General features: G+C 36.3%; 5 protein-coding genes, 1 long non-coding RNA gene and 3 pseudogenes across 8 annotated transcripts; 5 read left to right on the top strand and 4 right to left on the bottom strand.

Moving 5' to 3' along the window:
* The first annotated feature begins 19,410 nt into the window (after positions 1-19,410).
* On the top strand, positions 19,411-34,156 carry LOC120154088 (INO80 complex subunit D-like). The gene is made up of 2 exons (XM_039165923.1): positions 19,411-19,818; positions 33,901-34,156. The coding sequence occupies exons 1-2, from the start codon at positions 19,580-19,582 to the stop codon at positions 34,154-34,156; spliced, it is 495 nt and encodes a 164-aa protein (XP_039021854.1). The 5' UTR covers positions 19,411-19,579.
* A 1,939-nt stretch (positions 34,157-36,095) lies between these two features.
* On the bottom strand, positions 36,096-39,190 carry LOC120154179 (probable protein phosphatase 2C 33). 3 transcript variants are annotated; one of them, XM_039165993.1, is made up of 6 exons: positions 38,744-39,190; positions 37,776-38,171; positions 37,566-37,683; positions 37,110-37,333; positions 36,538-37,021; positions 36,096-36,132 (listed from the first exon to the last, which is right to left on the bottom strand). In XM_039165993.1, the coding sequence occupies exons 1-5, from the start codon at positions 38,996-38,998 to the stop codon at positions 36,542-36,544; spliced, it is 1,473 nt and encodes a 490-aa protein (XP_039021924.1). In that variant the 5' UTR covers positions 38,999-39,190; the 3' UTR covers positions 36,096-36,132; positions 36,538-36,541. The 3 variants fall into 3 exon arrangements, with proteins under 3 accessions (XP_039021924.1, XP_039021923.1, XP_039021922.1); XM_039165992.1 differs by lacking the exon at positions 36,096-36,132 and adding an exon at positions 36,384-36,461 and having other exon boundaries at positions 38,744-39,189; XM_039165991.1 differs by lacking the exon at positions 36,096-36,132 and having other exon boundaries at positions 36,517-37,021; positions 38,744-39,189.
* A 5,664-nt stretch (positions 39,191-44,854) lies between these two features.
* LOC120153883 lies at positions 44,855-53,876 on the bottom strand (annotated as a pseudogene).
* Positions 53,877-55,662: 1,786 nt separating this feature from the next.
* On the bottom strand, positions 55,663-74,852 carry LOC120154198 (annotated as a pseudogene).
* LOC120154199 lies at positions 58,055-70,060 on the top strand. The gene is made up of 3 exons (XR_005518858.1): positions 58,055-58,187; positions 67,360-67,366; positions 70,043-70,060. It is a non-coding gene; the product is annotated as an uncharacterized LOC120154199 (long non-coding RNA).
* A 5,699-nt stretch (positions 74,853-80,551) lies between the features above and the next one.
* LOC120153687 lies at positions 80,552-81,603 on the top strand. Its single transcript, XM_039165600.1, has 2 exons — positions 80,552-81,093; positions 81,177-81,603. The coding sequence occupies exons 1-2, from the start codon at positions 80,641-80,643 to the stop codon at positions 81,231-81,233; spliced, it is 510 nt and encodes a 169-aa protein (XP_039021531.1). The 5' UTR covers positions 80,552-80,640; the 3' UTR covers positions 81,234-81,603.
* A 1,166-nt stretch (positions 81,604-82,769) lies between these two features.
* Positions 82,770-84,331, top strand: LOC120153688. The gene is made up of 3 exons (XM_039165601.1): positions 82,770-83,527; positions 84,004-84,108; positions 84,246-84,331. The coding sequence occupies exons 1-2, from the start codon at positions 82,872-82,874 to the stop codon at positions 84,044-84,046; spliced, it is 699 nt and encodes a 232-aa protein (XP_039021532.1). The 5' UTR covers positions 82,770-82,871; the 3' UTR covers positions 84,047-84,108; positions 84,246-84,331.
* A 1,642-nt stretch (positions 84,332-85,973) lies between these two features.
* On the top strand, positions 85,974-86,753 carry LOC120153685 (annotated as a pseudogene).
* Positions 86,754-87,043: 290 nt separating this feature from the next.
* Positions 87,044-88,071, bottom strand: LOC120153900 (CRIB domain-containing protein RIC4-like). The gene is made up of 3 exons (XM_039165761.1): positions 87,759-88,071; positions 87,543-87,659; positions 87,044-87,322 (listed from the first exon to the last, which is right to left on the bottom strand). The coding sequence occupies exons 1-3, from the start codon at positions 87,865-87,867 to the stop codon at positions 87,084-87,086; spliced, it is 465 nt and encodes a 154-aa protein (XP_039021692.1). The 5' UTR covers positions 87,868-88,071; the 3' UTR covers positions 87,044-87,083.
* Between the last annotated feature and the right edge of the window lie 23,715 nt (positions 88,072-111,786).

Here is a 111,786-nt window from a genome sequence, read left to right as displayed (position 1 = left end):
ATGAAATCTTTTCTCCTATGGTTTGACTAACAACAGTTCGAGTTGTCTTGGTAATGTTTTCTACATTGAACTTATATCTAGAGCAATTAGATGTTAAAACATCTTTTATTCATGGAAATCTTGAAGAAGATATTTACATGCTCCAGCCTAAAGGTTTTGAAGAAAAAGAAAAGAAGAACTTGGTTTACAGGTTGAACAAATCTTTGTGTGGTCTAAAGCAGACACCGAGGTGTTGGTATAAGAGATTTGATTCCTTCATTATGTGCCTTGGATACAACAGACTTAATGCATACCCTTGTCTTATTTCAAGAGGTCTGGTGATAACGATTTTGTTATATTGTTGTTGTATGTGGATGACATGTTGGTTACAGGACCCAACAAAGATCATATTGAAGAATTGAAGGCACAACTGGCTAGGGAATTTGAAATGAAGGACTTGGGATCAACAAACAAGATTCTAGGGATGCAAACTCACCGAGACAGAAGTAATAGAAAGATTTGGCTTTCATAAAAGAATTACTTTAAGAAGATCTTGTCAAGATTCAGCATGCAAGATTGTAAGCCAATTTCTACCACTCTTCCTATTAGCTTCAAATTATCCTCCAGTATGAGTCTTAGCAGTGAAGAAGAGATGATGAAGATGTCTTGAGTACCGTATGCATCAGCAGTGGGAAGTTTTGTAACATACTCAATACCGGGATAGTGACTAGATTGAAAAATTTAAGAAATTGGTGATTAAAGTGAGATAATTGAATAGTTCAATGACTTACTTGAAGATATTTTATGCATCATTGTTAGTAATTATTAGATGAAATAAAGGGCAAAATGGTCATTTGACATGAAAGATTTTTAATTTTCTTTATAAGATAAAGAAGCCCACGTGGAAGAGAAAAGAAGGCAAAACAAACTTCCAGAGTTCTCTTCTTCTTCAGCCGTGAGTCAGCATAACAAATGTGAGTTTTGTGGTTAATTGATTATTTGTTGAAATTAAAGTTGGTTTATGATTATTGGATGATAATTAAGCTTAAGAAAAGCTTAAATTATCTTAAAAATAAAGGATGATGGAGTATGAGAGATTAAGTAAAAGAAGTTTTTAAGTGAATTCTTGAAATAAAAAGAGTTAATAGACTTTGAAGTTGAATTTGACTTATCATTAGTGGAATTAAAAGATATGAAGTGTTAGAAGTGGATTTAGAACATATTGAAAATTGTGCATGATTCTTGAATTTCATAAAGAAAAGAGGATATTGAGGTTAAAGATGAGATAGATAAATATTAATGAGGCTCGGTATGTATAGATAAGTTTTAAGGTATAAGGAGAGGTTAATAAGTAGAATTTGAGGACAAAGTAAGACATTTTCGTGCTCAAAATAGAACTTTTGGGTTGTGTGCATCGATACATCTTCAATGTGTATTGATGCACTCTCAAATAAATAAACATCGAATGCAATTAGTGCATCGATGCATAAGGAGTGCATCGATGCACCCCCTTAAAATGAAAACATCGAATGTAATTTGTGTACCGATGCATGGATAATGCATCGATGAACATGTTAAGGAATGCATCAATACACTGTAGAATGTACCGATGCACTTCAAGGGGAAATATAATTAGACATTTCTTTTGGTCTAAGAAATGATAGATTAGAATACATCAATTAGATACTGATATGTATCAATGTATAAATATATAGATATCGAGCACGAACAAGTTCCGGGATGACCATCAAGTTAAGATTCGATCGGAAGAAATGAAATCATAAAAGGGGATTGGAACTTAGTGAGGCCAAGGTGAGTGCATATTAGTGATATGTAATGTTTACTGGAAATTGGACTTGCGATAAGTCTATTTCCTAGAGTAATATGCATGAAGTCATGACATGAGAATAGTTTGATATGATTATATGTGTTTGTCTACTTTTTGTGAGTACTATAAATGGTGCGGAAATATGTGCAAGTATACACAATCGAACAAGTAATATAGTGATGAGTGAGTATCGTTCTCCACAAGGATTGGGGGAAATCAAATAAGTTTGTCAAGGTACTTTACTTTGTCATCTAAGTAAAGTTAGTGATGGTATGTACAAATGAGAATATTGTGGCAAAATGGAATGTCTGATGTGGAAATAGAATGGTGGTAGTGTGGTAGCAAATGGATATGTCGTGACAAATTATATTGTGATGCGTGCGAACAAAACTGAAATGTCAAGGCAAAATAAAATGTAAATACGAGATTTAAAATGTAGGACTTTAGCTTTCTCATAGGACAAGCTGCTTTGGGAATGAGTGATTGGAGTCACTAAGGAAAATATAAGTTTACTTCTCCGAATGATTTTATCTTTATGCCTCTCCTATCCGACAGAGAATACTAAGATACCCTATGCTATCTCTAGTAAGGGACTCGACAGATTCAAGATGCCTTGGCAAAACCTATTGGCGTAAACCCCTGTAGTGATCATATTGGTCCAGATAACAGGATATGTCTCGGTAATACCTTTTTGCGGCAGCATTAACATCTAACCTATTGTTCTTGCACAACTCCTTTTAGTCGAATGAAATCCTAGCCTTATCTCTAAGGTGGATTAGGCCTAGTTACTACCTAGAACCCTTTGTTTATATAGTTCATCCCTAGTTTCTCTCGAATACTAAGGATATTTTATCAAGGTATTCTCTCGAACCCTAAGAACCTTTTAAGGAAAGGCTACTCTCATAGCTCCTACAACCTTAAGGCATTAAGTATCATAAACAAAACAGATTAAAGCATAGAAAAACAACCATTCATTGAAATAAAAACTTAAACATCCAAGCGAACTCCCACCAAATAGGATTAGTTCATGGTGGGGATCAAAATAAACAAGCACAAGTCAAGTTTCATTCGTTCCTTACAACCCAATAAAAATATATAAAATCAAAGAACTAAGGGAATGAGGAAAAGCCTTCGACGTGCACTACCAGAGCTTCCCTCGGCCACCACGAACTGCCCCCAGCGAACTAGCTCCTCTCGGATGACTTAGATCGCCACTCCTTCAAGCTTGTCACGGAGAAATGCCACAGTAAGTAGGATTGACGGAGAAAGGTAAGACATTCTCTCTCTAACTTTTAAGCTCAAAATGGCGTGGAACCAAAAAGTGCATAATATTGTGGCTTCATCCTCTATTTATAGGGGAGAAAAACCCTAAAGATTTGTGTCAAAATTACAAAGATACCCCAAATCATGCTTAATTCTCGTAAAGATCGGGCAGAGCTAGCAGTAATCCTACTGGGCAGCTGGTAATGGTCCAGCTTGGATGGTTGACTGAGCACCAGATAGACAGCACTGATTCAAGCGGATTTCTCGGTTATGGTCAGAGATCCCGTGAAAATAGGGACAGCTGGCTCCAAAAATATCTTCTTTCATTTTGTTCACTCTCGAGATGTCAATCTGTTGAACTATGTTTTGATATAACAATTTAAGGCAAAATGGTTTTTGGACTTGAATTGAATTTACAAAATATTTTTGGACTTAATTTAATTTATTCAAAGTTTTAAAAGGTTTCAAAAATAATTCAAAGTCCATTAAATTCGGATTTGAGCCAAAATGCTAAAGGGTGTCAAAGTGCATCCATGCACCCCTGCAGTGCATCTATGCATCCCTGCAGTGCATCCATGCACCTGCACTAGTACATCGATGCACCATGCAGTGCATCCATGCACTCAAACACCAAATGAAATTAGTGCATCGATGCATCCTTCTGTGCATCGATGCATCAAGGTTGTGCATCAATGCATTTTGTTGTGCATCCATGCACGAAGGCTGCAACAGCTAGTAACGGCTAGTTTATTTGAATTTAATGAAAAGGTATTGGTGCCCATGATAGTGCACCGATGCCATGTTATGGGTAGCCTTTTTGAGTAGAAAAATCATCCCCAAACGGATCCAAAACATCCCCAACAGCTATATACAACATCAAACACATTCCAAGCTATAAATACAAGCTAAGGACACTTAAAGAATAAAGAGAACAATTATCCAATCAATCAAACGCAAGAGAAGAGTTTTTCAATCTTATTTCATCTTTCTCTTGTAAATATTGTGTTCTTGTGAGCTCAATCTTGTAAACACTTACCTTAGAGAGGTTTTCTTGTTTACTTATTTTATCCTTTTGTAAAGGGGAAATGTTCTAGCTTATCCCGTGTAAAAGGTAGGGAAAGATTCTAGTTTAGCCCAGAAAAACTAGGGAGTTGTAAGGTTATCTCTTTGTCCTCAAAAGAATGAACAAATTAGTGAATTTGTTGGAAAATCCTTGGTGAGGAGCTAAGGTAGTGGACGTAGACTTTGGTTTAGAAAGTCGAACCACTCTAAATCGCTGTGCACTTTTCTATCTTTCAATCTCCTTACTCTCTAAACTCAAAAACCGTTTCGACCCCTCTTTGCAAACCGTTCCGGTTGTCGAATCGAGCTTCCGAAAATCCCAACACAATCCAACTTGACATTTTCATTCTGCTCAACAATCTCCTTATGCCAAGGCATTTCCCTTTTTCTTTTCATTGCTCTCAAATCCTGCACATCATTAAGCAAACACCTTCCCCATAAGACAGCACTGATGACAAATTAAAATGTCACGACAAACCTAATTCCATCACATGCAACTATATGCTCCTAAATGCATCTATGTGGTCCTAAATGAGCTCTTAGACATTCAATAACTTAAGTGAAGAGGTCCCAAAATGTGACCTTTTTACGGAGTTATCAATGTTATATGTTGATATGCTTTGTATATGATAAATGATTTATGTAAAATATTATTATGTGATAATGGAAGATCATAAAATAAGATATATAACGATATGCTTATAAGAAACAAGCCATATAAGTATATGTTACTGACATAATAATTAAGTCAAGGTTTATTGTGATAAGTAAAAATTAAATGTAACTGCATATAAGTGATAAGTCATGAAGATATGTGACTATGAGAATATTTAAGAGAAGAAAATATAAATCAGAAGATAATAAATTAAGAGACTCTACGAAAATAATATATAAATTAGGGGACATAACATAACGATGATACGAACTTATAGGATAAGCATTATAGGAAAGAGTGATATATTTAAAAGGAAACTATGATATATTAAGTATAAAACGAAGAACTATAAAACCCTATGAGAAGGTTATGAGAGTTATGTGAAACTAAATTAAATAGATATAATAAACTAGTATTTAAATAATGTGAGATGAATGATAAGGGTTATATGTTATTGTACAAGTTTGAATAATAAACCATTTAAGCTGGTACAAGAGGAAAATGAGATAAAGATAAATAGTTTTACCTATAGGATTTATAAGATTATATGTTGGTATGATAACATGAAAAGTGAACCAAGTTCTATGATATTGATATATGTGAGTATAAAAGTACAAACCATAATTTATATGATATGAATAAGTTATTATATGTACATGATGTTTGTTATGAGATATGATCTATGTAATTACAAGAGAAATGATATTTGACTATACGAGTATAGGTATATGTGAATGATTTGAAAACGAACTACGTGACTATGTGTGATCTTATGAAAATGTGACAATGAGCTATGCGAAAGAACTATAAGATTATGTGTATATGTGATATGAATATGGCAATGTGTGATAGCATAAATATTAATGCCCATGTTATGTGTCATGAGAGCTAGAGGTATAGTTGGCATGCCAAGAATCGAGGGTCTACGCGGTCCTTCGGGACATATATGTATTCCTTGGAACATGTGTGATGTCTTTTGAGACACATACTTGATCCTTAGCATATATATATGATTCTTAAGGAATTTTCTATGTGGTCCTTAGGGACATTTTATATGGCACTTCGGTGCAATTCTATGCGGCATTTCGGTGCAATTCTACGTGGCACTTCGGTGCATTTATACGAGCTATGGTGACAGCATTAGTGCACAACCTCTAGAGACTCACATATCAATAGTTCTCACATATGTACATGGGTTAATCAAGAGATAATAACAAATATATGTTGTGATATGATAAATTTTATAGCAAGGACATGATGAGGTATGAATATAGAATATGATTAAGAAGGTTAAGTATATATGCTATGTGATTAATTATAAGTGACTAATTATGATTTATATGTATGCATGTATTTCTTATTAGATAATCTGATATGATTTATATGATGATGTTTGTATTGCTTAGTTAATTGAATCATATGTTGAGTAAAAGAATAGATATAAAAGGATATAATTATAAGATATAAATGATAAGAATATTGATAGTGGAATAAGGTTAGAGATGAAAATAATGTGTGATATGTATATGTGTATAGTACGTTATATATAATGTTATATTGTTTTGATGTGGCATTATAAGATGATATGTTCATGCATGTGTAAATAGTTAGAGTTCTTTTATAAATTAATGTCTCACTAAGTCATAGACTTAGCGTGTGATTGTTTCACACGTAGTTTACAGAAACGAGAATATAAGTGAAGAGGAGCAAGACAAGTTAGCATCTTCCTTATGAATACCAGATCAGAAACATATAGAGTATATGTATCTTGTGTTATAAAAATTTAGTTGGCATGTAGTTACAAGATTTGGATTGAATATGCTCTGATTGGTTTGTAAAACGATTTGATTATATTTATTTCTAAAAATTACTCACTTTTTCAAATGATGAATTTAAGATTTTGATGGATTTGTAAAGAAAAGAGTTTTGAAAAGTCAATGTGACACCTCAAACCCGGATCCGGGTTGAAGGTGTTACAAGTTTAATGTTCGCTATGATATGCACAAGACCAGACATTGCACAAGAAGTTAGAGTAGTTAGTTGGTACATGGCGAATCCAGGCAAAGACCATTGAAATACATTAAAGAGGATCCTGAGATACATCAAAAGGACCTCAAATATTGCATTATGTTACGGAGGATCAAACTTACTAATCAATGGGTATGTAGATTCTGACTATGCAGGGGATTTAGATAAAAGCAAAACTACTACATGATATGTGTTCAAAGTTGTTGGTGGAGCTGTAAGCTGGGTTTCAAAATTGCAGTTAGTTGTGGCTATGTCCACAACAGAGGCAGAATATGTAGCAGCTACACAAGCCAGTAAAGAAACAATTTGGTTAATGATGTTATTGGAGGAGCTTGGGCACAATCAAGAGTATGTCTCTATGTTTTGTGATAGTCAAAGCACCTTGCATCTAGCAAGGAATCCAGCATTTCATTCAAGGACAAAACACATACGAGTTCAATACCATTTCATTCGTGAAAAGGTGGAAGAAGGGACGGTAGATATGCAAAAGATCCATACCAAAGACAACATAGCAGATTTCATGACGAAGGCGATCAATGCTGATAAATTTACTTGGTGTCGGTCCTCTTGTGGCCTGTCAGAGACGTAAGCAACATGATAGTACAAGGTAGAAAGAATGGTGTGAAAATATGATTGTTCCAATCAAATCTTCAAGTGAGAGATTGTTGAAAAATCAACTTTAACTTTCAGTGGCAACTTGGCCAAACTTTCACCGAAAGTTGTCTTGTTTTTATTGAAAAACAAAAATAATAATAAATGGTGAAATTGTAATTAGTCATTGTACTTTAGGATATTTACAAAATTAGTCCTTAAGCTTCAACTATAAATACCCTAACCCATTTACCTTCAAAACAATCCCAAATCATTATAGCTTTCTCCCAATACTAGAGAATTTAGAGAGTTTTTTAAGAGTTGTTTTCTCTTTTTTTTAATCAAGAGAGAATTATCATTGTTTTCTCCTTGGTAGATCAAGAGAGGTTGTAATTCCTATTTTCTCATAGTGAAATTCTTCTACCGTTGCCCGTGGTTTTTACCTTATATTATTTAGGGGTTTTCCACATAAATTTTGTGTCTCTTTTATCTTCATTTTTCTTTTCTCAAATTATCAGTTGTGATTTTGCTCTATCCGATAGTCGTCTTCTGCAACAATCCTGATGCGTTCACGTAAGCCTGAATAATATCCTTCAATCGAGAAAATTCAGTCACATAATTCTGAAAGAATAGTAAACAATCATCCGCATATAACAAGTGTGTTATACACGGAGCCAACAAACTCACCCTCGGACCACAAAATTGATTATGCCTTTGGGTAGAATAGAGGAACGATGAAAGTCCTTGTGAGCAATAAGAATAAAAAGGGGATAAAGGATCCCCTTGACGAAGACCACGTTCTGGTCAAAATTATTCCGTGAGACTGCCATCTACCCGAACACAATAAGCAACTGAGGTAACACACAACATTATAAGAGATATCCATTCCAGAGCTAAACCCAACTTGTGCAACTTATCTTTGAGAAAATATTATCCTACTCGATCATAAGCTTTCTCCATATCGAGTTTCAATGCGGCACCAAGAGACACACCCATCGAAACAGTCTTGAGATAATGGAAAAGTTCATCGGCGAGCAATACATTGTCCAAAATTAACTGGCCAGGCACAAACACAACTTGATTATAGTCAGTACAAACGAGTAACACTGAACGAATTCGATTGACCAAAACCTTGGAAACAATTTTGTAAATAATCGTGCAAAGAGCGATCAGTCTAAATTAACGTAGATGCTCAGGGTTTGTCATTTTCGGAATCAACTCAAGCACCGTTTCATTAATAGCTTTCACTTAAGCCCGGCCATACAAAATGTCGAGACAACCGAATCATGTCTTCACCAATAATGGGCTAAAAAGTGCGATAAAAACTCCCGGACAAACCATCTATGCCAGGAGCCTTACCAGGTTGAATCTGCATGAAAGCATCATAGACCTCCTGACGTGAAAAATCTGTTGTGAGAGTTGCGTTCATCTCATTTGTAATAACAGAAATGACGGTAGCTAATAATTTGAAAGAAGAGGTTGGGGCCAATGATTGGTAAGCCAATCGAAAATATGAATGTACTTCATCCAAGATAGAAATCCAAGTCATTAATCACGAACAATCAGCCTTATAAAATTCCCGTATGTGATTCTCCCGTTTTTTTTGAAGAAGTGCGTGCATGAAAATAGGAGTTGGAGTCCCCATGTGCAAGCCATGATACTCTGGATCGTTGCTTCTAGTAAATTTCCTCTATCGCTAACCGCCTCATCAGATCTTCTCGAAGTTGGCTAATAATATGCAAGTCAGGGGCAGACAAAGGTTGTTGCAACAAGTAGTTAATTCGGTGTCGGAGAGCATGAATTGAAATATTCTCTTCCCTTCTTCTAGCCTGCTTTCAATCATTCAGAACCTTAGCCACTAAATTAATTTTATTCATAGTCGGTCCAGATTATTGTCCCCAAGCTGTTTGAACCCTATGGATCATTTCGGTTCATCTTTCCAACAATCTTCGAAAATGAAATAATCATCTCAATGATTATATTAAGGTAGGAGGGACTGCTCTGTGTCCAACAACAGATGACAGTGATCCGACTCAAGCATATTTTCACTCGTAACCGCATGAGAAGCATTGAGAGACATCCAAGAGAAAGAACCAAGGAAACGATCAAGTCTCTCACAAATAACCGTCGATGGTGACACACCCCATAACTACGTAAACCATCCACTGCTTAGACGAATATCCCAAAGATAGTTACGGTCAAGGCAATGTCAGAAATCGACCATATCCGAACGGGATCGACGTCGACCTCCAGACTTCTCTGAGTCGGAGAGAATTTCATTAAGGTCACCATCAATCACCCACGGGAGGGAAGATTGATCACGAAGGAAGTCAATCAACGCCCAAGTATTGGCTCAATATCTTCGATCACTAAAACCATGCAAGCCAGTGAATCTGAACGGATTGCCAATGCCATGAACTGATATGCCAATATGATGATCTGATAGAGACAATAAATCTACCTGAATAGAATGCTGCCAGAGAACAATTAAACCAGAACAAGTTGAAGAACTCGGAACACACAAACCTCCATCCATTTGAAGAAGAATTTTGATCTATTCAACCTTATTTTGCTGAAGATGAGATTCATAAAGGAACACAACATCAGTATCTTTGTGAGCAATTAATTGCTCAAGAGCTCGAACTATCTGCAGGTTCCCAAGCCCACGGTAGTTCTAAGATAAGATATTCATAATGATTGGCGGGGTTGGCAACCAGCCTCCGCCGTTAAAGCATCTGATGAGTTTGAAACCTGAGCCAAAGAAGAGGATCGAATGAGTTCAATTGACCGAGTTCGAGTGCTTTGTTGGGACAAAATTGGCCAAACAAAACGAGATTGTCGAGGATCGTTTGAATGACCTTGCACCCTTAGAACGTGGACAAGTAATTTGGATGCCCTTTCCTTTGGCACCCCCAGATAGACCTGAGGATGTAGATGTAACAGAAGCAACGAATGGAAAGGACGAAGGGTTCCCTAAAACTGAATGAGCAAACAGATTCGATTGTCGAGGAGTAGAGGCAGAAGGAGCCATCGTATGATCCAACCGAATAATACTCGGACGAGCCTGTTGTTGAGAGGATGAACCAGGAGGAAGATCCACTCTTAGCCAATCACCAAACTGATTTTCACCTTCTGTCACCAGTACCTCAGTTGTACAAGATGTTAAAAGTTTCAAAGTTTGGTAACCAACTTTGGAAAATGTTTTTTCAAAGTTTGGTAAATGTTTCTTTGAAAAATGTTTTTCAAAGTTTGGTAAAATTTTGGTAGATGTTTGTTGAAAATAGGAATGGGTAAATTCACTTTAGTCATTGCACTTTAGGGTATTTTCAAAGATTAGTCCCTAAGTTTCTACTATAAATACCCTTACCCATTTAGCTTCAAAATCATCCCAAAACATTTCTTTCTTCATATACTAGAGAGCTTTCTTGTGAGTAGTGAGTGTTTTGTAAACACCTGTAAATTTTCTCTCTTAGTAAAAGATCTGCAGCAGCCCGGAGACGTAAGCACAATTGGCTGAACTCCGTTATCAATTTTCGGGTATTATTTTTCCGCTTTTATTTCGCATTCTCACTAATCTGGTTATAGGGAAATTACTTGTACTCGGTTTATTTTCTTAACAACTGGTAATCAGAGCTTTTGGTTGTGAATTTTGTCAATTTTTCTGTGAGGTTACTATTCATTACTATTCATGTGAATAGTGAATTTCGTGAATAGTGAAATTTCGGTCGGCGATACGAGTTTGTCGACGGTGGTGTTCTAATACACGGTGGTTCGCAAGAATTGTCAGAAACGATCCAAAAGAAGCCAGATTCGAGTGGAAGCGATGGCTGCAGACGAAAGGAAGGTGAAAATTGAAAAGTTCGATGGTGCGGACTTTGGCTTTTGGAAGATGCAGATTGAAGATTTTCTGTACCAGAAAAATCTTTATCAACCTCTCTCAGGAAAGCAACCAGAGGGCATGAAGAATGAAGACTGGGCTCTTCTCGACCGACAAGCCCTCGGAGTCATCCGACTGACGTTGTCCCGAAATGTTGCTTTCAACATAGCAAAGGAAAAGACCACGGCGGGTCTTATGGCGGCTCTCTCGAGTATGTATGAGAAACCATCGGCCTCAAACAAAGTTCATTTGATGAGGCGATTATTCAATTTGCGGATGACGGAAGGGGCATCGGTGGCACAACACCTAAATGAACTCAACACAATCACAACCCAGTTGAGTTCAGTGGAAATTGAGTTCGATGATGAAGTTCGAGCTTTAATTCTCTTATCATCTCTACCAGACAGTTGGAATGCTACTGTTACAGCAGTCAGCAGTTCGTCGGGAAACAGTAAATTAAAATTCGACGATGTTCGGGATCTGGTACTGAGTGAAGAAATTCGACGGAGAGAATCGGGTGAAGCATCAACCTCCTCAGCCTTGCACACTGAGTCTAGAGGAAGAACTTCAGAAAGATATTCAAATCATGGCAGATCAAAATCCAGACGGGAAAAATCTAGAACGGGAAAGAAAGATTTTACCTGTTATAATTGTGGCAAGAAAGGTCACTTTAAAAGAGATTGCCGAGCACTGAAGAAAGATACCGATGCACAGGAATCTGCCAACGTGATAGAGGAGACAGGTGATGCCATGATTCTAAGCGTCAACAGTCCAATTGAATCATGGATCTTGGATTCAGGGGCATCTTTCCACTCCACCCCATGCCAAGAAATCATGGAGAACTATGTCAGTGGTGATTTTGGGAAGGTTCATCTTGCTGATGATGAAACCTTAAAGATCGTCGGAAAAGGAGACATCCGACTAAAGTTGCCAAACCAGACCACCTGGAAGCTGACAGGAGTGAGACATATTCCTGGCCTCAAAAGAAATCTGATTTCTGTTGGACAGCTTGATGGAGAAGGATATAGCACAACCTTTTCAGGCTGTGAATGGAAGATTACCAAAGGAGCACTCGTCATTGCTCGTGGTAAGAAGACTGGTACTCTCTATGTAACCTCAAATTTAGAGAATATCATTGCAGTAGCAGATGCTGATGGAAAATCAAACCTATGGCACCAAAGGCTTGGCCATATGAGCGAGAAAGGGATGAAGACACTTTTGTCAAAAGGGAAGCTGCCGGATCTAAAAAATGTAGATGTCGGACTATGCGAGGATTGCATCTTTGGCAAACAAAAGAAAGTCAGTTTTGCAAAGATTGGCAAGACACCCAAGGCAGAAAGGTTAGAATTGGTTCATACTGATGTATGGGGACCATCCCCAGTTCCATCTCTTGCAGGCTCACTATATTATGTCACCTTCATCGATGATTCAACAAGGAAGGTGTGGGTTTATTTTCTGAAGAAGAAATCAGAAGTCTTCGATATCTTCAGAAAATGGAAGGCCATGGTGGAAAATGAGACTGGTTTGAAAGTCAAGCGGTTGAGGTCTGACAATGGAGGAGAGTACAGAGATAGTAGATTCAGAGATTTCTGTGCAAACAATGGGATCAAGATGGAGACAACAGTTCCCAAGACACCGCAACATAATGGTGTAGCAGAGCGCATGAACAGAACTCTGAATGAACGTGCCAGAAGTATGTGGATACATGCCGGCTTGCCCAAATTTCTATGGGCTGAAGCAATCAACACTGCAGCTTACTTGATCAACCGTGGGCCCTCAGTTCCTTTGGATGGCAGAATACCATAGGAAGTTTGGAGCAAGAAAGAAATAAACCTTTCACACTTAAGAGTGTTTGGTTGTATTTCTTATGTACACATAGACTCTGCTGAAAGAAGTAAGCTTGATGCTAAGTCCAACAAATGTGTCTTTGTTGGTTACGGTGGTGATGAGTTCGGTTACCGGTTTTGGGACTACGAAAATCGAAAAATCATCAGAAGCAGAGACGTCATTTTCAATGAAAATGTGATGTACAAAGATAGGTCAACCGCAGAATCAAGTAATACCGAAGCTGAAACAAAGGAATTTGCTGAGTTTGAGGATATTTCTGGAAATGATGTTCAGATCAATCCTGAAGCAGTTCAAGAAGAACCACATACACCAGAACTGAGACGCTCCTCTAGAATTCCTAAACCAACCCAACGGTATTCGCCTTCTTTACACTACTTGTTGCTGACTGACAATGGTGAACCAGAGTGCTATGATAAAGCAATGCAAGTGGAGGATTCAGTCAAGTGGGAGTCTTCCATGAAAGATGAGATGGACTCGCTTATGTCAAATCAGACATGGGAATTAGCTGAATTACCACCAGGCAAGAAAGCGCTCCACAACAAGTGGATTTACAGGATCAAAGAAGAGCACGATGGGAGCAAACGCTACAAAGCAAGATTGGTTGTCAAAGGCTTTCAGCAAAAAGAAGGTATTGACTACAATGAAATTTTCTCTCCAGTCGTAAAATTGTCTACAATCAGACTGGTGTTGAAAATTGTAGCTGCAGAGAATTTACATCTTGAGCAGTTAGATGTAAAGACAGCTTTCCTTCATGGTGATTTGGAGGAAGAAATCTATATGAGGCAGCCAGAAGGCTTCATAGAGGCAGACAAGAAAAACCTGGTATGCAGGTTGAAGAAGAGCTTGTATGGTTTAAAACAAGCTCCTAGACAGTGGTACAAGAAGTTCGATAGCTTCATGAGTAGCAGTGGTTTTATCAGATGCCAAGCAGATCATTGTTGCTACATCAAGAGGTTCGACAACAACTTCATTATTTTATTATTGTACGTTGATGACATGCTCGTTGCAGGCTCAGACATGCAAGAGATTATACACTTGAAGCAAAAATTGTCGAAGCAGTTTGCTATGAAGGATCTGGGCGCTGCAAAGCAGATTCTTGGGATGAGGATCAAGAGAGACACAAAGTCGGGGACTTTGATGTTATCACAGGCTGAGTACATCAACAAAGTACTCTCCAGGTTCAACATGCAAGATGCTAAACCAGTAAGTACACCTTTAGGTGTTCATTTCAGACTCTCCAAAGACCAATCACCAAAGACGGAGGAAGAACGTGCACACATGGTGAAGGTGCCGTATGCCTCAGCAATTGGAAGTCTGATGTATGCCATGGTTTGTACCAGACCAGATATTTCTCATGCAGTGGGAGCTGTTAGCAGGTACATGAATAATACGGGCAAGGTACACTGGGAAGCAGTCAAATGGATCCTCAGATATCTTCGGGGTACCACAAACAAAGCACTTTGTTTCAAAGGTGGAGATATGATACTGACAGGCTATGTAGATGCTGACTTAGCCGGAAATGTCGACATCAGAAGGAGCACTACAGGGTATGTCTATACTCTAGGAGGAACTGCAGTGAGTTGGGTTTCTCAACTACAGAAGATAGTTGCTCTCTCCACAACTGAAGCAGAATATGTCGCTGTTACGGAAGCCAGCAAGGAGATGGTTTGCCTCCAAAGTTTCTTGGAAGAGTTAGGCAAGAAACAAGAAAACAATATCTTGTATTGCGACAGTCAAAGTGCTATCCATCTAGCAAAGAATCCGTCTTTTCATTCCAGGACAAAGCACATACAATTGAGATATCATTTTATCCGGTCTCTTCTGGAAGATGGGATTTTGAAACTTGAAAAGATTAGTGGAGCTCAAAATCCGGCAGACATGTTGACAAAGACGGTGACTACGGATAAACTGAAGTTGTGTTCAGCTTCAGTTGGCATGCTAGAATAACAAGACTAGACATGCTGCTGCATTGATCGAGGTGTGAAGACATATTAAAATCAGTCTTCAAGTGGGAGATTGTTAAAAGTTTCAAAGTTTGGTAACCAACTTTGGAAAATGTTTTTTCAAAGTTTGGTAAATGTTTCTTTGAAAAATGTTTTTCAAAGTTTGGTAAAATTTTGGTAGATGTTTGTTGAAAATAGGAATGGGTAAATTCACTTTAGTCATTGCACTTTAGGGTATTTTCAAAGATTAGTCCCTAAGTTTCTACTATAAATACCCTTACCCATTTAGCTTCAAAATCATCCCAAAACATTTCTTTCTTCCTATACTAGAGAGCTTTCTTGTGAGTAGTGAGTGTTTTGTAAACACCTGTAAATTTTCTCTCTTAGTAAAAGATCTGCAGCAGCCCGGAGACGTAAGCACAATTGGCTGAACTCCGTTATCAATTTTCGGGTATTATTTTTCCGCTTTTATTTCGCATTCTCACTAATCTGGTTATAGGGAAATTACTTGTACTCGGTTTATTTTCTTAACACAAGATGCAATAGGGTGTCCAATAATACCACATCGGTAGCAAAATACTTGGAGACGTTCATACAGAAGTATACATAACTGAGGTGAACCATCAGGCCTTCGTGCAATAGCTAGACATCGACAAAGGGGTTTAGATATGTCAATCATTACCCTAAGCCTCATATAAGATCCCATACGACCTGCTCCCGGACGAAAATCAACCGACTCTTAAATGCCAAGTCTCTGCCCTATCCGTGACGCCATCTCTTCTGTCATCCATCCCAGAGGAAGATCGTACACACGGATCCATATAGCCAATCGTGAGAAATCAAAGTCAGTCAGACTGCAGAGGGGGTCATAATGTGTAAGAGCAAACAAGTCCTCATTAAACGACCAATGACTACGATCCAAAACAAATTGCACGGCTTCAAGAGACAAGAAGGAAACCATGAAGTGTTTGTCACTAAGAGCAGATATAGTGGACACCCGAGCAGGTCCCTATATGATCTAGAACACCCGAGTTAAAGCGGTAGAATCAATCGAGTTCACTGGAAACAAAGCCAATTAAAGTATGCTTTGATGGTTTGTTGGTCGAAGTCTCAGATAAGCCTGGAAGCAAGACTTCCCCCACCTCATCATTGGTGAAATTTAGGTGGGCAAGGAGATTATGTGCTTCTTCAGCCATTTTCAAGAACACTACCTTCCAAGGGAAGCAATTCAAGTGCAAATTCAAACTGTAGACAGAATAGACCATACAAAAATCATTGAGAACCACGTGTAAGAAGTTGGCAAAAAATCGTTGCATGTACCATGCAACCACCTCCATGCCACAAAAAGCTAACCACCCCACATTCCAGACAGTACGTAGGTTAACCGCTCTAAACCGACTGAAGTACAACAGGAACTGATCTGATGGACGTGATAATCCGACCGAATAATTTCCGAACAGCGAATGAAGAGGGTAGAGGACTGGAATTGGGTGAACGTATTGTTCAAGATCTCGGTGGAAATCTCCAAATCAACACTGGTGGCGGCCAATACCGCTCGATATGGAAGAGAAAGGAAAAGTTGAACGACTAGACGATGAAAGGGAAACCTAGATATCAAAACACATAACCAAACCTGCACCGAGGAACTGTAGCGAACCTCGGCGACGATGACACCCTGCCATAAGCGGAGGGCCGAGAGCATGAGGAAACTCCCTCGTGAGGAAATCAATTTGAATAGGGATTGTCACGCGTATTTCTTTAAATTTTAAATTTCTATATGAAGTTAAGAGCATAACCTTATGTTCAAATTATATTTAATTTAATAAAATTTAGTAATTATATTTTTTATTCAGTCATCCAACGTGTGTAATTCACAAATAATTACATTCAAATTTAACTAATTGATTAAATATTGGAAATTTTTTAAATATAATCTAATTGATTTCTTTAATTTCGAAAGATATAATTTTTTACCTAACCTCGGTACATGTAGATGTTTAAGTTAGGTGTTTTTCTTAAAAGATTTTTATGGAATTTGATTATTATTACTATTATTGAAATATAATAATATAATACAATCAAGACCTTCAAATTAATAAGTGTGGATATTAATAACTTCTTTTCGAAATTCTATAAAAAAAATCCATACACTGGATTATGAATGATCATATAATATTGTTATGATTTCATTATATTTTAATATTATTCGATGTAAATATAAAATTTTAATTTTAATTTTTTCACCATTATAAATTTATCATAAATCTCTTTCAATTAAACCTTAAATATGATCAATTTTACTCTAAAATTACACAAATTCAAACATTTCCCTCCCAAGTGTAGGTGTCTAAATTCCATTTTTCATTGTTTGTAAATTTGTGGAGGTATTATTTATTCTTATTGTATTTTGTATTGTCATTAGATAGTTTAATCACATGAAAGGAATCATACGTTTCAAGTTTGAATATGTAGGGTCCTAAAGACCCAAGCCCATCGTGAAAAACATTTAGGATTTTTTTTGTGTGAAAAGGAAAAGTTTTATTTAATAATATGGGATAATTATATTTGTAGTATTTACTTATAATTTTTTAATTAATTAGTAATGAATACATTCTTTGTAGATACAATTTTCATATTCATAATTTTTAAGAAAATAATATTCTATTTTACCGTTAAGGTCACTTTATCGGTTCAAGCAAAAAGCTGATAAACTACCATACGAATCCATATTATAAATTTTTAATTACAAGTGAAATTAACGTTAAAAAAATAAGAATTGAACTCATCAAGTGATTTTAGTAATAAAAGAAAATATTTTTCTAGAAATTCTGATTTTGAGCAATTGAGTCTGTATGGTATGTGCACGTATTAATAAGTTAACAAAAAATTGAACATATATTATATTATAATCATCTCATATTTTAAAAATAAAAATAAAAATTGATTTAGAATCTATACAAATTAGAAGATAGTACATTAAATATTATATCTTAAAAGAGTCGACGGCAACCTATAATTAAAAAATACGTTTGACTATGTTCACAATTCAAGAAAAATAATAATAACATTTTAATTGAAAATTTTATAAAATTATATTTTATATTTTTTAAGTTTAAATCTTTATCAACTATTAATTAATATAATGAGTTGTACTTTTAATTTACAAGAGAGAGAAAAAGCTACACCACACAAGAAAATAATGGAACCAAACTTTGTTTAATTTCGTAGGCTTGCACGATTCCTTCCCCCCAACAATTCATTATATTATACCAACCAACTCACTTCAATAGGTAAAGTATTTATTATTGTTTTTAAATGTTATCGATTCGAACACTAATAATTATAATAAAGTGATTGAATGTATTCATTATTAAACGAGTGAGAATATATTTAAAATATATATTATTTATAATCACCTTAATCTAATAAAAAATAATTCATTATATTATTTTTGCATCTTTAAAAAAATTATACTTGGAACATGATATTTCCCTTTTGTTAAATAACTTTTCGGTAAATTACACATTTAATACTTAAACTATCAGCTTTGATTTATTTTATTATTTAAACTTTTAATTTTTTTCAAAACCATACTTAAAGTTTAATTTTTTTTCATTTTAGTACTCATCGTCTTTCATTTTTGTACCCACGTTCAAAATTTAAAGTTAAGTTTTGAAAATATTGAAAGTTTAGATACTAAAACGGATCAAAACTGATAGTTTATGTACTAAGCGCGTTAAGTTTTTAATGAGCGGTACTAAAATGAAATGAAAACTAAACGTTAGATATGATTTTTAAAAAAACTAAAAGTTTAGATACTAAAACATATCAAAATTAATAGTTTAAGTAAATAGTTTACCCTAACCTTTTTTTAGAATGATTAACAAATGAATATTCCGGTTCAAACGCCTCAATAGGTAATTCCCCTAACTTTATGGAAATGCTCACGTGCGGTAGTCTTAATATACAACAAAAAAATGCTACCGGTTTTGTTATTATTTAAATAATAAAATCGGTAAAAAATTACCAAAAATATTATTATTTCTATCGGTTTTATTATTGTTGGACATTTTTATCGGAAATGTTAAAAATAGATATTTTAGGTAAAATTAATAATATTTTAGATAATTCTTTTTATCAATTTTATTATTTAAATAATAATAAAACTGATTACGTTTAATTTTAATCTTATATTAAGGTGTCGCACTGTTTAATTTTCCCATTATAGAAAACACACCGACTTAGCACCACGAATAGGACAGATACTGATAACATATTCGTAAGGCTCAAATAAATTAAATTTAAAAAAGTGCGCCAACTCGATTTCCCGATTCAGCACCACCGTATCACCGCCAGCTATGGGCGATGAAGTTACCATCGACGGCGCCGACGAGGACTTAGCCCTCTCCAAGTCCGAGTTTCTCAGCTGACAAGAGGTGCTTCGCCGGCGGTTGCGGCGGATCAAGCAGATAGCGAGGCACTACAAATCTCTCTACTGGAGCCTAATGGAGGGGGTCAGGAGAGACTACAAGGAATACTATTGGCTCTACGGAAAGAGCCCTTTCAAAGAAGACGAGAAGAAGAATGACGAAGAAAACGATGGAAATAAGTTAGGGTTTCGTCTGAAGTGTCAGATTTCAGATTGCAAAGAGAAAGCGATGGCGTTGACTCGGTTTTGTCTTAAACATATTTTAAAGGATTCTAATCAGATCCTATATCGAGGCTGTAATTTTCCTATCAAGAGGTTTGTTTTTTTTTCTATATTTTTACGATTTTACTTTTATGTGTTTTCTGCTTTTTAATTTTTTATTTTTCTTGAATGCAATTTCTTCTTGTAGACACTAATTTCCGTCTATTTTTTTTATTTTATACATATATACACATATATATTATACAGTTTGCAAATTGTTTTTGAAAATACATATATAATATATAGTTTAAAACATTTTTGAAAATATGTATTATATAGTTTTTAAAATATTTTGAAAATTATATAATATATAGTTTTTGAAAACGTTTTTAAAATATATATAATATATACTTTCGAAAACGTTATGAAAACATTTATATAATATATAATTTTTTAAAAACCATTTTGAAAATATATTTTTTGAAAATTATATAATATATAGTTTTTGAAAACGTTTTAAAATATATATAATATATACTTTTGAAAACGTTATGAAAACATTTATATAATATAATTTTTAAAAACCATTTTGAAATTATATATAATATATAGTTTTTTTTAATAAAAAAAAACATTTTAAAAATTTATATATTATATGTTTTTGAAAACGTTTATATATATATATATTATTATTATTTATTTTTATTTTTAATTTATTTATTTCTCATTTATTTTTGTGCAGGGTCCATGTCTAAGATCTGTCCAAGTCCAGGGTCCAACATTGGGCCTGATCCAGCCCGGTTAGGTTTAGGGTTTTCACAACCCTAACATCAGCTTTGTCACAGCGCCGCATAGGAGGTTCCAGAAGCATGGAGCCAAGCAGTCAACGCCCAGCGCACATTCCGGCCGCACCAACGGGACTGAACCATCCCGAGGCGGCCGGTACCATGAACTGGAAGATCGGAACAAGCAACAACCCACATCCCGTTATTTTCGGGAGCCAAGCAACCAACACCGGGGCTATAAAAAGCCCCCGGTGAGGCCGACAGGGGGGATGAACGGAAACCGAGCGAAAGCAGGCAACACAGCTGAACACAACCAAATCCACACAAAAGCCATCAGCAAACAGACACACATCCAAAGAATCGTAAACCCAGAAGCCTAGAAACAAAGAACCCATCAAGAGAACAAAACACGAAAACATCTCAGTACCACACCGAGAGACCAACGACCATAAAAATAGAAGCATCATCGAGCCACAACCGAACAAAAAGACCATCAACAACAGACAAAAATCATCACAAAAATACAAGCCAAAGGCCGAAGCCTCTCAGTAAACAAACCAAAGCAAGCACGTAGAGAAACCACAAAGCCAAAGGCCTTGAGAAACGAAGGGACACCGGCGAGAGGGGTAAAAAAACCGAAACTTGTACTTTAGATCTACGCCGTTTTGGGGATATTTGAGGGATTTGGACTTTGGATCGACGCTCGGGGTGTCAAGGAGAGTGTCCTAGGCTTGTTTAGGTTTTCAACCACCGCCGGTGGTGGCCGGAGGCGGCGCCGGACAACCTCAGGCGAGGGAGCCGCAGAGAGATTTGTTTCTCTCAAATTCAGAGAGAACACGGGCGAAAATAAGAGAAATGAATGGCTAGAAGCTGTCTTGACCCATTTATATACGAGGGACCATAGTGCAAATAGAGGATTTTTGAATCCTTTCCGCCGTCCCTGAATGTTTGAACCGCAATTCAATCTGGTCACCATCTATAAATTTGCATCCATATTTCCAATTTAATCAATTTAGTCCCTACTTATATTTTATATATTTTCACGATTTGGCCCCTAACTTTTTTTTATTTTGCAGTTCAATTTTAGTACCTGATTAATCCATCCATTTTAATTTGTTTTAATTTAGTCCTTTAATTTTTTTTTTCTTTTTAATTTTAGCATTTTTTTAGTTATTCATTTTTACCTTAATTTTAATGTGTTGTAAATAATTTGTTACTTTTAAAATCTAATATTTGTATTATTATTATTATTTTTTTCCTTCCTTTTATTTATTCAATATTTACTTTTTTTTCTTCTTTCTCTTTCCCCTAACAATTTTGACTTTGTAGAGAAATTCCAATTGATCAAAGGTGAGTAATTCGAATCGAGTAATCTAAATTTTTTTTTTTTAAATTTTCTAATTTTCGCTATAAAGACAACCGACAAATTAATTGGTACCGAAAGGGCGGGTCAAGGGTGCTAATCCTTCCTTGACCGTAACCGACTCCCGAACTCGACACGTTTCTGGTACAACGCAGATCAGGTAAGATGGTGTCCGACCCACCTAAATTCGTTTTAAAGTGGTCGGTGGCGACTCCAATCCCTATTTTTCAAGTCGAAGCCCAATTCCGGGGCCCAACCGAAAGACGGTTACGACAGCTTGGCGACTCCACTAGGGACCGGTAAGTGAGTCAGGCCGAAATTAATTTCCGGTTGTCTTTTTTAGCGAAAATTACAAGTTTAAATTTTAATTTATTTATTCGATTCTTATTATTTATCTTTGATTATTTTTTCAAATAAATAGTTGTACTAACGTTTTTTAATGATTTCAGATTTTTCAAAATTGTCATCTCTAGCTCTATACCCGAGCTCCGAACCCTTTTAAGTGGGGTGAAAGCGACGCCTTCGTGTGAATTTATTCACCGTATGGGCCTAGCAAGTAACCTTTGGGATTCATATACCTTATGCCTTCGTGTGAATTTATTCTCCGTATGGGCATAAGGGAATGTGTCCTCTCGAGTTTAACTTAGTCCACACAAGCCTGTGATGGGTTTAGGACTAAGGGTCTGGCAAGCCCAAGGGGGCACCGGCAAGGAGAACTCGAGTACCTTTTTTTTTTAGAACCTAAACCGGGAGAGTACAGGGAATTAGAGCCCACCCCGAAACCTCATTCCAAACCCTAGGCTGTTTTTCCTGCTTTATTTTCTGTTCAAAGCATGCGAACTAGACAAACATGCGGCTAGGATTTGTTTGAAATTAGCATGCGAGATAGAAATCATGTCTGTGTAGGAATATTAAGCATGTTCGGGTAGATTATCATGTGGGGTAAGACTTTTCATTTTCATCATTTTTATTATTATCATCATTATCTCACTAACTTTTCTGTTTCTCTTCCTCCTTTAATTTTTATTCTTTGGCATTTTTTTTATCATTCGCATCATTAAAACGAGGTATTGATCCACAAAAAAATGTGTTTGTTAAACATGAATAATTTGTATTAATGGACAAAGGGGTTATAATACAAAGAGATAGAAAGCTCAGAAGTACAGCCGTGGTCAAAGAATACTCAGAGGCAAAGGTTGCAGGGGCAAGACGAGGAAAATGTTGCTGGCCCAGAAACTCCTTTTGAAAACTACGATAACAAGTGGCGGAACCCCAGCTAAGCTGCAGACCATTAATTGATGAATTCCAAAAACAAGTCGACAAACTTTGGATGGAAGGCTCCAAAGACACTTTCGTTTGGAACGAGAAAGTGAAAGTCGGAGATGCAGTCTTTCGAGATTTTTTTTTTGGGCAAGCATCTCATTATTTGCACATTTTAGCCAAAGGAGCCGGAATGGTTCGACAGGATATTCAACTAGTGAAAAAGACGAATCAATTTGTCAGAAGCTGTACAGGATTTGTACCGTCAAAAAGAGTTTTTGTCTCTTCAGACGTAGCACTTTTGTCACCAATAAGGGTTATTCAGAATAACAGGCACATTTTTTGGATCAATGCCTCAGACATTTCATGCATCACATATTTAGACATTTTGCATTTCTTATTTCTTGTGCATTTTGTTTGCATTCACATTAACTAATATATACATGTCTCATCAAAAGGAGTAAATACTGGATACACCGCCTCAAGTACTGGACACACCCCATCCACATAACACTCGTTTGAAGAAGAAGAGGATGGAAGCCAGAATTACACAAATCGAGGAGAATATGTTAAAACTACAAAAGGAACTAGAAGACAAAATAAACCAGAACAGTCGAAATACTCTGGAAACAATCACAAAGAACCAAGAGTCCTTGGTTGATCAGATCGTTGCCAAGTTAGTTGGCTTACAACAGACCAGTGCGCCTGGGGCAGGTTCATCGGAAGGGGTAACTATACAACCTACCCCACAGGTGGTTATCTCACCTGAAATCTTACCAGAACTTCGAGGGGACTCATCTGCTGCAAAAGCAAAGCCCTCGTCCTCTGTATTCAACCCTAAGAACAATCCGGGTTATTACCATGTACCGGATTTGGACGAAGAGGAAAAAGCGAGGAAGATGGAGAAAAAAATCAAACAATTGGAGGACCAAATGAATATAGTCAAAGGAGACCGTGACTACCATGAAATCGATGCAGCGGAACTTAGTCTAGTCCCGGACTTGGTTCTTCCCCCGAAATTTAAGTCCCCGGAGTTCGAGAAGTTTGACGGGAATAGTTGCCCATCCACTCACATCACCATGTTCTGCCGAAAGATGACAGGATATGGAGGAAACGACCAACTTCTGATCCACTGCTTTCAGGATAGTCTGTCGGGCTCAGCCATTCGGTGGTACAACCAGCTAAGCCGATCAAATATCAAGACCTGGAAGGACCTGGCCAAGTCATTTCTGGAACAATACAAGCATAACAATGACATAAGGCCAGATCGAGTTATGCTACAAAACATGGAAAAGAAGCATAACGAGAGTTTCAGGCAGTACGCACAAAAATGGAGGGACTTGGCTGTGCAAGTTCATCCACCGTTAGATGAAAAGGAAACTCGGAAACTTTTCGTGCAGACTCTGAAGGCTCCATACTTCGGGCATCTGGTGGCGATCACATCAGGAAGCTTTTCAGACTTGGTTATGGCCGGAGAAATGATTGAGTCGGCCATAAAGCAAGGCAAGATTAAGGATGGGGAAGCCAGTAAGAAGCCTCCTATGAGGGAGAGGGATGGAGAGGTTAATAACATCAAACACTCCAGCAAAGGTGTTACAATCTCCAGCCCAAAATCAACTGCAGCTGTACCGTTAGGTACTTCTAAACAAGATTCCAGGAGGGAAAGGGAACATTTCGACCCAATTCCCATGACCTACAAAGAGCTTTACCAGCAACTTCTTGACACCCATGTGGTGTCACCATATCCAGTAGAACCCATGAAGCCCCCATACCCCAAGTGGTATGATGAGAATGCATATTGTGAATATCACGGCGGAGTCCCAGGGCACACAATTGAGAACTGTTACGCATTCAAGAGGGTTGTACAAAAGATGCGTAACCAGAACTGGATCGACTTCAACAACTTGGGGGCATCCAAGTGAGGAATATCATTTCATCATTTGAGGCATTCTGTTTGACTTTGTTTTTCTTCCATTTTTTTTCTCAAGTTTTTGTAAGAACATTTTAATCAAATGTTAAGCAATGGATCATATTTGCAAATTTGTAATTCTTTGCATATTATTTGAATTAAGAAACTCTGTAAACGGTTCAAAGTTACGAATCTTTGACGAAGTAACATGATTTAAAATAAGGACTTTGACTTTATCCAGAATATACCCTCAAACACCATACCCCACTCTTGGAATTAACCAATATACCCTTTTCCTTTCGTAGGATGCGGACAACACGGGGCATCATTTGCATATGACAATTACTATGTTTTTTATTTAAGACGTTCAATGACGATGATGATCTTTACAAATGAAAGAGTCGAGTATGTGAATCCAGTTTAGGCCAGTTGCTTGAAAATTGAACTCTAAAGATGAAATTTTTGACTTTCAACAAATACCTAGGCTATAACAGGTTCTTCTTGACAATCTTAAGAAATTAAATCTGTAAAAACTGAGCTATTCCGCTAAGGCAATTGGTTATAGAGGAAACTTGAAAGCCCTGGCCTTATGAGTAGATTACGTTCAAACCATGACATTGCTCGGACACTTGGCAATTCGGTGTTTGCTCCACTGCTCTTGTCAGGCTGAAGACTCTGTGATGAGATGAACCCTTCAGTTGACTTGAAAAGAGTGATTATAATGTTAAGTTGTCCCTCTAAGGCAATTGGTTAAATACCCCGGCTTTATGGATTCAGCTAGCCAGATAATGACAAATTAAATCAAATTTATCTAAGAAATTTTCGGTAAAATGGACTAAGGGAGTTAAGGAACACCTGTTATAGTCAACTACACACGAGCACTCAAGAATTTCATTTTTAGACCGATATTTTTTGCACTGCCTTTGCTGGAAGAGCCTACAAAGCTTGAACAAATGAAAGATTTCAGAGGACTGAGATAAAAGGTCTAGTAATTGATCATGCTAGTTGCGTCATTTTGTCCGCACCCAATTAAAGTGCCAAAGCATGTTGCGATATTTTAAAAAAAATGACGTTTTTACCAAAAACCTTAGAAATGAGGTCAACCTAAAGCCGACTCGTCCCTTTGAACATTTTTCAAAGATTTGTAACTCTGAAAGCATTAAAAGAGCTCTTGATTCCTTTGATATTTTTTTTGAACTCACATTTACAATTTGATTCAATTGCGAATAATACTTTACAACATTTTTATCATTTCTCCCTCCTGAAACAAGAAAAAGGAGAAAAACGTTTTCAAACAGAACAATCTCAGATATGAAATGTCTGTAAAGCCCAAGCTCGAGAAGCAAATGGGGCACGATCGATTACATGGACCAGATTGGCAGGCAAAGCACGAGACTCCATCCAAGAAATAACACATAATTTATTCATGTTGTATGCATCTTAGACATACTTAGGTGCATTACATTCATCATTTTAGCATGCATAATTTTGCAGCTTTCAGAGTCAAGCTTCGACTTCAGGATGAAGGCTACTCGACTTGCAGGCACCTTTAAAGAACAATGGTGTAACTCAGCAGCAAGAAGCTACACCTCAATCGACTTTACATATATACAGATCTCAAAACCAATTTCAGATGGGTTCGAGAACCAATTCAGATCAAATTCAGTTCAGCTCAACTCAACAATGAGCAACATCTTTTCAGTTAACACTTTCAAGCCAGATTTCAATTCCACGACGGAAGATATCCGGCTGTCAGAATTTATCAGTAGGTTTTCCCAGACCAGTTTAGGGGAACCACCGAAAGAATCATGACCGTTTTCGACCCGTAAAGGGAAGCCATTTTTAAACAAACTATTTGCAGCTTAGCTCAAGGCCAGAAGGGCTACCTGCCACCAAGACCTTCGAGTTCAACTACGCTCAGCTCCAAGGCACATCATTTGCAGAATAGCTTAAGTCAAGAAGGGCTATCTGCCAAAGACCCCCGAGTTCGATTACACTCAGCTTCGAGGGCACATCATTTGCAGCATAACTTAAGTCGAGAAGGGTTATCTGCCAACCAAAGACCTTCGAGTTCGACTACGCTCAGCTCCAAGGCATATCATTTGCAGTACAACTTAAGTCTAGAAGGGTTGTCTGCCAACAAAAGACCTTTGAGTTCGACTACGCTCAGCTCAACGGCACATCATTTACAGCATAACTTAAGTCGAGAAGGGTTATCTGCCAACCAAAGACCTTCGAGTTCGACTACGCTCAGCTCCAAGGCATATCATTTGCAGTACAACTTAAGTCTAGAAGGGTTGTCTGCCAACAAAAGACCTTTGAGTTCGACTACGCTCAGCTCAACGGCACATCATTTACAGCATAACTCAAGGCTAGAAGGGTTATCTGTGACCAAAAGACCTTCGAGTTCGACTACGCTCAGCTCCAAGGCACATCATTTGCAGCATAGCTTAAGTCAAGAAGGGCTATCTGCCAAAGACCCCCGAGTTCGATTACACTCAGCTTCAAGGGCATAACATTTACAGCATAACTCAAGGCTAGAAGGGTTATCTGTTAGCAAAGACCTTTGAGTTCGACTACGCTCAGCTCCAAGGCACATCGGTTGCAGCATAGCTTAAGTCGAGAAGGGCTATCTGCTAAAGACCTTCGAGTTCGATTATATTCAACTTAGAGGCAAATCAAGCTTACAGAATAGCTCAATGCAAGAAGGGTTATCTGTCAATAAAACTGTCGAGTTCGATTCTAATCAGAATCACACTACTGTCCGGCTATAATCGAGATTTTCAAGTCCAGAGGAAGACCTGGGTTAACTGTGCCTCAGTGATAAAAATCGTTTTCCAGCAACATAGCTTAAGTCGAGAAAAGCTATTTGTCAACAAAGACTTTTCGAGTTCGATTTTATTCAGCTCAAGGGCTTGTCAAGCCAGATGGTGAAGTCAAAGAAATATTTTCCAGCCGAATTTTTAACCAAGGACCTTAAACTGAGGAAAAGACCGAGGTTGACTACAATTGGGCAACAAGAAGGCGCATTCCGATTCAATTTCATATCATTTCAAGATTGACTTGACTTCACGACGGAGGGGTCATCCGCAGCTCAATCCGACAGGGGGTTTTTCTTCAACCCCACTGAATGAAAATTTGTGTCTTTTTATCTTTGTCCTATTTTTCGTTCCACGAAAAAGGACAAAGAGGGGCAGCTGTAGACACTAATTTCCGTCTATATTTTTTATTTTATACATATATACACATATATATTATACAGTTTGCAAATTGTTTTTGAAAATACATATAAATATAGTTTAAAACATTTTTGAAAATATGTATATTATATAGTTTTTAAAATATTTTTGAAAATTATATAATATATAGTTTTTGAAAACGTTTTTAAAATATATATAATATATACTTTCGAAAACGTTATGAAAACATTTATATAATATATAATTTTTTAAAAACCATTTTGAAAATATATTTTTTGAAAATTATATAATATATAGTTTTTGAAAACGTTTTAAAATATATATAATATATACTTTTGAAAACGTTATGAAAACATTTATATAATATAATTTTTAAAAACCATTTTGAAATTATATATAATATATAGTTTTTTTTAATAAAAAAAACATTTTAAAAATTTATATATTATATGTTTTTGAAAACGTTTATATATATATTATTATTATTTATTTTATTTTTAATTTATTTATTTCTCATTTATTTTTGTGCAGGGTCCATGTCTAAGATCTGTCCAAGTCCAGGGTCCAACATTGGGCCTGATCCAGCCCGGTTAGGTTTAGGGTTTTCACAACCCTAACATCAGCTTTGTCACAGCGCCGCATAGGAGGTTCCAGAAGCATGGAGCCAAGCAGTCAACGCCCAGCGCACATTCCGGCCGCACCAACGGGACTGAACCATCCCGAGGCGGCCGGTACCATGAACTGGAAGATCGGAACAAGCAACAACCCACATCCCGTTATTTTCGGGAGCCAAGCAACCAACACCGGGGCTATAAAAAGCCCCGGTGAGGCCGACAGGGGGATGAACGGAAACCGAGCGAAAGCAGGCAACACAGCTGAACACAACCAAATCCACACAAAAGCCATCAGCAAACAGACACACATCCAAAGAATCGTAAACCCAGAAGCCTAGAAACAAAGAACCCATCAAGAGAACAAAACACGAAAACATCTCAGTACCACACCGAGAGACCAACGACCATAAAAATAGAAGCATCATCGAGCCACAACCGAACAAAAAGACCATCAACAACAGACAAAAATCATCACAAAATACAAGCCAAAGGCCGAAGCCTCTCAGTAAACAAACCAAAGCAAGCACGTAGAGAAACCACAAAGCCAAAGGCCTTGAGAAACGAAGGGACACCGGCGAGAGGGGTAAAAAAACCGAAACTTGTACTTTAGATCTACGCCGTTTTGGGGATATTTGAGGGATTTGGACTTTGGATCGACGCTCGGGGTGTCAAGGAGAGTGTCCTAGGCTTGTTTAGGTTTTCAACCACCGCCGGTGGTGGCCGGAGGCGGCGCCGGACAACCTCAGGCGAGGGAGCCGCAGAGAGATTTGTTTCTCTCAAATTCAGAGAGAACACGGGCGAAAATAAGAGAAATGAATGGCTAGAAGCTGTCTTGACCCATTTATATACGAGGGACCATAGTGCAAATAGAGGATTTTTGAATCCTTTCCGCCGTCCCTGAATGTTTGAACCGCAATTCAATCTGGTCACCATCTATAAATTTGCATCCATATTTCCAATTTAATCAATTTAGTCCCTACTTATATTTTATATATTTTCACGATTTGGCCCCTAACTTTTTTTTATTTTGCAGTTCAATTTTAGTACCTGATTAATCCATCCATTTTAATTTGTTTTAATTTAGTCCTTTAATTTTTTTTTCTTTTTAATTTTAGCATTTTTTTAGTTATTCATTTTTACCTTAATTTTAATGTGTTGTAAATAATTTGTTACTTTTAAAATCTAATATTTGTATTATTATTATTATTTTTTTCCTTCCTTTTATTTATTCAATATTTACTTTTTTTTCTTCTTTCTCTTTCCCCTAACAATTTTGACTTTGTAGAGAAATTCCAATTGATCAAAGGTGAGTAATTCGAATCGAGTAATCTAAATTTTTTTTTTAAATTTTCTAATTTTCGCTATAAAGACAACCGACAAATTAATTGGTACCGAAAGGGCGGGTCAAGGGTGCTAATCCTTCCTTGACCGTAACCGACTCCCGAACTCGACACGTTTCTGGTACAACGCAGATCAGGTAAGATGGTGTCCGACCCACCTAAATTCGTTTTAAAGTGGTCGGTGGCGACTCCAATCCCTATTTTTCAAGTCGAAGCCCAATTCCGGGGCCCAACCGAAAGACGGTTACGACACTTCTATAAGTTGAATTAGGGTTTAAACTGTAGTCAAAATCATGAATTATTTTTTCTTTCTTTCATTTTTTTTGGATCTTGGAGAACATTGATGCTCTTGGACTCATTTACTGACCTTGGAAATTTTTTTTTTTTTTGATAGAAAGGCCCCATTAAAATCCTCCTTCAATCCCTCCATGTTATGAGAGTAACATGAAGGAACAACGAAGGAGGAAAAGAGAGCCAAGAAAACTTTTATTCATAATAACCAGATTACAAGCTTGAACAAACTCCTACACTTCCAACGGAAGAACATAAAACTTAACACAAACATTCAACAAAACAGGGAGGAACAATTCCTGTTAAACAACACAACTATAACCAAAATCACCCTATCCCATCTTTAGCAAGTTTATCAGCTTCCCAGTTTGCCGCCCTTGAAGTATGCCTAAAAATAATATCCTTTCCAATCAAAAGTGAAATTATATCCTTCACCAAGGATAGATGCAAATGAGGGGTTAAACCCGGATTCTGAATCCACTTCAGAGCGTTAGACGAGTCTGATTCCAAGATAACTCTTTGATTTGCGACAAAATCCAACTCCTCCATAAGACAAATCCCTCTTTTGATAGCCAACAGTTCAGCCAAAATAGGAGGACCACCCCCTACTGCTTCAGAAAACCACTGAAGCAATAGACCTCTGCTATCTCGAAACAGACCACCAATACCTCCTTTTTCCCACCCCGAAACCATCGCTCCATCAACATTTAACTTTAGAAACCCCTCCGGTGGAGGAACCCAGCAAGCAGGTTGAGAGCAAACCGTTCTTGATCTACCAATCGAGTCAGCAATTTTCAAGTCACCTACTAGAGAATCTAGAGGAATACCCGCATCCTTGAAATGAGCACTAAACCAGGAAGCCACTCTGAATCTAACAATGAAAGATAATCTAACCAAATCCAGCTTGCCTTTCTGAAAGATAATCTCATTTCTACACTTCCATACTGACCACATCACTGCCCTAGGAATGAATCTCCAAATCAAAGAGTTAGTCATTAAATCATCCCACAAAATTAGAAATTCCATTGTACACTTTGGAGTCACCAATGACACATCCCACAATTTCAAGAAGGAGGACCACAGACCCCACACAACCCTACAATGCAGAAACAGATGAGAAACTGATTCCACCTCCCTACCACACAGAACACAACGTTGGTCAACAATCTCTGCAACACCTCTCTTAACTAACTCCTCTTTAACCGGTACTCTATGTTGTACTAGTTGCCAGACAAACAATTCCACCCTTGGAGGAGCTAAACCAGACCAAATAATCTTATCCCAATTCACTTGATTTTGCTCAGAGTCCCGTTGTACATAAAAAGCTTTTATACAAGATTTAGCTGTAAAATTTCCTTCACCATTCCCTAACCAAATCCAACAATCATCTGCACTGGGAAAAGGAGAGGTATTATTCAACATAGAAATCAATTGCATCCACTGTTCTACTTCCCAATCAGCCAAATTCCTTCTCATTTGGATGTCCCACACCCAACCCGAAGCATTCTGTTCCCTAAACTCTTTCACTTTACCCGATTTATTAATTGAGAGAACATAAAGTCTAGGAAACAATGATTTGAGGGGAACATCACCCAACCATACATCATTCCAAAACTGCACATCTTCCCCTTTCCCCGCCTTCAATCGCATATTCCTTTTAAGACATTCTCCAAAATCATCACTATTGAAAAAGTTTTTCACCACACCTTTCCAAATCCACGATGCACGAGCTGGCACCGAATTCTCCAAAATAATAGATTTGGGATCCAAATTGTAGGCGGCACAAATCACTTTCTTCCACCAAGAATTCTTTTCAGAAGTAAACTTCCAAACCCATTTTCCTGATGTTTACTCAAATTTAGAGCTTAAAATTTGTGATGTTTGAAAACATTTATTTACTTGGATTTACTGACATTGGAAATTGAATTCAATAAGAAATACTCTTCCTCTAACTTAGAACTTAAAATTTTGATCCTGCACGGCGACATAAGGAGTCTTGTGCTAGCGAACTTGAGAATATCTCTTTTTTGTTTCTTCTATGAAAGCTTATTCTAACAAATATGGAGTCTTAACTCTTATTTAAGTATATGCTATTCTCTTTTCCAACCCTAGTTTTGTGGATGGAAGAAGTTATTTGGCTTGGTAGACTGTTCGTAAATTTAAATATGCTTTCTGTGTTGAAAATTGAAATAATGATAGTTGTTTTGACATTCTGTAGTGAAAGAACATGTGATGAATTTAAATGACATTGCTACTATGGTGTATTCTCGTGAATGTGATTTATTTCCTTTCTCATCATTTTCTCTAATGTTCAAGAGGATCCTTGATTAGATATTTAATAGGAGAAGAAGTCTTTAAGTTTATGGTTGATGCGAATGACCACGTGCTAATAGAGAGAATGCCATATATGTCCTAATTAACCATATGGTTGCATTTCCATGAAAAGTTTGTTGTGGGATAGGTTAAGATTAATGCTCCTGTGTAAATGGTCTTCGGTTCTTAATCCTATGCGGCTATGACCCAAACAATACGATAACAAAATAATTTACAAGGAAAAAAATGAAGTTGTAGTTGGTGGTGTAAGGTTTTGCTTAGGTTGAAGAGAGTTTTGGCTTTGTTTGCCTCTATCTCTTGAAAATATTTCAAGAAGTTGGGATAATATCAACTCTTCTGTGGATATGAGCTATTTTGCTCCGACTCTTCCTTTTTATTGAGGTATTTGTGTCAGGCACTTGTATTCAGAGATATGACCTTCGAGGATTCTCCAAATACATGGGGAAAAAATCTGACCATACCCTTGTCGGACACACACATGTATTCAACACTCCTATTCAAGACTTCAAGTCCAAGTAACATATGATATGAGAAATAATCATACCTTTTATTTCATAGTCTCCTCTTTCCTCTCATTTAAGTGTAATACATTAGCTGTTTTGAGGAAGCTTTAATTTATTGTTTTGTCTGAAAACTTCAATGGGCTTCCTTCATACACTAAAAATCTTAGAACTTTAAGAGCCAAAGACATCTCTTCTACTCTTATTGCAGAAAAGCTCATTTTTGAGCTGGGCCAAATACACATTAAAACTAGGCACTGCTGTTGCTCTCTCCATTTTTAAACATTTAAGGATGTGCACTTGGGGACACGAATTTTAGATGTCGCCTTGGTGATGCCTATTATTATTGTTCCTCCTATTGTGTAAGATAGCAACTGCATCATTTATGGTCGGCTTTATTTCTTTAATTGGTCACTATATCGGATAACCTTGTCCTCCTATTAATATCTATGCCTGTTCTCCATACTTGGGTTTGTGTTCCTTGTAATACTTGCTGACTACATTTTTGCTTGAATACATTTCTTTGTCCTAACTGGTCAAAGGCTGACCCTTGCAATGTATTAGCTTAGTAAATTTAAGAACTATATCTTGTTTAAACAGTGGGCAGATTTGCAAGAAACCAATCCTAAGATCCATTAATCCTCCTCATTGCCCTGTCCATGCTCAAGCAGCTGAAAAACATCTTCAACGAGCTTTGAAAAGGGCCGGCCTTGACGTCCCATCTCCAGGTAAGCTTGCTCCGAAGTTGCATGTTGTTGTCGTCGAGTATGTTCGCCAGATTCAAACTAAAAGAAGCGAAGCACAACGGAAATCTGTATCTAAAATCAAGAGTGAGGAGAAAGCTAGTGAAAGCTGAATACATTCAGCAAATATGTTGTCGGACACTGGAATTGTGCATCGAAGATCATCATTTCTGCATGGCAGCAATTGGTTTTCCCATTTGTTGTTGTTTCGTTTCGAGGATATGTTCATTCATGTGCTATTCACGAAATAAAATCCATTATTTATCCTTCACATCATTTTTTCCCCCCTCTTCTAACGTAGAGAAACAAGCCAAATAGAAAATCTAAATCTAAATCTTTAATTTTCAAGTCTCCTGCATGAAACAGGTTGTCAAATCAGCATTTATAATTACGTTATGGGTCGGGTTACTATCTGTTAGACGCAATCCATCATCTGAAAATCTTCCAACGCCTAATAGTATTATATGTTGTAATTCATCTTCTGAAAATGACGCATTTCAACATTAAAATAATCTGTCAAAATCATTATTGCTATTCCATCCCCGATAATGAAGACACTCGTGACGATTTTTTTTCTTAAAATAAAGAAGATTCTTATTTCGGTAAATAATGTGATACTCGCTGTATTTATGAAATAAATAAGTCCATTTTCGAGATTTTGGTTGTACTTTATAGATTATTATTGAGTTCATATTTGATTGGATTATTGTCGATATCATTGTTGTTGAGATCAGATGCATGCATAAAAATAATAACATGTTTCACATGATAATTTATTAAAATCACAACAATTGTAAAAACCCAACAATGGTAAAATAAAATACAAAATTCAAGTAGAAATTAAAATGGTTTGTTCCAACCTCCATAGGCTTAAATATACACAAGGTGCCCAATATATGTCTCTTTTTTCAGTTTAGTGCCTAACGTTTATTTTATTCCAGTTTAGTGCCTAAAGTTTTATTGCTTTACTCATTTAGGTGCTCGGGCCGTCAACGGCGTTAATTTCTTCTATTAAGTGACACGTATCACACAACATGATAATTTTAAAATTTTATTTAAAATTAAAAATTATATATATATATATATATATATATATATATATATATATATATATTAAAAAGAAAACACAAATATTGAAATAAACCCAAAACTTTGAAAACATTCATTTAAACCTCAAAACCCACGTTAGCCGACACCTCTTGTCGTCGACGAAGCTCCACCTGACCTCCCCTCCCCTTGGCGACCAAAACCCCCATGAAATCGTGACCGATTGGCGACGAATCAACATTTTATACCCCGCGAACCCTAAGATAAAAATATCGATCCCACGTGATTCCAATGGTTGATCGACGGTCGATCGGTCACGATTTCATGGGGGTTTTGGTCGCCAAGGGGAGGGGAGGTCAGGTGGAGCTTCATCAACGGCAAAAGGCACCGACCCGGCATGGGTTTCGGGATTGAAATGAAAGTTTTCAAAGTTTTGGGTTTATTTCAATATTTGTGTTTTCTTTTTAAAATATAAATGTATAATTTTAATTTTTTAATTTTAATTAAAAATTTTAAAATTATCAGATTGTGACAAGTGTCACTTAACATCCCGTCACTGCTTGACCCATTTTGAGTAACGAAATAAAACGTTAGGTATTAAATTGGAACAAAATAAACGTTAGAGACCAAACTGAAAAATGAACATAGATTGGGCGCATTTTGTATATTTAAGCACACACAAAAAAAAACAATTTTTTAGTATGGAAAATGAAACATACATTTCTTTGACAATTAAAAACAAAAATGGGAACTTGGATTCCAACTTTCCAAGGTTTAGATTTGAAAATCGTGCCATATGCTTCGATTTAAAGTATTCTCATACAGCTGATTTGAAACGATTTCATATGAAAATGGATTGTATAAATAAGTTAATAAAAATTCCCCCAAAAAAAAACAAAATTAGCATTGATTATGGAAGGTCCCATCTGATTTATACTCACCAACTTGGTTTAACCAATTAGCTCTGGCCAAATTCTTACAAATATATATATATATATATATTCAAATTGAGTTAGTTGGTCACCAAGAGATCATTTTGATGCTATTCAAACCACAAAAACCAAATATCTGTTGCTGCAAACAGTTCACAATCACACACATACACACACACAAAATATCATTTTCATGTCAAGTTGATTCCTAAAAAGGCTTCATTCTCAAAATATATAAACACACGACATACGCAATACAAAGGAGAGTGATCAAATCAATATATATTATGAAATCAAAAATAGATGGAGATCCTTTACAACAAAAATAAAAATTCTTTCTACAGCACTAGTGACTTAGAGAGAGAAAGGACAGATTCCCGGACTCTAATACAGCCGGGCTTGCCTCTCGGGTCCAATTTTTTCAACATCAATCAATGTTCTGTGGAAAAAGAAACCAGTATAATAGAAGCAAACCAAAATTCAATTTAATTTCAAAAAAAAGGTACTAACCACACCACCTCATTTCCGAGCCTTCTCATCCTCCTTCCCTGGAACAAACCTTGGGAGATTCAAAAGTGTGTCGACACGAGATACTCCATCAAGAGAAGACCAATCTATTCCTAATTCTAAATTCCTTTCCAGCTGCTTTGACTTTGATGAATCTTCATTCCCTCCGGGGACTACTTCGTCAGTTCGCACAGTTCTGTATCGGTCGAGACTGGTTAAGACACTGACACTATTGTCTTTCTCGCTATCATTGTTGACATGGTCCATTGAAGCTGGCTGCACTTTTGCCTTGGCATTGGAAGCATAAGTTAAGTTGCTTGAGTTGGAATCAAGGAAGAGACAGACGACAGCACAATCATCAACTTTTGAAGTCGGGTATTTGTATCTCCAAGCTCGAACTGCTGAATGAACCAAGGCTCGAGCGGCATAGGAACGTGTAGGGGCAGATGCTACAATATCTATCACTTCGTTGTTTGAAAGAACATCCCATATCTGCAAAGATATTGAGGAAAACCTTAGATTTCGAGTTAAGCAATCAAATGTCAGTATTTTGAATAAGAATTCATGTTGGCTACTTTACCCCATCTGTTGCCAACACAATAAATTCATCCTCCTCTGATAGGCGCCGATAATATACTTCAGGCACAGAGATCAGGCCAAAATCCTTGAGGCAAAAGTCCCCAAAAGCCCGTGCCATAGCCAGGCCAGGTGCATCATTGTTAGGCAGCCAAACTCTGGCAACTGTAGGTTCATCACGAAGAGCAAAGACACGACCCTTACATCTTCGAATTCTCTCCTCTTCCGCTGTAAAGGGAAAAGAAAAAGAAAAAGTGTATTTAACATGTCAGCTGGTGAAATCTTCTCTCTCAACTGCTTCCAGTAATGAAAACTGTATCGAGAATGTACAGAAAACACAAAACTAAAGGATACATGAAATGTCAGATGAGCCAGCCAGCCAGAGAGCACAATAACGTAAAAAGCATAAATGTATTTGCACGCACGCGTGCAGTTAGGATATACTAGAACAGACATGCACCTGGAAGATTTGGTTTGAGATCAACAGTCAACTGAACTGCAGTAAGTGAATTGTCTTTGTCCCTAGAGGCCAACACAGCTCTGGAGTCCCCAACATTGCCAATGACTAGGTATGGACCCTATACAACAAGGAAAGAGACTTACGATTAGCTATGAAACTTACCATAAAATAGTTCTTCAAATAAAGCTTTTAAAAGTTGATGCTGCATACCTGTTTGACCAACGTTACAGCTGTTGTTCCACTACAGAAGCAATTGATATTTGTATGCAATCTAAGTTCCCTGTCCATAGCCTTAAAAGCCTTCAGAAAAGACGCTTTAAGAGTCTTAAAAATCTCGATCTCTGGGAGCTTTTCCATTTCATCAAGATTTACAGAGGTCCTAAAGTCATCATCAGCAGATATAAGAGCAGTTTCTTCGGAGTTCACGCTTCCTGCAGTGTTCAAACTGGTCTTTCTGAGAACATCCTCACTGGATATATTGACTTCCCAGTGAGCACTCAGTTTTAAGGGAAGATGGTCCCTCACTTTCTTTGCTACCATGTGACCAAAGGGACCGTGGCCGTCAAAAACACCACACAAAACTGTATCTGCTCTGGAACAAAAATTCTGGGGAACAACAGCCATGAATAGTGAGAAATGGAACATGATAATGCAGAAGAACAATATTGGTAACCATATTAACAATATCTAATACGAGAGAACAGTTATTTGCATCACAAATCTGTTATGACTATAAACTTTTATCCTTCCTCTGACTACAAAAAATAAGATACATGTTACAGGGATAAAAAAAGCCAATTAAAGGGAAGAAGTTGCATTCAATTAACACGACAATATTGCTTTCCCTCTAATTAGACAGCTATGAAGATATGTTCACAGGTAACCTAAAAGTTACATACACAACTTGAAGATAATACAAAATTTAATGTTAGCCGAAACATATTAAAATTAACTTAACATTACAGAACTAAAAGATACTGACAAAGCAACCAGGAAAGAAGGGAAAGTTCCATTATCCAATAAATATTATACTCCTAAATAATATAAGATCTATTACAATTCTTCAAAGCTACAAAAGGATCATGACACACAAAGCCAAATATATTAAACAATAATCGGTTGACCAGTTTGATAGAAACAGGATTCATGTGAAAAATGGATAAAAGAAAGAAACTAACCTCCCAAACAATCATGGCATCCTGGTTGGTTCCTTTCTTGCCTTGTTGAGTATAGAGTGAAGCAACACCACTACAGCCATTCAAGAACAACCTCCCCGGAATCCTATGCAATGTTTCTCCCTTGCTGTAGTCGAAAGACCCTGATTTCTTCCTCAAATACCCCTTCTTCCAGTAGTCGAGAGCCTGATGAGGGGAATGGGATAGATGCGACCCCGGGATAGGGCTCCTGCTTTCAGCAGAGAAACAGGACCCCATTTGGAGGGCCCTGATGATGCTTAATATGCACTCCAGACCAGCTAGACAACCACAACCCCTATTCTCAGTTGATGGATCCGTCAGAACTCGTTGGGTTAAGTCCTCGAAGAGACTCTTCCCAACTTTCTAGATAGCTAACGTTGCAGATTAATCCACTAATAACCTTTAATTGTAAAATCCTTCTTTCACCAAATCTAAACAATCCTTTCTCAATTCAGAGCCAAAATATCCTATTTGCCAATTGAAAATTCCTTGATTGGTTCTTCAATCGCTTAAAATTCCCCTTCAAAATCACAGCCTTAAAATAACTTTTCCTTTGAGTTTCTTCCCAAATCACTTGAATAATTACCTTAAATAAGAATTTTCCCGATACCCTTTTTCACTTTCAATCCAATGATCAGACCACTACACGAATTCAATCTCTTGAACTGCATCCATTAAAAAGAAAAACACTCAGAATAAAAGAAAAAAAAGGAAAGGTAAATCCTTGGTTTCTAATACATGAAATGGATCAGAAAGAAAATAATAATAACAACAAAAAACTGTAAAGGCATATGTGTTGGGGGGAAAAGGAGATCTATAGATGCAAATCAACAGCAAAGAAGCACAATTTATGGGAATCATTAATTATACATTGAATAACTCCACCAGAAAAAAAATGCAAGACCATTTTCAATGAACAAGGCCAAAAGTTGTTAAGAGTCGTATAATTCAAACAAGAAACCACCCCAAAAAAGAGCAGTAAAGAAGAACAAAAACAAAAAACAAGGCCATGGGTTAGTGAAAATTGATTGAAGATAGAGAGGGAGAGAGGGGATACCTGAACACAGTTGTTCAAAGAGGAGTTATAGTTAAAAAAATAAGGAAAAAAAAGGAAACAGCAAATTATCTCATAATTCTTTTGGGATATATTTTCGTGAGGACAAGAATTGAAGATGATACAAAATGTTATTTTTCTTTACATATATAGCAAGAAAGGATTTATACTTTTTAATTAGACTTTTATTATATTCGGGTGTGTGTTTAATTAATTAGTAGGGTACAACAATAATCAGTTTTTCGAATTTAGCAATGAACTTTAAATATTTCAATTTTAATATCATTTAGTACATGATAGTATAGGTTAAAAAATAACTCTCAACCTTTCGTCATTGAATTTTCACACCTATGATATTCATGGTGCTAAAATCCGAAACTTCAAAGAACAACAACAATTCATTTACCACAAATTTAATATCAAATTTCAATTTATCTGAATTAGGGTACTTCTTTAATAATTGGTGATATGATTATTTTTTATAGAAAATTATTATTTTTATTTGCCGTGCGCATCAATTGTCATTTGTTATCATATTAACATCAAAATATTCGTATTTCGCTCATCTTTTTTTTTCAATAGTAAGTATACATGATAATGATTTTTAAAAATAAATAAATTTCTGATTACATGTGTATATTTTTATATATTTTATATCATTCAAATAAATATTAAGACTACGTAAATAATTAAGTCAACATTTTAGATACGAGTTACAGAGTCAGAACATCTTATGTTAATTATAGTAATAAATATTGTATTTTTATATTACTTTTATTATGATTGAAATATAAATTATCATTTGATATACGATTACTGGAAAATATAATACATCTAAGATAATATCAATCAACTTAAAAGAGGTAGGGTTTTCGTAACGCACATAAACTTTCTATTTCATGGTCACGTATTCTTCTAATTCTAGCACATATATTTTTGAATTTTTTTAGAGCACTTAATAAAATTATAGATGAATCCATCAAGTGACCTTGGGTAAAAAAAAGTATTATTCTTTTTAGAGATCTTTGGTTCGAACAATTATATATGTAAGGTGTGTGTTGTCAATAAATTAAGAAAATTATGAATGAATAACATCTTGTAATCATGAATATACCTAGGCGGGGGCGGTCGCCCCCTAAAATTTTAAATTTATCATATATTTTATATTTTTTCCATATATTTTCAATTGAATATAGGTCTTCGTGCTCCCTAAAATTTTATAAGTTTAAGTTTGTCACCTCTTGAATTTTATAAATTCAGGTTCAACTCACTAACATAAAATCTCACGTCTGTCTTGCTTATAATTACTCAGGCTATTTAAAGAAAATTATATGCAAAATAAATAAAATTTATAAGACAGCCAATTGGGGACTTTGATTCTTAGTTTTTTTTTTCTTTTGGAGTTTGGGTTTAATTTTTCTGTTTCAATTTCTCCCTAATCATTTTTTTATAATTCAAAATTTGAGATTTATTAAAAAATTTGAAAAAAATGCTTAACTGATAAATTTTAATTTTTGATTAATTAATCGCTTAATAATATATTTTGTAATATAGTTATTTCATCTAATATTTAATAATAAATAATATATTTATAATCAAATTTTAATTAAATAATTAAATTAGAACTTAAAAATTAATCTATTTATAATTTGAAATAATAGTTAAATAACCTAAATGTATTTGACCGTATATCAAATTACATGTAGAGGTGGTCAAAATCACAGGGACGCTACTGCTAGTTGCCATCTACCTTCAAAGAGACAGCCAATTAATACATGAGAAAATTAATTCAATATTTTTATTTCGAGTCAAACCTAGTCGGCCGCCTCACTCTTCCATTAAGAAAACAATGAGATTAAATATAAAATAAATGTTAAAACTATACTTTTTTTGTATGAATAATTATTTAAAATCCTTTTTTTGAATCATCTTGAATTAAGATATTTAACGTTATAATTATAATTATTTTAGGTGTTTGTGTTGTCAACAGCGTTAATTTTTTCTGTTAAGTGACATATATCACAATCTCTAATGATTTTAAAATTTATTTTTTAAAATATTAAAAATATTATTATATTTATTAAAAAATCACTAATTTCTCTTAATTTATAAAAAAACTCTAAATCCCCAAATTTTAACCTTAACCCGCCGCCGTCGATGTAATTACTACCATCCTCCTAGTCATACGTTGTCATCAGTGACGAATCCAAAAATTTTAAAATGGAGAACCAAAATTTTAATATTATTTTATTACAAATAATGGGTATGCAATTTTTTTTTCTTTTTTCTTAACATATTAAATTAAATTTCACCATTTTTCTAAAATAATAGGGATGCACTTGGCCTCCTATGGGACTTAGTGCATCTGCCCCTGCCCGGTGTAGTTGTCGTCGATTGGCCGTTAAAATCATAATTTTTATCTTAGGTTTCACGGGATATAAAACGTTAATTCGTTGTCGATCGATCATGATTTCATAGAGATTTTGGTCGCCGGGGTGGTGAAATCAGGTGGAGCTTCGTCGTTAGCAAAAGATGACGATCAATGTGTGTTTAGGGTTAAAATGGGATCTTCGAAGTTTTAGGGTTATTTCAAATTTTTAATATTTTTAAATATATGTATAATTTTAATTTATTTGAATTTTTAAATAAATTTTTTAAAATTATCATTATTGTGACTTGTGTCACTTAACGGGAGAAATTAATACAGTTGACGGTTTGGACACCTAAAATGATAACGTTTGTAGCTTTAGACATCGATATAAATAAAAAAAATACTTTAGACATCTACTCATGAAAAGTAATATAATTTAGACACTTATTTTATATTTAACCCTAACATATATATATATATATATATATATATTTATTTATTTATTTATTTAAAATTTTGAATGACATTAATTTTAAAATTACAAGTTTTAGGTTAGCATCAGATGTAAAGACGACGCACATATGATATTAATGACTGCATATGAATACTGTTCAACTATATATTTATGTATTTATTTATATATGAATTGCATTTTATCTATATTTTTAATTTTTTGACTGTCGGCGGTCTTTCACGGAAGCTACTCTCAACCTGGCGTTGAGGGCAGCCTACTATCCTACCTCTCCTTACCCTATTGCATATGGGAATTGAGTTTTATTGTTGTTGTATTATATGTAAAGACGACAAAATATAAATCGTCTAATGAATTTAAAACAGTTCCGCTTTGAATTGAATAATTTATTTTGATTTTGAAAAATGGTTGTGGGATGGGACATGACATGTAGATTTATGATAATTATTTAATATGTTTTTGTTTCGTCTTTTCATATACAAATATAATTTTACTTTTATATAGATATAATTACTAGAATAGGAAAAATAGAAAATATTATGCCAAAAGTCTTAATTCTTATAAGATAACTCTCTCTCTCTCTCTCTCTCTATATATATATATATATATATAGTATCAAGGGCTGCTATGAATCGAGCCGTTTGCCAAGATCACAGCAACACGTACCTCGTCTGCATCCTTTCAATTTCCTTTATTTTACAATTTTTTTAGTATTTCAATATAACACATCAACAATAACGTGACGCATACATATCTATAATTTAATGATAAATTAAAATTCATTAAAAATTAAAAATCCATATAAAATAATTCATAATTTAATGCCGTTAGGTCTTGAAAATATATTAAATGAATGCAATAACGTGAACATCAATGAGTAGTCTTAACCAAAACAGAAAGGGATTGGGATTATTACAATTTAAGCCCAGTTTTGATAAGATTATGGGTCACACGATTGCTTATCCAGTTTATTTATAAATAAAAACAAATTCCTTATACAACTTAATGCAGTGTTTACAAGATATTAGATTTTTTAAATAAAATTTGAACCTTGGAATCTCAATATTACAGAAACAACAGATCAGAAAAAAGTCTTCTTTATAAAAGATGTTTATACTATTTGATTGAGATTAATCGATCAATAAATCATATAATAATAATTATATATATATATATATATATATATATATATATATATATATATATATATAGCCTCAGTTACGTTGCCTTATAATAATAGCATCAGCATGTGCTCACTGAAACAAAATGGCTCCATGCCATTCATCTTTCATATCACACCATAATTGCTGAGGATAAAATTGGGTAGAAATCCTGGAGCAAGTTCAACGAGTGAGGCAGCCGTCTCTCGCACCGCAAAGCTGGTAAATGCCGACTTAGAAAACGCAATAAACGCTTCCAACCTACTGTACCACTGCACATCAAAGTCAGTACCATACCAAATCATAGTTAATCCCCCTTTTATTCCTTCCATTTAACTGCCAAGTGCCAACCTCACATCGTTTTCTTACATAGAATCACCACAAAATATCATTGTTCATCGATGACCAAATTCGAGAATCTAAATGGTTGTAGGATAGCTTCCTCATAGCTATCGGCAAGGGCAGCCACTGTTAATATATCAATTTGTTTGACTGATCCTTCCCCGCATCTCGTACGTTTCTTGATCTGCCCTTCGATGTTACGTCGGACTTTGATTACCTTCCTTTCTCAAGTGATCGATGGAGAGAGACCTTCCCTTTAGCTCCCCCACTTGCAACACCCTCCCTAACAACTAAAAATACATTTCAACGCCAACCTATGACATACTGACGCATCTTCTTTACTCCTCTCCACAAATTTTAAAATATGATATCTTTTTATATTTTCAATTTTATACGAGATAAAGGGCACTTGATTTAAACCAAAAGTAGAAAGATGTAATCCCTTCCAAGGTAAATTTAAATAAAAGATGATGTAAGAACTACCCAAACCTAAAAACAAGCTAAGAGAACCTAAAATAATTCCAATACAAAATAACCTGAACCAAACTAGTTGTATGAACAACGAACGGCCAACCCCAGTCAAGCCCTCCCTAACTCCCGCTTAAGCCGTTGTGGCCTATCAAACCCAACCCCTAAGTTGAGATCAGTGGATACACAGAGACAACACGCAAATGAAAAAATTGAAAGATTAGGACTAAAGAGTATATTTTACATCCTTTTCATCCTTGACGACTTCCAGGGACTTCAGATCCTCCATCAACAGTTCATACTCACGCTGAACCTCTATCATTTCATTCCTAAGCTTTTCTACCTGCATGAGTTAGGTTAGGTTTAGTTAAAAGTCCAGAGTGATTGATGCAAGATTTCATAAACCAACAAGCATTTGATACCTCGACTGTAAGTTCTTCCCCTCTCTTGTCATACTCCGAGCATCTAAAATACACAAGTATTTTCCAGCAATCAGCTGCCAGATTATTGTTGGCCTAAATTTTGAGACTAATGACTGCTTATCACTAAATACATGTGAAAATCTATACATATGAAATTGATGTTTTTCAAGAACTAATAAAAACCATGTCAAAATATTCTACTCACTTTGCACGAAGTTTCCTGTTTTCTTGCATCAAGTTCTGGGTTTCTTGATCTTTCAAGTGATTTGCAGTAGCATTTAGAGACTAGGCCAAGAAGAAAAAAGGCACGCAGAACGTTAGCAATTAGAATCCATTATATTAATGAAACATGATATACACACACAGACACAGTACGAGCCGGTAAAAGAAAACCAAGTTCCCAAACTTCTATTTATAGAAAGATGGAACTGATAAATGCTACTGAATTCTAAGTAACCAGCTAAATACAATTCACGACTGGTTAGCAATCATACAATGAGCAGGAAGTCTGGAAGGATTTGCATGCATGGAAGAGTCACGCTTCCATTGAACTAGATAACAATAAATTAAGTTGCATACTTGCATGTTTTAGCAAATAAACCTCCTCTTTGAATTCAAATAGTCTAGCAATGCAAGATCATGCACCCTACACTGACCTGAGATGTGTTGGCACATGTCCCTGCTTTGAGTTTCACCTTTTCAATTTTTACCAAGTCAACCCGTACCTTCCTTTTTATAGGCAGTCCTGTTTAACCACAAGGCAACATGAGTTAAGGTTAAAAAAATCCTTCATATTAGTACCAAAAAAAGATTGATATAGCACCGTGCATGCTTCTTCCATGAGAGATTGGGATTGACTGCTCTGAAACATCTACACGTCGTCCTTTTGCTCTATCAGAAACCATATAAGTTCGATTCAAGCCAACAGATTCTTGTACATTGCTCTGTTCGGTAAAATGAGATGAAACATGAGATGCTGGTGGCCTAGACTTTTTCTTGATCTGATATCCAATTAGTCCGCAATGATAATCCCTGCCAGACAGAATAATGAGCTTCAGGCATCTATGATGAACATGATCTTAAAATCTCATGAAGAGAGCATCATCAAAAGAAATTAAGGATCACATTGCAAACAGGCAAAGAAGGCACAATACATGAGCCAAAATCTACACTTCAAAACCATTTTTTTCAAACAATCAAATTGAGTAGTTGCAATAGAAACAGTGAAGTACATAGTTTTATCCCAAACATACAATAAAACCATGGAAATGCGAGCTCCCTACCATAAACATCCATGGTAAGCCTCTAGATAGATTAATAGACCAAAAGGAATGCTGGACTAATTAGATAGGAGGAAAACCAGGAATAAAACTTTAAGTGGGAGAAACAACAAGCTATGGAAGTATACATGTGACTTAAGGTAGCGTTTAGTATCACTTGTCAGATCACTATAGTAATAAGATTATTAGGGGTCGTTTGGTTCACAGAATGTAAGATTACCATTGGGAATAAGATTACTGGAATGTTACATTACTTGACATATTACTGGGAGTTGTATTACCTTGTTTGGTTTGTTTGGCAAGAATGTAAAATTATAATGTTTGGTTGATGGAATATAGATAAGAAAATGTATGTTTTACCAAATTGTCCTTGAGATATATCTTTTAACAAGTTAAATTCTTAATATTAAAGTCAAAATATTACACAGAAGTTCATAGAAAATAAAATTTATATTTTCTAATATATATGCATGCAAATAACTTGATATATATTTTTATTTCTTTGAAAATACAGAAACATACTTACACCAGTGTAAGTATGTGTTAATTGCTACGATATTGAGTATACTTACACTTTGTAAGTACGTGTTAATTTCTAAGATATTGAGGTGTACAAACTTACCGGTGTAAGTGTGTTAATTTCTAAGATATTGAGAGATGTACATACCTACACCGGTGTAAGTATGTGTTAATTGTTAAGATATTGATAGATGTACATACTTATGTGTTAATTGCTACACCTTTTATTTTATTCATGCTACATGTATGAGTTGTACAACGAAATATTATATCAAATTATCTGACAAGATTAATAGAAAACATAAAAAAATTATAATATAGAAAACCTTTTATGAAAATTAATCCTAAAAAAATAAACGTAACAAAATACATATAAAAATAAAACTTGAATCAAGAACATACATAATAAATACTCAAAATAAAATAGAAATTTAGTATTTTTTACTTTTTATTATATGCATCGTATTATTTTATAATAAGTTTTAAAAATTTAGAACCATAAAAAAATAAATAAATATATATCATTGTATGTATGTAAAAAGGAAGGATCATTTTGAAATAACCATATTGTTTCAAAGAGTATTTTTGTCCTAAATAGAGGGAATTGACAAATACCTAAGAAAACAAAGGGAATTACATTTCCGGGAAAAGCCTAAAAATACGCTAATGTAGGTAATGCTTTATTACCCCTTGAAAGGAATGCTCCTAAACCAAACATGGGTATGTGATTCCAGAAAAGATTATCCCCTGGTAATGATCTTTTCTGCGAACCAAACTCTCCCTTAAGGTAATTTGATCACTGGTGATTTTATATTACAATATTTTGTATGACATTATAAATTACTAGTGATCTTAAAGTAAAATACTTTTCATTTGATAAAAAACAACCTACATTATTTGCCAATACAAGGAAAAGATCATTAGGAACAAAATTTTCACTTTTTTCTTGGTATCCAAAAAATTTTCTCTACAGAAAATTTTGGTGCATAAAAATGCACCATTAGCAACAAAACTAATTCACCTTAAACACAAGCCTCAAACTTTTTGGCCAAGTTTAGGGGTCTGCCATGAATTAGGTGACAGTTCTTCACATGATTTCCCCAATCTTCTTAGGACAGGTTAGTGAAAAATTATCATTGAAGATTACTTTACCATTAGCGATCCACTTGGATGGGAATCAAATCACTGCTTAAGGCAGTGATCTTTTCACTGCAAAGATTTAAGATCAGTGCAACGTAGGATTCTCGCATTACTAACAAACTCTGGTGTAATTACTGAATTCAGTCGCCCTAATTTTGGGATGATCACTTATACCAAGCATCCACTCAGACATTAAATAACAGATTACCAGTATTCCCATGTCATTTCCTTCAAGCGAGTTTCAAGCTTCTGAAAAAGGGAAGTTCTCTCAAAATCTTGTTTGTTATGCGTTGGCTCAACGAAATTAGCTTCCAAAACACCTGAAAGAACATAGTTATATTTTTTTCCTAAGACTTAAACGCACAATTAAATGGAGAAATACGGAATCAAATGTCAATGAGTTAATATATTCTTACCAACCACACCTCTACCCCTATTGTCTGAATAGCTAACAACATGCCAAAATGGCTGCAAAAGGGAAAAGAAAAGACTTTAAGAGACCAAAAATAGTCACTTGAAACAAACATGTAAAAAAATTGTGTGGAGCAGAACCTCCTTAAATACATCCATCCAGGCATGTAACACAAATCACAAGGAAAAAACCTTCCTCAAAGAAATATAGGCACAGATGCATCATATAGCAATGCAAAATAACTACTGATAAAGTATCCCTGAACCTGTTAAATTCCTGGTCATAAGACATCAATGACCATTTTGTTTAAGATAAAATAGAAACGAGTTATTTACAAGTTGGACAGTCATGCACTTCACAGGTCAGAAGCTATTTTAAAATTTTTATTAAGTTTCTGATTTTAACCTATTATCATTTTAGGTTGCCAGAAAACGAATATCTGATGTTCTCAAAATTCTTTGAGGCATAAGAAGGTCTGATGAAAATGAATAAAAGACCATGACAAACTATGTTTCTATACTAGAGTCCGCTATCTAACTCCGCCACACATAACATGCTTGAAAATCAGAAGCATTATGTTTTCTAGGAAAACCACAAATGAGCAGCATTTGAGACATGGAACAGAAGATATGTTGGTTTATTTAACCAAATGAAGTTACACCATTAGTCATTCGCATGTTTTATCCACAACATTAACAAAGAAAGTCTAACCATCTAAGAAGGGTAAAATATTTTTATGAAAGTTACCAGAATGAGACGGTTCTTGTGATAGACACAAAATCCATGGATATTAACTTGAGGAGCTTCTTTAAGGAAACCAATTGTAGATACAACTGCACCCTGCAGTTAAACCAGAAAGTAGAAATGTAATACATGGTAAAGTAAGAGACATTCAGGCGAGGAATACCATCATATCCATCCAAGCAACTCCAGTAGAATTTGCATAGGCAATACCCAACAGATGACAAGACTGTTAATTTCATATTAAATTACAGAGGAGGATGGTTGTTTAGACATCCAGAAAACGTTTCGCTATTAACTTGGGATGCAACATCATAGGACAACAGTGGTTCATATAGATCATTAGTTTCCAATTAAGATAAACATGGATAAGCAATGATGGTAATGCTAGGAATAAGTAAATAATACCTCCACAGATCCACAGCTTTGTGGTTTATACAAGATATACTCTATAAATTTCAGATCATCAGCAATGTTATGATGCTCAACAATTTCACCACGCAATATTACTCTGAAAGTTTCAGGAATTCGCAAATACAAGATGGACAAATATACCTGTACAGTGAAAAAATATGAATCCTTTTACTCATTAGTTTAACACAAATATACAAAAACTATAGACTCACACGAAGAGAATGATGGTAACGTCTAGCAACGTGTTGCTCATTTACAGCTTTCCAAGCAGGGATTGTATTGACATTTGTGGTGTCTCCACTAATGCGAATATCCTGCAACCAGAATCTTAAGATTTCATTTGAAAGACGGTGCAAAATATCTTGGGAAAAAGATAGAACAGCATGCACAAAATAATTTCAACCTTTTCATCAGAATCAAAGTCTAGCTCTGAACACCCATCATTATTGAGCCATAAATTGTAGATAATGATTTTTGTGCCATGGGAACCGATGTCATCAAACTGCAGTTAGATGGAGGTACGTGTGAAGTTAGTCAGACAAGAATAACTTCAAAGACCAAAAGGTTTCACAAATGTTAGATAAAATATATCACACAATATAATCCATTCTCCGGTACCCAAGACAAGGTGCTGAATAAATTCCAAGTAGATTTCAGTTTTGCACTGAATTTTGTTTTATCAATTAAATGTAATTTAGGAAATTATTTAAATTAAATACTGTAACCCAGGTTTCTCTTGTGCACTTGGCCATTATGCCTCTCAAAGAAATTAACAGGAAAATAATACAAAGAATCTTCTTAAAATCAAAACAATAAAGACACATAAGCTTTACTTGAATGTGGTGTTAGTTTTATGAGCTCAATCATGTCACACAAGCCAACTGTAAAAGAAAGACATATTAGGCTTAGAAGTCATTGAGCGAAGGTAAGAAAACTAAAAGTCAAATATAGTATTCACCAGTAAAAAGCTCAATTAAAGTATTTTCAAGAAAATCTCAAATAGCTCAGAGGTAGGATTAAGTTGCTTACACCGTGTGGTATTCCATTCAAGAAAATATCCTTAAATTCAACAAATAGTCAAATACAATGATCGATTTTTTTTCCTTTTTTGTTCTCTTCCATTTTGATTTAAGCATATTATCTCAAGCCTCATTTTTAGGATGTAGTGTTTGGTACCATTTCCAAAATCACAGGGTGATCTTATCACTTGTGATTAGAAATCATCTTATTTGTTTAGCAACAATTAGTTCTTAAGAATTAAAGGTCGTTATAATTGTGCTTGATATTACTGAAAACCAAATTTTGCAAATATTAATGTGACGAACAAATTCAATTAGCATCATGAACAATCATTGACAATAGCAAGAAGAATGTAAAATAAAAAAGAAAAATGTATAAGGCCTACTTGCTTCAAAAGCTCAGCTTCTGTTGAATATGGAGACCATTGTAACAAAATGGAAAGGTTAGATGCAAAATGTTCTCTACCATGCAACACATCCAACGTGCCACTTGACGAATTAAGCTCATAATCCACCTGCGGTTTGCAAAAGGATCTTATAGCATGCATTGGAAACTAACATAAACTTAATGGAAAGAGATGCTCACCATAGGTACAATTATTCTGTCATAGCCTGTCTTTGTCAAAAATGAATAAGACAGTAGACCAATGCTTTGAGTCAATGACCTGATCAAGGAATAAAGGGAATTAACAATTTAAAGGTAGCAATACAGGTCTAAAAAAATTATGATATTTTAAAAGACATATATATCGTTATTTCAATTATATTTTTCCCTTTCTGTAATTTCACTAAGTTGGTGTAACATGATTTATGACACCAAACTCTGTCGGAAATTATCAAATTATAAATTTATAAGTAACATAGATTATTTCCTTGTGTTATAACAAAAAGCCATTGAGAACCTTATCATCGCAAAAAGTTTCAAGTAATACCTAAGTTTGTTCCAAATTTTTTTTGAAGTCATCAGAAATTTATGAAAATGATGAATTTATCCTCTAAATCAACATGCAATAATAAACTTTAATAGTCTACCATTAAAAAAGTACAAGATGCAAGAATAGAGTTTTAATGCACAAGGTAGAGAATGGTTGTGGTAAAGGAACCAAACCTATCATTCAAATGGCTGCTGAAAACAATCACATCTGCTCCAAGTCTCATAGAACTAGTCTTGAAACCATTTCCATCTGGAAGTCAATAACTTTTGTAAATATAAAAGGAAAGATAAAAAATATTCCAAACATAACACAAGGTTTATACATTGTCCAATCGCGAATTTTGACTTCTTATCTGAAAATCCAAAGCTCATGCACCGACGCATTGCTTCAGGGTCCATTCCACCACCATCATCTAATAGAAAATTATCAAGTTTTGAGAGTTGCAAGTTACAAATATTTGATTAGACAACTTTCACAAAGAATAAAAATAAATGGATTATAAATGAAAACAGATATAATCATTTTTATTAAATAAAAAAAATACCTTGAATTGACAAAGCTGGACTCCCATCCCTAGGGTTTGATGTTTTATCTACAATGACAAAAGTGGCCCCATTTTGGATCTACCCAATTTGAAAGAAATAAGATATGAAGTGCAAAACAGTGAGAATTCATCAAGATAGAACATTGGGGAAACATTGTAGTAATCTACTTAACTGTGCATATATTTACAGACAGAAGAATGGCTATAATAGGGTAATAATGTGATACAAATTTCATATATGCTTGAGTTTTCAGTCATTGAACATATCAACCATAATCTTAATAAATATATACAAAAGAGGGTTTTCCTAGCCTAGAAAACAATTGTCACTTAGCTTTGATCTAGTTAAATATTAGGTATTAATGCATCCTTTATTTTATTCAGGTTGGTCTTATTCCCAACTTTTAATGATTATAGGCATACCATTACTAGTTAGATTATGTCTAGCAGATCTTCGGCATTAATAAGACTTCAAAGTATTGATTGCAATAGAAAATTTAAATCTCCTCATTACAGGTCAATTCACATGAACGTTCATAACCTGGTCTACCGTCCAATTGTAAGCATACATCAATGCCCTTGTTAAATCACTACATGCCGGAATCCCATACAAAATTTCAGACCAATTACCATAAACAAGACACAATAATGATAGTATTAAATCCTAGTTTTATGACTATTTGATATTATAATAAAGTTCTGCAAAATAATCCTACACCATGCATTTGCACCATTAAACAACATAGATATACTCCAGCCAACAAGTTGACATTCACCTCGTCAATGGCATTGTCAAGTAGTTCAGCAACAGCTGCAAACAAAATAAAGTTTAATCATGCAAAAGTAATCTTGCCAAATGAAAATGTAAGAAGCATAAAAATTATCAGCATTCAGCAGAAGCTAGACATACCGCCAAAGGCCCACTTATGCGAGGTGGCATTTGAATGAAGAAACAAGGGATGCACATGAAGATAATTTGTGCTATCTGTTGTAAAAATAAAATTTAATAAAAGGTAAAAATGTCAAATAAGGAAACACGATGCATCAGCGATCTGGGAATCACAATTCAATAAGTATACAAATGCAAAAATAACTGATGGCTGCCTACTTCGTAGCGTGACCTTGGAACCAGGCCCTTCTTCATAGCTCCCAGCTTCCAGAATTGTCGACAAATTGGCGCTGGCAATACGGCTGACGTTGAACAGACCCCTGTATCATCCCTGAAGACTGGCATTGCTCCAAAACACTAGTACTACTTTGCCCAGTACTTAAAGCATTATTTGAGCTTTTATTTTCTTCAGAGGCTTGTTTTCTAGTTTGAGTCTTGGAATTAAGAAGCCCAACAGATTGAACACTATGATTATTTAGCTGCTTTATCGTGCTCCCAACAGCACCAGGTTCCAATTTAACAGGCTTCACATCTGCCTCTTCAATTTCATCATCACTGGTTAAGTCCACAATTTCTATACCACTCATCTCCAAAACTGTAAATATAAATGAAAATAGACTTCAGCTAACATGTTAAAATCACAAAATTGCAATGTATGCTAAAATAGATTCCCAATCCCAATAGTTTCAATTCGCAGTAACTAAAGAAATTGGATTTCTTCAAATGAAACATAACCTAACAGAAATTATCTATGATACCCAGAAGTTAAGAGGTAAATAAATTAAAATAGGAGTAAAATGAAGAACCTTTAGGTAGGAACGCCTAACAGTTTCGGCGAAAAAGATTATGGAAGCCAAACTGCAACAGGGAAGCTGTACAATATCTGTTCACTTTAAGTTTCCCAGCATCAACCAAATAACATGAAAATCTATTGAAACCATAGCGTAAACTCGAAGAACAGCCAACAATGGAGGAACGACAAACAAATTCTTTGGTGGGATTGAGAATATTTTGAAATCCTAACTTGTATTCACTCAAGGGAAGGGAAGAGAATATATAAACAAAAGAGGCGAAAGTGAAATTAGGATGCAGCTTTTAAACCATGCAAAATAAAGGGCTGCAAACCGGAATTCAATAACGGGTTTAGGGTTGTAGCGAATGCCGACGGTTGCCTCTTGAAATAGGAGGGCAGAAAGAGAAAATTAAGAGAGTGGGACAAAAGATGGGATTGAAGGCAAATAGGGGGGGCTGATTCAGGAGGATGTTGAGCTCGTGACAGAAAAACAGCATATAACCAGGGACCTCTCCCGAAGTACAAGAGGCAGAAAGAGAGATGAATGCTTTGCTTACTCAAAAAAAGAAAGAGACGAATGCATAATGAAATGAGGGACAAATTAGTGATAGACATGGATCGGGTTCACTCGAATTTTTTATTGATTCGATCAAATTTGATATTCATATGAATTTTATTCGATTGATTTCATACAATTTGAAATTCGATCCATTTTTCTATAATTTACATTTGATTTAATTAAATTTGACATATATATATATATATATATATAATTCTTAATTTATTTTATAAAAATAGATTTTTAATTAAAAATAATATAAAAATATTATTATAATTATCTTTTAGTATAATTAATTATTTTTTAAATTAAGTAAAATTAAATAATTTTATTTTAAATTTAAATTCAAATTGACCCAAACTTATGGTTTAAAAAATTCAACCTATCTAATACAACCAAACCCATCTTTTAAAAACAATGAATCCAATAAAATGGGTCGAGTAACCCATCAAGATTGGGTCTTGTGCCCATCCAAAGACCCAACCCAACCCCACCCCCACCAACTCTCTACCGTTTTTGTTTCATCATGTTTTCATATATATTAGGGTAAATTACATGGATAACCACGTAATTAGAGGTGATCGCTGTTTTTTATTTTCTAATTAGATTATTTAATTATTTAAATGATTAGATTAATAAAAAATATAAATAATTTAAATGTGTAATTATATTAACCTTTAATTGTCATGTATGTGTGATTTGATTGACATTGATTAAATTGTTAAATAATCTAATTGAAAAAAAAGATAGTTATATCAAATTCCTCCAACAATTAAGTGGTTATCTATGTAATTTATCATGTATATTAATACTACTATACTATGTTTAGTTGAAGTTTTCTTCTTATCAAAGTATCACTTAAAAAAATTTATTTTTTAAGAATTACACCTGTTTTCAAATTGACCGTCCCATTTTTCCATATGTATAGGGTAAAAGAGAGGTAAGATAGAAAACTGCCCTCAACACCAGGTTAAGAACGGAAGACCTCCAAATTATAAAATACCCTCCGTTAGACTCGATCCCACGACCTCAATATTAAAAACCTTGTGCTCTACCAACTGAGCTGGATGATCATTTCATATTAGTTTTCAAATTGATGTCTTTTAAATATGTAATTGCCTATGTGAGTGTTTTTATCTTATATAGCATATGTTTGACATATAGGAAAGAATATATCTAAGCATGTTGTCTATCCAACGTGCTATATATATATATATATATATATATATATATATATATATATGTTTAAAAAGATCAAGCCATCAACGGTAAATCTAAAACAAAACGATGATATTAGTTTAAATATGACTACTTGAACAAGTGGGTAGGGAGCAATATAATTCCAGGATAATGAGAAACCTACTGAATTTTACGCACAACCCACAACAATTAGCTACCATAAATATAGTAAATACAGAGCAATATTGTTTATTACAAGTATTACTCCATCCACGTAGGCATCATCACATGTTTTAACAGACACGGCAAATGTCAAAGGATCTCCCAATAATCAGGTTCATCGTCTCATGAATAGATATAATTAATAAAAACAGCAAGTACAAGGTTGATGATCACAATCTATTCTGAAACAGATCGTGTCATTATTGTTGGCAAACTTATTCCTCTTCCTCTGCTTCCTCCAGCCACTTTATAAAGGGCTCCAGAGACTTCACCAGGGTTTGCCTGCACCACAAATTGCAGTGTGTTGTTTCAAGCATTTTATGTCTTCAACATGCGGGTTGGGTTCCTACCCTTTATTGTTTCTCTTTTGTGATAATTTTTAATGTGCAAATGATACTTCCAAGTTAAAAAAGTGAGGGTTCAGAATTCCGATTCTTAACTATATGTTCCCACCAGCAACTCATGTGGTGATACCTCATACTACTTTTCAATGACATCACAGCAACTATAACTTGAATACATACCTGCCCTTCGGGTTAGTTCCTTTGCGGAACCAGTGAAGAATGGTGTCTTCTGCTAGGACATCCTGGTCATAGAGAGACCTCACAATCTCAGGGAATAGCTTCATCAATTTTGCATCCTCATAGCATTGCATCTGAACTTTATATATCAGTTCCAGCTCAAGCTTGCCATGGTGCAGAAGAATTTAACAGCTTTGCCCATGTTTTGACCTTCATAATGAAATGATCTCCCAATTAACAACTTACTACGCCATTTGTTATAAAAAAAACATACAACAGTTAGCTTAGCAATAGTTATCCAAAAATTCCAAGTAAGTTATTCTTTCTAGAAAGATAATTGAATCTAGCCGAGCAAAACTACATCTTTAGTCAAGCACCGCTACAAGGGCAACTGGGCAAGTATTACAATTTAGCAAGGACAGGATGGCAAATTAACATGAGCGAACAAATAACTATTGGACTTCCGCACAGGACAGGTAGTCTCGCATTCATTCACATTTAACATTATCAATGTTAGGGAGGTGTCCATAAAAAGTAATCAATTTCAGCCACCGTGTTATGAACGCTTCCAGGCCTAAACAATGAGAAGTTCAACTTTGATTCTGAACATGAAACTCAAAACTAAGCTCGTGCTCGATCGAATTCTATTATCAAACCTTGGGCTTGATTCAATATAAAAATAAAACTATTACTGCTCATTCAATTAGGCCCATTTACATAGTAAAAAAAGTGCTTGATCCCACATTTAACTTCAAATTTGATTACCTATATTCGAGCTACTCATCTGACAATGACCAAGCAAAATTAATACTTTTCAGACACACAACCACTAACTTGTGAGCACATCTCATTTACAGCCATACATCAGAAGTCATAAAACAAAGAATTGGAGAAGTGGTCAATTTAAGTTGGCAAAGAACAGGCAGTAACAGATATCAAACCAACATTTTTAATTAAACAGCAGAATTATGTGACGGGAAACACAACTAAAGATATCACTGAAACAGAAACCAAATTGGCATGTACCAATACTCAACAAACTAAACCACATTATTAATTAAGGAAAAAATTCATATACAGACTGTAAAATTTGAGCTACACAACCTTGTATATTATAATGTCATTTGTCTTATTCATAGTTTAGGGAAGTAGGGTTTAGGGGTTTGAATTTAGGACTTAGGGTTGAAATAGACAAGGTCCACAAGGATGTCGAGGCTAAATTTTACAATCTGTGTATCAAATAGTTTCCCATTAATTAACTGTAGAATAACGAGAAGAAAATGCAACTAAAGACATTACTATTAAAACAGAAAACAATTTGGCATGCACTAATAATCAACTAAACTAAACCACAACAAATTTATTAATTGGTCATAATAAGTGTAAAAGCATCAATTCTTCCCCAACTTCCTTAGATTACAGTCCCAAGTAGTTACCCTGTTTTCTTATTGAAACCAAGGAATTGACATCCAAAAGATTGTTTACAACAAAAAAGTCACCTTCCCTGTTTTCTCACTACACACTAATCAATGTACTTTCCAAATCCAAATAATTAAATAAAGGAGACAGAAAAATATGCATAAGCTACTGCGGAAATTAGCCACATCCACATCTCTGCAAAAGTGCACCTGCACACATCTTATTTAAAAAGAAAAAAAGAGGACAAAGCAAAAGAGCACAGATCAAAAGTATGAACACTCCATGGTTTCTGAACCATCAGTAGATCGTATAGTAGTAGTACATAATCTATAACAGTTGCACAAGATTCAACACATTATGATGCTTATCTCTGGTAAATTTTTTAACATATTTGCAACAAATGTGGAATAAAGTAGTTTCCTGAATGCATATGAATTGGAAATTATGTCCTTTTCAATAATGTTAGATACTGGTAGATTACTTTTATTTCAGTCCACTTTGTTGCTAAATTCCTCGTCTTCTATAATGCATTGAGTTTCAATCAAACGAGGGTAAAAGCTTTTCGTGCAAGAGGTCAAGCGAATCACAGGTTTTTTAGGATTGCTCCAAGTTGCTCAGGTAGTGTTTGTTCAATGAATGAAGTGTCTATTTGTTTCCATGAGAGAGTTTACAGTAGGGGGGATAGAGGTTTACACACAGCAGTTTCAGGTCAGGACAGTGCTTCGTCTGAGTCCTCATTCGACTATGCTAAAGCTAGGGAGGAGGCGGTTGCTACTAGAGAAGTTTGTGATATGTTGGGGATCTCTTTTAGGGGGGCAGCAGTTACTGGAAGAGGGAGATATTGAATATGGAGTTGAATGGGTCTTCTAGGGGTTTGTGAGAGTAGGTAGCGAGCTGTGAGGGGTTGTAGTCATTCATTTTGTATGTCTCTTTTTAATGTGATTTCTTGGAATGTTAGGGGTCTTGGGAAAAAGGAAAAAAATCGAGCAGTAGCTAGAGTTGTTTCTAAAGTTAAACCGGTCTTTTGATGTTACAGGAAACAAAATTGAGTTTCTGTAAAGCAGGCTTATGGAGGAAGTTGGGGGGTAAATTTTTGAAAGGTAGAAGTTTCCAATTAGCTGATGGGTCTGCTGGTGGTTTAATTTGTTTGTGGAATGAAGATCTTTTTGAAGTTACTAGTGAATATAAGACCAGTAGATTCATTGCTGTCTCAGGGAAGTTCAAGGTGGTTAATTGTGACTGCTATTATTAATGTGTATGGTCCGTCAGTAGAGGCTGATAAGGAGGATTTTTTCTTAGGATTGATGGGTTACGTGCAAGGTCTAAGCTTGCCTGTTTGCCTGGGGGGGGGGGACTTCAATGCATATCTAGATCCAGAGGAGAAGATTGGAATGGCTCAGAACTGGCATCAATTGATCTCTTTTCTAACTTTGTTCAAAATCTGAATCTCTTGGACCTTCCGTTAGTGGGTGGGAAGTTTACTTGGTGCAATAATAGGGAGTGTGCCACTTGGATAAGGCTAGATCGGTTTTTATTAAGTGGCAGCTTCCTACAATGTTTTCCAAAAGTTGTCCAAAAAATGTTACCAAAGTCACTTTCAGATCATAATCCGGTGCTGCTAGAAGAAGATTTTGAAAACTGGGGCCCTAAACCTTTCGGTTTTTTAACTACCTATTAGAGGGAGAAGGGTTTGCTGGGGTGGTTCAGAATTCTGTTAACATCATAGAGAAGGACAATGATCGGAGGGGTCTGTTTAGCATTCTGCAAGGTACTAAGCAAGTGATTAAACATTGGTCTAATAAAAATCGGTTGGGTTTTTCCGATCAAATTACAGATTTGGGAAGCCAGGATCAATGCTTTGGAATTGAGGTCTCAAGGTGGGGGGTTTACTCCATTAGATAGGGATCAGCTTTTGCTGTGGAGGACAGAACGGAAAACTGCATAGGAAGGAGGAGTATTTGGCTGCAGAAGTCTAGAATGAAGGGATTAAGGATGGGGATAGGAATACGAGGATCTTCCATTATGTGCTACTAATAGGAATAGTAAATGCAATTTCGACCTTGAAAGTGGATGGTGTTTTAATTGCTGATCCGATTCAGATTAGAGCTGCTATTACGGACTTTTTCAAAGTCAACTACAATGCAAAGTCAACTTTGGAGGTGGATGATATTAACCTGAATTTTGCTAAATTCTGTCGCGCAAAAAGAGGGTCTTGAGGTCGAATTCTCGGAACAGGAAGTGTGGGAAGCGATTTTTTACTCGGATAGAGCCAAGGCACCTGGCCCGGATGGTTATACTATGGGTTTCTTTAAAAAAAATTGGAATATCTTTTTTTTTTTTTGATAGGAATGGAAGGCCTCGCTAAAAACCCCCTTCTGATTAAAGGAACTTAGTGGTAAGCTCCTTAATCAGCGGAGAGGAGGAAAAGTGCCTTAAAAACTTTATTGATAATATAATCTTACATAGATTTAAACACTACACCACAATACATCCCATAAAACTTAACAACAATTTTCTAATAGACCTTCTCACTGGACCAGAAAATCCAGTGACAGGTCCTTACAGTCAACCTATCCCTTTCTTAGCTAAGCTATCAGCCTCCCCATTGCTCGCTCTTGGAATCCACCTCACTGAATGAACCTTGCCATTTGAAAGAGTCAAAATCTGATTAACCAAAGACAAGTAGAAAACAGGAGCCAAAGCCGGTGATTTAATCCATTCCACTACCGACTTGCAATCACTCTCAACAATCAATCTCCCAACAGAAACCCAAACTGAAGCCAGAAAAATTTCAATACCCCTTTTAATAGCCTTTACTTCAGCTAGCGGAGGAGTAACTTGGTCCACTTTCTCTGAAAAAGTCAAAAGCGTGCAACACTCCGAATCTCTCAATATACCTCCTATGCCTCACCCGAGCCTCCAAGCCTAACAGCTCCATCAACATTCATCTTAAGAAAATCAACAGGGGGGGAATCCAACGCAGGTTATGACCAACTCTGTCTAAAGTTAACGAAAACCCATCTGCTAGATGGATTACCAAATCAGCAAATCCTCCTGAATATTAACCGTAGGAAACTTTGCTAAAACCATTTTGATAGCCGAATCTAACTGTAAAGAACAGAGACATGCTGTCCAGGTTAGAACCTTCGAACACTATAGCATTCCTGGCTTTCCAGATTGACCAGAAGAAACACCTGGAATAAACTTCCATATCGTCGAGTTTCCCCTCAACTCACCCAGGAACTAAGCAAAGCAGGAGGGTCTTGAGGAAGAACAAACGAAATATCCCAGAAGCTAGCTATTATTCCACAACTTCCAAGCAACAATACAGGAAATAAATAAGTGTTGAACTGTTTCGTGAATCTTGCAGAAAGGACACTGTATATCCTCCCTAAAGAAACTCCTCTCTTAACCAACTCAGCCTAACTGCCAATTTCTGATGTGCAAGTTGCCATAGAAAAGCTTCCACTCTCGATGGAGCCAAACCCTTCCAAACTCCTTGTAGCCACACATCATTACTCCTACCTCCGAGCCAATGTTTTCCCTGCATGATTTAACCGAAAACTGTCCATCTCCACTAGCAGACCAAGAAAGAGAGTCCTCCACAGCTCTGACAGTTTGACATCCTTTATTTTTGTCATCAAAGCTAACCACTGGTCCAATTCCCAATCACTCAGATTCCTTCTAGTTTGGACATTCCACTCCCAACCACTCGGTCCATAGCTGCCAAACTCAACAATCTCCCCCCTTTATTAATGGAAAGCACATAGATTCTAGGAAAAATTATTTTTAGAGGGACCTCATCAGCCCAAACATCATTCCAAAAGAAATTGATTTCCCATTACCTACTTGCAGCTTCGAATTCAATCTAAGAAAGTTCCCTACCGAATCATTCTTAGAAAAATTATTAGCAATGCCTCTTAAGATCCATGAAGATTTCGGAGAAGTAACCTTTCCAATAGACATAGTGTTCCAACTGATCTTTTGCTTACTACACAACACAGATTTCCAGAGAGAGTTTTTGTCATTGGCAAATTTCCACACCCACTTGCCTAGTAAAGCCCGGTTAGTAAGATTCAAATCAAGGACACCTAGTCCACCACAGTTCAAAGGCCTGCAAACCGTGTTCCAATTTACACAGTGAATCCTCCGCTTATCCCCCTTCTCACCCCAAAGAAAGTTAGCCATTAAGGAATTAAGCTTCTTTCCGATATTGCACGGCATTTTGAAAAGAGATAGAAAGAAAATCGGCAAAGAGGTTAGCACCGACTTCAGCAGGACTGTCCTCCCAGCCAAAGACAGACAAGACGCTTTCCACCCCGCAAGTTTGGAACTAAAATTCTTAAAGACCGGATCCCATAGAGCCTCTGTGTTTTTCCTAGCTCCCAAGGGAAGTCCCAAGTATTCTGTAGGTAGAAAACCAACCGAACAGCCCACTTGTTCTGCCCAATCCGATAACACTCCCTCTTCCAAATTGATACTGAACAGCTTACTCTTTGCTAAATTGAGGTGTAAACCTGTCATAATGCTAAATATCCTCAACACCCTTTTTACATTCTTGATCTGATTAATGGAGGCTTGACAAAAAATTATTAAATCATCGGCGAATTGTAGATGGGACAGCCTGGTAGAATTTCCAGAATTCCCCATAATAATACCCTGGAATAAACCCCTCTCGATTGCTTTAGAAAGCATCAAGTGTAGCATCTCGCCTATAATGTTGAACAAAAGTGGAGAAAGACTGCAGCCTTGTCTAAGACCTTTTTCCATTGCAAACTCCTCAGAAGGTGACCCGTTAACAAGAATCGAAATAGAGGCTGTAGACAGACATTGAGTAATCCACGATGACCATCTGTTTCCAAATCCCATTTCTTTCATTGCTCTAAACAAAATAGGCCATTCCACAGTGTCGTATGCTCTTCGAAAGTCAACTTTAAAAACTACCCCTTGTAGTCCTTGTTTTCTCCAGAAATCAATACCTTCGTTCGCAATGAAGGCGCAATCCAATAACTGTCTCCCCGGAATAAAAGCAAATTGGGATTGACTTATTATGTCGCCAACACAGCCACTCAACCTTTTAGATAATACTTTGAGAGAATCTTGTATAAACTACCTACAAGGCTGATTGGTCTAAAATCCTCCACACTTTCCGGATTAGTCTTCTTCGGAATGAGTGTAATAAACGCGTGATTAACTCCGTGTTCCCATTTTCTACCTATGAAAAAATCCTGGAAAAACTTCAATACATGTTCCTTTAAACCCGGCCAACATTTCTTGAAGAAGCCCATGGTAAAGCCATCCGGTCCTGGTGCTTTAGAACTATCCGAAGAAGCTATCGCTTGCCATATTTCTTGTTCCGTGAACTGCTCCTCAAGTTTTAAAGATTGGAACCCTGATAGCATAGCAAACTCCAGGGATAAATCCTCTACACCCAGCGTTGACATAGAACTATAGGATTCCTTAAAAAAGGCCGCAATATGCAACTTAATAGATTGCGGATCTGCAACTTCAGAACCATTGATCTTCAAACTAGTAATTTCATTTCTCCTACTCCTGTTTAGAGCAGTTAAATGAAAAAATCTAGTGTTTCTATCCCCATCTTTAATCCATTTCGCCCTTGATTTCTGGAACCAGATGCTTTCTTCGATCCTATACAACCTCCATAGATCCGATCTGAACTATAGCAGATGCCCCCAGTCCTGTTGGCAGAGGTCCCCAGCTTGAGCTTTAAATTCAAGATTATTATCTTCAATTCCAGATCTGCTATGGACTCAGAAATTCCATTGAACTTTCTGCCGACCAACTTCTGATCGCTTTTTTAGTTTCTTGAAGAATGCTGAAAATGCCCCTACTCCTTCTACTCCCCCTCGAAACATCCAAGGATGATTTAACTATATCCTCAAACCCTTTTTCCTCTAGAAGATAGTTAAAAAATCTGAATGGTTGGGGCCCCAATCAACAGTTTTTCCTCCAAACAAACGGGATTATGATCAGATAAAGACCTCGGTAACAGGCTTTGCAGAACATTAGGAAACTTATCAGAAAATCCCCAGAAATTAGGAACCTATCCAATCTGACCCAAGTAGAGGCTTCTCTATTATACACCAAGTGAACCTTCCCCCAACCATAGGTAGATCGATTAAATTAGTATGATTCAGGAAATTTCTTAGAATAGCTATAGAAAACCAATTCTGGGACATTCCTATCTTCTCTGTCGGATCAAAATACACATTAAAATCACCCCCAATGCAAACTGATACTGTTTGAGCAGTGACAAAATTCAGCAATTCCCTGAAAAAATCTTCCTTTTCAGCATCAATACTTGGACCATATACATTAATAATCACACATTTATCACATGAATTCTTAAAACTTCCAAAGACAGCTATGAACCTGCTGCTTAAATGACTATTTGAAACTTCAAAATCCTTATCATTCCACAACACCATTAAACCTCCTGCAGACCCACAGCTGGAACAACAATCCAACTATTAAGAATACTTCCACCTATCCTTCTCCTAATAGCCTGAGAACATTTTTCCAACTTTGTTTCTTGAATGAGAAGAATGCCTGGTTTATAATTCCTGACCATAGTAGCTACGGCTCTAGATTTTTCCTTTTTTCGGATACCCCTTATGTTCCAAGAAATAATCTTCATCTTTACCATGTATATATCTATGGAAACAAAACCTCAAAGCAAAGCAGCCGAGAGATCCCTACTTCCCCGGAACCACCCCTTCCCCACGATCAGCCAAACCTTTCTCCATATTAATTATTTATCCAAAAAGGCCTTCTTCCCCTCTTTGAATGAGATCCCAAGCAATTTACTGACTTCCCATGTAGCCAGCGCTTCTAAAAATAAGGAAAAATTTGGAGAATACACAGTAGGGATACTAGCCACGTCCAGTGCTTCCCTAATCAGAATCCTTTTCTTTCTTCTAATACCAATCCTTGCTTCTGATCCATGCTTATTCCCTTTAACACCCTCACCATCTCCCCGGGGAAGCTGTGACCGAACTACATCCGCTTTCTGACTAGAACCATCATCATCCTGGGTCCCAATCGGGCTTCTCCCCGATATATTAGTAATAGGTAAAATACTCGAGGTAGGAATATTTCTAGACCTATTTTGATCAGACACCTCCAGTGGAAACATTGAACCATTTTCTCTGCATGGATTAAACCACACCTTTCTTCCTCTGGATCTTCTATACACTCTGGAGACAGGCCCTCTCTTCCACCCTCCCAAATGCAGACTCCTAGACAGGTGATTGAAAGGACTCCAGCTACTAAGGCCAATAGTATGAGGCTCCTTATAACATCCACTCTCTTGATTCCTGCCCATGTGAATCGACTTTTCTTCCCTAACCTCCTCTATACCTTCCTCACTACTAGCTTCTTTGTTCAGGAATGTTCCTCCATCAATCAAAACCTCATTGGACTTGTTAGAATCTTCTCTATGTACTGGCTGTATCCTAAGGACGACCCCACCATGAATTGGATTTGGGAATAGATAAGAAGGATCATTAGCCTTTTTTTGCACATTTGATTTATCCGAACCAGTTTGCTGCGGCTCCACCAAAGTTTCCAACCGGGATTCATTCCCCTTACCAAACCCCAAATTGGTTAGATTAACCCCAGGCCCACTAAAAGAAAATGGGTTGTCCTCACTCGAATCCACAGATTGGGCTGCCAAACTTTCAACTATAAAATCATCTCTTAAACCCAGACCTCGATAATCCCCTTTTAAATTCAAAATCCCATCTGGTAATTCTGACATCATAGCACCACTATTTTGACTTTGTAGTTCCTGCGACAATAAATGCTCTTCCCCTTTGCCGCCTACCATAGATGTACAAGTTTCCCCTACCAACCCTCTGACATCTGTATCCCTAGAATCCTTAGCTATCAAGTCCACCTTACCAACTCCAACTGAATGGTTATCATCTTCCTCCTCAGGTTGAGCGTCGTTACTGTACACACCATCTCCGGCCACCATAGATTTTTTTACTGCAAAGCTTTCCTGTTTAATACTAACCGATCCCAAATTAATTTTAACCTTGAAAGAACGCCCATACGAACCCATATTAACAAATTCCTGTATGTCGAACGGACTGGCCACCTTCAGTAGAGCTCTTGCCACCGCCATATCCTCCCTTTTGATTGTCGACTCATGAATACAGACCAGCTTCCCCACTTTGAAAGTAACTTTTCCAAGAAAGATTCGTTCCAACATAATAAAGGGATTCCAACCAATTCAACTGAGCAAAAAGCCAACGGAACACCTTCTTCGCTCATAAGCGGATCAAGCCAATCAAACCAAAACAACAGTTCCTCCCCTCTGCTCGTCCTTGCTTTTTCTAATTCTTCCACTGAGTCGAAAGTTAAGATACAAGAGTTCCATGTATAGCCCCATTTAGCTCCCCTGACTATGATTCCATCACTAGCCAGCCCCTTCTCCACTAATTCCAAATCAAACTGGGATTTAATAATTCCAGTCAATGATCTTTTAACCCAATCATACTCATCTAATGGGATATGCATCTCCCATACATTCCTCAGTCCTTCTTTCTCTCCTGGACGACCCTCCTTAAACTCTTTGTTCCCCTGAACTTCCCTTTGCTCGTCATAAGAGACCAGCGCATCCTTATATGTTCTCTCATCCCTCAATTTGCTGATCGACACTGACCTTGGTCTTCTTCTCAAAGTCGTTCCTATTTTTCCATTTACCTTCTACCCTTCTTACATCTCTATTATCCTCTTGCCTGGACCTCTGCTTCTGGTAATTAGCTACACCAACTGAGACTTTTTTACCATCTATCCAAATACCATTCAAATTTGCTATCGCTTTCATCAACCCATCTTCCTTCTCAAACTGAACGAAAGCGAACGTGTAGTTCCTATAATTCTGCTTGGTGGAGCTACTCGGAATGTAGACCCTAATAACACTACCATGTTGTTGAAAGATTTCCTTTAGTGTTCGCCAAGTTACACTCTTACTCAGAAAGTTGACAAACGCCGTCCATTCCTCACCGGAGGACTGGCCGCCTATGGCACTCTCTCTCACTCTCCCTTTCTCTCTGACACTCTCTTTCATGCTTAAATTTTCATTTATCAACTTTATAAACCATATAGTTTGAGTCAGCTTGGATCTGTGATACTTGGGGGAGTGTTCTTTTATGAGATGATTAACTTTCTTTCCTCGACTGTAGGACTGTCAATATACTGGTGTAGAGAATTGCAGTGGAGATGGTCGCATAGATAATGCAGAGGAGTCTTATGTTCATGAGGGATTTTTAGCTGATTGGAGGCCGGGTATTACCAAGGTCTTCTCATCTGAAGGTCCTTGCTCGATCGTTGGAGACAAGAACCCACCTAATGTTATGCCTACAGAAGAGGGTAAAAATTGGAATATCTTAAAGGACAAGATTATGAAATTTGTTCGTGATTTCCATAGAGGAAGGAAATGGGAACATGGGGTTAATCATTCCTTTATTACGTTAATCCCTAAGAAACTCAATCCTGAGGAAGTTGAAGATTTCAGACCTATAAGCCTTGTTGGTAGCTTATACAAAATAATTTCTAAGGTGCTGTCGAAACGGCTAGTTGCTATTATTAAAAACATAGTTAGCCCTTCGCAGTTTGCCTTTATTCCGGTAGGCAATTGCTTGATTGTGCTCTTTTGGCTAATGAAGGCATTGATTATTGGAGGAAACAAGGGAGGTATGGAGTTGTTTTCAAAGTTGATTTTCGTAGGGCCTATGATTCTGTTGAATGGCCGATTCTTTTCAGATTACTGAAGGCTATGGGTTTTGGTGAAAAGTGGATCTCATGGATGGAATGTTGCGTCTCTTCAGCCTCAATCTCGGTGTTAGTGAATGGGCCTCCAACTGAGGAATTTCAGATTAGTAAAGGTTTGAGACAGGGCTGAAGTTTGTCCCCTCTATTGTTTAATATAGTAGGGGAACTTCTAAATTTAATGCTGATCAAGGCTGTTGATCTGGGTCTTTTTGAATGGTTCAGTATTGGCAGGTTAGACAATTCTTTCCATCTCACTCACCTTCAGTTTGCAGATGATCTCATATTATTCTGCAAAGACTCTTCTACTCATATTCTAAATATTAGGAGAGTTTTGAGGATTTTCAGTGTGATGTCAAGGCTGCACTTAAATCAGTATAAGAGTACTTTGTATGGCATTAATGTTGAAGAGGTCATCTTAAAAGATTGGGCTAAGAAGGCGGGCTGTGGAGTGGGATCCTTTCCAATGACTTATCTTGGTTTGCCGCTTGGTTCAAAGAAGAATTCAGAGGGTATGTGGGAACCGGTTGTTCATAATTTTTACAAAAAATTAGCAGGCGGGAAAGCTAATTCTTTGTCGATGGCTGGAAGAGTAGTGCTGGTTAAGTCTGTGTTGTCCAGCTTGCCGATTTTTTACCTATCAATTTTTAAAATTCCAGTGAATGTCATGCAGAAATTGAATTCTTTGATGGCGAATTTTATTTGGGGTGATGTTCCAGCTAAGAAAAGGATTCACTGGGTGAATTGGAAAACGGTCTGTCAACCGTTTGAAGAAGGGGGGTTGGGAATCTTAGACCTGAGGTTGATCAATAGAGTTTTGCTTGGTAAATGGGTGTGGAAATTCGCAAATGATAAAAATAGTCAGTGTAAAAAGATGATTTGTTGCAAGAACAACGTTAGCAACTTATCTCTCTCAATTACGAAGGCTATTTCTCCACTTGACTCTTGGATTTGGAGAGCTATTCTAAACAACTATGTCAAAAATGATGAGGTTGGATATTGCTTGAGAGCTAACTCAAAGATTCAACTTGGTAATGGCAGATCGATAATTTTTTGGTATGATGTGTGGATAAACGACTCAACCTTAAAATCACAATTTCCCAGAATTTTTGCTTTATCGGTTAATAAGTGGGGGACAGTGGCTGAGTTTGGTGGTTTTGTACATAATGTTTGGGTATGGAACATTCAATTAAGAAGGTATTTACTCGACTGGGAACTGGTTCAATGGGTTGCATTAATGTCTTTAATTGAAAATGTTACTTTGTCGAATTCGGTGGATGATTTTCTTGGGTGGTCGGGGAAGGGTGATGGCCTGTTTTCGGTCAAAAATTGTAGGATGTCTTTATATAGCAGAGCAGAAGGTTCGTTTGAGTGGAATAAGTGGGTTTGGGCTGGATTGGCCCTCCTAGAGTGGAAACGTTTCTATGCCAGCTTTGTCATGGAAAATTGGCAGTTAGAGAGGAGTTGAAGAAGAGAGGTATTCCATTGAAAGATGTTTTGTGTCCTCTGTGTCACTTGCATGAAGAATATGTTGATCACCTTTTCTTCTCTTGTGAGGTAGCAGGGGAGTTGTGGACTAAATTCCTTAGGCTATGTGAAATTTCTACTGCTCTACCTAAGGACCCCATTTCATTTCTGTGCTCTTGGTCGTTTTTAAGGAAGAATTCGTGTATTTGGAAGTTCATCTCGGGGGTCATTCTTTGGTCAATATGGAAGGTTCGGAATTTGGTTGTATTCGAAAATGGGAAGGTCGAAGATTCTGCTCTGTTCTTTTTCGCCAGATTCAGATTGGCTAAATGGTTTTTAGCTAAATACTCTTTGGTTCGTATGAACTCGGACAATCTAGTTGGAGCTAATTGTTGGACTCCACCGCCCCCAGATATGTTCAAACTTAACGTTGATGGGGCGGTAAGAGGGGATAGGTTGCAAGGAGGTATAGGTGGTATTTTGAAAGATTCTACCCCTAATACATTAGCCACATTCTCAACATCGGTAGGGCCTGGAACTCCTATTTTGGCAGAGCTGAAAGCTATTAAGGAAGGGATTATGTTTTTCTTCTCATCGGATTGGGCTAACAAGGGGATACTAATAATTGAAAGTGACTGTAAAACAGCAGTGGATTGGATTTCTAAACAGATCTCTGCACCTGCTTTTTTCAGTTCGATGATGGAGGAAATTGGGGCATCTATTTTGGCTAAGAATATTGTTTTGAGATTGATTCCTAGGAGTTTCAATATGGAAACTGATAAGTTAGCTAAGGAGGGGATTGGTTGATTGCTTTAGGAATATTGTGGATTTGTTTTGTGCTGTTTTCCTGGCTGCGTGTAGGGTGTAAGTCTTCAGTAGCGATGCTAGACCGGGTTTGACCAGCCAGATTAGAGGTCATTGTAGAGTTGTACAGGACTGTGTCGGTAGTTTATTTCGTTTTTGGTTATTTTGGGATAGCCCCTTGGATGTATCTTATGTAATTTTTTATGGTTAATATAATATAAAGGCACTCTTTTCCCTCTTCCGCTGATTGAGGAGCTTCTTTACAAGCTCCTTCAATCAAGAAGGGGGTTTTTAATGAGGCCTTTAATTCCTACAAAAAAATCAAACGAGGGTAAAGGGGAAAATGCCAACAAACTTGCCTGTCGCAATGCAGAATTGGCATTCTGCTGTTGGTTTTTTCCAGACCACTGAACAGCATCCATTAATACATCCCACAGAATTCGTACAACCTCAATATCAGGTAGATTAGCATCTTTGACGCGTTGCTTAACAATTTCAATGACTTCAGATATGTCAGATCCCTCAGCTATCAGGGTCGTCAAAGCAGACTTCATATCCTTCAGTTTTGCCTCGAATATTTTTTTCTCATTGTATTCAACCAAAGGCACCAACCCTGCCTTACTGAAAATCAACATAATTAGACGAATAAGTTCCAAAACAGTTGTATAGAAAGAAACAACGTGAATGCACTTGCAAACCCAAAGATCCAACCAAAGATTGAAACAATGTCACAGTATTTAACGAAATAAGCAAGCATTTGATGAAGATGAATAGATACAAAAAATTCATCATTTGCCTTGTTTTGTGTTCACTTAAAATGAAAGAAACTGCAAATGGGATGACTAATCCTTATAGTATAGGATAATTCAATCCACTGAATATGGGAGGATTAGTATGATAGGATGATCAGTATTCTAATTTTTTTCTCCCTTCTTGCAAAAAGGTGCATAAAAAATTGACTTAAACCAATATCACAACAATTTGGGGTATGATAAAAAATGGAAAGCACAAGACATGTTAAATAAACACAAGAATGGTGTAATACACAATGCAACATGTTTACAATCAACATGACACATTTAATATGCATACCATATTCATGTTAGAATTGACATTTAATAATTTATGGGCTGGCAAGATACGGCATGCATGCCCAGGCCTAGCTTTAAGTTTGGCATTGTTTAAACATGTGTACAGGATATGATAATCCTTATAGTATAGGATAATTCAATCCACTGAATATGGGAGGATTAATAGGATATATGATCAGTATTCTATTTTTTTCTCCCTTCTTGCAAAAAGGTGCATAAAAAATTGATTTAAACCAATATCATGATAATTTGGGGTACGATAAAAAAATGGCAAGCACAAGATATGTTAAATAAACACAAGAATGGTGTAATATACACAGTACAATATGTTAAATACAATCAACATGACACATTTAATATGCATACCATATCCATGTTAGAATTGACATTTAATAATTTATGGGCTGGCACAAGATACGGCATGCACATACATGGATTGCCAGGCCTAGCTTTAAGCTTGGCATTGTTTAAACATGTGTCTTGTTTGTTTCCTAGGTTGTTCATAATCTGTTGATGGATCCGTGTTATCATAACCGTGGTTGAGTTTGTTTCAACAGTCACTAGTAGTTTCTTTTTCATGGACTCCATATTTTGAGTAAATTATAAATCCTAAATCAGTGAAATCTTCTCAAGTTTATGGGATTGGACCCAAAAATAGAAAAAGTTTGCACCCACCTAGAGATTATATGCGTGGTGGAATTCCATGGAAACACAAATAGAAAATATGTTAACCTACCTTGATAAGTGTAAAAAGGTACAGGTCACTCACTTTACATGTGAATTAACCTATATGTATGATCTCTGGAATACTTTTAGCCAAATAAGAAAGATAGATCATTAAAAGAAAATTTTGCTAAGTGAAGTGGATATTTGACGAGCTAAATAGTCAAAACAATGATAGGACCTGTATGTATGAAGTGGATATTTTTCTTGCTAATGTTTGGGAAATGGAAAAACAATGGAAAATAGTAGTTTTCAAGTTTTATCCCATATCCTCTGTCAGTAAATTAAGTCACTTATCCTATTGGAAGCTGAACTTCCCGCTTTTTGTCCAATATTAGTCTCAGGTTCTTTGATACAAGGTTTTACCTGTGATACAAACTATATTACTTGGACTAGGGTGTATGTGTCCGATATAGGTATGTATCGGACACAGCTATGGTCAGATTTTTCTAAGTTTTTCCATATTTTTGGTGGATCCTTAGAGGTCATATCCCTAATCCAAGTGCCATACACAGTACACTAGTGTCAAACATGGATACTTGATGAAAAATGAAGTTCGAGCAACATAGGATACAAAGATGGCTTGCTTATGCAAACCCTAAATGCACACACTGCAGACTTGCTTATGCAAACTATGATCCATGCATAGTCAATTAGATCTAGGGACCAACTAGCAGACTTTCTTAGACTGTTTAGAAGAAGACTAGCATTAGAAAAATCTTCACGTGTACTACTTCAAATTCTAATATAAATACAAAGGAGACAACCATGTTCATACATTCTACTTTTTACCCGACAACACATACCAACACACCCTAACCAGGTCTCATGAAACCTTCAAAAAAAAGGTTCAATTATCTAAGCCAATTATGAATAACACTCAACTTACCATTGCTATTTCGAAAACATGCAAATATGTTTTTTAACAATAATACCATCACAAGTTAAATTATATATTGGCTTTCTTGTTCTTTATGTCTTTAGTTTCTTTCTACGAAATTTCCCTAACAGCTGAAGGCATGGAATCTTAGAAATTAGGACAAGGAGATTTTAGAAAACAAAATAACTGTCACTAAGCAGAAAACTTACGTGAAATGCTCAGAAAAACCTTCAGCAGATCGCTTCGCAGAAGGGAAGAAGTCCATGAGATTGTCCTCCATTTTCCCTCGCTTCAGAATAGAAATTAAATCCTCCAGGCTATTATCCACCAGATACTCCTTGAAGAAATCTGTTATGAATGGAAGAACTAGTCCTTTGCCCACAAGATTGTCCTTGAGTAGGGGCTGGAAGACAGCCTCGGGTGGCAACCCCGACAATTTCTGGGAGAAAGCAAGTGCAGTGAAAATTGCAAGCTTCTTCCTTTCATTTTCCTCAAAAAGCTCCAATGATTGCAAGAATCTTCGCATAACATTTTCAAGATTCTTTATCAAAAAAGGTTTTCGGCGTAAGATTTTCTGTACATAGATCACAGATGGCAAAATAGCTTCGCGATTAGCCTCACACTCTATGATAGAGTATGGGTGTCGCTCCCCCTCATCAGCTTTAATTGTGCCTGGTTGAGTGCGTCCTCCAGTGAAAACAACCTACAATTGCCAATTTAGTTCACTACAAAGCAATATAACTAAAAAAGACCAAAGAAAGGAACAAGCAATTAGAACCCCACAGATTTGAAGTTCAATATTTAATCAAACTTCGGCAATATGAGCTTTAATGTTTCTGAAAAGAAAATTTTCTAGCCTGTCTTGTGCAGAATCAATTTACTTGAGATTGTAATGGTAGGAAGGTCAATTGAAGGAGAAAGACTATAATCAAGTTTAGCGTAAAAGAGTTTTATCAAGTATTCTTAATACTGTCTAAAAAAGCACCACCAAGTTTTACTTAGAAACTGGATCTTTAAGTCCAAAGTCAAGGCATATAGAGTAGGTAGATCAAGCATTAGCCTCAAAATGTCAACCAAATAACCACCTAGCATAGATAAGCAACAAAAGTGAGAGAAATCCTGTATGTATTGTTCCAGTAGATCGCCATTCTTAATGCATTATCTTGATATCCAATGAAATAGCAGACACCAATCAAGTAAATACATTTAGAAAGAAAATAAGAAATCGTTGACATTTCAGCTTAAATGAAGTTTACCTCAAAGAAGGTGTCACCGTATCTCGAGAAGTTAAGATCTGAAGACTCAACGGTCTTGGCAACAAGTTCCTGCACGAAAAAAGTGTTTAATCAGCAAGTCACAAGATAAAGAACAAGAAGTCTAGAATCATACTTAATCTGAAATCTAGGTTACAGATATGTAAACTTTGCATTATGATATTTACCAGATCACCAGCATTATCCAAATAGATCTGGACCACTGCATCAGCAAAAGCTGCAGGGTCCAGGGGCGCAGCAATATTCCGTTTGCGGGTCTTAATCCGCGTTCCACTACACACAAGATAAATGGAAATTATGCAAGAAATAAAAATAACAAAAAGGAACATCAGAAATACACACTAGAAAGGTTTTTCCTTATACTGTTAGCATATTAGCTTTTCTTCATATTTTTCTTCCTTACAGGGAAAAAATGAAAGGTGCAGTTTATTTATTTACTAGTATCTAACATAACACGAGAGCGTCTAGCAGAAAAACCGAACATTCCCTTCTTATAAACAAAAAGAAGCTCTGTGATACGAGAAAACAGAAAGATGATCATACCTATATTAGTTTCAGGTAAAATTGAAGAATAGTACATTTCTAGATAAGTAGCGTAAAAGGTTCATAGACAAGAAACCCAAAATATTTGCAGCGAAAAGGAATGAACTTTGGCCTATTACTTTGAAAGTTCATTCTAAATGGCACGCAAGGACTCAAGATAATAAGCATTTCAGATACCTCCATTTGATTATCTTTTAAAATGTCAAATCCAATACAATTAAGAAATTAGAATAAAAATGAACTTACCCAAGAGTGGGTTTCTCCTTCGAGCTGCACACAAAAATCAAAAGCGCAAACATTAAAATCAATTAGACAGCAATCGAAAAATGAAATTGCAAATTTCTTACGGGAAAATTAAACCAAATGCATATGCATGTATAAAGAAATCACTAGATTATTATACAGATCAATAAAAAAAACGAATCGATTTTGTGATGCGAATACAAGAAAAAGAAAACCCTATAGATCTCCGATCAAGAAAAATAAAATTAGAAAGCCAAAGAAAAAAAGAGGGAACCTCATAAACCAAGACGAGGAGAGGATCGGAGGAGACGAAAGCCTCTTTCTTGGAAGATTTCGGGAGGAAAATGAACCTGATACCGATCCAGCCAAAAGACGAGAGGGGGCGAAGATAGTTACTCGACAAATATTTTTATAATCATATATTATTTATTATTTGTGAATTTCTTTTTTTTCTTTTGCAAAATAAAAATAATGTATATTTGTAAAAAAAAGTAAGTGATAGGGATAAAAAAAGCGTAAATTACACAAATCAACAATGAACTTTACTCTCTCCTATTTTACTCATTATACTTTAAATCAATTTAATCTTCTCACTAAACTTGACATAATCAGTATTTTTTGTCACTCTATCGTTAAATATTTAACAGGGTTAAAATGATATTGTTTTAGAAAAACAAAATTTTCACCAAAACGAATTCGTTTTGTATCTATATAACAACTCATTTATATCGTCGTTTAGTAAGCAAACATACGAGTGACAAAACACACTAATTAAGTTAAGTTTAGTGAAAAAATTAAACGAGTTTAAAGTATAGTGAGTGAATTAGGAAAGAAGATAAAGTTCAATGATTATTGGTGTAATTTAACCAAAAAAAAAGCCATGAAGAAGTTTTGTATCCGTGTATTAACCTTGAGTTTAACAGAGTTATTGTACGGTTTTTTAAACTAAAAGGTATGTTACATGTGAAGCTTTAAATTTGTGGTTAAAAATATAACTTGACCACCCAGATAACAAATGTTTGAAAATTTTATGATCTCCTGCTGACAAGTTGGGTTTTTTTATCAAATATTTTTTTAAGAATATTTTAAAAATTCTTGGATTAAGTTGAGGTTATAATTTAATTAAATACGAAATTAAAAAAAATCTTGTATTAAGTTGAGGTTATAATTTAAGATAAAAATCGAAATTAAAGTGTTTGAAATTTAGAATTTTTTTATTTAAAAAAATTGGGAATGAAATAGTATAGATTGAACTTGATAGTGAAAGAGATGATGGCTTGAACGGAGGTCGAATAGATTATGAATAGAGGTGTTTATCGAATTAGTCGATCACGAGTTAAATAGTATTTGACTCGTATTTATTAAAAAAAATTGTTGTTCGATTCGACTCTTTGTTCTTTAAGTTTATCAAAAAATTTCTCGACTCATATTCTTTAGAAAAACTTATTGCTTGACTCGACTCCTTATTTATTAAGCTAACCAAAAAAAATTTAGTAGGATAATTAGAGTTTGATTTTTGGGTGTAGTAAATTAAAAATCATTAATTAATAATTTAATATGTTTTATTGTTTATTAGAAAACTAATAGTTTAGTTAATTAATAATTTAACATCTTTCTTCTTAACTATTGATAAATTAGTAATTATTGTTTAGACTTTCTTTTTTTAAAAATGGAGTAATATTGTAAGGTGATTACTACAAAATTATAAAAAAAAAGTTAATGAATTGCTCACGAAGTTATCGATTCGAGTTGGACGTTACTCGATTCAACTCTTTAAGATCTTGAGTCGAGTTCAAGTTAAAGTCGAATCAATCTGAATTGAGCATTGACCGAATTTTGATAGGGTAGAATTCGAATAACTCACGAGCCGCTCAACTCATTAAGCTCCTAACTATGTTCATAAAAGTGTGATATTTTGTTATCTTCATTTATTTTCTGTTTAATTATCACAAAATTAAAAGAAAAATAAAACGAAATAGTGAAAAATGAAATCTAGAACAAAGGAAAATGAAACGTCATGTTAAAAATTTATCTGATAATAATTTTTTAACAAACATAATTGATCAACCTTAAAATAATTATGAAATAAAATGATTGATACTCGCTTTGACGAAAGATATAAACACCTTAAACAATAAAATATACATAATTTTAAAAAGTTATTCGACTTTTAGGGTATTAACATTTTAATAAAAAAATCTTTTTAATTTAACCACTCAAATTTTAGGATATTAACATTTTGGTCACACCGATGTTAACTCATTAACATAGGCTTATTGTGGATGCCACATTCGTTCAAACTATAGATTGTATTCTAATTACCCAAACGTTAACTCTAACTCTAACATTTATGTCACTATAAAAATTCTAAATGATTTGCATTGTATATTTTATTTTTTATGATAAGACGGAAGAAATTAACTAGTTTCACACAAGTCCTTCTGCGGCAAATTCATCACTTCTGTCGGAGCTACTGTGAACACTTGAGTCCCTACATCGTGCCTTCTACTCATCCTCGCCAATTTGTCTGCAACCCTATTTTGTTCCCTTCTCACATGTGTCATCCTCGTGGCCCAGATCCGATCCCAAAGCTCCTTCAGATCACCAACTAACGTGATACCAGCAAGAGCATCAGATCTATCATTATATATCCGGGCAACTTCGACATCATCTGTTTCAACTTCCACCATTCTAAAACATAATCTCCATGCATGCCATAAGATGTCATGAACAACCCACAACTCAGCCACGATAACTGAGCAACTACCTAAACTCCTTCTGCATTGTATATTTTATTAATCTTTTTTATAGTTTTTTTTATTGTTATTATACATTCGATATGAGTGAAAGAACATAATTTATGTATAAAGTATATCTTTTAAATTTACTCAACAATGAAGACTGTTTGGTGTGAAGTCGCCATAACTCCGGCACATATAATACTAAATCGGGGTATGATTCGCTTCTTAGGGGCGTTTGGTTGGATTATCGGCGTTTTGGACTAAAATGTCTTTAAATTTTTTCAAAAATATCATTCTTCTATCATTAAATAATAAAAATTCTACGAATGTTAAATTACAAATTTATTTTTAAACTATTCTAGATTTACAAAAAAAAACTATAATTAAAATTTTATATGAAATTCAAGGGTTAAAAATAAAATTTTTCCCTTTCATTAAACTTTTTATATTTTCAATTTTGTAAAAAAATTATATAAATTTTATGAATTTAAATTTTTAAAGAAAATATATAAATATTTTTCAACTTGTTAAAAAAACAAATATATATTAAAGACAATTTAGTCAAATATATATTTTAATAATATTTAATTTTTTTAACAAAATATGTTAATATTACATTTCTATTAAATCAATCAAATAAAAAAATACAACATTCTCAGTAATTAATAATTTTACATTTACATATCTTCCGTGATGACCCTCAAGAGAGGGACACGTCGAAAATTTGGAACCACTTGGTTAAACTCCCTACCCTTCCCAAAGTTAAAGTCTTTGACTGGAAAATTTGTCATGGACCACGCCCCGTTGGTGGTAAGCATGAAATTGCGGGTGTTGTCAGTGGTTCATGTCTCCCTTGTAATTCAGAGCAAAAAACTCTTTTTCATGCCCTCAAGGAGTGCCCCTCTGTAAGAGAAATCCTTGAGGAAGAATTTAGCTTGCCTAAAGAATGGATTGAAGTTGCTGCCAAGGTCCTGCTCAATGACATGTTTATCGCAGGAATATAACTTGCAAAAGAAAATGGTTAGATCGAGGTCGACTTTGAGGGGGATTCGATCGTGGTGGTGAATAGACCGCTCTCCTCTAACCCTGACATCTCTCTTGCACATGGCGATACATTATGGTTTATGTGACCTTTAGTGGTTTTGAATCAGATAGATTTTTTTATCGAGTTACTGCCCTTTGTTAACATTGCAACTTTTCCTGCTCCAACCTGATATTTTATTCCTTTATTTGTTCGCCGCGGGCATTCAACTGACTCACATGATCTAGTTCTGCTTCAGTTCAGTCCAGAATCTTCCCATTTTATGATATGAGAACTAAAAGTGAAATTTGGTTTGAAAGGAAATCCATTTCACTATTTAGCAAAGAAACGAAAATGATTTAACACTTTCCAAATTTGCCTTGAGAAAATTAATTTCAAGGAAGAGTTATCCACGGCACCAGTTTTCCTCTTATTGTTTTTCCATAAAAGACAGTTTATGATTGCTTATACTTTGAACTTTCTGAAGATCACTAGTGCGTCAGTAGAAGTGAGTTCATTGAATGGCTCTAAGATGTCTTTTTCATCAGCTTCTTTAATACATATAGTTTATCCAATCCCTATTCCCCTTATACCCCCATTCCTGAGTTTTATGCTTTCTTCTTCTATATATTTTGAGTTGGAATAGTCGCTGTATCTGGGTATTTTTGAGAGCTTTTGTTTGACTGAAATTTGTTGATTGTCATATTTCTTTTAGGTTTTATAAACAGATGTTCATTCTATAACTTGTCTGGCAAAACTTTGATATGAAATGTAGCTTTTGCGTGGAGTACTCTTCATGAGTTCTTCTTAAGGCTGCCCATTCATATGTTTTTGTTATTGACTTGGACGGATACAGCAAAAGATTCCTTGTGCCGTTCAACAAATCCATCTAGACAGTGAGAAAGTGTCAGAGGTAGGACAGGCTAACTGGACAAAGAATTCTTTGCAGCTTAATGGTTCAAGAAGATCATCAGATGTTAGATACTTTCCTATGCCAACACTAAATTGTTAAGTCATAGTCTTTTGCATTGTGATTAGCTTGAATAGTTGTTTTCCATATAACTATCCATAAATTATTCGGGTTTCTGGAATTTCTTCTTTCCATTTGAGGAACATTGACCAGAGGTGAATCGGTGATTCAATTTTTGTTGTTAGATATGTATGAATCTACTTGCATGTTCTATATCATCAAATAAAATATGATTCATCAAAAACTGCTTTAGGTTGCACTTGGAAACCTAAACATGATTTAGTTGGAAAGATGGAAATCAAGCTCAGGAAAAATGGCCTTCTTTATCTTTTTCAAATTCATGAATTTGCTAGATCTTTGTTTTGTTAGAGGATTGGAGTCTCTTTACAATTTAGGAAATTAGAAATTATCTGCTTAAAATGTTTTCAATATAAGGGCGTACTGAAACTTAACTAGCGTTTGGTGTCATTTACTTTAAGTCAACTAAGCCACTGGTAATACCCTACCTCTTTAGATATTCCAAACATGGAAATTATATGAAACCTCCGACATACCCTACCTCTTTAGATATTTGCTCATTTCTTAATATTGTATAGAACATTTAGATGAATTTATTTTCTTCTTCCAAATCACCTGCTAATACAAATTATGTATCATTCACAAAGACTTGACAAATACTTTTTTGAAAATTTCAGTTCTCTCTGTACTGATTATAAATGTAACTCGAGTTGTGTAAAAAATTTGTGAAGATTTGCTAGAAATGTTTAGGTTTTTTTCTTTTAAAATTTTCAATCATCTGTCTCTACTAGGGGTACATTTATGATTCGGGAAACATGTTTAGTTTGTTTACTTGTTGATATATCATGCTAGATTAATGTAATTAAGGGCTTGATCCCGACATTGGATGTCATTTACATTCAAAATCAACATCTTGTCCCTTGGTTGTAATCTCAAAAATCTACGCGAGTTTACTATCTTTGTGCTGACCATGCTTTAATATATTTACTGCTTGAATATAAGCTCTCTGGCATGAATATTCTAATTGTCAGTAGAGTCTTAAGACGAGCCTTTGAGCAGCTTGTACATGGTTGGACTGGGTAAAATGTTTAAAGACTTAAAGTCATGGTTGGAACTTGGATACGTTGAGGGTAAAGAATGAGGATTTAGAGTTTCAATTTCTGTTGTATTGTGCCTTCTGTTGATGAAACAACTTGGTAATTCCTGATTGGCAACATTTATTGCTGGAAAATAATCATATATTTTCCTTCTTGCTCATTTTCTGATGCGCATAACATTTATATTTTTGATTTGACACTATCTATTTGATTGTTTGACTGGGTCTTCTGCTTTTAATCTACGGTTGAATCTGATGGGCAATGGAGAATTGTTGCACTACCCTTGCAATATTTTGATCACACTAACCATTTCGGATCTAGAAATCAGGAGAATATGAATGACCTGCATCTGATCTCCTCTGCTTCTATCAATTCATTTATGGTTGATGGACGGAAGATGCAGAAAGGGCCTCGACCTGCGATTACTTATCCTGCCAAGTCATTTAGAAGCAGAAGTTTCTCTGGATCCAATGTCCAATATCGATTTCACAACAAGGCCTTTGCTAATAAAGGAACTAAATTTAATGAAGTGTCAAACAATTCTTCCTATAATAGTTTCATCACTTGCTATGATTCCTCTGCAGTTATATCAAAAGAATTTAATGCTACTAATCCATCAGCCATGTTCATCAACTCTTCCGAGGAAGACAAGTCTAAAAAGAGAAATTCACAGAAGAGGGCAAAAAGAAGGGAAAACATAAAAAGAAACAGTCGTGTGATGTTGGCTTCACAGAATCAGAAGTTTACTCTCAGTATACCCATGGAAGTTCAGCATCTGAAATCTGAGGTAATAATGATATAAATTGTAGTATAGTAGTATCATAGCAACTTCACCTGAAGTTCCACCCTTTGATAGCTTGCTTAATGTAATTGATTTTGCAGACAGCAGCAGTGTCGCTGTTACAAGTTCTGGTTCACCAAATATAAGCACATCTGACATTGATGAAGTGGATATATCAGAATTTGTTGTACCCTCTGAAGTTCAGAAGTTCCCGAGGGAGCATCATATAAATAAGTCTGAAATGGGCTGTGAGGACTACCAACTTCCAGGTGTCAAGGAGATAAGGAGGGGAAACATCTTTCTCATATGGGCTCTCTTGAAGATTTACAACCGAAAGATTTCTCTGATGTGCATGATTCTCTGGACTCTGTTTCTGTTGGTTCGAACTATGAAGACAGTACAAATGCTGTTATTCTAAAGCCATTTAACAAGAACATCCTCGACCAGTTTCTGGTACCAAGAAGGGGTCCTCCTATCAACAAAACACATTATTTAGCACTGTACAAACCCATGATTATATGAGGAAAGCAAGCATGGTCTGGCTGATAGTTGCCTTCATGGACGAAACGTTGCTTCAAGCAAGAGGGATAAGCAATTTAAATCTGTTCCTGTGAGTTCTGGTAGTTGCAGACCTGGAAATATTGGAAACCATAATAGTCGAAGTGGAACAGAAAACAGTCATTTTGTCTGGCAAAGGGTTCAGAAGAAAGCCGTAGAGAAATGCAACTCTGAGTTGAAGAAAACAAGTCCCTTTTCCTCAGAGTTTGATGTTTCTTTAAAGGATGTTCCTGCGTTGAAAAGGAATACTAATGCTGTCAATGCAACAACCTTATCTATTACCAACGACAAGAAGTCAAAAAGTAAGGTTCCTAGGAAGTTGAAAAGAAAAGTTAGTCCAGCATCAAAAGAGAAAAACAGTTTTTCCTGGAAGGAGTCTCATCCGAACAAGGTAAACTTAAATGCTCATTCAAAGACTAGCTTGCCAAAACATGAAATATTAGATGTTTCAAATACTGAGGATGATAATGGATTAACTAATAATCTTTTAAGGTCTTTTTCGCAGGTTGATTATCCAAGGGTTGGGACCATGAAATCTGAATCAGTTGACAACTTTCAAGCAGGTCCAAGCGGCATAGAACCATGTGACACTGTATGTGACACTGTATGTGGGACTGTTTTTGGTTTGAATAATATATGCATAGAGAACCAAAACAACATACTGCAAAAATCATTTGTCCCTTTGGATCGGCCAAACTTGTTTGAGGTGCAAAGTCCAGTTTATCTATCCCATCTGATGGTGAATGGTGTTGCTCAAACAGAAAAAGGAATATCTCTTGCTGAAAATGGTAAGCAAAGCCATAATTTGGGCTCTGTTCTGCAGAAATGGATACCTATTAAGATAAAGGATTGTGGATTGAAAGCATCTGTTAGATCTGCCAATTTGTCTTCGGAGCATACCAATGAGCCAGATGCTGAAGCCTGGATTTCCAAAAATACCTTTGAAGAGAGTTAATCCTTGCTCTGAAAATCTGTCTTCCATTACTTTTGGAACACTGTGTCGGACTGGGAAGGATTTGAGACATGAAATTAGTTCTATTGAAAGTAGGAACCATATTCGAAAATTGAGGAATCTCAGTTCTTGTGTAAATGAAAATGAAAACTAAAGCAAGCATATTGGGGGTAATGTGTTTATTGATGATGACACGAAAGAACAGGATTTATCAGCAGCGGCAACTGATTTAAACAAGATAACAAAGGCATTGAATGATGCATATAGGGCACAAATGGCATCTGAAGCTGTTCAGATGGTCACTGGGTGTCCCATTGCCGAGTTTGAAAGGCTTCTTCATTTTTGTTCTCCAGCTATTTGTCACTCATACAGTTCTGTAGGCTGTCAAACTTGCTTGTTGGACCAGGGTCCTAGTGCTCTATTGTGTAGACATGAGACACCGAACATCCCACTAGGATGCCTCTGGAAGTGGTATGAGAAACATGGAAGCTATGGATTAGAAATAAGGGCAGAAGATCATAAAAATCCAGAACGATTGGGTATTGATCAATCTGCGTTTCATGCCTACTTTGTTCCATACTTGTCAGCAGTTCAACTCTTCAGGAATAGTACAAATAATTCCACACAGAATAACACCAGAATTTCTTCTCCTGGTATTTCCGGGGATTCTGATACTTGTTCCATTTCAAGAAACTCTGCTACTGTTGGTCACCGATCAATATTTTCAGTACTTGTTCCACAGCCTTGCACTGCAGAACCAAGTAATCAGCTGCAAGTAAATGATGTGGTTAGATCAGAACCATCTTCAGTTTGTCCTGAAGATGTGTTGCCTGTAAAATCGGTTGACATTACGCGGTCTGTTTGTCTTGAACTGGCTTTTGAGTACTTTGAATCTGAGCAACCTCAACAAAGACGGACATTATATGAAAAGTAAGTGTTAATCACGGCTCTTGTCATGTTATGCATTAAGTTTCTTCCCCAGGTGGAATCTACTTTCATCCCTCTCCCCTATTCTCCATTGAGATCTGCTAAGCATGAATGTAATAGTTTGTCATTTTGATTGCATAGATACATATTTTGATATTAAATACTCATAAAACTTTACATTTACTATCCTTGACCTATAACATATTTGATAAGTGAAATCGTGAACATTCTGCACTTGCTTCAGAGAGAATGGTAGGCTGAATGCAGTAGAAAACTTCTTTTAGCCTGTAAGTTTTAGGTGTGCGTAACTGCGTTTGTTTTATGCCATTGTTGTGCTTCTTCTGGCTGTTTTAATTAAAAGTAAACAAACATTGAATGGTGGGGCAACAGGTGAAGATGCAGGTTTGGCAAGTTCCATTTTGCAAATGAAGTGACAATTCTCTTTTCAAATACCATGATTGTGATTCTGTTTGTTTCAGGATACAAGACCTGGTTAGAGATGATGTATCTCCTCGGTGCTAAATGTATGGGGATCCAGTTTATTTGAACAACATAGATATACATGATTTGCATCCTCAATCATGGTTAGTGATAAAAATATGCTTAACTAAATATGAAACATGTTTTGGTTTTGTTTTAGATAACATAAGATGAAAGTTCTGTATCATCTAGATATACCTATATGTTTTGTAATGTTTGCTTGCTTGCTTCTATATTTCAGGTATTCTGTTGCATGGTATCCTATTTAAAAACTCCGGATGGGAATTTCCGTGCAGCCTTTTTGACTTACCATTCTCTTGGCCATTTGGTTCGTAGAAGTTCCAAGTTTGATGATTACCCTAGTGTGGATGCATGTGTAGTATCTCCTGTTGTAGGTCTTCAGAGTTGCAATGCTCAGGTACCCACAATAACTCAATTGCTATCATTTTGAATATGAACTTTGATACTTTAGGTGGCTTTTTGGGGCTCATTTTTTCTCCTTTGAACAGCATTTAAGTTGTTCTTTGTGGCCTACTTAACTTTGATTGGACAAACCTTCCTAACTGAGCTTTGATGTATTTCAAATTCAAGCTCTATTTCCGTTAGCTTACCATTCTCATTGACCAATCCTTGACTAGGATAGGCAGACTTGCAATTTTGTTAGTTCTACTCCAATGACATAAAGGGTTTTTGGCTGCCTTGTTTGAGTTTTACATCCACACATGAAAATCCCAACCTAGAAGAACCTAAAGAGATAGCTATGTAATTCTTTGTTTTGAAATTAGGTAATATAATATAGTGTAATATCTCATATAATAAAACTTGAGGCACTCTTTTCCTCCTTCCGCCGAGTAATGCTAGGTATTTAAACCCTTATTTTAATAAAACTTGAGGCACTCTTTTCCTCCTTCCGCTGATTGTTTATTCTCCTTTGTAGGGGAACGGAAAGTTAAGAAGGGGGTTTTTAATGAGGCCTCCTATTCTTATAAAAATATATATTTCATTCCTATAATATAGTGTAATATCTCATGAAATTATTGATTCCGTGTTCACTTCTATTGTTAATCATGAATAAAGAATGTCCTAGACTCATTCTAACGTGCAGAGCGTATCTTCTCCCTAATTTTATCACTGCCTCCTTGGTTAGTTATTAACTTCGATTTTGCTGCTGCAATTTGCATATGACATGCATCTATTTTTAAAGATGATGGATTATTTAATCAGAAATGCTCCTCACTTGGACAGGGTGAATGCTGGTTCCAGCCGAGGCACTCTGCAACGAATGATACTTGTGAAAACCAGGGCCTAAGTCTATCCGGAATGCTGAAGGAGAAATTAAGAACGCTCAAGGAGACCGCATCTCTGATGGCAAGGGCAGTTGTTACCAAGGGAAATAAGACACCGGTTAACAGGCACCCAGATTACGAGTTCTTTTTCTCAAGGCAGCAATAGTTAATTTCCTGCAACTCAACAAGTAACCTCTTAGGCTTATTCAGTTAGTTCAGCAACGTCCAGGTAGAAACTAACCTTAACATAGTGTTGTTTGGTCGGTGAATTTCGGTACACTTTGTATGTTTTCACTTTGAATGAATGTTAGTCTTCACTTTTTCATATAGGGTTAGCGACTGTTAAATAATGTATACAAGTTTGTTTAAACAAAGTTGGAAGTTTTCCAGTTTATACTAGTCGAACTGTGCCCCCTAAAACATGATTTTGCACTAGCTAATTAATAAACTTGAATAGAGTTGGTTTGGTTTGAGGGAAAACACGGGAGTAGACGGATGCATGATTTTATGTTAGGGGTGCCAATTTAAGAAGTTATTTTAAAAACTTAGGGGTGTGAAATTATAAAATTGTGTGCATGAACAGCCACATGCCATGCTTGCCTCTCAAAAACCTTATATTGGCTAACATTTTTGTGCTATCATATATTGTTTTCCCTTGTTGAATTAGCAGATAACATATAGCCATGGCAGCTGCTTCCCCCATGGCCAGTCTAAAGTCAAGCTTCACTCCTCCAACTCCACGGGCCTTGCTCTCTCCCAAGGGTCTCTCCTCTTCGCTTAGAATCTTGCCTTCTAGTTCCAGGAGGCAATCTTCCTTCGCCATCCAAGGCGTTCAATCCGAAAGGGTACGTTCAACACATAATAAATTTCGATCAAGATATGTTCTTTCCGATTATCAGACTGTGTCATCATGTTTTTAAATGTTGCAGCCAACTTACCAAGTGATACAACCCATCAATGGAGATCCATTCATTGGAAGCCTAGAAACCCCTATAACATCAAGCCCCTTGATAGCTTGGTACTAGTCCAATCTTCCAGCATATAGGACAGCGGTGAGCCCGCTTAGAGGTGTGGAGGTAGGGCTGGTTCATGGATTTCTCCTGGTGGGACCGTTTGTGAAAGCAGGGCCCTTGAGGAACACACCGGTGGCTGGCGGAGCAGGGAGTCTGGCAGCTGCAGGCCTTGTTGTTATATTGAGCATTTGCCTCACCATGTATGGGGTCGCTTTGTTTAAGGAAGGAGAGCCGTCGACCACACCTTCTTTGACGTTGACCGGGCGGAAGAAGGAGCCGGATCAGCTGCAAACCGCTGATGGATGGGCTAAGTTCACCGGTGGATTTTTCTTTGGTGGCATTTCGGTTGTCACTTGGGCTTACTTCCTCCTTTATGTCTTGAACCTTCCTTACTACTTCAAGTAGAGTTTTCTATTTAACACCTCTCGTTACCTTTCTCTTATGTAAACACAAATGAAAATTCATGTGTACATTATTGTCTTGTTTCGTATTTGTCCATTTACATCACGTAAAGTTTTTATACGATTTTTTGAATAGTTGGGTTAACTGAATTTAATAACTAAGATTAAAATTTTAAATTGAAAATAATTTTTTTATTTTCGTAAAAATCTCCTTATTTTATACAGTTAATCTTAGTCGCGTATAAAACTACAAAATCATGAAATCAAGTAGAAAAACAGAGAAAAATTCATTCCAGTTTTAACCATTTCTTAGACACTTAAATATAATCATATCCCACCACAACAATAATATGATTTGCCAATGACATTTTGGTTTGTTTCAAGTAGAAGATCGAACGGCTGCCTGTGTTTCGATGGCTTCACATGATGAAGGATCAGATGGGAAAGTGAAGAGGTGTAATTGAGGCAAGAAAAGATAATCCCAGCTGCCCGTGTTCATGCTCATGCTGGGGCTGCTTGATGGAGATTCGTCCAATCCTACGTGTGCTACGTGCTTTACATCTGTTGGCAACCCTATTTCCATATCATCCTCCGAATATTCCGTCTCTTCCTTGTACACTAAGACACCCAAACAAAAGATAACAAAATCGATTTCAAACCGGAATAGACACATAATTTTATGTTAGAGAATTATGTTAGAGAATGTAGATTTAGAAAATTATAAAATACATAAATTGTATGATAATTTGAAATTTTCAAAGTACGACCACACCTCGACACTCCTTCGGTCCATCCCTAATTTGGGATGTAACAAATGCTAGACATGGACTTAGCTTACCAAATAAATGTGAAAATGTCTTGAAACCCTTGAACAGTTTATGAAACCCAGTTACGTCGGACTTCATGGATAAACTTTCTTTATCTTCTTCCTCTTCTTCTTCTTCATGTCGTGCTCCTACAAAGTACAAATCAAAACCTTGTTAGTGTCCTCTAAGAGAGACCAAACAAAAGGAAAGAAAATATTGGAGAAAAAGACTTGTTGCAGAAGGTGGACGGGTATCTGCAAGCTTTGAATTTGATCTTCCAGATTGCTGCTGCTGACCAGCAACCGCCACACCTGATTCAGAAACACATCCAAAGGGAAGAAGAACAAATCTTTCCATGATTCTAGACAATGAAATAACAAACAAACAAAGAAAACCTGTAGTTGAAGGGAAATGCAACCATTGTTATTTGGTTTGTTATATTGGGTAGCTATGACTGCCTTTGTTCTCAAGTTACCATAATTCTTACGTATAAAAAAATGTCAAGGTACATTCGAGTTCAGTTTGGTGGAGAAAAACAAACGGCTTCGAACTACCAAACTTGTGATCTGTTTATACTAACTGGATTATAATATCAAGTTTAAGGGTATAAACCCAAGCTTAAAATGTAGAGGAACTTATATTTAGGGTGTTAGAACTCAGAATCAAATCCCCAAACCAACCCTATTTCTAACTTTCAGTCACTTTCCCCCAGAGAACTTTTTAGTGCATTAACTATTTTTAATTGTCTTTTTGTTTACTTAGTTTGGACTCTTCCCTTGGATTAGTGAGTGCATCACAAGCCATCTTTTGTGTTTAAAACACATGCACCAAGCTCTTGGTGCATGGGTACCAAATGGTTGTGTTTTCCTTGGAGTTTAAAGAAGGATAAAATGATTGATGAAATTGAAAAGAAAAAAATATATTAATTTGTTGAGAGTTTAATTTTAATTATTACATTTGGGTTTGCTCCGTACATATGTTGGCATTCACTATGATTAGTTTCAATCAATTCCTCAAAAAAGTTTGGTTCAGAAAGCGTTTTTTAACGTAAATTGAGAAATTTTTTAACATCTATCTAAGATTTTTTTTTTAATCTGAATTCAACCCAAAAGAATTCGAACCGAACAGAATCTAAGCCCAAGAAAATCCAAAACCTCAGCTCCAGATATCCACCAAAATCCAAATTTATAACTGAACAGACGAATCCGAGGACTGCATTGTTAAAATATATTGTTGAAAAAGTTGCCAAAGTATTTTAATTTTTTGGTTACAAAGATAGGCTGCATTATCAGCAATGAGTTCTTCTTCTCCACTTATCCATATCACGGTGGAGGAGACGATGAATATTAGCGGGGTCAACAAGGTTTATCGTGTCTAGCATTATCATACGATCAAAATAAGCTATTACATCCGTAACATCATTAGCTCTTCACGAGGGGCATGCGTAATCTTGATATGCCAATTTCGGTGGATAAGATTCCGAACTCTGCGCATTAGAGCGGGCGTCAAAAGCTGAGGCAGGGGAAGACAGGATACGAACCTCTTCCTTATTATCCATTTCCACATCGATCTTCCTGAAATAGCTATCCCAAGGGACCGTAAGCCCATCTGCAAGAGCCCAAATTTCCACATAAATGGTTAAGCAACACCCCAAGTTGCGATGATACCCAGTTAGCCAATCGCCATCAGCGTTACGGAAGACGACGCTTCCATAATTGCTTGGTTGACAGCTCCATCAGTATTCAGTTTGACCGTTCCTGAAGTACGGAGTAGCGTTCTAGGAAGTTGAGGAGGATCTCGCTTTGATAGCCCGAGAGCCCATGTGTGTCGAGTCAATAATGGCCTTGGAGGCTCAAATTTTTCCATTAAACACGAAACAACACCGTTGCTTCCACAGTCTCCAAATCAGAATCCCCAAAAATATACGGCCGGTTATAAGCATCAACCTGCACATTACCAATAAAGTTGATATTAAAATTTAACCAATCTAGAAAATAATTTACTTTAATAAGATTCAATTATGCCAATCAAACATGAGAAACAAAATATAATTTTTTTTTTGTAAAACCAATTACGATTAGCACACCTTAAATTTGTCAGCAAAACAAAAGAATAATATTACAGTGTTCATATGATTAAAATGTTTCGAGACAATCGGTTGCATATCACTCATGAAAATTCATAACAATATAATTCTGTAAATGAAAAGGAAAATAGACAAATTTAAATCCAGGTCAGCAGTTATGTGTAGATAAAAGTCTTTCAAGCACATATAGAATTATAGAAATTTTATCATTAATCATTGTACACTTCTTGTTAATGGTGATTAATAATAATATTACCATCATTTATAAGTATATCATTAGGTTATATCATTGTTAATCATGAATTTTCACAATATATTAGATAAAAAATAATTTTCAATTAAAATGCAACTCTTCATATTTATACATATTATCACTTAAGGTAATTCCGCTATGAACTAATTAGTTAACCTAAGATAATTATTTACACAATTAAATAATTGTTTAAAACAATTCATTAACACAGTATTCATTAATTTAAAAACAATAAAAGTTTTTGAATAATAATGAATTAAAACCAAATTAACCTTTTTTGTTTAAAATCAACTTACTAGACAAATCTTAGGGGCTTAAAGTAATTTTCCCATAATCTTAGAAGATAAAGGAGGGAAGGCAATACAAGCAAATTAGCATAACCAATGGGTTTTGAGTTTCTCAGCCTCCTAAGCACTATCTCTCTCTTTCTTGCTTTCACTCCAGCTAAATCCCATTTAAGATTGCAGTCAAATCAGCTGTTCAAAAACTATTCCGTTTTCTTTGGGTTAATTCCAAATAAGTGCCAAAACTATCCCTTTGTGTTAAATGCCTACAATTTTTTTTACCCATCCGGGTTTATAACATTACAAACGTTTCCTTTTTAGGTGCTCAGATCATTAATTCCGTTAGTTTCCTCATTAAGTGACACGTTTCAACACCTGATAATTTTAAAAAAATTATAAAATATATAAAATTTTAAAAATTAAAATTATATATTTTTAGAAAAGAAAAAACATAAATTTTGAAATAAATCCTAAACTTTGAAAACTTTTATTTTAACCCCTAAAATCAAGTCGATCGCCGCCCTTTACCGTCAAAGAAGCTCCACCCAATCTCCCCTCCCCTGGAGATCGTAACCCTTATGAAATCGTGACGGTTGACGCTCAATCGACCACAAATCAATGTTTTAAATCTCACGGTCTCTAGGATAAAAATTACGATCTCACGCGATTTCGACGATGAATAGATGATAACTACGACGACATATATCTAGGATGATGTCAAGGACTACGTCAGCGATGGTGATGGTGACTGGAGAAGGCACTGGCGGCGGTAACCGGAGAAGGCACTAGCGGCGGATTAAGGTTAAGTTTTAATATTTTGGGATGTTTTATAATATAAAAAAGTTACTATTTTTTTTATAAATATAACAATATTTTTAATATTTTATAAAAAATAAATTTTAAAATTATCAGATATTGACACGTGATACTTAATTAAAAAAATTAACGATTTTGACAATCTAAACACTAAAGAGTAACGTTAACCAATAGATAAAAAAAACTGTATGCACTTATTTCGGCATTAAGCCTTTTCGTTTATGATTTTATTCTACTAAAACCATTACACACGTCAAAATCTCCATTCTTTTCCCCTTTACATACTGCTCAGCATATCACAAAAACATTTTGAATAAACATGAAATGCTCATGGGATCACTCTTCTTATCCTGTATCTGCTCTTTTCAGCTCACGTCTTAAATTACAGTGAATCTACCCTAGTAAGTAAAAAAAAACTTTGCTTTGAATTCCATAGATCCCTTTGCTTTTCCATGTCCAAGATTTGAACTTTTTTTGTCTATTTCTATGGATTAAAGTTGGTTTCTTGAATTAAGGTAAATGGGTCTTCGGAAATGGTCCAATTGGTGGACAATAAGACGGTGGAGATGATGACGAGATGATGATGTTCAACGAGAGCAGAAGAAAGCTGGGGAGTTCCAGATATGTGCTGCTTGCACCTGCTGTGGTGGGGCTAAAGGTGCTGCTTGCCCCCCTTGTTGCTATGCCATCAATTGCAACATTCCAAACAGGCCTTTTGGTTTTGCTCTTTTACTCCCAAGACCTGCAATTGCCTTCGTGCCATATCTAGTTCTCAAGCTTTATCATACCTATATTTCCTAATTTGGTTTATTTTAAAAAAAGAAGAAGAAGAAAGATTCTTGCTTCCGTGGGAGTTGAGGATGAGAATATCTGTTCTTTTTTACCATTGTTTAATAATTTTATGGGAGGTTGCTGTTTCCAGGTTAGTTCTTTTGTCTATAATTTTGTTTCTTCAAGGAAGTAGCATTGCCTGGAAATAGTCATATGCTAAGGAACAATTGGCCTTGTTTAGTATGACAAGATTCAAGGTGTCTATTATTTTACTGTTGCCGTTGTTTTACTTTTATTGTTTAATATAATTCACATGTTTAATGTATTAGTAGGGTGTTACGCTGAATCCAACTTGGATCATGTAAGAACTCTTATTTAGTACAATTTGCTTTTGGATAGTGTTTTTTTATTTTAATCCTCTCTCTCTCTATATATTATGCAATGTTGTTATTGCTTCAATTATGCCTCACACTGGATCTGCACAGTATCTTAAACCATAGTAGCTTTATAGATAAAATCCCAGCTGATAGTGTTTAAGAGAAAGCGAACTGATGGAACTTGCTAGTTTGACTTTTTGTGTCGATGCAGTGTTGGATCTAGAGAGATGTTTTCGATTTTCTAAAATTTTATAAATTAATATTCTTAATATAAATCTTGTATTCAATTATGTGTTATATGTCGAGTAGTCGGTCAAATCTCTAAAAGATCATAATCTCCATTAGAGTTTATTTTGTACTTAATCGAGAGTTCGTAAATTCGATTATTCGACAAACGACAAAAGTATTCTTCCTAAGAAGTTGAAAGACCCTCAACAATGTGAAATGCCTTAAAAACAATGACGAATTGTATGGGGAAGAAAGGAAGTGCCTTAAAAATGTAGGGTCGGTGGGAGTTGGGTAAAGACCTTTAAGCTTGATTCCACTTGGTCACATAGGTTAGGTTGTTGGGGGATGAGAGGTGGGAGCAGGGTTTTGGACTTTAGAGGCACATAAAATTTGTAACGTTATTTTATGAGAAGAGTGAATAAGGGATCTCATTGACCTTATCATCATGATGATGCCAATATGAAACAGCCCATGTGCTCCTTAAACAAATGACGTTTTCTGAAATTATTAGGACCATTTAGTATGTGGGATGGAAAATTATTATATTTTCCCTACATTTTATTTTTAATTTTTATTCAATTTACTTAAATCATAATAAAATAATAAAAATTACTGAATAAAAAATTAAACTCTTTAATATATTTTCAATTAACATTTCAACAGTAACTGTATAATTTGGCAGAAATGAACATTTTGTGTACTACATTTTAAATCAGAATATTACTTTTTATAATACTTTTATCGTTTTCAATCGTTCTTTTAAGGATACATATAATTAATTTATTGGAGAAAATATCCATTTATTAGTAAAATAAAACATTGCAAGTTATAACTATATAGTAAACCATTAAAAAATAAATTTGATGGGGATATACTGTAAATATAATTTTTAAATATTACATTCAATCAATAAAATTTTATATTTAGTTAAATGAATTAAATATAATAAAAAAATGTGTTTAATAATATTAAATAATTTATTATTAAAAATAACATTACATTCAATGAATGAAATGTGACTCATTCTTACTTAAATGTGTGTATTTATTAAGATCGCGACTCTCAAATCCCTTGGCTGGATCTATGCTTACTTATTTTTGGGTAAACAACAATCATGCTTATAAACTTTAGGGCTTTCATTGTGTCTACATTTTTAATTTATTACAACCATTAAATTCTTATTTTGTTTTTATTACGATCATTTCCGTTAATAAATACTGACATTACATTTAAAGTATTCTTTCTCAAAAACAAACGCTCTAATTTTTTAAATTGATTGCTGCCACAAGGTAAATTTTCTGAATGAACAAAAACGTAGTCTGTCAATTCCAACGATGAGAAGATTTTGTTTGATATGAAGATTAACATGATTCTGCTTCAAGTGATATGATGATTAGTAGTGATAAATCAATTCATTTTAGTTTTTATTGAACCATTTCCTCCTTCATCCGTAGTTTTTGTCATTTGATGATTTCTCTAATTAAAGAATTACCAAACTATTATTCTTTATCTATTTGTTTTTAATTCAAAATCTTCAGAAAAACCTTCTAATCTCTTTAAATATTATCGAAATTAAACAATAAAATTTTGACATATCACTAACAATCGTTGGACAACTTAAAATTAAACTATGTTAATCTTTTAGCCAAATAAAGCCTTTGGAATCGACACCGATTCACCAAAAAACCAACATTGCATGATTGTCAATTTTGAAAATTACAGTTGTTTCCTAAAAGAAGACTTTAACTTGCAATATCTCTGTTTAATGACTACAATGCAATTGTAAAGCTAGTACTAATGTGAAAGGACCACCAATGAAGTTACTCTTCTTCTTTTCAACCACCACCTTTATTTACGAAAGGAAATCCTCAGAGTTTTGTGCCGACATTACTTTCGGCTCATTACTGTTTTGACTCTCCCAATTCTCAAACCGGTGGGGCCATGTCCCTCGCCTATGTTTCAACAGCAATTCTGTCTCTTAAAAGTTAGCCCATTCAGGAGATTGTTTTTCAATTAAAGGGCAGAACAATCCAAATATTTTTATTTTTCCAGAAATGTTTCCGTGTTTGAGGGATTGAAACGGTAAGAGATTCAGAAATATTTTTTAAATATATTAATTATTGAAATTTTTCGTATGAGATAAACACAAGTCAAATTTCAGGGTAGACATTCATAATAAAATGAACATCTAATATAAAGAAATTTGATTCCGATACTTTGCATCCTCCACTGGATTGAAACAAAACCGAAATCAAATCTACAAAACGTACGCAATAGTTAGTTCGATACTCAACCCTCTTGTTAAGGAAGATATAGATTAGGGTAGAAACTTTTATAGGAAGGAAAATGACAATGGCAGAGAAGTATTTAAGTAGTTTACAGGACAATAACAGTTAAGCATTGTCATGTTCTTGAGAAGGAGAAGCTATTCACTGGCACACCTCCATCAACACAAATGATCTGTCCTGTTATGAACGAGGCTGCCGGTAGACATAGGTATGCCACCAAGGACGCCACCTCTTTGGGTTCTCCCGTCCGCCCTAATTAAAGGTGTTCGTGACACCATAGCTTTCTCCAAATCTTCTTCTTTGAATGCCTGTAAGGTCTGGTTATTAGTGATGTCGGCCACGAATAATGTTAGAAATAATACTAATGCAAACTGAAATGTTAGTACTGATTACAAAATAAATAAATAGAAGTAATAAGGTTGAACGTATCAAAATAAAATCGTCTTAATAGATGTAGTCATACCAATAATGATGAACAAGATTTTATAAGATATAATTTAAAAATACCGTGTAATTTCGGAGATTGATTATAGTCCAACGACAAAAGAAATAACCAATGGTTACCGATTCAATGCCCAATGTATAGGATTTAGAGTTAATTTTTTTTAGAACTTTGGATAATTTAGGGATTTTAAGATTTTTTTAGAAAATTAATAATTTTATTTTTTTCATGTTACTTTTTTTTAGAAAATAAAATTAAAAAATACGCTATATGCAAAAATTGATTGGATACCATATTTTTTAACGGTTGTTAATGACCAGACACTTTAAGTGATAATTTTGAAAACGTTGTGTCGCAACCGTCTTTCGGGTGGGCCCCGGAATTGGGCTTCGACTTGAAAAATGTGGATTGGAGTCACCACCGATCATTTATTTAAAAATAAATGGGTTGATCGGATACCCTATTTCTTACCTGATCTGCATCTTTCCAAAGATGTGTCGGGTTCGGGAGTCGGTTACGGTTAAGGAAGGATTAGCACCCTTGAACCGTCCTTTCGGTACTACGCAATTTCCAGTTGTCTTTGATTAAGAAAATTACAATTTAAATTAAAAGGTAAAATAGCGATCTAAAACTTACCTTTGACGGGTTTAAATCATGCCTTTTAAAGAAAATCAGAAAATGTTAGATGAAAGGTAAGGAATAAATGAATAAAATAAATAAACCCAAGCAAAAAGGAAGATATAATTAGTAAATAAATATCTTAAAAACACGAAGTGCAAAAAAAAAAGCGAAGATAAATAAATAAATAAGATAATAAATTAATAAAATAAAAACAAACACATAATCAATAAATTAATCAAATAAATTAGAAAAACTAAGCGAAAGTAAAAAAAAATACAAATACAAATACAGGAAAAAATGGATAGAATAAAAAAATAGTAATAAAATATGAAAGACTAAAAATGATAATATATATAACTATTGAGTAATAATAATAATAAATAGGAAAAGAAATAAAAACGCCACTCCACCGAAAATAGAAAAAGGGATACGAATTTAAAAAAAGGATAAAGGTTTGGTCAGCTAAAAGAGGGGGTGGGGCTTAAAGGAGTGATAATTCAAAATGTTAGGTTATATATATAATATAATATAATAATAATAAGATATGGTTTTTTAATACAAAGCAAATGAAAATGATAAAACGTGTATACATATAATATTAGAGAAAACAATAAAAATATATGTATATATATAGTTAAAATAAAATAAAACTAGAAAAGCTAATGATTAAAAAAAAGTTTATATATATATTAACGTATATAAAAAGAATAGAAATAAAATATAAATAAAAGAAAATAATAGTAATATAAATAAATAAAATATTAAGAAAAATATACATATAAATAAAATAAAACAAATAGATGAAACAATAATTAAAACTTAAAAATTAAATGATGACTGAATTGAATGAATGAAAACAAAAGTGTGTATCGATTTTAGGAGAAATTGGGGGCGATAATAGAAGAACTAAAGAACGGAGGACCAAAACTGTGGTTTACCCTATTTTAAACGAAAACACGCGGGTCGTATGGCGTTGGGTCGGGTCAGTTGGCTCCACGGGTTGGTTAAATGGGAATTATAAAAGTTAATTTTTTTTAGAAGGCTTCATTTCTTCTTCTCTCTCGCGAAGAGCTTCCCCATCCCTTTGAAAACACTCTCAAGTGTTCATCAACCAGATGAACAACGGCCGTGGATTCCAGAATTCGGCCGCCTTGTCTTGTCGGCGCCGCCGTCCACCGGAAGTGGAAAGGAAAAAGTTTCCGTTTTTCTAAAAGATCTCCCTCCCCATGTTCTGAAAATCCAGGTGGGTTCCTTTTTTTAAAATCGCCTCGGGGAGCCGTGGATCTAAGGGAGAAGATCTTGGCTTACCCCCTATTTTTATCGGCCAAGAACCCTTTTCTGGGTTTTATTCGAATCAAAATCAGTGGAATAACTATGCATGCAAAACGAAAAAAGAAAGGTATGATTTTTTTACCCTTTTATTTCTTTAAATAATGATTACAAAATGCTTGTGTTTACTTCGAATGGCTCCTGATCTCTCTCGATGTTCCCGTGTGAAAGCTGTGTAATTGTCTATCCGTCTCTCGTATGATTTTGTGGGTAATCTCCCTCTGTAAAAACCCGTCCCCCTATCGTGAGAATTACATGTTTATTTATAATAAAAAAACTACACTTAGAATCCTATTTTAACTAGAATCCTAATTCTTGTTGTCTTCTCTTGTGATTTGTTATTGCTTCATGCGTGACGTTGGTGAGGTTGAGGAATTCACGGTGCTGAGAAAATCGGATGAGGGAAACGTGGGTGGCGAGGACTCGTGAGGCAAGGATTGCGGCGCTAAAGAGGGAAGCTGCTAGGGTTTCTGGAAACCCTAGCTCCAGCTGGGTTGCGTGCGTGGGTTTGGGCTGGTGTAGGCTTGCTGTTGTATTCGGGCACCAATTGGGCCTGAAAAGAAAAAATGTAAATAAATGTATTAGATATAAATGGATATATAATATAATTTATAATATAAATCTATATTATATAATATAATGACGTTTGAATGACGAAATTTAGTGTCTTCAGCTGCCCCTCTTTGCTCATTATCGTGTAACGAAAATAGAGCAAAGATTAAAAGACATAAATTTCGTCCCTATCGAATATCCTCTGTCGTAGAGTTGAAATTCGATGTTGAAACTGGTTTTTAAAACACGAGATGACTCCCTCGTCGTGAGGTCAAGCCTTAGAATTGGATATCCTTCGTCATGAAGTTAAAATCCAAGTATTGTTCCGAGTCCAATATCCTCCGCTGTGAAGTTGAAATTGGTTTTGGAACTGGGAAATTGTTTGTTGACAGTCAGCCGCCCCTTCGCTGTGAAGTTGAGCTTGTGCTGTCTTGGGTCCAATATGAAGTTGAAATTGGTTCAGAAACTAGGAAATTATTGGTGACAACCAGACGCCCCTTCGCTGTGTAGTTGAGCTTGTGCTGTCTCGAGTCCAATATCCTTCGTTGTGAAGTTGAGATTGGCTTCGAAATTGTTTGTTGACAGTCAGCCGCCCCTTCGCTGTGAAGTTGAGCTTGTGCTGTCTTGGGTCCAATATCCTTCGTTGTGAAGTTGAAATTGGCCTTGAAATTGTTGTTGACAACCAGCCGTCCCTTCGTTGTGAAGTTGAACTTGTGTTGTCTCGAATCCAATACCCTTCGTCATGAAGTTGATATTGGTTCAGAAACTAGGAAATTATTGTTGACAACCAGCGGTCCCTTCGCCGTGAAGTTGAACTTGCGTTGTCTGGAGTCCAATATCCTTAGCTGTGAAGTTGAAATTGGCCCCAAAATTGGGAAATTATTTGTTGACAACCAGCGGTCCCTTCGTCGTGAAGTTGAACTTGCGTTGTCTCGAGTCCAATATCCTTCGTTGTGAAGTTGAAATGGACTCTGAAATTGAGAAGTTGTTTGTTGACAACCAGCGGTCCCTTCGTCGTGAAGTTGAACTTGCGTTGTCTGGAGTCCAATATCCTTCGCTGTGAAATTGGCTCCGAAATTGGGAAATTATTTATTGACAACCAGCGGTCCCTTCGTCGTGAAGTTGAACTTGCGTTGTCTGGAGTCCAATATCCTTCGTTGTGAAGCAGAAATTGGCTCTGAAATTGAGAAATGTTTGTTGACAACCAGCGGTCCCTTCGTCGTGAAGTTGAACTTGCGTTGTCTGGAGTCCAATATCCTTCGTTGTGAAGTTGAAATTGACTCTGGGTAAGACCTGCAAAGATATGCATATATGCGATGTTATGGATGTCATGCTCTTAGGTATGCCTAAAATGTATATGCAACATATGTTATCCTGGGCTCTGGAGAGAAATCTCGATCTCCGGTGGCCTGTTGTTGTTGACTCTTGATTTTGAAAGCTTGAAGTTCCGATTTCTGATCTTGAATTCTTCAAATGTTTAAATCTGATGTGCACATTCTGTTTTTTTCTTGATTTGGGAGATGCTCCTCAACCATCTCAAGTATGTGCATGAGCCTTGATCGGCTTCTGGGTACCTGTACTTTTCAATGAATCCTTGTACAGTAATATGCGATTATCTTTTCACCAAGAATAAATAAATCACTAGGTTTAAATCTAATTCAAGATGCTCGAGAGGAAAGATTATCTTTATTCATAAGGGAGGTAGAAAAACAAATAATACATGGCAAACATTCTAGCAAACGAATACACGATGATGTGTAAATGAACGTCTTAGATCTCGATAATGTGAGCACTTCTGAGCTGAAAAGCCGTTTGGTGAACTTGCATGCAGCCTTTGCCAAAGGATCTTTGAAAATGCGATAACGTTCAGGAGAGTGCAACATTTCTCCGATTTGTTGAGTTTGTAGAAGATTCATATGCCGGGATGTTCCCACTGTTAATATCCAAATCGCCCTTTTCGGGTTTTCAACTTGGACCCATCCTTGGTTGCAAGACGCCCTTTGCGGGTCTTCATCTTGAACCCACCTTATTTCCTTTTCTTTTTTCTCTTTTTTCCCTTTTTTCCAATTTAGGGCACCCTTTCGGGTTTTCACCCTAAACGTTTTTCTCTTTTTTTCCTTTTTTTTTCAACTTAGGACGCCCTCTCGGGTTTTCATCCTAAGCGAAGTATTTCTTGACTGCGTCCGAGTTGATGGGATGTGGCAGTTCAGGTCCGTCCATTTCAGCCAGGATGAGGGCTCCTCCGGAGAAAGCCTTTTTCACGACATAAGGTCCCTCCCAATTTGGCGTCCATTTTCCTCGGAAATCTTTATGGACTGGCCAAATTCTTTTTAGCACTAGATCTCCCTCGTGGAATATTCTTGGGCGCACCTTTTTGTCATGTGCTCGGATCATTCGTTTCTGATAGATTTGACCACGATGAATGGCTTTCAGTCTTTTTTCATCTATCAGATTAAGCTGATCATATCTGGATGTGCCCACTCTGCATCATCCAGTTTAACTTCTGACAAGACCCTGAGAGACGGAATCTCGACTTCAATGGGTAGCACTGCTTCCATTCCATAGGCTAATGAAAATGGAGTTGCCCCAGTCGAAGTTCGTACCGAGGTTCGATAAGCGAACAAAGCAAAAGGCAACTTCTCATGCCAGTCTTTGTAAGTTTCAGTCGTTTTCTCCACTATCTTCTTAATGTTTTTGTTTGCTTTTACTGCTCCGTTCATCTTTGGTCTGTAAGCAGTGGAATTATGATGTTTTATGTTGAACTGTTCGCAAGTAGCACTCATCATCCTGTTGTTCAAGTTTGTTGCGTTATCGGTGATAATCCTTTCAGGTAGACCATACCGACATATAATTTTTCTTCAGAAACTTGCAAATGGTGGATTGAGTGACACTTGCATGACGCAGCCTCTACCCATTTCGTGAAATAGTCAATTGCTACGAGAATGAAACGGTGACCATTCGAGCCTTCGGATGGATTTGCCCGATAATGTCCATGCCCCACACAGAGAAAGGCCATGGTGACGTCATTACATGAAGCGGATGGGGTGGAACATTATCTTGTCTCCATAAATCTGACATTTATGACATCTCCTAGCATAGTTGATGCAATCGCTTTTCAGCGAGGACCAAAATATCCGCATCTCATTATTTGTCTTGACATCATATGCCCATTTGCATGTGCTCCACAAACCCCATCATGTACTTCTTCCACTATCATTTTGCCTCTTCAGCATCGCGCACCTTAACAGAACTTGGTTATGGCTTTTCTTGTATAAAACCTCTCCATCAAAGACGTATCCAGCTGCCAACCTTCTAAGGGTCTCTTATCGGTTTCGGTGGCTTTTTCTGGATAACTCCGATGCTTGATATACTGCAGAATCGTAGTACCAAGGCTTAGTGTCTTTCACTTCTTCAATTTGGTAACAATGAGCTGGGTACTCATACGACTGCATGTTAATTGGCATCATTTCAGACTCCCCACCAGCCCTGAATACGGCTGCCAATGTAGCTAAAGCGTCAGCCATATGATTTTCTCTCTAGGCACGTAGTGGAAGGTGACTTCGTCGAACTCTTCGAGTAGATCCACTAGTCTCCGGTATTCTAACAGTTTTATATCCTTAGTTTCCATTCTCCTCGGAGCTGATAGATTACTAAGGCTGAGTCACCATACACCCGCAAAGTCTTTATATTTGCCCAATGTAGCCCGAATTCCCAAGACGCATGCTTCATATTCAGCCATGTTATTGGTGCAATCAAAGTTTAGTCTGCTGGTAAATGGGTAGTGACTCCCTTCCGGAGAGATCAGGATTGCCCCGATGCCATGTCCTAATGCATTTGATGCACCATCGAAATGCATTCTCCAGGAGCTGTCTGTTGAAGTATCTGCTTCTTCTAAAGATATGGCCATCAAGTTTTCATCTGGGAAATCAAGTCCAGCGGCATAGCTCTCATCAGTTCTGCTTGCCAAAAAATCGGATATGGCACTGCCTTTTACCGCTTTTTGGCTCACGTATTCGATGTCGAATTCAGACAAAAGCATCTGCCATCGGGCTAACCTTCCGGATAGAGCAGGTACACCCATCATGTATTTTAATGGGTCTAACTTGGAAATCAGCCAGTGGTGTGATAAAATGTATGTCGGAGTCTTTTGTAGCCCAGATCAGAGCACAACAAACCTTCTCCATAAGAGGATATCGGACCTCACAATCGGTGAACTTCTTGCTTAAGTATTAGATGGCTCTTTCTTTCTTCCCGGACTCATCATGTTGACCCAGGACACACCCCATGGAGCTCTCGAATATGGAGAGATACAAGAACATAGGTTTTCCCGGGATAGGGGACATCAGGATAGGAGCGTGGGACATGTATTCTTTTACCTTCTCAAATGCAATCTGACAGTTTTCATCCCATGGTCCAGGGCTGTTTTTTCGGAGAAGGCAAAATATTGGATCACACTTGTCAGTTAACTGAGATATAAACCGGGCTATGTAATTCAATCTTCCTAAAAAACCTCAGACCTCCTTTTGTGTTCGTGGAGGAGGTAGACTCTGGATAGCCTTAACCTTATCAGGATCAACCTCAATGCCTTTTCTGCTGACTATAAAGCCTAATAGTTTCCCGGATGTCACCCCGAAGGTACACTTGCTAGGGTTCAGTCGTAACCGGAATTTTCTCAATCTTTGGAAGAGCTTTCTCAGATTCTCGACATGTTCATTCTCGGTCTGTGCCTTGATAATCATGTCGTCGACATAAACCTCGATCTCTTGGTGCATCATGTCATGGAACAAGGTCACCATAGCTCTCTGATATGTTGCCCCAGCATTCTTTAATCCGAAAGGCATCACTTTGTAACAGAAAGTTCCCCACATTGTGACGAAAGTGGTCTTCTCCATGTCTTCGGGATGTATCTTGATCTGATTGTACCCCGAAAATCTATCCATGAATGAAAAGTAGGCATTCCCAGCCGTATTGTCCACCAGAGTGTCTATGTGTGGCAGAGGAAAGTTGTCCTTGGGACTTGCCTTGTTAAGGTCCCGGTAATCGACACACATGCGTACTTTCCCGTTCTTCTTTGGCACATGCACTATGTTGGCCACCCACTCCGGGTATTTGGCTACTTGGAGAAAACCGGCATCAAATTGCTTCTTGACTTCTTCCTTGATCTTAAGGAGCATTTCTGGTCGCATTCTTCTCAGTTTTTGCTGCACATGTTTGAATTCTGGTTTGATTGGCAGTTTGTGAACTACCATATATGTGTCTAGTCCCGGCATGTCTTGATACGACCAAGCGAACACATCTCCGTACTCCTGAAGTAAGACTATCAGGTTTTTTCTTGCTTCAATCGAAAGAGTTGTGCCGATTTTAACCTCCTTTCGATCTTCCTCAATGCCCAAATTTAAGATTTCGATCGCCTCCTCATGTGGCAGTATTTGCTTTTCTTCTCTTTCTATCATTCTCAACAATTCGGTAGGCAAGTTGTACTCCTCTTCATTATCGCGTTCATCAAATTCCCCAAGACAAATGGTTGATTCAAAATCCACATCTGGATCAGGATCATCAGTGCCCACATTATTGTTATCTGGGAACCTGAAAGGAGGAAAATGTGCATGTGTGAGAGGATAATATCCCACATGGAACGGTCAAGAACTAACTTTGAGAGTAACTGGAAATGAAGTACTGGAATGAAGGAGATAGATAATGAATTCAAAAATAAAAGAAAATTTTGTTTGCCATGGAAAAGAAAAATGCATCTTTTATTAAACTTAAACAAAATGTTTATTAACCCTTACAAAAGATCACCTATTGCCCCAGGTATAGGCAAATAGGGATAGTTCGAATATTACTCTGAAAGACTCTTGTAAACCATAGGTAGTTCTTCGACCGACCAACGACTAGGCACGAACCCAGGTGGCAGAGGGCATGTCCCAGATCTGTCTCCGTTGTCAACATCTTCTGTGGTCACGGCATTGATGTTCAGATCTTCCAGAGCCGTTTCTAACTGGGACATGGTGGTCTCAAACACATAACCACCTGACTTGAATGTTCTGAAAAGAGGTGGGAATGTCATAGGCTTCCATTGGAGTTTGTTTCCAGTCAATCTGGCCAATCTTCTCTCCCGGTTCTTTTGGATCTCCTTTCTCTTTTCATGATAACTAGGCTGAAAACCGAGCCCAAATTGGTCTAATTTTGAGATAGGAAGGACATGATTGATCATTCCTTGCAAATATTTCCCAAAACCTCTCCCAGTTCTGGCGCCTCGGCCCAGGGTTTGCTTGATCTCCATCTTTGTGCATTTGGAGAGTCGGGGTCTTGGGATCCTCTTTCCTTCTGTCACAAATGTGACATTCACAAATTCCAAGGAGCGGAACGAACATTCTACAGCTTCCTCATCTACTTCGATGTATGGAGCCTCCGTGGTCACGCTTGCCACGATATCTTCCTCAGCGTTGATAATTACTAAGGCACCGTCAATAACAAATTTAACTTTTTGGTGCAACGTGGAGGGTACTGCTCCGGCTTGATGAATCCATGGCCTTCCCAAAAGACAGCTATAGGACGGCATGATATCCATCACAAGGAACTCAACATCATAGGTGACTGGTCCGATGGTCAATGGTACCTCGATCTTTCCGATTACCTCTCTTTTGGTCCCATCAAATACTCGGACCACATTCTGACAAGCTCTCATATGAGAGGTATCTATTGGTAGCCTCTTCAACGTAACCAAAGGCATCACGTTCAAGGCCGAACCATTATCGATTAAGACACTTGGTAAAGCATGACCCTTACAGTAGGTAGTAATATGTAACGCCTTTGTTCGGCCTCTTCCTCCGGATGGAATCTCATCATCTGAAAACGAGATGAGATTATCAGCTTGAATATTGTTCACCAGTCGATCCATCTTGCTGACTGGTATGTCTTGTGGCATGAACGTTTGATTAAGGACATTCAACAACGCTTCTCGATGTGCTTCCGAGCTTAAAAATAGTGCTAGCATTGAAGTACGTGTAGGTAAGTTGTGGAGCTGTTCTCTAATGTTGTACTCACTATGCTTCAAGATCTTGAGGAACTCTTTAGCTTCTTCCTCCTTTATAGCTTCATTGACAACTAGTACATCTTCTTTGAATGGCTCAAGTGGTCTTTGCCCCACTTTGCTATTACATCCTTCGGAAGTACTCACCTGACATTCGTACTTCCATGGCACTTGTCATGCTTGCCTTAGGGGTAACTACCCCTACAAAATCTTCTGTCTGATGATTCTCCAGTGGCACAAACATCTGCTTCCAATGACTCTTGAATTTCTTCATAAAACTCCAGCTCTTTCTGGTCCATCATGAGTTGGACTAACGATCTGAACTCTGGGCAATCTTGCACTCTATGCCCTTCTTTGTTGTGGTAACAACAATGGTTACCATCTTCATTTTCTGTCGTATCTGGACATGGTGCAAGAAGCCCTGCCTTCACCATTTGGCTCCATACCCAAGCCAAAGGAGGTTTGATCTCCGAAACACTCGATTTAATTTTCCTGCCCCCTTCGATAGTAACGGCATTGATTCCTGTCTCCTGATGATTGGGCAAGGGATTCTGGGCGACATTTGGTGCTCCGGAGTTGAAAGTGATCCAATTCTTGTTACGCATTCGTTGCACAAGTCTCTTGAATGCGAGACAACTTTCAATCGAATGCCCCTGCACACAGCCATGGTATTCGCAGTGAGCGCTCTCGTCATACCATTTTGGGTAAGGGGGATTTATTGGATTCATAGGATAAGGCGACAATGCATGAGTGTCGAAGAGCTATTGGTATAATTCTTTATATGTCATGGGAATCGGTTCGAACTGCTCCCTTTCCCTTCTTGGTTCTCTCTGGTTTTGTCTAGAAGTACCGGATGACACAGCTGCTGTGGAATTTGAGCTTGAGATTGTAACCCCCTTGCTGACGTTGTAGGTGTTTACATTGTTGATCTCTCGCTCTTTGTTTTTCACGGGAGGTTTTTTACTGGAGTCCCCTCCCTCAATCTTTCCTTGTTTAATGGCCAACTCGATCATTTCACCGGCCATGACTAAATCTGAGAAACTTCCCGACATGATTGCTACCAAGTGCCCGAAGTAAGGTGCCTTCAAGGTCTGTACAAACAGCTTTCTAGTTTCCTTTTCATCCAAGGGTGGATGAACTTGCACAGATAAATCCCTCCATCTTTGTGCGTACTGTCGGAAACTCTCATTGTGTTTCTTCTCTAGGCTTTGTAACATGACCCGGTCTGGTCTCATATCGTTGATATGCTTATACTGCTCCAAGAAAGACTTGGCTAAGTCTTTCCACGTCTTGATATGAGTTCGGCTAAGCTGGTTGTACCACCGAATAGCTGAACCGGACAGGCTCTCCTGAAAGCAATGGATCAGGAGTTGGTCATTCCCGCCATATCCTGTCATCTTTCGACAGAACATAGTGATATGGGCTAAAGGGCAACTGTTCCCGTCGAACTTCTCAAACTCAGGAACTTTAAACTTTGGTGGAAGCACCAAGTCTGGAACTAGGCTCAGCTCCATTGCATCCACTCCATAATAATCATGGTCTCCCTGGACCATCTTTATTTGATCTTCTAATATTTTATTTTCTTCCATCTTTTTGGCTTTATCTTCCTCATCAAAGTCTGAGACATGATAATCATCCGGATGATCATCAGGGATGATTGTAGAAGTTTGTATCTTCACAGTAGGTGAAACTTTCGCTTTGGTAACGAATGAGTCCCCGGGTAGTGCTGCTTTCCCTTTAGTAGCAGATGCGTCCCCGGGTAATATTCCGGGTGAGATAACCACTTGCGGGGTTGGTGGTATGGCCACCCCCTCGGAAGAAATGCCCTCTGATGCACTAGCTTGCTGTAGACTTGTCAACTTGGCTACGATTTGGTCGACCAAGGACTCCTGATTTTTCTTGATGGACTCAAGAGTACTTTCACTGTTCTGAGCCATCTTATCTTCTAGTTCCTTTTGAAGTCTTGCCATGTTCTCTTCGATCTTCTCCATTCTGGCTTCCATTTGTCTCTTTTTTGCTCGAGTATTGTGCGGGTGATGTGTATATGATGCTTGCGGTGGTAAGCTCGGTGTCTGAGACATGTTCTGTTGGTTAATACAAATGTAAAAACATGGAAAATATAAAATAAACAAACATGAAATATAAAATGCAGGAAATACAATGTATGATGTATGCAATTAGAGGCATTGATCCAAAAAAGTGTTCATTATTATAAATAACCCTTATTCAGACAAAAATATTTTATCTTTTAAGAGACATAAAAACAAATTAAAGGTACATTCGGACTAAATCCTCTAGACCCCGAACAGCTTCCAGTAGGTTGATAAGTCTTCTGCCTTCATCTGTAACCGATTGAATACCTTGTCGAATCACTCCAGCTTCCCTTGCTAGGCCGTGAAGATGACGGGCTGCTTTTTGTACTTGATCCAAGATATCTTGGATGGTTACATCTCGGGCCCTCACCCTTCGCTGTGCTTGTTCCCAACGGAAACGCCATTGTAATCCTCCGTCGAAGGGCACCATCTGAAGCTCGTTTGCTTGCCTCTTGAACCCATCTACAATAGCTTCTAACTCAGCTATTGTCTTGCCATCTTTCTCATGCTATTTTTCTAAGTCAGCTACCCGAACTCTCAAGCGCTGGTTCTGATATTGACTATCTGCCAAGTATCTTTGGGCAGTCTTCATATGTTCCTTCCAAGCTTTCTCATCAGGCCCCTCAAACTTCCTTTTCAGGTTATGAGCTTCGTCTTTCCAGTATTCATAGGTTACCTTCAATTTGGCGTTATCATTGACCTTATCTTGATACCCCTTTCTCAAGTCTTCGAACTCAAAACAGACTCTTTTCTGTTCTCTTTCCAGTTTATTGCCCGGTCTTTCTGAGAGTCAGCATCTAGCTTCCACTGATATCTTGGCTATCTCGAGTTCAGAAGGGACATGCCTGAGATGTTCTTCCATTTTGGGTGTCACCACAGTCTGGCACAGGGATGTTGTCATTCTTTCTCAATCTTCGCCACTCCACATAATCCGGAGTGGCATGCTTCTGGCAGCTACAACATCCATCCGGAATACTTTCCTCCACGAATCGCTGCTTCTTTGATCATCTTCGTATAGCTGTCGCCGTGATACTCAAAACTCTGACCTAGCCAACCCCAGTTGCTGGGACAAACTGACGTGCTCCATACTGTCTGAGTGCTAATAACGGAGCATACCCGACTGCTCCCCAAAGCCCAAGTAATGTCACAGTGTCAGAGTCACCACATCGGAAAAGAACGTCACTGAGAAATAGCCAGGGGGCTCTCCAGACAATATCCCGGTCCTGAAGATGCGTAAAGACCTTCATCCATTTTTCCTTCGAGGCACATTCATGCCATTTTAAGGTGATAAATTCACCTAGAGGTGAATAGGTGGTGCTGAAACGGTGGTAGGCAACCCCGTCAGTCTTCCAGAAGTGGCTGTGAATCCATACCTAAGGAGCTGAATGCACCGGTGAATCTTCTTCCGCCAGTTCTTCAGCAATGGTTGAGAGATCGAAAGGTCTCGGCCAAGATGGCTGGTGCTGGGTTAACTCGTTTAGAAAGTTGCTCAAATAGTTCCACCACGGCAGCGTCAATGCACCCCAAAGCCTTCGGAAAGATGATCAAACCGTACAGACCCAGTGCAAAAAGGTCTATAGTCTTCCACTCATCAGGGGGTTTTTCATTAGTTGTTTTATGTGAATCCATTCAATTCCTTCTCCACTGCCTCTACGCTGAGTCCGACGATTACCCATTTCTCATCTACTCCTGCAACTTTGGCCAGGCATTCTTGAAGGGCTGACTTTTGATGTGTTTAATGTAGGCTCGCTCAAGATTGATGCTTTCACAATGCACCAGTGTAGTGTCTTCGATGGTGGCACCATGTCCTCTTGGTTAAAAGTGAAACAACTATATCCCGGGTTCCAGAATTGAACCATGGCTCTGATTAAGGGCTCATCAGTCTTAACATGAAGCAATAGTGCAATGTCACCGTACCGTTGGCTGAACTTCTATCTCCGATCATTCTTCCAACTGTCCCAGATATCTCGAAGCTCTTGTACATTGTTCTGTTTAGGCTGATAGGGGTGTAGCGAACCAACTCTGACACATAGCTTCCTTGAAGACTGTCTCCCTTTTCACTTGAGTCTTCTCGGACCATAGTCGTGCCTCAACGTTTTTCAATCTCTTGTATTACAACACCTTTGTCCATGAATTCAGATCATTTGAGTTTTAATAACACCTTTTTAGGGATCAATGGCCTCTTGTTATGATGCAAATGCTAAAAAAAACACAAAGGCAAAAAGGTTAGTAAAATAAAAATAAATAAAAATAAATAAATAAATACATGGAAAAAAACATAAGTACAAAAAAAAAAGGTTAGGAAAGAAATGTCCTAGGTTTTGGAATGTTTTGGGGTAGGCTCTATTTATTTAAAGTCTCCCGGTTTAGGTTTTAAAAGGGTACTCGAGTTCTCCTTGCTGGCGCCCCCTGGGCCGACCGGACCCTTAGTCCGAAACCCATCACAGGCTTGTGTGGACTAAGTTTAAACTCGAGAGGACACATTCCCTTATGCCCATACGGAGAATAATTCACACGAAGGCATAAGGTATATGAATCCCGAAGGCTACTTGCTAGGCTCATACGTGAATAAATTCACACGAAGGCGTCGCTTTCACCCCCACTTAAAATAGGTTCGGAGCTCGGGTTTAGAGCCTTAGATGAAAAATGTTTGGAAAGCTGAAATCATTAGAAAACGGTCAGTCCAACTATTTACTCGAAAAAATATAATCAAGAATAAGTAATAAGGATCGAATATTACCTTAAAATTTAAACTTACCCTTTTCGTTAAAAGACACTGGAAATTACCTTAGCCTGACCTCACACCTGTTTCCCCAGCAGAGCCGCCAAGCTGTCGCAACCGTCTTTCGGGTGGGCCCCATAATTGGGCTTCGACTTGAAAAATGTGGATTGGAGTCGCCACCGATCATTTATTTAAAAATAAATGGGTTGATCGGATACCCTATTTCTTACCTGATCTGCGCCTTTCCAAAGATGTGTCGGTTCGGGAGTCGGTTACGGTTAAGGAAGGATTAGCACCCTTGAACCGTCCTTTCGGTACTACGCAATTTCCAGTTGTCTTTGATTAAGAAAATTGCAATTTAAATTAAAAGGTAAAATAGCGATCCAAAACTTACCTTTGACGGATTTAAATCATGCCTTTTAAAGAAAATCAGAAAATGTTAGATGAAAGGTAAGGAATAAATGAATAAATAAATAAACCAAGCAAAAAGGAAGATAGAATTAGTAAATAAATATCTTAAAACACAAGTGCAAAAAAAAAGCGAAGATAAATAAATAAGATAATAAATTAATAAAATAAAAACAAACATACTCAATAAATTAATAAATAAATAGAAAAACTAAGCGAAAGTAAAATAAAAAAAATACAATACAAATACAGAAAAAATGGATAGAATAAAAAATAGTAATAAAATATGAAAGACTAAAAATGATATATATAACTATTGAGTAATAATAATAATAAATAGGAAAAGAAATAAAAACGCCACTCCACCGAAAATAGAAAAAGGGATACGAATTTAAAAAAAGGATACAGATTTGAAAAAAGGATAAAGGTTTGGTCAGCTAAAAGAGGGGTGGGGCTTAAAGGAGTGATAATTCAAATGTTAGGTTATATATAATAATATAATAATAAAGATATGGTTTTTTAATACAAAGCAAATGAAATGATAAAACGTATATAAATATTAGAGAAAATAAAAAATATATATATATAGTTAAAATAAAATAAAACTAGAAAAGCTAATGATTAAAAAAAAGTTTATATATATATTAACGTATATAAAAAGAATAGAAATAAATATAAAATAAAAGAAAATAATAGTAATATAAATAATAAAATAAGAAAAATATACATATAAATAAAATAAAACAAATAGATGAAATAATAATTAAAACTTAAATACATGGACTGAATTGAATGAAAAACAGAAGTGTGTATCGATTTTAGGAGAAATTGGGGGCGATAATAGAAACTAAAGAACGGAGGACCAAAACTGTGGTTACCCTATTTTAAACGAAAACACGCGGGTCGTATGGCGTTGGGTCGGGTCAGTTGGCTCCACGGGTTGGTTAAATGGGAATTATAAAAGTTAATTTTTTTTAGAAGGCTTCATTTCTTCTTCTCTCTCGCGAAGAGCTTCCCCATCCCTTTGAAAACACTCAAGTGTTCATCAACCAGATGAACAACCCGTGATTCCAGAATTCGGCCGCCTTCTTGTCGGCGCCGCCGTCCACCGGAAGTGGAAAGGAAAAAGTTTCCGTTTTTCTAAAAGATCTCCTCCCCATGTTCTGAAAATCAGGTGGGTTCCTTTTTTAAAATCGCCTCGGGGAGCCGTGGATCTAAGGGAGAAGATCTTGGCTTACCCCCTATTTTCATCGCCAAGAAACCCTTTTCTGGGTTTTATTCGAATCAAATCAGTGGAATAACTATGCATGCAAGACGAAAAAGAAAGGTATGATTTTTTTACCCTTTTATTTCTTCACAAATGATTCAAAATGCTTGTGTTTACTTCGATGGCTCCTGATCTCTCTCGATGTTCCCATGTGAAAGCTGTGTAATTGTCTATCTGTCTCTTGTATGATTTTGTGGGTAATCTCCCTCTGTAAAAACCCGTCCCCCTATCGTGAGAATTACATGTTTATTTATAATAAAAAAACTACACTTAGAATCCTATTTTAACTAGAATCCTAATTCTTGTTGTCTTCTCTTGTGATTTGTTATTGCTTCATGCGTGACGTTGGTGAGGTTGAAGAATTCACGGCGCTGAGAAAATCGGATGAGGGAAACGTGGGTGGCGAGGACTCGTGAGGCAAGGATTGCGGCACTAAAGAGGGAAGCTGCTAGGGTTTCTGGAAACCCTAGCTCCAGCTGGGTTGCGTGCGTGGGGAGCTAGGGTTTGGGCTGGTGTAGGCTTGCTGTTGTATTCGGGCACCAATTGGGCCTGAAAAGAAAAAATGTAAATAAATGTATTAGATATAAATGGATATATAATATAATTTATAATATAAATCTATTTTATATAATATAATGACGTTTGAATGACGAAATTTAGTGTCTTCACGTTGAACACATAATTTGATAAAAAAAATTAAATACCT

The sequence above is a fragment of the Hibiscus syriacus genome, unplaced genomic scaffold (assembly GCF_006381635.1).
Source record: "Hibiscus syriacus cultivar Baekdansim isolate YM2019G1 unplaced genomic scaffold, ASM638163v2 tig00111105_pilon, whole genome shotgun sequence".
Taxonomy (NCBI): domain Eukaryota; kingdom Viridiplantae; phylum Streptophyta; class Magnoliopsida; order Malvales; family Malvaceae; genus Hibiscus; species Hibiscus syriacus.
Note: the sequence above shows the minus strand (reverse complement) of the source record. Positions and strands in the feature narration are given on the sequence as shown.

Excerpts from the sequence above, each read along its gene's own strand:
- LOC120153900 (XM_039165761.1), bottom strand. The coding sequence starts at position 87,867 with ATGGAAAGATTTGTTCTTCTTCCCTTTGGATGTGTTTCTGAATCAGGT. Across the intron at positions 87,660-87,758 it reads TTCAAAGCTTGCAGATACCC|GAGCACGACATGAAGAAGAA; the intron begins GTCCACCTTCTG and ends TGTACTTTGTAG. Across the intron at positions 87,323-87,542 it reads GACATTTTCACATTTATTTG|TGTACAAGGAAGAGACGGAA; the intron begins GTAAGCTAAGTC and ends TGGGTGTCTTAG.
- LOC120153688 (XM_039165601.1), top strand. The coding sequence starts at position 82,872 with ATGGCATCTGAAGCTGTTCAGATGGTCACTGGGTGTCCCATTGCCGAG. Across the intron at positions 83,528-84,003 it reads AGACGGACATTATATGAAAA|GATACAAGACCTGGTTAGAG; the intron begins GTAAGTGTTAAT and ends TGTTTGTTTCAG.
- LOC120153687 (XM_039165600.1), top strand. The coding sequence starts at position 80,641 with ATGAATGACCTGCATCTGATCTCCTCTGCTTCTATCAATTCATTTATG. Across the intron at positions 81,094-81,176 it reads TTCAGCATCTGAAATCTGAG|TTGATTTTGCAGACAGCAGC; the intron begins GTAATAATGATA and ends TGCTTAATGTAA.
- LOC120154088 (XM_039165923.1), top strand. The coding sequence starts at position 19,580 with ATGGAGGGGGTCAGGAGAGACTACAAGGAATACTATTGGCTCTACGGA. Across the intron at positions 19,819-33,900 it reads TGTAATTTTCCTATCAAGAG|TGGGCAGATTTGCAAGAAAC; the intron begins GTTTGTTTTTTT and ends TTGTTTAAACAG.
- LOC120154179 (XM_039165993.1), bottom strand. The coding sequence starts at position 38,998 with ATGGGGTCCTGTTTCTCTGCTGAAAGCAGGAGCCCTATCCCGGGGTCG. Across the intron at positions 38,172-38,743 it reads ATGCCATGATTGTTTGGGAG|AATTTTTGTTCCAGAGCAGA; the intron begins GTTAGTTTCTTT and ends GTTGTTCCCCAG. Across the intron at positions 37,684-37,775 it reads CTGTAACGTTGGTCAAACAG|GGTCCATACCTAGTCATTGG; the intron begins GTATGCAGCATC and ends CTTGTTGTATAG.